This window comes from Platalea leucorodia (assembly GCF_965183815.1).
Source record: "Platalea leucorodia genome assembly, chromosome: 19".
Lineage (NCBI taxonomy): Eukaryota > Metazoa > Chordata > Aves > Pelecaniformes > Threskiornithidae > Platalea > Platalea leucorodia.
Window position 1 is genome coordinate 5,910,080 of NC_138841.1, and position 133,119 is coordinate 6,043,198.

The 133,119-nt window shown below is 62.7% G+C and overlaps 13 protein-coding genes across 17 annotated transcripts in view; 5 read left to right on the forward strand and 8 right to left on the reverse strand.

Annotated features, from left to right (window-relative positions):
* Positions 1-1,381: 1,381 nt before the first annotated feature.
* On the forward strand, positions 1,382-7,254 carry EPS8L3 (EPS8 signaling adaptor L3; the record flags this gene model as incomplete). Its single annotated transcript, XM_082329931.1, has 18 exons — positions 1,382-1,422; positions 1,532-1,605; positions 1,687-1,751; positions 1,870-2,025; positions 3,345-3,494; positions 3,570-3,646; positions 4,205-4,326; positions 4,433-4,506; positions 4,587-4,701; positions 4,787-4,851; positions 5,611-5,685; positions 5,824-5,972; positions 6,070-6,151; positions 6,245-6,282; positions 6,378-6,474; positions 6,605-6,909; positions 7,014-7,146; positions 7,237-7,254. 18 exons carry the CDS (start codon positions 1,382-1,384, stop codon positions 7,252-7,254), a joined length of 1,836 nt encoding a protein of 611 aa, XP_082186057.1.
* An 827-nt stretch (positions 7,255-8,081) lies between these two features.
* Positions 8,082-10,834, reverse strand: LOC309599130 (glutathione S-transferase Mu 1-like). The gene is made up of 8 exons (XM_082330318.1): positions 10,773-10,834; positions 9,979-10,054; positions 9,813-9,877; positions 9,625-9,706; positions 8,859-8,959; positions 8,593-8,688; positions 8,394-8,504; positions 8,082-8,269 (listed from the first exon to the last, which is right to left on the reverse strand). Exons 1-8 carry the CDS (start codon positions 10,803-10,805, stop codon positions 8,174-8,176), a joined length of 660 nt encoding a protein of 219 aa, XP_082186444.1. The 5' UTR covers positions 10,806-10,834; the 3' UTR covers positions 8,082-8,173.
* Positions 10,835-12,129: 1,295 nt separating this feature from the next.
* Positions 12,130-15,313, reverse strand: LOC309599129 (glutathione S-transferase 2). 2 transcript variants are annotated; one of them, XM_082330316.1, is made up of 8 exons: positions 15,221-15,313; positions 15,006-15,081; positions 14,532-14,596; positions 14,353-14,434; positions 14,170-14,270; positions 13,847-13,942; positions 13,663-13,773; positions 12,130-12,302 (listed from the first exon to the last, which is right to left on the reverse strand). In XM_082330316.1, the coding sequence occupies exons 1-8, from the start codon at positions 15,254-15,256 to the stop codon at positions 12,207-12,209; spliced, it is 663 nt and encodes a 220-aa protein (XP_082186442.1). In that variant the 5' UTR covers positions 15,257-15,313; the 3' UTR covers positions 12,130-12,206. The 2 variants fall into 2 exon arrangements, with proteins under 2 accessions (XP_082186442.1, XP_082186443.1); XM_082330317.1 differs by lacking the exon at positions 12,130-12,302 and adding an exon at positions 13,368-13,489.
* A 340-nt stretch (positions 15,314-15,653) lies between these two features.
* On the reverse strand, positions 15,654-23,861 carry AMPD2 (adenosine monophosphate deaminase 2). Of its 3 annotated transcripts, XM_082330304.1 has the most exons (18): positions 23,766-23,861; positions 21,780-21,910; positions 21,440-21,570; positions 21,073-21,141; positions 20,351-20,462; positions 20,067-20,253; positions 19,821-19,962; positions 19,602-19,691; positions 19,173-19,302; positions 18,890-19,084; positions 18,581-18,712; positions 18,299-18,462; positions 18,041-18,167; positions 17,746-17,909; positions 17,547-17,667; positions 17,297-17,470; positions 16,952-17,062; positions 15,654-16,839 (listed from the first exon to the last, which is right to left on the reverse strand). In XM_082330304.1, exons 1-18 carry the CDS (start codon positions 23,833-23,835, stop codon positions 16,624-16,626), a joined length of 2,466 nt encoding a protein of 821 aa, XP_082186430.1. In that variant the 5' UTR covers positions 23,836-23,861; the 3' UTR covers positions 15,654-16,623. The 3 variants fall into 3 exon arrangements, 2 of the variants coding, with proteins under 2 accessions (XP_082186430.1, XP_082186431.1); XM_082330305.1 differs by lacking the exon at positions 21,073-21,141; XR_014230198.1 differs by lacking the exon at positions 15,654-16,839 and having other exon boundaries at positions 16,955-17,062; positions 17,547-17,663.
* A 2,748-nt stretch (positions 23,862-26,609) lies between these two features.
* On the forward strand, positions 26,610-32,632 carry GNAT2 (G protein subunit alpha transducin 2; the record flags this gene model as incomplete). Its single annotated transcript, XM_082330315.1, has 8 exons — positions 26,610-26,727; positions 27,719-27,761; positions 27,977-28,118; positions 28,308-28,465; positions 28,793-28,921; positions 29,130-29,259; positions 31,946-32,099; positions 32,442-32,632. The coding sequence occupies 8 exons, from the start codon at positions 26,610-26,612 to the stop codon at positions 32,630-32,632; spliced, it is 1,065 nt and encodes a 354-aa protein (XP_082186441.1).
* Positions 32,633-35,493: 2,861 nt separating this feature from the next.
* GNAI3 (G protein subunit alpha i3) lies at positions 35,494-67,672 on the reverse strand. Its single transcript, XM_082330314.1, has 9 exons — positions 67,432-67,672; positions 50,472-50,514; positions 50,227-50,368; positions 47,913-48,070; positions 41,016-41,144; positions 38,416-38,545; positions 37,764-37,917; positions 36,728-36,941; positions 35,494-36,640 (listed from the first exon to the last, which is right to left on the reverse strand). The coding sequence occupies exons 1-8, from the start codon at positions 67,547-67,549 to the stop codon at positions 36,751-36,753; spliced, it is 1,065 nt and encodes a 354-aa protein (XP_082186440.1). The 5' UTR covers positions 67,550-67,672; the 3' UTR covers positions 35,494-36,640; positions 36,728-36,750.
* Positions 67,673-68,418: 746 nt separating this feature from the next.
* GPR61 (G protein-coupled receptor 61) lies at positions 68,419-69,813 on the reverse strand. Its single transcript, XM_082330313.1, has one exon. It carries the CDS (start codon positions 69,765-69,767, stop codon positions 68,430-68,432), a length of 1,338 nt encoding a protein of 445 aa, XP_082186439.1. The 5' UTR covers positions 69,768-69,813; the 3' UTR covers positions 68,419-68,429.
* A 6,504-nt stretch (positions 69,814-76,317) lies between these two features.
* On the forward strand, positions 76,318-78,567 carry AMIGO1 (adhesion molecule with Ig like domain 1; the record flags this gene model as incomplete). Its single annotated transcript, XM_082329994.1, has 1 exon — positions 76,318-78,567. The coding sequence occupies one exon, from the start codon at positions 76,318-76,320 to the stop codon at positions 77,851-77,853; it is 1,536 nt and encodes a 511-aa protein (XP_082186120.1). The 3' UTR covers positions 77,854-78,567.
* Positions 78,568-79,851: 1,284 nt separating this feature from the next.
* On the reverse strand, positions 79,852-87,512 carry ATXN7L2 (ataxin 7 like 2; the record flags this gene model as incomplete). Its single annotated transcript, XM_082330107.1, has 11 exons — positions 79,852-80,090; positions 80,825-81,671; positions 82,550-82,671; positions 82,793-82,973; positions 83,067-83,308; positions 83,431-83,513; positions 84,292-84,578; positions 84,662-84,848; positions 85,038-85,142; positions 85,288-85,362; positions 87,389-87,512. 11 exons carry the CDS (start codon positions 87,510-87,512, stop codon positions 80,076-80,078), a joined length of 2,268 nt encoding a protein of 755 aa, XP_082186233.1. The 3' UTR covers positions 79,852-80,075.
* A 2,530-nt stretch (positions 87,513-90,042) lies between these two features.
* SYPL2 (synaptophysin like 2) lies at positions 90,043-95,640 on the reverse strand. The gene is made up of 6 exons (XM_082330363.1): positions 95,517-95,640; positions 94,773-94,844; positions 93,222-93,346; positions 92,513-92,714; positions 92,228-92,419; positions 90,043-90,603 (listed from the first exon to the last, which is right to left on the reverse strand). Exons 1-6 carry the CDS (start codon positions 95,565-95,567, stop codon positions 90,475-90,477), a joined length of 771 nt encoding a protein of 256 aa, XP_082186489.1. The 5' UTR covers positions 95,568-95,640; the 3' UTR covers positions 90,043-90,474.
* Positions 95,641-96,177: 537 nt separating this feature from the next.
* On the forward strand, positions 96,178-108,505 carry PSMA5 (proteasome 20S subunit alpha 5). The gene is made up of 9 exons (XM_082330320.1): positions 96,178-96,327; positions 97,287-97,353; positions 99,617-99,743; positions 100,757-100,824; positions 101,592-101,699; positions 101,790-101,848; positions 102,765-102,867; positions 105,121-105,207; positions 108,232-108,505. Exons 1-9 carry the CDS (start codon positions 96,299-96,301, stop codon positions 108,307-108,309), a joined length of 726 nt encoding a protein of 241 aa, XP_082186446.1. The 5' UTR covers positions 96,178-96,298; the 3' UTR covers positions 108,310-108,505.
* A 2,968-nt stretch (positions 108,506-111,473) lies between these two features.
* SORT1 (sortilin 1) lies at positions 111,474-120,675 on the forward strand. 2 transcript variants are annotated; one of them, XM_082330424.1, is made up of 20 exons: positions 111,474-111,633; positions 113,370-113,429; positions 113,676-113,749; positions 113,869-113,971; positions 114,084-114,248; positions 114,476-114,549; positions 114,764-114,813; positions 115,036-115,166; positions 115,297-115,441; positions 115,803-115,958; positions 116,139-116,245; positions 116,567-116,669; positions 116,759-116,927; positions 117,039-117,229; positions 118,319-118,508; positions 118,634-118,750; positions 118,955-119,063; positions 119,333-119,439; positions 119,694-119,817; positions 119,937-120,675. In XM_082330424.1, the coding sequence occupies exons 1-20, from the start codon at positions 111,475-111,477 to the stop codon at positions 119,949-119,951; spliced, it is 2,349 nt and encodes a 782-aa protein (XP_082186550.1). In that variant the 5' UTR covers position 111,474; the 3' UTR covers positions 119,952-120,675. The 2 variants fall into 2 exon arrangements, with proteins under 2 accessions (XP_082186550.1, XP_082186551.1); XM_082330425.1 differs by having other exon boundaries at positions 115,039-115,166.
* A 669-nt stretch (positions 120,676-121,344) lies between these two features.
* CPNE5 (copine 5) overlaps positions 121,345-133,119 on the reverse strand; it is a gene marked incomplete at both ends in the record, with an annotated part of 15,653 nt that continues 3,878 nt past the window's right edge. The window contains 19 exons of the mRNA XM_082329932.1: positions 121,345-121,367; positions 121,884-122,076; positions 123,852-123,925; positions 124,369-124,426; positions 126,340-126,442; positions 126,514-126,641; positions 126,732-126,913; positions 127,026-127,072; positions 127,368-127,429; positions 127,512-127,565; positions 128,312-128,387; positions 128,468-128,509; positions 129,001-129,105; positions 129,345-129,448; positions 129,715-129,778; positions 129,864-129,923; positions 130,224-130,300; positions 130,392-130,431; positions 131,204-131,307. Coding sequence (XP_082186058.1) covers positions 121,345-121,367; positions 121,884-122,076; positions 123,852-123,925; positions 124,369-124,426; positions 126,340-126,442; positions 126,514-126,641; positions 126,732-126,913; positions 127,026-127,072; positions 127,368-127,429; positions 127,512-127,565; positions 128,312-128,387; positions 128,468-128,509; positions 129,001-129,105; positions 129,345-129,448; positions 129,715-129,778; positions 129,864-129,923; positions 130,224-130,300; positions 130,392-130,431; positions 131,204-131,307 — 1,596 coding nt within the window. The remainder of the gene's footprint in view (positions 121,368-121,883; positions 122,077-123,851; positions 123,926-124,368; positions 124,427-126,339; positions 126,443-126,513; positions 126,642-126,731; positions 126,914-127,025; positions 127,073-127,367; positions 127,430-127,511; positions 127,566-128,311; positions 128,388-128,467; positions 128,510-129,000; positions 129,106-129,344; positions 129,449-129,714; positions 129,779-129,863; positions 129,924-130,223; positions 130,301-130,391; positions 130,432-131,203; positions 131,308-133,119) is intronic.

Consider the following 133,119-nt stretch of genomic DNA (forward strand, 5'->3'; position numbering starts at 1 on the left):
GTACCTGTCCGCCCACGGTCCCCGACACCCCCAAAGGGGCGTCACCGCCCGCGCCCTGCCATGCCCCGGGGTGCAGGACGCCGGGGTCCCTCCGCGGTGGGGCCGGTTTGGCCCAAAAACCTGGAAAGAAAATGGAGAGAGAGGGTCAGGCGGGATGCGAGAGCCTGCGGGGCTGGGGGGGCACGGACGGGCCCCCACGCAGCCAGCGATGCCCTTGGGGACAGGGTGGCCACAGCCCAGCTGACCCATCACCCCCCCCGGCTGCACCAGGACCAGCCCAGAGAAGCCAAAAGGCTCAAAAGGACCCCAAAAACCCACCTCACTGTGCCAGGGGAGGAGGGCCAGCGGGTCACCCCCGGCCATGACCCCTGGCCATGACCCCTGGCCAGTGCTAACCACACCGTGGCCACCCAGTGTCCCCCGGCTGGGGGGGGGACAGATGGGGGTCAAAGCTCTCCCCGACGCTCCTGGGGGTGCCAAGGGACAAATCCTGCGAAGGGGACCCTGCGGGATGGCGCAGGGCCGGACACCCAAGGGCAGGAGTGACCCCGCGGCGCTGGGGACAGTGACTCTGCTGCCACCAGCCTTAACCCAAGTCACGGAGCCACGCGCTGGATCCGGCCCCTGCCTTGGCACAAACCACCCTGGGCAGGGCTTTCCCAGCGGCGACGGAGTTTCGGGGCGAGCCCGGGGTTACCCGCCGGGCATGGGCACAGAGGTCTGTGGGAGAGAGGGTTGGGTGCTGCCACACGGGACGTCACCAAGGCTCAGCCCCGGCTGGGGGGGACACCGGGCTGGCCTTTGGGGGGGGCACCCTGCCTGGGCTGCAGTCCCACCTGGGAGCCCCCGATGCGAGCAAGCCCTGCTGCAGGGTGGGCAAGGCAGGGTGAGCAGGGCGGTGGCGGCTGTGCCAGCTGGTTGTCCCCCCTCCCTGTCCCCCCCCCCCCCTTCCTCCTTGCCTTGAAGCAGACGCCATCGGGCAAAGAGCAGGCGGGTGCGGTGCCGACGTCAAGCCCTTGCCCCCGCCCGCGTCACCCTCCGCTGCGCACTTCCAGCCCAGGCGGCCGAGCCAGCGGTACCGGGACTGGGGTGAGCGGGGGAACCCCGGGTGTCCCCAGGACAGGGACCCCATCTGGTGACATTCGGCGGGTGGCTTTGGCCACTGGGCGAACCCCAGGGGGCTGGGATGGGGCAGGATGGCTGGGGAGGGGTGGGCAGGGGGGTCCTGCTGGGGACCAGGGCGATGCCACTGTCCTGGGGGAGGGGGGGATGGCATGGGAGGGGTCCCAGGTGGTTGGGGACACACTGGGGGTGACAGGGTGACCGTGGCCAGCCCAGGACTCTGTAGCAGGATCGAGCCGCCCTCGCCGCTCCCGGCAAGATGGGAGAGCCCTTCGGCCGCTGGGGCAACCCCCCGTCCCAGTGAGTACCCAGCAGGGTGGGGGGTCCCCACCTTGGGGACCCCCGAGGGTTGGGTGGGGAGAGGGGACCACGCTGCAGGGCACAAAGGTCCATCCGTCTGTCCATCCAGGAACGACTACGATGACAGCTCCCCCCTCCGACGGGCCAACAGCTTCGCCCGCCCCAGCGGGAAAAGCATCTACAGTGAGTGAGGGCTGCACCCCAAAACCCCCCTGCTCCCATCCCCAACCTGTCCCCGTCCCCTGACCCCGCGTGCCCCTGCAGACCAGCGCAAGGACTACGGCCAGGCCCTGCTCAAGCCCCAGAGCAATTTCCAGCACCACGTTGAGGTAGGAGACCCCCAAACTGCCCCAAGCCCCCCAGCCTTGCCAGGGTGTCCCCGGTTTGCAGAGCGTGGGGTGGTGACAGGGCACCCGGTGACACCCGGTGCCGTGTGTCCCCCCCCAGCACCTGCTCACGGTGCGCCTGGAGAGGGACATCCGCAGCACCCGCGACTGCCTGGCGCGCCTGAAGGTGCTGGAGGCCCAGGGCCGGGTCTGGGGGCAGGATCTCATCCTGCAAGTCAAGGACCAGGAGTTGGTGCTGAGGGATGTGGAGAGCAAGGTACCCCCCATGGCACCCCCCGAAGCCTGCTACCCCCTGGCCATGGCACCCGGCTTGGCCGTGGCACCCATGCCGGACCCAGCACCCCCGTGAATCTGGCGTTCCCCCAGCTGTGGCCCCCCTGCAGCTCTGGCACCCCCATAACCCTGGCACCCCCATAACCCTGGCACCCCCTCCCTTGGCCCGAACACCCGCTCCAGCCATGGCACCCCATTAATCCTGGTACCCCCCTTCACCCCAGCATGCACATCAGCATTTCAACACCCCACAGCCCTGGCACCCACCCTGCGCCCCTAGCACCCCACTGGCCATAGCACCCACCTTGGCCATGACACCCACCCTGGACCCAAAACCCCCACAAATCCAGTACTCCCCCAGCTATGGCACCCCCATAACCCCGGTACCTCCCCATCTTTGCACCCCTATAAGCCTGGCACCCCCTTCGCCCTGGCACCAACCACAACCCTTGCACCCCCGTAACACTGGCACCCCCCATAACCCCGCTACCCCCCCAACCCCTGCACCCCCATACCACTGGCACCCCCCATAGCCCTGCTACCCCCAACCCTTGCACCCCCGTAACACTGGCACCCCCCATAGCCCTGCTACCCCCAACCCTTGCACCCCCGTAACACTGGCACCCCCCATAGCCCTGCTACCCCCAACCCTTGCACCCCCATACCACTGGCACCCCCCATAGCCCCGCTACCCCCCAACCCCTGCACCCCCGTACCACTGGCACCCCCCATAACCCCGCTACCCCCCAACCCCTGCACCCCCATACCACTGGCACCCCCCATAGCCCTGCTACCCCCAACCCTTGCACCCCCGTAACACTGGCACCCCCCATAGCCCTGCTACCCCCAACCCTTGCACCCCCGTAACACTGGCACCCCCCATAGCCCTGCTACCCCCAACCCTTGCACCCCCATACCACTGGCACCCCCCATAGCCCCGCTACCCCCCAACCCCTGCACCCCCATACCACTGGCACCCCCCATAACCCCGCTACCCCCCAACCCCTGCACCCCCATACCACTGGCATCCCCCATAACCCCGCTACCCCCCAACCCTTGCACCCCTACAAGCTGGCACCCACAACCCTACCCCATGCCCCCCCCCAGACTCAGCACCCCCAAAAGCCTGGCGTTCCCCTGGCTATGCCACCCCATAACCCCCCCCCCGTTAACCCTTACCCCCCCACAACCCTACAAGCCCCCCATGCCCCAGCACCCCTATAACCCTTGCATCCCCTTAGCCCTTGACCCCTACCAGCCATTCTGGGGGGGCTGAGCACCCCGTTTCCCCCCCCCGGCCAGGAGGAGCTGGAGGCTTACCCGCTGGCCAGCGTGCAGGGGTGCTCGGCCGCAGTGGACGTCTGCGGCTACGACTCGGTGTTGGCCATCAGCGTGCAGGAGCGGAGTCCCCCCGGGACCAGCGTCCTGCTCTTCCAGTGTGACAATCTGGGGGTGAGCCCTGAGGGTGGGCGAGGGGTGGGGGGCAGCACCCCGGGCCGGGGGTTGATGGTGGTGGGTCTGTGCCAGGCCGAGACGCTGAGGAGCAGCCTGGAGAAGCTGGTGAAGCAGTGGAAGGAGGAGCAGAGGAGTCAGTACGGGAACAGGTAAGGGGGGAACGCGGTTCTTTGGCCCCTCCCTGGGGACAGCCAGGCCTGGTCCCCCAAGTCTGCCCCCCCCCCCAAGTTGTGGGGGGTCTCCCTGTGGGTGGGGGGCAAGCCCGCGCTGCCCGCACGTCCCCCACAGTCCCCCCCCCGTGGGTGCAGACCCCCTCTGCCTGCTCCCCCCTCCTGCCGGAGATCCCCCCTCGCCCCCCCGGGGGGTGCACCCCCTGCTTTTGCCCCAGTACCCCAACTCCTGGCTCAGCCCCCCTCCTCCCCCCCCCCATCCCCATGGGCACAGGCCCCCCCGTACCCCACCCTTGGGCTCAGCCCCCCCATCCTACCCCACACCCACGGACACAGCCCCCCCACCCCCCGTACCCCACCCTTGGGCTCAGCCCCCCCATCCTACCCCGCACCCACGGACACAGCCCCCCCACCCCCCGTACCCCACCCTTGGGCTCAGCCCCCCATCCTACCCCACACCCACGGACACAGCCCCCCCCTCACCCCCCCAGACCCCACCCCCAGGCTCAGCCCCCCTCCCCATCCCTCCCCACCCAGGAGCAGCCTGGACGTGCCGCCGAGCCCGGCCCCCCCGTACGCGCAGGGTCCCTACACGGCCCCGGAGCCATGGGCAGAGACCCCCGTGCCCGATTTCTACGCGCCCCCCTCCTCGGACTACAGTGAGTCTCGGGTGGGGTTTGCAGCGTGCCTCAGTTTCCCCAGGAGCGGGGCGGGGGGGGGAGTGGGGTGATGGGGAGCAGAGCTGGGACCCTCTGCTGTCACCAGGCTTCGCGGACACCCAGCAGACGCCATGGACCAGCCCCCCAGGCCAGGCCATGTCCGACACGGACCGAGATGTTGTAAGTGGCGTCCCAAATCCACCCCACCTCAGATGGGGCCACCCCGCCGGCACCCACCGGGTCCCATCCTGCTCCCGCAGGAGGTCCTCAACCACGTCCTGAGCGACTTGGATCTCTTCATGGTCCGGCTGAAGACAGCCCTGGGCTTGGTCAGCACCACCAACCTGAAGAAGAAGAAGAAGACGAAGAACAAAGGTGGGGAGGGAGGGCTGGGAGGCGGGGGGCTGGCGGGGGGCCGGGGGGAGCCATCCCGGTGCCAGCCCCCCCTCTGCCCCCCCAGCTCTGCCCTCCCAGGATGACTACGTGGACTTTTTCCAGAAGGTGAAATACGCCCTCAACCTCATGGTAGGTCCCGTTGGGCTGGATGCGACCCCGCGGCTCGGCGGCATCCCTGGCATCTCCGGGCCCGCTCCGCTGCCGGGCTGGGGGGCTGCGTGGGGACGGGGGGGCTCTGTGGGGACGGGGGGGCTGCGTGGGGACGGGGGGGCTCTGTGGGGACGGGGGGGCTGCGTGGGGACGGGGGGGCTGCGTGGGGACGGGGGGGCTGCATGGGGACAGGAGGGGCTGCGTGGGGACAGGGGGGCTGCGTGGGGACGGGGGGGCTGCGTGGGGACAGGGGGGGCTGCGTGGGGACGGGGGGGCTCTGTGGGGAAAGGGGGGCTGCGTGGGGACGGGGGGGCTGCGTGGGGACAGGGGGGGCTCTGTGGGGACAGGGGGGCTGCGTGGGGACGGGGGGGGCTCTGTGGGGACAGGGGGGCTGCGTGGGGACAGGGGGGGCTGCGTGGGGACGGGGGGGCTGCATGGGGACAGGGGGGGCTGCGTGGGGACGGGGGGGCTGCGTGGGGACAGGGGGGGCTGCGTGGGGACGGGGGGGCTCTGTGGGGAAAGGGGGGCTGCGTGGGGACGGGGGGGCTGCGTGGGGACAGGGGGGGCTCTGTGGGGACAGGGGGGCTGCGTGGGGACGGGGGGGGCTCTGTGGGGACAGGGGGGCTGCGTGGGGACAGGGGGGGCTGCGTGGGGACGGGGGGGCTGCATGGGGACAGGGGGGGCTGCGTGGGGACGGGGGGGCTCTGTGGGGTCACCCTTTCCCCCCCCTTCACGCAGGGACGGACCCACGGGCACATGCGGGAGCCAGACCCCTCCGAGCTGCTGCGTCTCATCTTCATGGCCCTCTCCTTCGTGAGTGTCCCCAAAAGCGGGTCCTAACCCCCCACCCAGGGGGGAGCGGGGTGGCGAATGGCCCCCACATCCCCCCCCCCCCCCCAACCTGGGGGGCAGCTCTGGGGGTGCTGCTCCATCCCCCCCTGCCCGGAGCAGGTCCTGGACCACTGCCCCAACCGGAGCCTGGCCATGGCGGTGGAGGCACCGCTGCTGGTGCCGGAGGCGGTGGAGCTGCTGGAGCAGACCCTGCACCACGGGGACTACAGCACCTGGAAAAGCCTCGGCATCGCCTGGAACAAGACCAGGTGGGGTCCAGCCCCCCCCCAGCACCAAGGGGGGGGTCCAGCCTGGGCTGGGGGGGGGTCACACCACCCACCTTGGCTTTCTCCCCGCCTGTCGCAGGGCAGAGTACCCCAACAGCGAGCTGGTGCCCGGCTACATCCCAGTCTTCTCGGACGGGTGGTTGCCCCCTCCGGTGCAGCAGGTACAGCACAGGGGGGGCCAGGACATCCCGCCGCCTGCCTCAGTTTCCCCAGCTCTCTCTCAACACCCGCGCCCCTATCCGCTACCTGCACAGTCGCCGGCCACCGGCCGGAGGGATGACCCCGGCCAAGCGTAAGTGCTCCCGCTGCCCTGCTGATGCTGAGGGCTGGGGCAGGATTTGGCCCCCGGCTGGATGCTCATGTCCGTGTCCCCCCCCATTTCTGCAGGGCCCCCTTCCCCGTCCAGGGGCTGGTGCGAGCCCTGTACGAGTTTCAGGGCAGGAACCCCCAGGAGCTGAGCGTCAGGATGGGGGACACGCTGCAGGTAGAAACCTGGGGGGGGGCCCCCAACATGGGTGCTCCTGGGGAGGATGGAGTGGGGACCCCCACCCTGCCTGCTGGGGGTCCCGGCAGGGGGTGACAGCAGGGTGCTGCCCCCCCCCTTGTCACCGTAGGTCCTGGACCAGCGGAAGAAGTGGTGGCTGGTGCAGGACGGCCAGGGGGAGAAGGGCTACGTCCCCAGCAACATCCTGGAGCCCCTGGGGCAGGGGTACCACGGCGGGGGGCACGGCGGCAGCCAGGTGGGTGCCCCCTCTCCCCTTCCCTCCCCGTACCCCCACCACCAGGAGGGGGTGGCAGGGGGCCACCCCGCTGTCCCCTCCTTTTGTCCCCAGTTTCAGGACAGCCCCCCCAACCTGCACCCCAACTCCTCGCCGGCGGAGGTGACGGCCTGGCTGAAGGACAAGGGCTTCTCGCGGGTGTAAGTGGACCCTTGAGGCCCCCCCCCCCTCAAGCCGTGTGGCTCCATTTTGGGGGGCCAAGCCCTGCTCACCCTTTACCGTCTGTCTGTCCGTCCGTCCGCAGCACGGTGCGATGCCTGGGGGTGCTGACGGGGCACCAGCTACTGCAGATGAGCCCGGAGGAGCTGCGAGCCGTCTGCCCCGAGGAGTGGCGGCGAGTCCTCTTCAAGCTCTCCTCCGTCAGGACATCCCTGGGGGTGAGGGACCCCCCCAGCCCTGCACCCCCTCCCCACCCCGGGGGTCCCCCACCACCCCCCCAACCCCTTCTCCCTTCCCCTTCTCTGCAGATGGGTCCCAGGGATTGAGCCGCCGGTGCCACGCTGGCACCGTGTCCCCCGCTGTCCCCACCACGCACCTCCCAGGATGGAGCACCCCGGGCACTGCAGGACTTGGGGGGGCTCGGGGGGGGGCAGGACCCCCGCGCCCCCCCATCCCGCCTGGCCCCCCAGGATGGAGAGCCCCTCCTTGGTGGTTAGGGGACACAGCCCCCCCAAAGCCACCGGTGACGCAAGGCTGCTGGGACCCCCCCACCGCGCCAGAGGACTCTTGGGGACCCCCGCCGGGCAGATGCGCTGCCGGACCCCCCCACGGCGAAGTGGGGGGCAGGCAGCCCCCCCCGGGGGGGCCAGGCACCGTGAAACATGTGTGTACCCCTCAAAATGTAAAGCAACTGCTGTGGAAAATAAAGAGAGTGACAGCAGCGGGGTCACCGCGGGGGGGTACACCGGTCCCCGCGTCACCCATGGGCCACCCCGGTGGGGCAGGGAGGGGGACAGGGACAGGGCAGGGAGGGGGACACGGCGTGCCCCCCCCAGCGGGGACCTGCCCAGCAGCACCCCAGGGCCACCTCTGGGTCCCCATCCCGGGCAGCCCCCCCTGCGCCCAGGGGGTGATGGCAGGGGACAGGGGTGTCCCCAGCCCAGCCGGCTCTGCGCCACGGGGGGGTGGCAGGGCACCAAGTCCCCATCCCCGCTGCCTCGTTAGCGCTAACGAGAAGGGAGGGGGCCCCGGGCGCCTTGCCCAGGGGAGCGAGGGGGGGCCCGGGGACGGCACAGGGCTGAGCTCGTGCCCCCCACGCCGCAGCACCGGGGGGGCTCAGGCTGCTACATCTACAGCACTTTATTGTGTCGGGGGGCTTCACGCCAGCGGTACCCACCCCACCCCACGATGGAGGGTGCTGGGGGGTCAGGTCAGGACCCCCGCCCGGCTCCCCTCACTGGTCCCCTACTCCTTCTTGTTGCCCCACTTGGCCATCTTGTTGTTGATGGGCATCTTCAAGAAGCGGCTGGACTTCATGTAGGCAGCCACCTTCTCCAGGGCCTGCGGGGGCAAGGGGAGCGTCAGGGACCCCTCCCACCGGGGCACCCCCACCCGTGGGTGCCCTCGGGGGCCGGGGTCCTTCCCCCGGGGAGTGGAGGGCAATGCCCGGGGTGGCCCAGCTCACCCCAAAGCGGTCCATGAAGTCCTTGAGGTTCTTGAAGGGCTCCAGGCACTTGGGCTCGAAGATGCGGTTCTGCTCCAGCACGTCGAACATGAGGAAGTCGACGAAGGTGAGCTGGGGACGGGGAGGGGGACACGGTGAGGACATGGGGACAAACCCCCTCCCCAGCCCCCACAGCCCCTCTCCAGGGTCGCGGTTGTACCTTCTCCCCTGCAAACCACTTTCTGTCCCCCAAGAAGTTGGAGAAGAGCTTCAGCTTCCCCGGGAGCTGCTCCAGGTAGCCTGGCTTGAGCTTCTCCTGCAGGAGGAAGGGGGTGGAGGGGTGAGGCTGGGCACCCTGGGCCCCCCACCCCAGGGGACAGCACCTTCCCCACGTGGGGTCCCCCACGCTGATGCAACCCCAGGCACGGCCAGTGAGGACCCCGGCACGGGCACGGGCACCAAACCCTGCAGAACAGGGGCACTCACGAAGTCGGGGTTGTAGCAGACCATCACCAGGCTCATGCGGAAATCCATGATCTGGTTCTCCAGCATGTCCACGCGGAGGATCTCCTCCTCCGTCTCACCGCCTGCGGGACGGGGAGACGTCAGCGCTGGGGGGTGCCCCCCAACCCAACCTAACCCCAACCCCAGCCCAACACAACTCCAACCCCAAGCCCAGCTCTATTCCAAACCCAAGCCCAAATAACTCCTAGGCCAACCCCTACCCAACCCTACTCCAAGCCCAACTCTACTCCAAGCCCAACCCAGCTCCAAGCCCAACCCAGCTCCAAGCCCAAACCCAACCGTAAACCCAACCCCAATCCTAAACCCAACCCCAACCCTACTCCAACGCCCATCCCAACCCTACTCCAAGCCCAAGCTCAACCCAACTCCAAGCCCAACCCAACTCCAAGCCCAAGCCCAACCCAACTCCAAGCCCAACCCTAAGTCCAAGCCCAACCCTAAGTCCAAGCCCAACCCTATGCCCAACCCCAACCCTAAACCCAACCCCAACCCTATGCCCAACCCCAACCCTACTCCAACGCCCATCCCAACCCTACTCCAAGCCCAAGCTCAACCCAACTCCAACTCCAAGCCCAACCCTACTCCAACTCCAAGCCCAACCCTACTCCAAGCCCAACTCCAACCCAAGTCCAACCCTAAGCCCAACCCCAATCCTAAACCCAACCCCAACCCTACTCCAATGCCCATCCCAAGCCTGCTCCAAGCCCAAGCCCACCCCAGCACTCACACATCTTGTGCTTGCGGGCAATGTAGCGCATGATGGCGTTGCTCTGCGTCAGCTTGGTGGTGCCATCAATGAAGTAAGGGAGCTGGAGGGGACATCAAGGCATGGAGCCATCAGGGCATGGGGCCACCAGGGCACGGGGCCACCAGGGCACCCACCCCATAACCACCCCCCGGCTCGAGACCACCTACGTTGGGGAAGTCCAGCCCCAGCTTCTCCTTCTCGTTGATCCATTGGCTCTTGTCATAGTCGGGAGCTGGAAGAAGGGAGGGGGGGTGTTGGGTGACGCCGTGTGTCCCCCCCCCAGAAGCCAGAGAGCTTGAGGGTGGTGTGGGGACCCCCCCGGCCCCCCCTCACCTTCCCCACAGCTGTAGAGCTTGTCCTCGTAGGGCGTCTCGGTGTACTCCAGGAGCAGGCGGATGGCGTGGGCGAGCTGGGGGGGGACAGGGATCAGTGAGACCCCCCCCAAATCCCCCCCCAACCCTGCCATGGGGAAACTGAGGCACGGAGAAGAGCAAGAGGCACCCCACCCACCCAGTACTCCCAGCCACCCCCCCTCCTGCAGGCACGGGGGTCCCCACAACCCACTGGGTGCCCCCAAAAGCAATGCCCCCCCCAAGTGCAGGAGGACCCCCACAGCTCTCCCACAAGACCAGGGGAACCCCCGCAGCCCCCCGAAAAGACCAAGGGGGCCCCCGCAGCCCCACCCCAAGTGCAGAGGACCCCCACAGCCCCCCACCAAGACCAAGAGGACCCCCCACAGCCCCCCCACAGACTCGGAGGACCCCCACAGCCCCCCCCTTAAGACCGGGGGGACCCCCGCAGCCCCCCCCAAAAGCAGAGGGACCCCCGCAGCCCCCCCCCAAGACCAGGGAGACCCCCGTAGCCCCCCCAAAAAAGAAAGGGGAGCCCCGCAACCCCCCCCAAAAGCAGAAGGACCCCCGCAGCCCCCCCCGCAAGACCAGGGAGACCCCCGTAGCTCCCCCCAAAAAGAAAGGGGAGCCCCGCAGCCCCCCCCCAAGGCCAGGGAGACCCTCGCACCCCCCCCCCCAAAAGAAAGGGCCCCCCCGCAGCCCCCCCAGAGCACGGGGACCCCCACAGCCGCACCCCCAGCGGAAGGGCCCCCCCCGGTGCAGCCCCCCCCCACTCACGCCGCGGATGTCCCAGTACCCCAGCACCGCCATGGCCGCGCGCGCCGAGGGCTCTGCCCCGCCCCCCGCCGCGTGACACCCCGCCACGGGCGGCCCCGCCCCGCCCCTTCCCCGGGGGCGGGGCTTAACGGGTCTTAAAGGGCCACGGGCCTGGAGAAGAGGGGTGCGGGGGCTCCCCGCTTTGCATTGGGGTGCTCCTTACCCTGGGGGCTCTGAGACCTCCTGGAGCTCCATGGGGGCCCCCCTTACTCTGGGGGTTCATGGGGACCCCCCTTGCACCCCCCAAGCCCCATGGGGGTCCCCCTGATCCTGGGGGTTCATGGGTGCCCCCCCTTTCACCCCCCAAGCCCCATGGGGGTCCCCCTGATCGTGGGGGTTCATGGGTGCCCCCCCTTTCACCCCCCAAGCTCCATGGGGGTCCCCCTGATCGTGGGGGTTCATGGGTGCCCCCCCTTTCACCCCCCAAGCTCCATGGGGGTCCCCCCCCATCTTTGGGGAGCACGCATCCCCCCAGTCTGTATGGGAGCCCTCTCATGCTGGGGGGCACGGAACACCCCCCTTGCCCCCCCTCCAAGGTGCATGTGCCCCCCCCTTGTCCCGAGGGCCACGGCCCCCCCTTGGGCCCCACAGCGTGCGTGGGAGTCCCCCTTATTCTGGGGGCTCTGCACCCCCCGAGGGTGCATGGGGGGGTCCCCCTTACCGGGAGGGGGCATGATTACCCCCCTCACATCACCCAGGCTGTATGGGGGTCCCTCTTGTCCTGGGGGGGGGGGGGGCACAGGTCCTTCCGTCAGCTCCCCCCGTCTGCTTTGGGGTCCCCCAGTCCTGGGAAGGGCATGGGCCCCACTTTGACCCCCCCCCATTCTGCATGGGGGTTCCTGTTGTCCCGGGGGGGCCATGGGGCCTCCTGTGCACCCCCCAAGGTTTACGTGGTTCCTTTTATCTTGGGGGGGGTGAGTTCTCCCTTGCAGCCCCCCCAGACTGCATGGGGGTCCCCCTGGTTTTGGGGAGCACAGCTCCACCACCACAGGGCCCCCCCTTCTCCTGGGGGGCATGGATCCCTCTGTGACCCCCCCTCAAGGTGCATGGGGATCTCATTACCCTGGGGGGGGGGCATGGGGCCCCCCTTGGACCCCACAGTCTCCACGGGAGGGGGTCCCCCTTATCCCGGGGGGGACATGGGAAATGGTTTCCCCCCATCCCAGGGTGCAGGGGGGTCCAAGAGCCCCCTTCCCTGTTACCCCCCCCAGGAGCTGCCCCCACAAAATGGGGGGGTCCCCATGGCCCCCACCCTCCCCGGCACCCCACAGTCCCACGGCAGCTCGGTGCCCCCCACACAGCAGCCGGACAAGGGGGCGGCCCCCCCCAATTTATTCTGCAGGGGAGGGGGCTGGGGGCGAGTCGGGGGGTGCAGGGGGGGGACGGGACCCCCCCTCACTCCTTGGTGTTGCACCACTGCGCCGTGCGCCAGAAAATGGGGGTCTTCATGAAGCGCCCCGACCGCATGTAGGCAGCGATCTTCTCCAGCGCCTGCAGGGAGGGGACGGGACGGGGATGGGGACAGCGGGGTGTCGGGGATGGGGACACCGGGGCGTCAGGGATGGGGATGGGGACAGCGGGGTGTCGGGGATGCGGACACCGGGGTATCAGGGATGGGGACAGGGACAGCGGGGTGTCAGGGATGGGGACACCGGGGCGTCAGGGATGGGGACAGGGACACCGGGGTGTCAGGGATGGGGACACTGGAGTGTCAGGGATGGGGACAGGGACAGCGGGGCGTCAGGGATGGGGACACCGGGGTATCAGGGATGGGGACACCGGGGTATCAGGGATGGGGACAGGGACACCGGGGCATCAGGGATGGGGACACCGGGGTATCAGGGATGGGGACAGGGACACCGGGGCATCAGGGATGGGGACACCGGGGTATCAGGGATGGGGACAGGGACAGCGGGGTGTCAGGGATGGGGACACTGGGGCGTCAGGGATGGAGACAGGGACACCGGGGCGTCAGGGATGAGGACACCGGGGCATCAGGGATGGGGACAGGGACACCGGGGTGTCGGGGTGTCAGGGATGGGGACAGGGACACCAGGGTGTCGGGGATGGGGACACTGGCATGTCAGGGATGGGGACAGGGACACTGGGGTTTTAGGGATGGGGACGGGAACATCAAGGTGTCGGGAATGGTGATGGAGATGGGGACACCAGGGTGTTCAGGATGGGGCCAGGGACACTGGGGTACTGGGGACAGGGATGGGGACACTGGCATGTCAGGGATGGGGACAGGGACAGGGACACTGGGGTGTTAGGGATGGGGATGGGGGCACCAGGATGTTGGGGACAGGGATGGGGACACCGAGATGTTGGGGACGGGGATACCGGGGATTCGAGGATGAGGATGGGGATGGCGACACTAGGGTGTCAGGGATGGGGATGGGGACACCGGGGCGTCAGGGATGGGGACAGGGACACCGGGGTGTCAGGGAGGGGGACACCGGGGTATCAGGGGTGGGGACAGGGACACCAGGGTGTTGGGGATGGGGACACCGGAATGTCAGGGATGGGGACAGGGACACCGGGGTGTCGGGGATGGGGATACCGGGGATTCGAGGATGAGGATGGGGATGGTGACACTAGGGTGTCAGGGATGGGGACGGGGACACCGGGGTGTTGGGGATGGGGACACCGGAATGTCAGGGATGGGGACAGGGACACTGGGGTATTGGGGATGGGGACACCAGGGATTCGAGGATGAGGATGGGGATGGCGACACTAGGGTGTCAGGGATGGGGACAGGGACACGGGGTGTCGGGGATGGCGCCAGGGACAGCAGGGTGTTGAGGACAGGGCCGGTGGCACCGCGGTGTCCCCACGTGGCCCCGCTCACCTCGAAGCGCTGCAGGAACCGGCCCAGGTTGCCCTGCAGCTCGGGGCAGTCGGGGACGAACATGCGGTGCTGGTCCAGCACGTCGTACGCCACGAAGTCCACGAAGGTGAGCTGGGGGGGGCAGGGGGGGGGGGGTCAGCCCTCACCACGACACCCCCCAAAACCCCCAGCACCCCCCACCTACCTTCTCCCCCGCAAACCACGGCCGGGAGCCCAGGAACCGCGACAGCTCCCGCAGCTTCCCCGGCAGCTGCTCCAGGAACGCCGGCTTCAGCTTCTCCTGCACCATGGCGGGGGGGGGGACACAGAGCTGGGGTGGGGGCTGCCCCCCCCAACCCCCCCCCAGCACCCAGGGGCATCCCCCCCGCCTGCATCCAGGCAAGGGGTGCACCCCAACGCACCCCCCGTGCTGGCCGTGGCTTGATTCCCTTTGTCCCCATGTCCCCAGCGGGGCTGGGGACAAGGGGGGGGTCCGTCCCCCTGCGCCCCCCGCCGTGGGGTACTCACGAAGTCGGGGTTGTAGCACAGCCGAGCGAAGCTCATCCGCAAATCCATGATCTGGTTCTCCAGCACATCCACGCGGAGCATCTCCTCCTCCGTCTCGGCGCCTGCGGGATGGGGAGACATCAGCCCCCCCCCCGGGGACCCCCACCCCTTGGTGCTGTGCCCCCCCCCGGTCCCGTCGCTCACCCATGTTGTGCTTGCGGGCGATGTAGCGCAGGATGGCGTTGCTCTGCGTCAGCTTGGTGGGGCCGTCGATGAGATACGGGAGCTGGGGGGGGGGGAGGATGCCATTGAGGGGGGGGGTCAGCCCCGGTGCCCCCCAGCCCCCTCCCCACACCCCCCCCCCTTCCCCATCCATCACCTACGTTGGGGAAATCGAGGCCCAGTTTCTCCTTCTCGCTGGTCCAGTCGCTCGGGTCAAAGTCAGGGGCTGGGGGCAGGCAAATTGGGGGGGGGGGGGGCAGAGAAATTGGGAGGGGGGGGGTCGTCCCCACTCATCGCACCCACAGCAAATTCTGTGCGGTGGGGGGGTCCCCGCGCCGCCCCAGGCACGGCCATGTGCCCGTCCCCCCCCCGCCACCCTCCCGGGGCAGATAAAGGAGGACATTGAGCGGGGACCAAGGTCCAGGGATGGGGGGGATGGACGGGGGGGGGCAGAGGTGCCCCCCCAGACCTGGCAGGAGGGGGGGGGGGGGCAGAGGACAGGCTGCGCTTTCGCCCCGCAAAACGGGAAGTTTCTTCTCTTTCGGCTGGTTTCTGACGCAGCGCGGAGCGGGGGGACGAGGGTCCCGGGGAGGGGGGGACACCCATGGGGGGGGCACCCCGCTCGCCCCCCTCACCTGGGCCGGGGCGGTACTGCCTCTCCTGGTAGGGGGTCTCCGTGTACTCCAGCAGCAGGCGGATGGCGTGGGCCAGCTGCGGGGGACACAGCACCCACCTTTCGGCACCCGCCAGCACCCTCCCTGCGCTCCCCACCCACCCAGGACCCCCCCACCGCGGGACCCCCCCCACCCCTGTCCCCCCCCAGCGAGGCACTGCCACCCCCGCCGCTCACCCCGCGGATGTCCCAGTACCCCAACGTCACCACCATGGTGGCACCCAGCTCCTGCTCTGCGGGGACACGGACGGGGACGGAGGTGCTGAGCCCCCCCCCCAGCACCCTCCCCTTTCTCCTCCCCACTCGCGTGACCGGGCGCAGGCAGGGTGCCAGGGCCTCCCGCCAGCCGCGGGGCCAGCGCCGGGGCTGCCACCCGCCGCTCAGGATCCGGCCCCCGGCGCCCCCATCGCTTTGGGGACCCCCCCATCCCCAAAGCCAAGCCATGGCGGGGGGGGGGACACCACCCTACGGCAGCAGTTTGTGGGGCCACCCTCTTGCTGCCTCAGTTTCCCTCTGGGGCCGCAATACCTTACCCCCCCACACACACTTTAAGTATTTTACTTAAATACTTTATTTTTCATGCTTGGTTGGTCTTTTTTTTTTTTTTTTTTACTTTTTTTTTTGTTGTAGTCATCATCACGTTTTCCGGGGAGCATCGGCCGCCGGCTCCGGACCGCGGGGGTTGGCAGGACCGGGCTGGGGGGGACGCGGGGACGGGGTAACGCCCCACCGGGAAGGGAGAAGCCCCATCTGACCCGATCCGGGCCACAAACAGCTCCTGGGAGCGTGGGGGACGGGGACACGCGTCACCCCGGCCCCTTGGCCTTCCTCCCCGCGGTGACGAGGAGGATGCAGCATCCTCCACCTCACCCTGGTCCCTTGGCCTTCCTCCCCGCGGTGACAAGGAGGATGCAGCATCCTCCACCTGGTACCGTCCCCTCCAGCCAGCACCCCCTGTCCCCCGGGCCACCGGGTCCCCACCGATGTGGCATCCCCATGGGACGGTGCGAGAGGAGCCTGGGGGTGCAGAGAGCCTGGGTTTGGGTCCCTGGGGTGCTGCTTGGCTTCTCCCCACGTCCCCGTGGGGCGAGAAAGCGGACGGAGAGAGGGGCAGGCAATTAAAAAGCATCAGGACCTGGGCCCTGCTGCTGGGCTGGGTCCCTCCCCAACGTCCCCACACCCAGCACCGATGTCCCCCAACCTGTCACCGCGTCCTGAGCCCGGGAGGTGAAGCCAGGATCCCCCCGGCGGTGCCCGCACCCATGTCACCTCCCGTAGCCTCGTCCCCGTGCCACCAAGCCCAGAAGGGACCAACCCAGCTAGGAGACACCAGTTTAAAAAACAACAACAAAAGATGACCAAAAAAAAAATAAAACAAAAAACCAAGAAACGGAGAGAACCCAGCAACCCCCGACCCCCCCACGGTGGCACTGGGGGGGCGCTGGGGACAGCAGCGGGGAGCGTCCCCTCCCCAGGGCGGGAGGTAGCAGGAGGGGGACGGCGGCGAAGCCCTGGAGGGATGCGGGGTGGTGACAGCGAGGTCCCCGCGGGAGCCGGGGACGAGAGCCCGGGGTGGGGAGTCAGTGGGTGCCCAGGGTGGAGGTGATGGTGAGAGCGTCCTCCTCCTGGATGGTCTCCAGCTCCTCGGTCTGCACCGCCTGCGTGATGAGGGTCAGCTCCTGGCACAGCGTCTCGAAGCGGTAGCTCACGCGGATGTCGGGGACGTTGGTGCGACGGATGTCGTTGCCCTCCGGACCCTCCTTCAGGTAGTGGGGACCCAGCCAGTAGCTCTTCACCTGGGCAGAAGAGCAAGGAGAAGCTCTCCCAGCTGCCTTGCACCCTCGGGTGCTGCCGGCGGGCCCTGCCGCCGGGCGCTCGGGGGCCCGGGTGGGAGCGGCGGGATGTTACCTTGTGGGAGAAGCCGCTCATCAGGACGCTGTTGCGGGCCAGCTCGCACATGTCGCAGGAGCTGAGCTTCCAGACCTGGGTGGCGATGCTGTACTCCTCCATCAGCGGCTCCTGGGGGGCACACACAGCCTCAGCACCCACCCATGGGCCACCCCCCAGAGAGGACGGGGGTCCCCGGCTCCTCCCACCCTCTCTGGACCATCATCATCCTCTGAAACCGCTGGCATCACCTTGCTCCTGGCCACCATCAACCCCGCTCCATCACCCCGTGACTTGGCTGGTGGCCACCCCGTAGCCATTTTTGGGGGGGTCGGTGGCCCGGGACCCCCCCACTCAACCACGTACCTTGGTGAAGTGGAACTGGAGGGGGTCGTCGGTGGAGAGGGAGACCATGAGGCCCCGCGAGAGGTACTCGGGCAGGGGGTTGCGGTGGTAGCTGAGGAAGAGGCTGTTGTTGCTCAGCGGGGACATGGCGATGCCGATCTGCGCCAGGTAGTAGAGGTACTGCAGGACGGGGGCCTGGGGGGGGACAGCAGGGTGAGGGGGGGTCCCAGCCACACACCCGGCCCCCACGGGCACCCCCATCCCCGCTCACCTTGCGGAGCAGCAAACCATGGGAGATGTTCTCCGAGACCATGAAGCCCGAGACGAGGTGATGGATGGGGCCGGCCTCGCCGCAGTGCGGGCGCAGGACAAAGGTGTGGAAGCCTCGCTTCCTGCAACATGGGGCCGACCATCATCATCGGACCCCCCCCAGCTCCCCCCAGGACAGGCGGAGGTGCGGGTGTCCTTACCGTCGGAGGTGGTTGAGCACCGTCATGTTGGCGTACATGTAGTACAGGTAGTAGGAGTAGGGTGGGTTGTCCTCTTCCACCCAGTTGCCCGGCAAGGGGCTGTCCAGGTTGAAGATGTGATGCTCTGGTTTGGATTCATCATCCACGCTGTCGAAGCCATCCACCTGCAGGAGAGACAGCCCCGGGGCGGGATGGTCACCCCTCCACCAGGAGATCCACCCCAGCCCTCAAGCTTGGGGGCGCGGGTGTCACCGGTGTCCCCCGTCCCACCCCGGGAGCAGGACGTGGTGCTCACGTGCTCCAGGAAGAGGTGCAGCTCTGGGTGTTGGGCAGGGTGGATGGTGGCCTCGTAGAGGGGCAGGAAGATGTTCTCCAGCATCTCCTGGAAGTTGGCCAACTGCTTCTTCGTCCGGTAGACATCACTGCAGAGGAACGGACCCTGCTCAGAGGCGGGTATCCCATCCCACCCCACCCCAGCCACCAGCGGGGTGTCCTTGGTCTCCCCACCCAGGACGTGGCCCCGGTTGAGGGTATCTGCCCCCCCGTTACTCACAAGAGCCGGGGCACCTGCACAAGCCAGCGGACGTTGTTGGAGTGGACGCGGTGGTTGACGGCCCAGCGGGCCAGCTTGTCCCACTCGTCCCGGGAGCGGCCGTAGATGGAGAGCCGCAGCTCGGCGTTTTGGTACTTGCTCTCCTCCAGGTCGGACATCACCTCCTGCCGGGCAGGGGCACGCGTCACCCATCGGCCACCGGGAAGGGGGATGTGGGTGGCATCGCCACCATGGGCATCGGAGGGAGGGGGATGTGGAGGGTGACCTATCAGGGCCGCTCACCTTGATGATGTGGGCAAAGTACTTCCCCGAGACGCGGTTGTCCGTCTTGATGAAGATCTCCCGCAGGATGGACTCGCCGATGGGGTTGTACTTGGCGTTGAACTTGTCGAAGCGGTGGAAGGTGTTGCGGTCCTGGCAGGGGGAGGCAGACGTGAGCTGAGACCCCTCATCACCCCAGAGCCACCAGAACACCCCTATCCCGGCACCTCAATCCCACCCTGGGACAACCCCCGCAGGAGATCCCCCACCCCAGCCAGAGATGAGCTGGGGGCCCTGCTCATCTCCAGGATTCGGGGGTGGCCCCCGTACCGCGTGGACATCCAGCGTGTCCACGCTCAGGTCGTAGGCGGTGAGGTTCATCGTCTCGAAGACCTCCTTGAGCGTCTGCTCCTTGCCCTTCTCCACGTGGACGATTTCATCCAGGTGCTTCTTCATGGCTCGCTTGATGAAGCGCAGGAGATGCTTCTGGTTCATGCAGGACGAGGCGTGGATGTGGGTGTCCACCTGCACGGCCGGAGGTGATGCTCAGCCCCGAGAGCCTCCAAGTGCTCCCCGACCAAGCCAGGACGCCCCACCACGAGCCGGCGGGTACCTTGCGGATGTTGTAGAAGTCGCGGTGGGGCACCTTCTTCTGGGCCGCCAACTCCTTCATCTCGTTGAGGAGCACGTGCATCTGGAACTTGGAGCTCAGGTACTGCAGCCGGCGGTAGCAGAAGGATTTGCTGCCCGGGGCGGGGAGGGGGCGTCAGTTTGGGGGAGAGGAGGGAGAACATCCAGCCCCGAAAGGCCGGTGCCCACCAGGATGAGGGGGACGCGGCTCTGGATTCTTGGACCCCCCCCTCCCTCTGCACGGCGACCGTGAGCAAGGACAGACGCACGGACGTGGGAGCTGCACCAGTACCATGTGTCATAGCCACCAGCATGTCCTCTGGTGCTGTCCCCAAGGTTCTGTCCCCCCCCCAGACACCCCCATGGTGGGAATCCCCCCAAGACACCCCCACGGCGGGGCCCTTCTCCTTACATGGGCCCGTTGATGATCAAAGCCATGAGGAAATTCATGTCGGCGATGAACTCCTGCAGGTCGGGGTACGGCAGGTCCAGCTCCGTGCTCCTGGGGGGGGACAGAGGTGGGTCACATGCGGGGACAGGGTCCAGCAGACTCCCCTTGTCCCCCACGCAGCCCCCCAGCAAACTCATCACACCAGTGAGCGACCGCCCCCACCCCGGCCCCGCGACTCACTTGTCGGTGAGGTCCTGCTTGGTGTAGACGTGCACCACGCCGTCCACCATCTTCAACCCAAAGCCCAGATCAGCCGGCATGGTCTGGGGGTCCCACGTCTCGTAGGGGTGCTGCTCCGCGAACGGGGGGTGCACGGGGGCATCTGCGGACGGGAGACACCCAACGAGACACGCATCATCGGATGGCTCCCCCAAAACTCCTCCAGCACCCCATCCCAGCGTGAGGACCCCACCACCCCGTGCTCACCGGCGGCCACGGGGGTCTCGGGCACCTCCTCGTAGCCGCGGGTCTCCAGGGGTTTCTCGGAGAGCTCCTGCAGGTAGCGGGCGGTGGTTTTGCAGAAGCTCTGCAGCGACAACCCCATGTACTTCTCCCGGAGGAACAACGCCTTCACCACGCTCTTGGCCGCATCCAGAAGGTCCGTGAAGGGCACCTGGGCAGGGGGACACCGAAATAAACCAACGCCAAGGTGGGGGTTGACACCCTGAAGACCCCGACCCAGCCCCGGCGGGTGGCGGGGGGAGGCTCACCCCGCATTTCTCCTCCCCGGAGATGGTGACCCGCTGGAATTCCCGCTCCAGCAGCGCCTCCCGCTCCTTGGGGACGTGGTCCACCAGGTCCTCGCTCTGCTCCTTGAAGAGCCTGCGGGTACAGATGGTGGCTGGTGAGACCAGGACACGGCTCATCCCCGTCCCCGCGTCCCCACGTCCCCCCGGGAGCTGCACCAGCACCCGCCCCGGGGACTGCGTCCAGCAGGAGGGTGACGGTGTCCCCAGGGATGCCACCAGCAGGTTCGGGGAGCTGGGTGCCACCCACGTCCCCATTGGCGGTGGCATTGCCACCCCACCCCCCCCAGACACATCCCCCAGCCTCACACGAGCACAACGAAAAGGGGGGGGGGGACAGAGAACGAAATAACTCGTGACAGAGACAACTCCCAAGCGGAGACAGGAGGGAGGAGGACACGCAGCATCAGACCCCCCGTCCGGGGGGGTGACAGGGCCAGGCTGGGACCCTGTGCCACCAGCGAGGCTGGGACCCCCCCAGCTCACCCCAAACCCCCCCACCCCTAACGCCCCCCCCGCCCTGGGTGCGTTAACCCCTTCAGTGCCAGCGAGAGTGGGGCTGGGAGCTTGCGGCTCTGTGTTTGGGGGAGCTGGGGTGGGGGGGAGGCTGGGTCAGAGCGGGGCCGGGGGGGTCCCCGATATCCCGCCCCGTGTCCCCGGCCGGTGGCACCGAGCCGGACACTCACTGTAAGTCCGCGGCACTGTCAATTTTCAAGAAGTCCTGTTTGGCTCTGAGCAAAATGTCGGGCTCAAGTCTGGGGACAAGCAGGCAGCGGCGGGGTGGGGGGGACAGCCGGGACAAGGGGGGGGAGAGAGGGGCCGGGGAGAGAAAACACCCCGTTAATGCCAAAAACAACAAAAAACACACAGAAACCAGAAAAAAAAATAAATTAAAAAGGGGACACCAAGCGCAACGCCCACGGGAGAGAGGACACAGAGCTGGCACAGAGGACCGACAGCCCCCCCCGGGGTGGGTGGTGGTGGCCCGTCCCCACGCGGGGACCCCGTCCCATGGCGGGGGGACACAGGACCCCCCCCCGTCCCCAGGCTTACTTGACGTCCTGGCTGATCTGGCGCTCGAGGCGCTGCCGTCGCTCCTCCAGCTGCTCGATGGGGCTCTCCTCCGGGAATTCGTAGGGCGCCGTCCGCATCTCGCTCTCGGCCAGCGAGCGGCAGAACAGCTCCTGCCCGGATCATCCCTGTCATGAGCTGTGCCCGGTCTCAGCCCGCAGGGTTGGGAGGGGTACAACCGCGGGGGTTCCCTCCCTAGCTGAGCTGGAAAGGTGGGGGGGAGGGTTTGGGGTGGCGGGGGGAGAGGATGGGCGGGGGAAGGATGGAGGTGAGACCCCCTCCACCCCCCTGAGACCTGGCGAACTCGGCGCACGGGACCCACCTCCGCGATCTCCTTGTATTTGCCGTCCATGGAGGTGCGCAGGTCGACGGGGAAATGCTTCAGGCAATGGGGGGTCCCGGGCAGGGATCGCGCTGACTGCAGGGGCCGGGACCCCAGCCCACCCCGCAACTCTGCAGACACCAGTACAGCGTGAGCTGGGGGGGCCCGGACCCCCCTCCCGGGCAGGGAGGGGTTAATCAGCCCCTCCACAGCCCCGCCCCCCCCCCCAACTGGGATCCTGGTCCCCACAGTGGTGATGGGGAAACTGAGGCAGCTCACGTGCAGGAGGGACCCCCCCTTTGCCCCCCCCGGGCACTGAGGGGGGCTGCTGGCCCCATGGGGGTGTAAGGAGCCAGCAGCGCCAGTGAACGAGGGGCTCAGGGACCCCCCGGCACGGAGGGGGGGCAGGACGCTGGGATCCCCCCCTTACACCCCCAAGCAGCACCACAGGGGGGGCACCCCTAAACTGGGAGCCCCTCCCCATCACCCCGACACCCCACCAGCCCCCCCGGAGCAGCCCTGGCCCCCACCTGCCCCGCCCGGGGAGGGGGAGAGCCCGGCCTGGCCCCCCCACCCAGCCCCCCCCGGCAGCAGGGGACCCCCCGGGTGCCAGCACCCTCCTCTGCACCCCCGCACCCACCACCCTCATTGCCAAACCCCACCACGGACCCGGCTGGGGGGGGGGGGCACTGGAAATCAGGCCCTACTGATTAAACTGGGGCCACCAGTAAGAGCCCCCACCCACCCAGCACAGCCTAGGGGGTGAACCCCGGCGTCCCGGCCCCCCGCACCCCAATTGCCCCCATAGCGCATCCTCCCCGCATCACCCAAACTGGAATGGGGGTGGCTGGGGAGCAGCCCCCCCACCCTGCTCATTGCTAAGATCTGGGGTGGGGAAACTGAGGCACGCCCCGCCGGGCAGGGGGGGCTTCGCTGCCCGGCACCCCCCGTGCACACGCGCGTGCGAGAGCGTCTCAGCCGGAGCCGCTCTCTCCCCTGCCTCAGTTTCCCCACCGCGGAGGTACCTGTGGGTGCCCACCCGCAGCGGTGCCCACCCTCGCCAGGCAGCGGTGGCAGCTGGTGGCACCCCGGCAGGGCTGGCGCCTGTGTCACCCAGGGCAGGGATGGCACCGGTGTCACCTGGGGTGTGCCCGGCAGCGCGTCACCCAGGGCACGGCTGATGCACGGTGACGCCCCGGGGTGTCCTGTGCCACCGGGATGTGCCCCGTGCCACCCTGGGTGTCCTGTGCCACCGGGACGTGCCCCGTGCCGCCCCGTGCCACCCAGGGTTGCCCCATGCCCCCGGGACACGCCTGCCACCCTGTGCCACCCGCCAGCACCCCGCCAGCAGCAGCGCCGGCCGGGTGCCAGCCGCAAGGTGCCACATCGCCCACCCCGTGCCACCGTCGCCCCGTGCCACCGGGCCCCCACGAGCGCCACGCACCCCCCAGCCACGGTGCCGGCCGAGACCACCCGCGGGATGGCACACGAAGCCACCAACACCCTGACCCCCCCCCCATCGGGGGTCCCACCACCCCGCACCCCCCCGGCCCCAGCGCTTCCCCCCCTTCCTCCTCCTCCTCTTCCTCGGCTCACACCGCCCGCTGCGCCACGGCTCCGCCGCAGAGGCCCCCCCCGCCCCGCCACGCTGCTGGCGGGGGGGACACGCACGCACAAGGGACACGCAAGGGACACCCCGGTGACGGGAGCCCCACCGAGCAGCCCAGACGCCACGGTGATGGGCACGCCACCACCCCAAAGCACCCCCAAGCAGCCACCCCCACCCCAAACACAGACACCCCCCCCGCCCCGTGGCACCCACGCCAAGCCCCCCGGCACACCGCGGCATCGTCCCTCGGGCTTGGCGTGCCTCGGGCTTGGCGTGACCAGCGGCCTGGGCCGCCCCGCGGGCTGCCGGGACCCCGGCGGGGCTGAGGGGCGGGGGGCTCAGCCCCAGCCATGGCGGCGGCGAGGCGGGGGGCTCACCTGCGGGGCTGGGGGCCTGCAGGCTGCCCCGTTTCTTGAAGGGGTACTTGGCCGGGGCGGCCGAGGACATGGCGGCTCCTGGGGCGACGGTGACGGGGTTGGCGGTGGCGGGGTTGGCGATGGGTTGGCGGGGTTGGCGATGGTGGCGGAGACGGGGTCGGCGATGGCGGTGACGGGGGTCGGCGGCGGCGGTGACGGTGGCGGGGTTGGGTGGCGGGGTTGGGGGGGTGGCGGTGGGGGCCCCCGGGGGTGCCGGGGGGGGGGGCGGGGGGGACACGGGGGGACTCTTACGGCAGCAGGGCGGCAGGGCCGAGCGATGGCGGCCGCTCCCTCCCCTGGTTGATGATTGATGCAGGAAACCCGGGGCTGGACCAAAGTCCCCGGCGGAGCCCGGAAGCCGGGCCGAGGAAGAGGATGGGGCGGGGGGAGGATGTGGGCGAGGAGGAGGAGGAGGAGGAGGAGGAAGGTTGTCGGAGCAACCAGCCCTGCTGCGGCGCTGGGGGGGGGGGTGGCGGTCAAACCGAGATGGGTGCTGTGCGCCCCCGGGATGCGGTGCTGAGCCCCCCGCTCCGGGACAGACGTGCCCCCCCCCCCCCCCCCAACAAGGGGTGTCACCCCCCCCCCCCCCGAGATGGTGTTGGACTCCCCCCAATGGCAGCGGCACCGCCAACTGCAGGGGGACCCCCCCCGAGATGGGTGCTGTGCCCCCCCCCAAGGCCAGCATTGCCCCCCCGAGGCAGGGACCCCCCCCGAGATGGGTGCTGTGCCCCCCCAAGGCAGGCAGGGATCCCCCAAGGCAGGGACCCCCCCCCGAGATGGGTGCTGTGCCCCCCCAAGGCTGTCATTGCCCCCCCGAGGCAGGGACCCCCCCCGAGATGGGCTTCATCCCCGTCAGAGTCGGGGTACCCCGAGGCAGCTCCGTACCCCCTGGCTGGGCACGGCACCCCCCGACACGGGCCGTCACCCCCACACGCAGACATTGTACCACCCCCCAAAAGACCCCTCCCCATTGACACCCCCCCCAAAATGGGGCATCCCCCCCTGGGATGGGGCACTGCACCCCAAAAGAGGGGACTCACAGCCCCCAGACCCCGCAAGGGGGGGCCCTCAGCACCCACAGGGGAGGTCCGCAGGGGGTAACGACCCCCCAGTCCCCCCAGACCCCCACCCAAGCTGGGGGCACCACCATCCATGGGACCCCCCCCGCCCCAGAAGCAGGACCCAGCCGGGTCCCCACTGCTGGGGGTCTGGGGGTGCCACATCCTTGTGTCACCCCCCCCCAAGCCCCCCAATCCCCGCACGTCCCTACCTGCGCCGGTGGCTCCCGGTGCCGCGGCCTCGAGTGCGGGGAGGCGTTCGGGTGGGTGCCGGGCCGTGTCCCCGCCGAGCGCCCGGCCGAGTCCCCAAATCCGTCACCGGAGCAGGGGGATTATTTTTAGCCGCTGCCGGAGCGGAGGGAATGCCACCCACCGTGTGTGTCCCCCCGCCGTGTCCCCCACCCCATCCCGCTGTCCCGTGGCCACCCATCAGGGCCACCTCTGTGCCGGGCTGGGGGGGGCACAAGAGCCATCGGGGAGGGGGGGACAGTGGGGACCCCCAGCCTGAGCGCTGGGCTATGGGCGAGAGCCGGGTCCCCACCCCGTGACACCGGGGGGGGGGGGTTGGTATTTTAATTGGACCCCCTTCATTAGCGCCAGGTTCATTAGAGGCTTTGTGTCCGTGGGGACAGCAGGGACAGAGTGTCCCCGTGCCACCAAGGCTGGCGGGGATGGCGGTGGGGGGCCTGGGGGGGGGACACACGCAAGGTGGGATACGGGGACACCAGTAAGGGGACGTAAAGACCCCAGTGACCCTGTGGGGTGCAGGGATTTGGGGGCCCTTAAACCCGAATACTGGGGACCTGCAGCACCTCTGGGGGGACCCCACCCCGGCCCCCCCACCCAGTGCCACCCCTGCACCCAGCATCAGCCCTGGCAGGAGAGGGTGGGGGCACCCACCTGCCACCCGGGGTGTGGGGGGACCCTGTGGTCCTGCTGGCCTGGGGGACGGGTGCTGGGCTGGGGAGGGGGGTGCTGAGCCCAGGAGGAGGAGGAGGAGGAGGAAGGCTGAGCGCAGGATCCCATTAAAGAGCTTAGGCGGCAGGAGGGCGAGGGGCGGCACCCAGCAGGGCAGGACTGGGGGGGCTCGTCACCCACCCGGGGTACTGAGCTCCCTTTCCCCCCCAGGAGGAATCCCCCAGTGCCACCGCCCCCGCAGCACCCGGGGACCCCGCGGCTCCCGGGGAGGGGGGGCCCGGACCCCAGCCCCAATGCCAACCCAGCAGACGGGGGGCCACAGCCCACGGAGACGGGGGGAACCCCAGACCCACGCCCCCTCCCCGAGCCATCCCGGGGGACGCGGGGTGTCCCCGTGCCCCGCGGGCAGGGGGTGGCACGCCGCCTGTCCCCTTACGTAAAGCCCCGGGCCCACCTCCCCGAGATGCTCCATCTTTTTTTTTCCCCCCCTGAGCCCTAATCTTTGCCATCTTGGGCTAATTGGATTTCCTGGGTCACATGGCGAGATAAAAAGTCCCCAAATCCCACCGTCAAAAAAAATCAGGATATCCATGGGGAATTAAGAGAGAGAGCGGGGGGCAGCCAGCCCGCGAGGACCCACCGAGCTCTGCCTGCTGCGGGGCGCCCCGACCTCGGGGCGGCGGGTACCCGGCTCGGCCTTTCGGGGCTTCTCTTTCTCCCCCCATCGCCCACCGCCCGCCCCTGGGGTGCGCGCGCCGTTCCCCGCGGAGAGCTGGAAGAGCCCGGGGACCTAGAGGAGCTCAAGGTGTTCGAGGAGGAAGACGAGGCCATGGGGAGCGGGGCCAGCGCGGAGGACAAGGAGATGGCCAAGAGGTCCAAGGAGCTGGAGAAGAAGCTCCAGGAGGATGCGGATAAGGAGGCCAAGACGGTCAAGTTGCTCTTGCTTGGTAAGGGTGGAGGGGGTGTCCCCAGGAGGATGCGGGAGATGTCCCCTTGTCCCCACCCGGCACGAGGGACCCCGCTGATGCTGGGGGGCTGCGGCTGCTGGGGATGGGCGGGGGGCAAAAGCAACCAGGGAGAGGGGACGGGGACGGGGACGGGGACGGGGACAAGCAGTGCCATCAGCTCCTTGTGCTCTGCCTTTCTTCCTCCCAGGGAGAGCCCTGTCCCTGCGGCTCATTAGCCCTCGTCAGCCTGATGAGTTGCCCTTAGCGAGCTGAGGTTGCCCCACCAGCTGGGTGTCCCCCAGGGCTGTGCCTGGCACGAGCCGGGGGTGGCATCGGCTCTTGGTGGCCACCGGGGTGGCAGGGACGAAGGGGACAGCACGGGGACGGGACCAGGACACCGGGGCCGGGCTGCGGCACATCCCAAGGGGGTCAGCGAGACCCTGGGGTGCTCCTGTCACCATCACCCCCAAACCCCGCTGCTGGGTGCAGGGCGGGAGGGCACAGCCCCTGGGGGGACCCCTGCACCCTGCTCGGGCAGCGGGGTGACCCCACGGGGAGGCATGGGGGCCCCGCGGGGCAGGGACCGGCGGCGGGGGCTTATCCAGGTGGGGGGCCGGGGTCAAGGCGATTAGCACCCTAATTCTAAGCAGCTTCCCGTGCCGCCCTAAGCCGCTTACAGCGGCGAAGCCATGGCCGGCGGTGCCCGCGGCGGGCGGGAGGCGTGGGAGCCCAGGGAGCAGCACCCCGGTGGGTCCCCAGCGCCCCTGGGGGTCCCCGAGGTGTGGTCCGGCTCCGGGAGCAAGGGGTGACAGGAGGTGGCGTGGGGACGATGGCAGCGGGGGATGGAGGCCAGGCTGGGTGTCCGGCCAGGGGAGAGCGGAGCCGGAGGGAACGCGGCTCCGGTCCCCGCGCGGTGCCCATCACTGTGGCGTCAGGCCTGTGGTCTGTCCTGCCCTGGCCAGCACTAAGGTGCCCTCCCACCCTTTTCCAGGGGCTGGAGAGTCGGGCAAGAGCACCATCGTGAAGCAGATGAAGTGAGTACGGCCCGAGGACGAGGCACCCAGATTGGGGGGGGGTCACCAGGATGAGCCCCACAGGGCACGGGGGGGTGGCAGGACCCCGGTCACCCCCCCACATCATGCTGGTGGTGGCACCCTGCTGATTCCCAGGGTGGGGTGATGCTGGGAGGGGAGCGGGGGGCACCCCAGGGTGCCGCAGCTTGGGGCTGAGGCCGCCGTGCCCCCCCCAGGATCATCCACCAGGACGGCTACACGGCCGAGGAGTGCATGGAGTTCAAGTCCATCATCTACGGCAACATCCTGCAGTCCATCCTGGCCATCATCCGCGCCATGTCCACGCTGGGCATCGACTATGCCGAGCCGTCCCGCGCGGTCAGTCGGGGCGGTCGTCCCCGTCCCCCCCAAACCCGCCGCGCCGGCCGAGGGGACGCGGGGCCGGGGAGCCCCCGGAGCCGGGCTCCGTAGCGGCCCCATGCTTCCCCCCAGCCCCCTGTCCGGCCCCGGGGGCTTTCTGGGGGCAGGGGCCACGGGTGGGCCGGTGGCGAAGGGTCCCTCTTGCAGGACGATGGCCGGCAGCTCTTCAACCTGGCCGACTCCATCGAGGAGGGCACCATGCCCCCCGAGCTGGTCGACTGCATCAAGAAGCTGTGGAAGGACGGGGGGGTCCAGGCTTGCTTCGACCGAGCCGCCGAGTACCAGCTCAACGACTCGGCCGCGTAGTGAGTGGGGTCACCAGCTGGGATGGCGGGGGGACAGGGACGCGCTTGGGGACCCCCCGCCTGGCAAAATCCATCCCCACCCTGATCCTGGGAATCCCCCGTCCTCCATCCCACGGGTGCCAGGGGGCTGCAGCCCCCCGCCGTGCCCCCACAACGTCCCTGCAGCCCCCCAGCTCCCCCGGGGACGGCGCTGCCTTGGAGTCCCAGCGTTTGGCAGAGCTTAGCCCCCCCCCCCGCCATCCCCAAAAAGCCATCGGGGGGGGGGGGGGGGGGCGGGACGTGGGCAGCCCCTCGGCAGTGGGTCACGTCCCCTCCTGTCCCCCCCAGTTACCTGAACCAGTTGGACAGGATCACGGCCCCCGGCTACCTCCCCAACGAGCAGGACGTGCTGCGATCCCGAGTGAAGACCACGGGCATCATCGAGACCAAATTCTCCGTCAAAGACCTGAATTTTAGGTGGGTGGGTGGCCCCTCCATGATCCCCCCCGCCCCAGCCCCGACGTGGGGAGGGGGTTTGGGGTGAACCTGATGCTCCAGGGACCACCAACCCCTCCTGGACCAGTCACCGCATCCCTGATGCCGCCGAGGACAGGGTGCTGGGACCATCACGCCGGGGGGTGGCAGGACCAGATGTGTCACCTCCCCGTCCTTGTCCCCTCCCCAGGATGTTCGACGTGGGAGGGCAGAGATCGGAGCGCAAGAAGTGGATCCACTGCTTCGAGGGGGTGACCTGCATCATCTTCTGCGGGGCGCTGAGCGCCTACGACATGGTGCTGGTGGAGGACGACGAAGTGGTGGGTCGGGGGTCCGGGAGGTGACTGGGAATAGCCCAGCAGCATCGGGGAGAGGAGCTGGGTGCCATGGGTGATGGTGTGGGTGATGCGGGGAAGGGGTGGGAGATGCGGGATGGAGATGCGGGATGGAGATGCGGGATGGAGATGCGGGATGGAGCTGGCTCCCACCCAGCTGCACCCAGTAAAGGTGTCAGCGCTTCCTCCGGGGGCACAAGCAGCCCAACCAAGCCAAAACGCAGGGGCACGGGGCCGTGGCTCTGCCCTCGCCGCTGCCCACGAGGAAACCCCCCGTCCTGCCGAGCAGCCGCGGGTGAAGCAGCTCCCAACGCCGCCCTGCCACCGGGGAAGCGAGCAAACCCCGAGGAGCCGGCCCCGGCGCCGGAGAGGAAGAGAACGGGTCTCGATGAGGGAAAATCTCGCCCAGAGGCACCTCTTGCCTTGCTGTGCCCTCCGGGGTGGGCAGAAAAGCAGCGATAAGGGGCAGCTTTCACCCTCCCGGCAAGCGGCGGCAGGACGAAGGATGGCACAAGGGCGTTAAGCCAAGCCCTCCGGGTGCCCGGCAAGGGATGCTCCGGCAGAGCCGCTGCTCCGGCAGCGGGGGGAAGCAGCTTCGAGGGCGGAGGTCTGGAGAGGGGGAACCCAACAGCCCCAAAACGGGACGTTTCCAGAAGAAATAAGGGGTGAAGAGGAGCAGAGGAGGAGCAGGCTGCCTTCTCGCCGGCCGAGGGGACCGGGGCAAAGCGTCCTTGCTGGCATCTCCCCCAGCGGCCGGTCCCGCGGATGCTCCCTGGGTCCAAACGCCTTCGCCGGGAGCTGGGCCGGGGCCGGGTTCTGCGGCCGGCGGGGCTCGCCAGGGCCAACAGCCCTCCCTCCGCCACGAAGCAGCAGCGTGCGTGAGGCACGGGGGGAAGGAGAGAGCGAACGTCCCATCAAAGCCCTCGGGAGAGGCCGGGACGCTTCCCCCGCGCAGGACGGGGCAGGATTTGGCCGAAGGCGGCCCTGCGGGTGCCCTGCTCGCTGAGGCCGTACAGAAAAGCTCCTGGCTCAGGCGTTAGCAGGCCTCATTGAGAGAGCTTTAATCTAGATTTGAAGGGGGAAAGGGATAAAACCGGGCTTGCTAGGGATGAGCCTAGGGGTGGCACGCCTGTGCTGGAGAAGAGATCTACAGCCCAACTGAAGTGCATTTACACCAACGCACGCAGCGCGGGCAACAAGCGGGAGGAGCTGGAAGCCATTGCGCAGCAGGAAAACCGTGATGTGGTCGCCATCACGGAAACGCGGTGGGATGACTCGCGCGACTGGGGTGCTGCAATGGACGGCTGCAAGCCCTTGAGAAGGGACGGGCGAGGAAGGATTCAGCAAGGCTCAGGGCCGGGTCCTGCCCTGGGGGCACAGCAACCCCAGGCACCGCTGCAGGCGTGGGGAGGAGCGGCTGGGAGCTGCCCGGCGGGAAAGGGCCTGGGGGTGCTGGTCGACAGCCGCTGAACATGAGCCAGCAGGGTGCCCAGGTGGCCAAGAGGGCCAGTGGCATCCTGGCTTGTGTCAGGAACGGTGTGGCCAGCAGGAGCAGGGCAGGGATGGTCCCCCTGTGCTGGGCACTGGTGAGGCCGCCCCTCGAATGCTGTGCTCAGCGCTGGGCCCCGCACCCCAAGGCGGCCATGGAGGGGCTGGAGCGTGGCCAGAGCAGGGCAGCGAGGCTGGGGCAGGGGCTGGAGCACAAGGCTGGGGAGGAGCGGCTGGGGGAGCTGGGGGGGCTCAGCCTGGAGAAGAGGAGGCTGAGGGGAGCCCTCATCGCTCTCTGCAACGGCCTGAAAGGAGGCTGGAGCCGGGGGGGTCGGTCTCTGCTCCCCAGGAACAAGCGATGGGACGAGAGGGAACGGCCTCAAGCTGCGCCAGGGCAGGGTTGGGTTGGGTATTGGGAAAAACTTCTTCCCCCAAAGGGCTGCCAGGCCCTGGCCCAGGCTGCCCAGGGCAGGGGCTGAGTCCCCATCCCTGGGGGGATTTAAAAGCCGGGGAGATGTGGTGCTGAGGGACATGGGTTAGTGGGGGACTTGGCGGTGCTGGGTTATGGTTGGACTTGGTGATCTTAAGGGTCTTTTCCAACCTTAATGAGTCTATGATTCTGTGATTCCACGACTTCGCTCCAGCTGGATGGAGCCGTGGCCTCCTGAGGCTGCCCCTGCAGCAAACCAGAAGCCGCACGTCTGCTTTAAAACCAGAGCTTTTCCTTTGCTCTGCTCCTTTCCGCGGCTGCGGGTAACAGCCAGGGGCTGCATCCAGCAAGAGCATCCCCAGCCCTCACCGAGCACCTTCCAGCAGCCGTGCCGCAGGGCCACGAGGTTTCCCCGGATCATTTTCCCACCGTAAGCCTTCATTTCTGAAGATGCCAGGAGGGAAGGGAGCATCGCGCTGCCCGGAGATGCTTAACACCGCTCCCCATCCTCAGCGCCCACTGGATTTATCCGGGTTGCTCGCACGGCGGCACGGGGATGGGCGGGAGGGACTCGGTGCAGGCAGGGGACAGGCAGCAGAGCCCTTTGCTGCTGCGGCAAACAGGAGCATCCCCGGCAGCACGGGGGAAAGCTCCCCTCTCGGGAATGGGGGGATTTGGGGGGGGCTGCAACGGCCAAAAGGGGGGCGTAAATAAGCACCGGCGCTTGGTGCCAACGAGCCCGTTTGCTTGCAGAACCGCATGCACGAATCCCTGCACCTGTTCAACAGTATATGCAACCACAAGTTCTTTGCCGCCACGTCCATCATCCTCTTCCTCAACAAGAAGGACCTTTTCGAGGAAAAGATCAAGAAAGTCCATCTCAGCATTTGCTTCCCAGATTACGACGGTGAGTGGCTCCGTTCCCCCTCCTCCAGACCCCGCCAAAGCCTGGTCTCCGGCGCGGAGGCGCGTGGTCCCACCGCGGACACTGGGAGCAAGTCAGGAGCAGAGGAGAGGACAGATGTGGCCTGGGGAAGGTGTTTGGAAGGATTGAAATGAGCTAAAATGGCTTTTGTTTTGTTGTTTAAATCACTTTGCTAGGTGCAGTTGCCACCCAGCCCTTCTCCTCCTCCTCCTCTTCCTCCTCCGGAGGGAGATTTCAGCTCTAGCTCTCCAAAACAAGCCCTAAGCAGCCCCTGCTCCTCACCCAGCTCCGACGGTCATCTCCCATCGTCTCCTCCCTCCGCAGGTCCCAACACGTTCGAAGACGCGGGAAATTACATCAAGACCCAGTTCCTCGATCTCAACATGCGGAAGGACGTGAAGGAGATCTACAGCCACATGACCTGTGCCACAGACACGCAGAATGTCAAATTCGTCTTTGACGCCGTCACGGATGTCATCATCAAAGAGAACCTCAAGGACTGCGGCCTCTTCTGAGCCTCTGGGCGGCAGGTACGTCCCGGCAGGCTTCGGTTACGAGAAACGGTTATTTAACCGCAAAAAAAAAAAGGGCTGGGGATGAGGGGGATGCGGCAAAGCCCGCTCCATCCCGCTCTGCGGGGCGATGGGATGTGGGTCACCCCCGGCTTTGCCATCAAACACGGTCTGGAAAATGCAGAGCAGGGGAGGAGGCGCTGGGACGAGGGGGGAGCGGGGGGTGCGGGGTGCCAGCAGAGCTCCCCGGGGGCTGGGTTCCCTTCCCCAGCTGCCGGGGGCTCAGCCCCGTTATTATTTCAAACTCGTTTTGCCAGACTGCTTCACCCCCTTGCCTGTGGAGAGAGATGAAAACAGCAGATTATGGCCCAAATTATGCACCTGAGCCAGATCAAACCCTTTTTTCTCAGGGCCTCCTGTTGCCACAACACCGTCACCGGTGCCGCGCCGGTTTGCAGCCCGGTTGGGAGGCCGTGACCCAGCCTCGGCTCGCAGGAATAACCCCAGCGATGCCCCGGTGCAGCGGGGCGCAGGCAGGGAACGGCCATGCCTGCTTCGCCCGGCCGTTAGCTCCTCACCATAAAGGTTTAATTAGGGTTTATAACCCCAATCCTTAGGGCTGAGCCGCGGCGGGAACTTCTTCCCCGCTTTCCGAGCAGCTCCCAGCTTCGATGCTTTGGTTTTTAGGGAACCTCTGGCGCTTCCCTTGTCCCTAAATATTAATAGAGAAGCAAGGAAAAAAGAAGAAAGCAGGCAGGGAGGCGGGCAGGCGGCTTCCCCGCAGGCAGAGGCAGGACGGAGGGTACAGCTCTGCCTTGTGCTCCGACCAAAGCGGCTTTCGAAGCAGGGCGCTCGGCCGCCTTCGGCCGAGAACCCGCTTCTGGCACGGAGGAAAATACAAATACTGTGCCGAGGCGGCGGGCGGGGAGGCCCTGCAACAGCAAAAGCCGCAGGGGTTGATCAGCGAGGGAATACCGGGGTCGCTCTCCAGGCTTTTTGCCATTGCCTGGGTCAGAGAATTTAAACCGATGAATTTTTTGCCGTCGCCGAGCGTGATGCAATGAAAAGTCGCTTCTCTAAACCCACCCTTCCTGCGCCTTGCACCATTCCACCCTTAACGTCGTCATCTGAAAGCGTTTTTTAACCCCCTCTTCTTTCTTCCTCCCTGCTAGAAGAGGAAAGGACTCCCATTTCATCGCCGTTCTGCTGAGCAGAGCCAAAAGGATTAAACCAAGAAATAAAAAGTTCCTCCCACCCCACTTTTTCTACGACCTGCCCAACCGAGCCACCTACTTTCAAGCCCAAAAGCTTGAAAGCTGAAGCTGCTCCCTTTTGTGGCCATTTCCTCTTTTTTTAAAAGAAAAAAAAAAAAGAAAGAAAACCCTGCTCTCTACAGTGCGTGAAAGGCGGCGTTTATAAACGAGATCTGGAGTGGTTTGACACCAAAGAGCAGGAAAATTAACATGGAGCCACGGTACGTCCACGCTGCCGCGGCCGGGCAGCGCGGCGCGCCTCGCTTCTGCGCTCCGCGGCTGGCTTCTTCCCTTTGTCAGAGCTGAATTCATCAACCCGGGAGTTTCTGGGGAAGGCGGAGGCTGGGCTACCTACGAGTCGCTCCTGGGAGCCAACCTCAGTCCTTTGGCTGGAGAAATTCAGGGGTTTTGTGGCCTAAGGCTTGAGTGAATTTCTCTTGGGCGAGCACAGGCAGGAGCCCGTGCGTTAGGGGCCGGGGGAAGGAACGGCGCCTCCAGAAGAGGAATGGGCAGGATAAAGAGGAAATGGTTACTTGAAAGATTTTCATTCTGCTATTTAGAGCTGTAATTGCTCTTTACCGTTTGTAAATAAATCGCCGCCGGTACCGTAGCCACGTCCTGCATCCTCACTGTTTACTGCAGAGGTCACACGTACGGCTTCATTTAACTGTAGGAAAAACAAAATAAAGAAATACGCATGATGTCTATCGTTTCTCCCACTTCGATCTCTCTGGGATGACTCTTCCCGAGCCCCGTTCCTGTGCCCGGTACCACGGAGTATTTTACGTTCTTTGCGTTCATTGCGCGCACACGGATCTCCCACCGAGATCAACCAGCGCCCGGCACGGGGCCACCGCCGTCCTCCCGGGTGGCCGGTAGGGACCGGGGCACAGGTGCCACCAGGCCACCACCGACCAAAAAAAACCCTTCCCAGGCAAAGCACCCTCCTCCCAGCCGGCCGAGTAAAGCGCGTACTTGGACCCTGGCGCAGCTCCAGCCATCAGCCCGGGGAGGTTTGCGTGGCTTTGTTGAAAAGGCAAGGCCAGCCACCCGCCGCGGCCGGGCGAGGCTGCAGTAATGCCTCAAGGCTGCCGAGAGGGGAATTGTCAGGCAGGGAGGGCTCAGGGCAGCTTGGGGAAGAGCTCCCAGACCATAAATAAGCTCTTTGCGGCTACGCGGTAGCCGTTCACAGCACCCGCACGCATCCCTGAAGTATTTCATTCCGTATTTTAGGTAAGCGTCTTCGAAACGGGCTACAGCCCCTAACAGCAGTCCAGAGCAGTCCTTTTCCCATCAGGTTGAAAAGAGGCAGCAAGATTTGTGCTATAAATAAGCAATAAACTAACCACCTGCCAATAATCCCGCTGACCGACTGGATGCCTGCTGTTTTCCATCTGCGCCAGCACAACCCAAGTCTTTGGGAGCAGCAGAACCGGCGGCACGGAGAGCGCCGACAGCCGTGTACGATAAACCACGGGCAACCCTCCCCTCCCGTTAACGACACCCGTTTCCTATCGAAGCGCTTACCTTCTCCAGCAAAAGCCCAAAAACGGGGGGGAAACGCTGCTGGAAAAATGAAGAATGAACTAGAGAAAAGGCTAAACTGTTTACTCACCATTTTAATACTGCCAACAACTCTAACAGATTGAAACTGTACACATGACAAACTGGGAAAGAGAGTCTCAACGCAATGGTTCAGCAAAGGAATGTACTGACTGGTTATGACCGTTACTACAGTAAAAACGATGGCAAACGGGAATTTGGCACCACATATACAAAGTAAAGGCATGCTTGTCAATACAGTTTAGGAGTCTCTGAACAGAAAGGCCATGGTAAATGCAGAACAAGGTGCACCCTTGATAAAATCGCCCACCGGTTTAGACCAAAACTGCACAAGAATCGAAGCGGTTGGTTTAGTAGCTCTGTAGCAGCACGCGTTTCCCATCCAGTTTGGAGCTCAGCGTTCCACCTCGCCAAGGGAGGCGGCCCGGGGACGCGCTCACCGCGAAGCTGGCTTCGTGCTTCCCGCGCAGAATGACTCTCAATTGGGATATCGGCATAAACCAGGTTCACCCCTAACCATAAGCTAAAAAGACTCGCTCATCCTGCTGCAGAAGCTTCTTTCAAAAGCCTTAGGGTAGCAGGACGGTAACAAATTACACATCAGAAAAAGCCGAAGCTATCACCGTTAAGAGCTCTAAGGATTCTTTAAGTAGTTGCAGAAATATTAAATCCTGACCATACCAAGTGTTAAAAACAAAGAGTTCCTGCTAAGAGGAATACTTTCTGCATGATCTGGTCACATGTGCATAGTTAAGTGATTTTTTTTTTTGTTGTCGTTTTTTTATTTTTAAAACAAGATCCGTTTGCAAATAAAGAAATAAAATTTAGTAAAGTTATAGTTTTCTTGATGGAAAAAACCTTAAAAACAGACTAGTGGTGGCTTGTTAACCAAAGAAAGAGAGAAAGCTACATATCGAAGGTCTGGAATCCAGCACCTCAACTTCACAACAGCTGTACACATTTGAGATTACGCCATCCAAACGACGCCAGGATGATCTAGTCACACTAACAGTTGTTCCATCTTGACCTAAACTTCAACATCCCATATCAATAAAAAGGTCCCTAATACAGAAGATTGTGCTAAAGAATGCAACGATTCCGCATGCTGTTTTCGTTTCCCTGGTCCTGTTCATGCTTGCAGCTGTCCCCGCGAGGCAGCCAAGAGTCTGGTTCTCAAAACGCCGCATCGTAAAAACTGAAAAGAAAAGAGCGAGCGTTAGCGAGGCGAAGGCAGCCCGAGCTGGCGCGCAACGCTTCAACGCTACCAGCGGCTGAGCTTTACCTTCTTCCCACGCCCCTTCCTTCTCAATAGAGTCCACATTCCTTCAGGTTGTTTTTAATGATAACATCTGTAACAGCATCAAACACAAACTGCACGTTCTTGGTGTCGGTGGCACAGGTGAAGTGCGTGTAGATCTCCTTGGTGTCTTTTCTCCGGTTCAGATCTTCAAACTGACACTGGATGTAGGCAGCTGCTTCCTCGTACGTGTTGGAGCCTGAAAAAGATAAGATCCCTTACTTTGGCCAGCAGTTCACAGCAGAGAGATCTTTTAAGTACATATTAAGCTGCTTGCAACCATCTGCCTTATCCAGCTACAAAGCCAAATCCACCATTAACCCCTTCTTGGAAATCTGAAGTCTATTCCCAGCTTCTGGTCCGTGACCTTGGACAAGTCGCTCGCTTCTGCAACTTGCCAACTCCTCCCCAGAGATCGCTAGAAGGGAATGTCGTACACCGGCTACGGTAATGCTTCATGCTGGAAGCATGTAGTTATAGCAGAAGAGTGACAAATGACAGGAATAAGCAGGTTTGAAGGAAGGACCACTTAAAAAAAATAATCTAAATGCCTCGAGCAGTGACCAGGCGAAGCATCACGTCCGTGCGGGGCCACGGCAGGGAAGGGCTGCACCACAGACCGTTGCTGAAACACAGAGACACCAGGGTGAACAAGTGCCATCCCCAGGACGTGGATAAGTTTCAGAGCCTCTAAAATTGAATTTACGTGAAACTATTGTCCTAATAACATGTGGAAAAGGCAGAGTGACCTCGGTTTGCTGGAGCGCAATACTCTGCTATCCGTACTCCAGGCCATAAAGCACACGGACAAAGGCTTTTCTGAACCACAGATGTGCGTGACCACATCTCTTCCGAGAAAACAAGCTAACTTCACAGCCCAAAGATGCTGCCCAAGAGACAGAGTTAAGGGAATAGGGAAAAAGATAAGCTTTTAAGTTGTCTTGGATTGCGTAGGCTTTGACTGACTCATCCCTGGCAACAAATAAAACTCACGAAGCTGTCTTCGTGAGCCCAGCCTCACCTGTGTACTCTGGATAGCAGATCGTTAGTGGGCTTTTCTTAATCTTCTCCTCAAACAGGTCTTTCTTGTTCAAGAAGAGAATGATCGATGTGTCCGTGAACCATTTGTTGTTACAAATGCTGTCGAACAGTTTCATACTCTCATGCATCCGGTTCTGGAAAATAAAATGAGAAGGGTGATGCCTCATTCCCGAGCTACCAGGGGAGGACGGGGTGGGGGGACAGACAGGCTTTACTACAAAGGCCAGCCTAAAGAGCCAAGTGCCACCGACATGTCCTCACTGCCACTTCATCAGGAAGGGCACGGGCACAACCCTGAGCAGGCGTCAGGTCACCTCCTCGTCCCGTAGCTCCCCCAGGACGTGTCTGGTCCTCCACGGAGGTACTCACACCTGGGGGAAGGGGCTGCAGGGACAACTCAAGGCACCTCCCTCCCCTGTAACCAGGGCCTGGAGAAAAATCTCATTGACGCATTACGTTTCTTAGTTTCTGGGGCAAGATACTGCGGGTTGCTGCAAGGAAGCGCTCATCTTCACAGCCCTTGAACAACTGGAACAAGAGCAGCAAGCCGGAGACATGGCCCCGCCGCGATTCCACCTCCCTTCTCCTACAGGGCCACGCAGCCAGGCACTGCCAGCTCCTCCGTAACATACCATTTCCTCGTCCTCGGCCAAGACGAGGTCGTAATCGCTGAGGGCCACGCAGAAAATAATTGCCGTCACACCTTCGAAGCAGTGGATCCACTTCTTCCGCTCCGACCGTTGGCCACCGACATCAAACATCCTGGGAGAGGCAGGAGAACGATCTCAGAGGGCGCGGAGCCCTCCCTCCCCGGCCGCCACGCCGCTCACGGGGGACGGAGGCGGCTCTGCTCCGGACTTTCAAACAAGCAGGGTTTAGGGGAAAACAGGTACGCAGCCCTCCATCAGCAAGGCCAACCGCTCCGAGCCCTCCCTTTCTCGGGAGGGTGGATTTTAAAACCAGAATTCTTTTCTTTCGAGCAATTTCAGCAGGAAGAACTAGATGTTACCTACATCGCTATCCAGAAGTCTGCCGATTCACCAGGGCATGCTTATTTTGTTCTCTGGCTCCTATTTCCTTAGCAACAATCCCTTTGCTTGACTGGACTCCAACCACCTACTCATAGTCAGCTCTTCCAGTTAATTTACACTGCGTCTGACAAAGGATTATCTGGAACGTACTACCTGCACGCTATCGCTGGGACCCAGAAAAAATTAACAGGGTTAAGAAATAGTTTCATGTATTAAAAAAATTAAAAAAAAAAAAAATCTGTGAGCTATTGAAGTTTGAAGGCTACAGAGTTGCTTACAGAAGTTCTGCCTATAAAAAAAAAAAAAGATGCCAGTGTCTTGGATACCAAAATATTTTGATGAGAAGCAGGATTGCCCAGGATGTTCTGATGGACTGTGACTTAATTAAATCAAGCCAGATACAAGTCAATAGCCGAGAGCTATGAAAATCATAAACATTGATTTGTTATCAGAGCAAACAGGCAGACAAGAGAGGAACTGCCCAGGGTGGGCCAAAAGCAATGCAATTTAATGATGCCAAACAAGGCAGCCAGAAGTGCCGTTCGGCTGAGTCCAATCTTCTATTTAAGGTAAACCGTCCCCGTGGACCACAGGAGGAAAGATGAAAATCCCTGAGGATACAGGCTATTTACTTAGCTCGTATCATTTGCCATTCCTCTCCGCTGTTAGCGCGGAGACATCTGGAAAGGAGCGGCATCCTTGACAACTCGGCTTCGCCAAGCTAATCCAAATTCGAGTCACAGTTATACTCAGGCTACCTCAGCCCGTTATTAACGTCTGAGATTTAACATCAAGGCTTCCGTCACGGGAAAGATGGCAGCTTCAGGGTTTAAGATGTATTAATGCTTTCCTTTGTGGAACAAATCCCTCCGAGACGAGACACCTCGCGTCTCAGGCTCTGCACATGATCAATGATTCCAGGCAGGCTGGGGAAAGAGCAATTCCCCTCTTTGCATCAGGGAGGCACGCCTCCGAGCGCTCAGCCATTTCCCTTTAAAAGAAGGGTTATAATGATTAAACGGAATACGCCTGCTACCTCCAGCTCGCTCTTGCATTAGTCAGACGTGATGTTTTTTAAAAGAGCGCCACACGCTGCAGCTGGAAACGCTAATCCTAATACATCGCGACGGAAGGCGAGTTTTCCCTGGACAAACCCGAAGCCATGTAAACAGCTCGGTGATGCAAAGTGTTCAGGCATTTTTTTTGTTAAAACGGTTCACAAGTTAAGACAGTTCAGAAGCCAAAATGCTACCGTTCTCCCAAAAAAAGCGTGCAAACAAATCAGATTTTATAAGCAACGTTTGGATTTTTGCTGTAGCTCTTTCAAACTGTTTTCAAACGCAAGCTAAAAATAAGCAAACAAATGCTTATTTAAAGGCTCTGAGCAACAAAGACTTGAAAACATCGCCACAGACGAAGGGAACTCGCCCGAGATACGGGCGCTGCGCTTTCCTACATCCACGTTACGGGACACGAATGCCCGCCCCGCGGGGCTCCAGGCTGTTTGTCACGATCGGGATCCAAAGCGAGGATTTGCTAATGAGCAGCTCAAGAGCGGGGAGGAGAGCTAAACTGCAGGCTAGCAGCCGCTACGGAGGTTAGAGGGAGCTCGATTAGTGATACGTAAAGGGACACTGCCAAGGCCAGGCTCCATACCCGAGCCCTGCAGGGACTGGATTGAGAAGGCAGAGGGGACAGGCAAGTCCCCTCCGCCGCGGTGTCAGGCAAAGGCAGCCAGTCCCCAGCACGCTTTCCGCACGCCCCATTCCTGCTCCGCAGCAAGTGTCAGTCAGCAGAGTCATCTACAGCTTTGTGGGGAACACCATGCAGCCCAGAGGCAAGACTGACTGCGGGGAGAGCTCTTATCTCCCGCTTCAAAGGAAGGGGTTAAATTCAAACTCAAAATCCAGGAGTCAGTGTCCTTTTAGTATTGGGGGGTTTTTTTGATCCTGTAAGCAAGCAGTCAGTACCTGTGTCTGCGATTCCAACATAAAAGCAGCTGAAAAGAACAGAAGAAGGCAAATAAAAGTCAAACCGGTATCTCCAGTCAGCAATGCCAGTAGAGAGGGAGCGTAACGGAGGCAAGGAGGACAGTTAAAACAGGGCGAGACGTTTCGCAGCGCAGGTGTGGGACCCACCGCCGCCACCGCGCACGGAGAAATCACCGCAGTCCGCAGGGACGAGCGCTGCCCTTCACTTACTTGAAGTACAGGTCCTTGAAGGTGAAGTGAGTTTCCACAATGCCTGTAGTTTTAACTCTGGTCCGCAGAACATCCTGCTGAGTCGGAATATAGGTCGGCTGGGATATTCTATCCAAGTCATTTAGGTAACTAAACCAGAAGAGACAACACAAGATGCACTTTTTTTAGTCCGCTTGCTCGCCATGAATCTTTTATAAACCGCAGAAGAAAGTCATCACGGAATTTATTCATCATCTTCACATAGTACAGACCTCGAACATGCAGCGAACAAACCCCCTTGGGTCCCAGGGTTGATTTTGTTGGGGTTTTGGGGTTCTTTTTAAACCCTTCCCCATATGACCTTGCAGCATGTGCTGGGTGGAGTTCAGCTAGCCGGGGAGCGAAGCCTGATAAGAAGCTAGCAGAAGGATTGCTGATGCAGAAGCCATGCCAAGACTGCTATCTCTTGGGGCAATTCAAAGTAGTCAAGGTCTTTCGCATCAAAGCACAAGGCAACAAATCCAGCGGCTCGCTTTTAAAGGGCAAGGATAAGTCAAATGAACCAAGAGGAAAGAATTAAGCATCAAGAACTACCCCAAATGCATTCACCTCCTTTAGCAAGAGCAAACTCACACATAACACATCCAGCCCCCCAACGGCACGGCCGCCGGAGGAAGCCGTTTCTCCGCGGCATCAAGGCAACGCACCCATCGAGACCCCAACTAATTCCAGCTACAGCAGATTCCCTTTGAAGTTCGGCTCTCCGGCACATAAGAGGTATACATCATTTCCAGCAGCGTCAGAAATCCCGCTCCAGCCAGCAACACCTCTGAGCTCGTTTTTCCTGTTAAGGGGAAGGCGACGGCCTCCTGCTTCTGCGAAGGAGACTAGGATTGCTCCAGCTCCGTTGGGAAGGGACCGGAGGCAAGCGTTCAGCCGCCTTCGTGCGCAGCTGCCAGCAGCGTTATCCCTACCAGCTACGGCCACGTCTTTATCAGGAGCGGTTTTGCATCAATACGGCACTGTGCAACTGGGAGATTTTAGCGGCACGATGGCTCTACACTGGTGTAACAAACCCTGCAATCCCAGCAAAGCTTTACCACAGATCCACGGTCAGCCAGGGATGGCTCCTTCCCACGCACCCAAAATCTGTGCCAGGAGCTCCAAATTTCCACGTGCCTCCGTCACCGAGCAAGCAAGGTACGGAGCGACATCTCCCTCCTCCGTCAGCTTCGGCATCTCCTCTGGCCAGGACTACCAGCATATTTGCAGAGCACTAACCTATTTTCTGAACCCCAGAAGAACCCAGCCTCCCCGCCGGCCTCCTGCCCGTGCTCGCCCAGCGCCGCAGGGCTTTTCCCAAAGAGCTGGTAGCTGCAGGCGGTTTTAGCCCAGAAAGAGCCAACTCCCCTCGTTCCCCTCTCACGTTCAGTGGGATGACAGGTTTGTGAACCGCTCTTTGACCAGAAACGCAGCACCCAAAACTCACACTTGGGATTGGCTTTAGTTTCAGCTTAGTAAAACAGACTTTGGAAGGTACTTACCTTCATTAGGCTTCTGTTAAGAAATATTTCTGAGGAAATAACATGCCCAGATTTTCCTGCCCCCTCCCTTTCCTACCAGTATGCGTTTAGCTGGGATACGGTGGTTCAAAAGCTGATGGAAGAATGGACCCAGCAACTCCTAACAGCTTGGCTTTGATACAGGTCACACAGCTGCCCTGAATCACCGAAGTGATAAATGTGCAAGCTGAGGCTGTAAAGCATCTGCTCCTAATTGCCAGCTTCCAGCATCAGAAGTTTGGCCAGTGAAACTGGTATAATTCCTGCTTCGGGGTTTTTAGGCAGCCAGCGAGGGGTGAATGGAGCCAGGCGACTCCCACCAAATGAATTGCAAAGTGCCACTTGCACGTCAGTCAGGAGAACGAGGTGTAGCACATTAACTGCTGCTCTATCTGCAAGCTGCCTTAAAAAAAATAAGCGTTGCCAGATTAATTCCAGAAAGACTCAAAGAGCAAATAAGTACTGGATCCCATGGAAATACCTACGCAGTCGGGAGATCCAGCACAGGGGATTTCTCGGTAGCAGAAGAGCCGCCCAAGCGCCCGGGCACGCAGCCTCCTCCGGCCACCCTCGCCTTGCCGGAGGCAGTCGGCTTTGTGGGCAGAGGAAGCAGCTTGCCCACCCAAAAAACCCGGCTGCAGAGCCCAGCCTGTGCAGACTGCTGCTTGTTTCCCTCTACCACATACAGATTTAGTGGAACTTGGGGAAAAAAAACCCAAAACTGGAAAAGCACAGCCCGCGACTCAGGGTTTCGAGCGACTCATAACCCACAGCTTGCCGCAGCCTGTCTGAAAGTTTAAAGATGTTCCTCACAAATATTGTTTCGGGAACTGAAAACATCTACCTTACTGAATCTTTCTACATCCCACGCAGTTTGAATCCCTTTTCACAATCTCCTTCGCCACCAGGCTTCCTTCATACGCTGAGGTTGCAACACTTGTTCCCCACCTTGCATCCTTGTGTTTACAGAGCCAACTATTTCTCATGCTTCAACGCCGCCTTGCAAACACAAGCTTGCAAAAAAGACAGTTTTGTTTTGTTTTGTTTCCCTTCTTTTTTCACCCTTAAAATGAGGGCTCGAGTACAAAAACGCTGACCGAAAGCCTACAGTGTAACTCGTGTTTGTCTTAGTGACCCTCCAAGCCTTCCCAGGACGTCCTGTGCCAGGCTGGCACTGGCTCAATACCTGCGTGTGCAAGGATCTGCAGTTCCAGTTCCATCAGAAAACCTGCCAGCTCCGATGTCGTCCCACCTCGCGCTCAGACTGCTCTAAGAAACACCGACCGCAGCAGCGGGATGTTCTGAAGCGGACGGCTTTCAGCTGGTGAAGACAACAGAGTTCCCCTCCTCCACGCGCTCACATGAACCCTGGAATGGTATTGTCCTAACAATTCAGTCATGTTTCCTTTTAACGCTGGAAAGAATGCTTTCAAGGCCAAAAATGGCTCTGAAAGCCCTGAAAGATTCATACAAAGCATTTATTATGAACGACTAGCCGCAGCTCCGGGAAGGAGGGGCTGGCACCATCGCGCCCGAGGGCAGAGCGGCAAACAAAAGCCAGCCCGCGCCAGGGAGAGGAGATGCAGGGTTGGTACCCAGGTGGGTCGGTATTTGCAGCCACCCAACACCCAGCTTTCGAGAAACATTAGCACAAGCACCTGCGCCCGTCTGAAAATACTGAATAACTGAAAATACTGAAAAATACTGAAAAACAGTATTCTTCCTACACAGGCTGACAGCTCGTACAGAATTAATCATCTCCAGGCAAGTCTTCCTGCAGCAAGAAGAAAACAGGCGAAGACCTGGTGAAACCTAGATTTCAGAAATGCATTTCTTTCACAGAAGTCTGCCTCCTCTCTCCCCTCATGTCGAGCTGGATTTTGGCAGATTAAGCAAAGTGGAAAACAAGGTAACAGAGCGGGATCTCCGGGAAAAGGGAAGGTTGGGCATTACCTTTATCAATTTGAACGCTCATCTGGGCCAGCTAAGGCAGACCCACAGATGAAAAAGCTCGCTTCAAAAGCTGGCGCTGCGCTCCCCAAGGTGGTGCTGCTCGAGGGGAATCGCAAGCAAGCATCAGGACACAAACGGGAGGGCAATGCCCTGCAAGCTAGCGCTCGAGAGCAAAGAGGGGGGAAAAAACCACATCGAAATAATCTAGGTTTTATCCAGCATCGTGTCAGGGAATTCAGGCCAAAACTGCCACTTGGGAACAAGACACGATATGCCAGAATAGAGAATGGCTGATCAGAAACGATGCTAATTGCCTGTGAGACTGCAGATAATTAATTACCTACAGTATCCGCAGACTGGTGTCGGCGTGAACTTCGGAAAAAGTAGCGAAACCAGCAACTAAAATATTTGAAAACATTATCTGCTTGCCGACATTTCCGAGTATCGGATGGAGGTAATCAGAGAGATGTGCGAGACAGCAATATGCCTCAGCATCCGCACCACTGCCCCACCAAGCCGGTTTTTGTTCTTTGTAGCTATTACACCAAGAATTGGGCACCGAGGTCTGAAAGGCTTCGCCACGGCGTCGATTCGAGACGGGAGCGGTGAGCTACAGAGCCGTTGGCTCACATCAGAGGTAAAGAAAAATGGGAAGTTGCAATAAAGTAAGTAAAAATATAGATGTTTGAAATATCACAGCAGAAGAGCGGGGCGGTTGCTGGAGGAACGTTATCAGATGGAGCCTGAAGAGGACACTGAGCGTTTACACAAGTGCTTGAACATCCACAGTTTAGACCAAGAGTTACTCAACTGTTCTTGGAGGGGAAAAAAAGAAGAAGAAAACAAGCAGAACGCTATGATTCCAGGACAGATCATTTGGATTAGTGTCACAAGTGGTTATCTTTGGGAGCTTACCCCCGCCCGCTGCGTACGGATTACGACACGCCGTTATTATGGTTGCCTCCTCTCCTCCCACACGGCCTCCTGCCTGCCGGGGCGGCTCTCTGACGGGCAGGATCCCTGCCTGCACAAGGGGAAGTGCTCAGCGAGGCAGGAAGAAAAGTTTTCAAAATAATTCAAAATACCCTGAAAACCTTGGCTCTCTGCCACAGCACTCCTGTTCTTGATGCTACCTAATTTTCACAAGCCATCATTCATATGTTCCTCTTTTTTCCCCCTTCTGGGTGTCTCAACAGAGGCCCCGAGGTCTGATGTGAAGCAAGGAACAGCACCCATCAGCCAGAACCGGGCTTGAAACACAGCGCGAGACTGAATTTCGGCTGGAAAACCACTCACCTCAAATGGGGCACGTATTTAAAGGCTGCTAACCCTGAAGTTTCAGTCAAATTTGTAGGAGATATTGAAAGGAGCGGGGAAGTGAAATTCCCCCAGGAGAACTGTGCACAGAAGCCAGTACCTACGTGACCACCGCCACAAAAAGGGGGAATTGCAAGACATCCATCCTTTAAGTGTGGAGAAGGGAACTAACTGGGCAACAGCAGAAGCTACGGCAGGTCAGGAGCCACGCACTGAGCGGAGAGGACAAAAAGAAAACACCGACTGAAGGCTCATCTGGCCAGCTCATTCTGTACGCTGCCGAGATGGGGGTCCTGCAGGAGAAAACAGGTTTTTAACTGCGTGATCGCGCTTGGTGCTAAAGGAACCCACTCGCAGCGTTTCCTAACTGCTGAGTTGCTTGGCTACCGATTCAAAATAACGCTGCTTTAGTGCAACTTCCCGTGGTCTTAGGACAGGAAGCCAAATTCTCTGATGTGCTTATCAGAAAAACGCCACGTGGGTCGTCATCGGGCTGAAATCTCTCTGCCACGCAGATGTGACACCAGCCCACAGCAGCAATTCGTCACAGTAGCTGTGCCTACACGTACCAGTACCAGAAACTGGACACGAGTGGGTTGTAGATATTCGGGAAGAGGAATAACCCTCCAAAATCCAGTCTCTGGGAAGCAGTGGGATCAAGTGGGCGCCTCCGAGCAGGCGTACACCCTCTCTCCCCGATCTGCTGTTTCTGACCCCTTCCTACCCCGTTTTCTCCAGCCTGCCTTCATTCTCCTTCTCTTTCAAAGCTGACCATCACGACCACAAAGCCAAGGTTCCCCATCTTTAGCTTCCTCCTTGAGCTCCACTCAACCACTTACGCTTTCTGCCCTGGATCCTCCGCTCAAGAAGTCCTTAAGCTTCCCTTCTCTTCTCCATATCATTTCATTAAATTATTCCCTCGTTCATCCTCCTCCTCCTCTATCCTTTTTTCTCCCTTTGAATCCAAAGCTTCCTCCTCGCATGCTGTAAAGGCACACACGAATCCAAGAAAGCCTCCTCTTGTCAACTCACTTACCTTGATCTAAACCCATGATAGCCTGCCAAGGTGTTACAAATTTAGAAAAATTCTTCCGTATTTTCAAGCTAAAATATGCTCTGCGCAGACAGAGCCTGCAGGCAACTGAGCTGTGACACATCTCAAGTTTCTTTATAAAGAACTTGCGAACTAATTTTTCAAAGGCGTAAAACTTGGCTAAATTAGGACAAGTTTTCAGCCGGACATCAGGAGGCACACTTAACCCCAACATCATCCGTTCGGAGTTTCAAATATTTGTTCTAGAGAGACAAAGCACACACCTTTTTAAAAAGGGAAAAAAAAAAAGCAACGACTGTTTTGCTCATTAAAAGAAATAGTTTCCCCTCCCTGCACTAACCTGCCTCTTGGAAATGGAAGAGGCATTTAGTCAAAATTCTCATTAACCAGGCGGCGGCAGCCTACAGCGCTCCACGCTATTTATCTAGTCATAACTTTCCAATTGGCGAGCAATTGTCTGCGTTTCCGAAACAGAACAATAAGCAGGTTTAGAGCTAGCCTGCAGCGCTGCCCGCGTGGCGTCCGGCGCAGGAACAGGAGCGTAGCGAGAGCCGTTAAGGAGAACAACGATGCGAATATTGATCTGGCAATATCAGGAGCTCCCGCTATTGGAAACTTGTTGCTCATCACAAATTTGGTGGTTTAATCGGGAGCTCGGTTTCAGGAGGCCGTTACTCCTTTCTGTAGGGATAACGAAGGTGACATCGCTGATCACCTGCTGTAACGAGCCATCTTAATGCAAGCTGCTCGGTTATTCTTCTGCTAAAGACAGATTGGTAAATTCACCTAGGCACAAAGCAAGGAATGTGGGTTTTTTTCCCCAATACTACAAACAGGGAAGACAAACAGTAACACTGACTTTGATGAGTTAAAGCACCAAGTCACCGTGTGAGCCCAACCAGCGAGACCAGGGTTTCCGTCCGCGCCCCGGGAAGGGGACCCAAGCACCACCCCGCTTTCAGTCACACCAGCCCTTTCTGAACACCGTTTGGTTTGTTGTGCAGAGCCCAGAAGCCGGTAACGGTTTCTTACTATGATGCGGAGTCGTTAAGCTGATATTCTCTCGATCTGCTGAAGCAGGCCTGAACCCCAGCGTCTCTCCATAACCGCTTAATCACGCCGGCGAGCTCGGCGGTCATCACGCCTTCCTCTGCGCTTCCAGCTAATACAAACAGCTGACGGGCATCGTCCTGCGGGAAGAGGGGAAACCAAAACAAGTCAGGATCTACACCCATTTATACCTTTACAAATTACAGCGAGGCTTAACACCAGTAACGATCCTAGGGGCTGCAGCAACTGCTCTACGGAATCACGGTCCCCTCTCTCACACTGTCTATCCAGTCTTCTCCCCCAAATCATCACGTTATTTTTCTCCTCCAGTCAGAAAGGCAAATTCTGGGCAAGAAGCTCCAGCCCGTGGGGCGAGACGCAGCGATCACGGGTGGCACACACCGCTTCTGTGCCCCCATCGCTGCAGGGACCACCGCTCCGAAGTAACAGGCAGCGTTCACGTTGGAAACGGGAAATTTCAGTAACCTGGCGCAGTGGTTCAAAGGAAAAGTAGGAATGTCAATGTGCTGCTATAGATTAATGAATGATAAATAATAGTTTTTAAACTGGAAAACGTTTATTATAGCATCATATAGTATGGCAACATGGGAAAATTCAGTATCAAAAGCAGGTTTGGGATGATTACAGGTTTAAAGCTTTGAGGACTTGCCATTTGCTGCAATAACTGTCAGAAGTAAGGGAGACAGATTTCTTAATAACGCATTTCATCGGGAGATGGGATGGACTGATCAGGATTTGAGCGTTTGCCCTAGAGCATGAAAAATTCTTCTCAGAAGTCTTAGAGCAGGACCTCGCTCTTCTCCAAGTTAACGAGCAGATTTTGAAAGCGAAAAACAGGCTGACCTACATCCCACACCGATGTTTATTTCTACAGCCATCAGACGTGCCAGCTTCCTTTCGGGAGATGTAAGAGACCTTTCGCTATCCCAGCAAGTTCTCAACTTCAGACTGTCTCCTCCTAACATCGGCTCCTCTCACTTGAGCCCTAAACCGTACTGCCCAGCACGTATCCGAGCTTGGGCGAGAGTCAAGTCCGTGTGCTACTCCAAAGGGTGCCTCCTCCCCAGCACCAGCAACAGGCACCTAAATTAATTTAATCGAGGTCTGAACTGCCACAATGCAGAGGCGGACCTCAGCGATGAGTCTTCGCAGGTACAGCACGTACGGGTACGGGGCTGTGCTGACGGGTCACCGCCGTGGTTTGCTGCGAGACAGTCGATGTCGTTACCCTGGGTCTTTTCCTAGGAAAGCGTGGCAAGTCGTTTGCCCTGCAGGGTGGATTGGGACACAAGAAAATTCTTGGCACTTGGCCCTTGTTCTGCTTTTGCGAAGCCAGCTAAGCCTGGGCAGGTCGACTGAGAAAGGAACTTGGATTTGAACATCTTCCTCCTTCCAGCTACGTTAGCTGGGCTGAGATCACCGCTCGGCTTCGACAAGCACGGAGGAAAGGTGGAGGGGAAGGCCAGGGAGGATTTGGAGCAGCAGCTGAACAGCAGCCTAGGTTCACATGCAAGTGTAGATGTGCCCTTCAGCCAGGATGCTTTATATCGTAACTCCAAAATATCTGCGCTTGCATCACAAAGAAACCGAGCAGGTTACTTCACTTACCGTCTATTAACTGTAAGCAGGAGGAATTTGCGCCAGACAGCGAGAGTCCCAGGCTGCGCAGCCACTGCCCTATGCTGATATACACAATTCCCTCCTCCTACAGGTTTTCAGGCGTCCCCCGCTCTGTCTGTGCCTTCCCCACCACCACGGGGGTCAAGACTTCCCGACTTGGACCATCTTGAAGTGTGAACGCTAGTAACCGCTAGTAACAGCCCAAGGAACGAGCAGCACTGGATGGGTGGGGCAAAGCAGGGCCTCAAACCCCCAAACAACGAAGAGGACAAATAGGAGTAGTGAAAATTATTAAGATTTATTTGCCTCAGCTTAAAAATTAACTGGCACTATGCTGTGAAACACTACTGAGGACTGGTGTCAAGCAATTTAAAGAAAACCTAAGAATTTTGTTAGAAATTCAAATATCTTAGACAAAAGTTTGGGGATTTTTTTTTTTTTGAGCATTCAAACTAGTAAAGGTTCTCACCCATAACCTCAGTAAAATACTTGACACTTTGTACTGGTAATATATTAGAGTTTATGAAAGGTCTTTTGCTGTTGTATCTTGTAACAAACATATTTCCACCGCAAGTATCACGGACTGAATTTCCAGGATTCATTAACACAATTCACAGCACAGACTCAGACTAAGGGAAATAAGTGAAATACTTACTGCTCTGGCAACCTCCCCAAAGTCTATCTTTAGCCTTCCCATGGCTCTTATGATTGCGATGATGGACTGGATAGTATTGCTGTAGACAACCACTTTATACTGTTTGCATTCTTCTTCCGAGTAGCCATCCTCATGAATAATCCTGGAAGAAAACCAAGCTGTCACTCCCAAACCAGAAGGGCACCACAGATTTCTTATTTCATCTCGCACAAAAACGCAGTTTACATGCCTGCACTCTCACTTACTTCATCTGCTTCACGATGGTGCTTTTCCCAGACTCTCCAGCACCTGAAAAAGCACAAAAAGCATTCCAGTTAGCAACCGCATGAAATTAAAAGGAAAAGCGGAATGTGCTTTTCCCAGTTGCCACACAGAAGTTGATGAGGTTGCTGCTGGTAACAGAGCTCCAGAGCAGCTGACCCAGACCCTTGGGAGGGATCGCTGAAGAGCACGTCCACAGGTACGTCCTTCCCGGCTTTTACAGATGCTGACGCTCGTGATGCATTCATCCGCTAAAAAAAAAAAACCCTAGAATTCCTGAATTTCCAGAGTACGCTTCTTGCTCACTGAGGTTAGCCACCTGGAAGGCAGCTCTGAAAAACTGGGATGAGGATTTATCTAATAAATAACTGCCTACCATCCCTTCCAGCTCAGTAACTACAGGCCACGGTAGCCCTACAGCTAAGGGCATCATCATCATCAGCAGCCGCTACCCACCGTTACTGCGCTGTGCGGCATCAGCCTCGAACAACCAGGTGGATGCCATCACAGATCCCGCAGGATTTTTTTTACAAGGAACATCTAATCGGGAAGCAATCTTGTGTGATACACAGCGGGAGGGAAGCAGACCCAGAACAGAGCTCAAAAGCACGCACGAATTGCTCTTGCAGATCCAGGCGAAACAGCCTGAGACGTTAAAGCCCAGAAACACGTTACTATGTCGGAGCAGGAACACCATAAGGGATCTTGCAAGTTCCCTTCTCAGCACAAAATCAGCCAAATGTTGCCCGGAATCATTCGAACTAATGTGCTTTTTCCACGGTGGAAAGACTAGGTGCGTTCCCACGCTCCATTACTATGGCGTAGTGGTAAGCGCACCGGTATCACTCCTGAGCTAGATATCGCTTAAACAGCTCCGGCGAAATTCAAAGAAGATACCTGTCTAGACTTGAAGTGGCAACTAAGGTGTCTGTGAATCACCAGCAGGAAGATCAGGGACCTGGGTTCCTGCTCGAACCCTTCGGCTGCCAACGCTGGTTCCCACAGCCACCAGACAACTCGGGGACCTTCACCGCGGCACGCCCATACGCGTTCACCCGCGGAACACGCAAGGTGAATTTGAATTGATTAACAAGCTCTATTCTCTCTCATTTCCCACAATACAAGGATTATTATTCTGGGAAGCTGAGGATAAAGAGACCCGTAGGTTTAGCTCCGAAACGAGCCTTTGCCACAGGATGATTTCTGGTCGAAATCTCGGACCTGCAGGCTGTGGCACTTGGACGTGCCCGCGTTCCCAACAGCCTTCCGTCAAAGCAAGGCAGAGAAACCTGGCTTGCCAAGGCCCTGCGGACCTGTGGGGGCCGAGTTATCCCCCCGTCTGGCTGCAAAGTAACAGCTAGTTATTCTGTTTGTCACAGCTTTTGCTCTTGAACCGCAGAGCGCTCACAAACCGCGTCCCCCTCCCACAGGCAGGCGGCAGAAACCACCTTTGCACACCCGTGCAGCAGCCGACAGGCTTGCACAGCTCGGTGCAGCAGACGCCTACTCCGGGACTCGAAGCCACGACGTTATCACCGTTTACCGAGCTCTGCAGTCAGCAGCTGAGCCGCGCTGCCCGTACGCGTGCCCGTCCCAGCCGTGAAGCGTGCGAAAGGCACGCACGACGTTACTGCGTGTCAGCAAAAGCACAGGTCCTGGGTTACTTGTACCTCGTGTGACCGCAACACCAGGAGTTCACTGCAAACGAGCCGGACCAGCCGCTGGCTTCAGGGCTCCTCAGCCTCAAAGGCTCCCTCTGAGCTGCAGAACTGGGTTTGCTGATGGCAAAGGAATGAAGTTGAGCCTGCCTGGATTTGGATATATGACTCAAGAGATCTTGGATGGAGTAAGAGACGCAAGCTCCCCTTCTAGCATCAAGGCATCAGGTGTCCCAGCCCGCAGAGACTACGCGACACAGCAGGGTGCTAACCCACAACGGCATTGCTACAAGCAAGGCGAGCTTTGTTGGAAGAGAAAAGTCATTTTTAGATTATCAGACCAACAGGGGAAAAAAAAGAAAAAAAAAAAAAAGACTACCAGCTTTCAGGAATGTCAGGCTGTGAAAACTGGGCTGTGGCATACTTCTCCAGAAAAAAAAAAGGCAGAAAAGCCTTCTGGTGCTGCCTTCGGGAAGCACGGCTTCCCAAAGAGCTTCCCAAGCCTCTCACAACATCCAGAGAGGACAACGCTGCATTCCGGTTTCATCCTCGCATCCTTGAAGCCTCAGGAAGGCTAGCTCCTAGGAACAGCACCACGAACAGGGTGCGAAAGCCGCAGCGCTTTTTAAAAAAGCAGAATTCACTTCTTGGGCTCAGAACTTCATGTCAAACGGGCAGGGGAACGTAGAAACCAAACCCCTGAAGATAAGAGGTGGTTTGGCTGGGTTTGTGTGTGCAATAGGTACAAACTACTTCCTTGTTTGGAATTTTGTGCACCTTTTCACCTGCTTGCTTCACGTTCCTTCAGGTTCTTTCCAGTATCACCAGTAAAACCCTTTTTGGCTGATAAGGGAATTAAAAGTACCGGCGGGAACGTTAAGGTGCAGGTCACGGCGGCGGCTGGGAAGGAGCAAACACAACGGCTGCTCTCTGGAGTTACAGAACAGCCAGATACAAGCAGCTCATTCACCAGCGGCGAACGCGTCGTGCCAACCTGAGCCCGGACCCGTCGTCGGCAAATCGGGACTGAACGAGGACAACGCAGCCTTTACAGCCTTGCGCTTGTATTTCCACTCCCAAGTTCATCCCGGTCAATTCCCAGATGTTGATGAGGATTCCTGAGGATCCATTGCTGTATTAGATTACAAGAAAAAGTTTCCCCAACATCAGACAAGGTCATTTTCAAGCTGAAGGTGCATTTCCTATTTGCACTTAGACAGCTCCAAACCAAACAAGCACCCAAATATTTTTACAGCTCTGAAGAGACCAAATGCAAATCAGCCTCTTCACACAGTAAGAGCTTTCACAGTAGGACAAGCACTTTCGTGGCAGGTTCTCAGCCTGCCAAGTGGGAAGAAACTCAAGTCAAACGATGCCTTAACTCGTTTGCAGGTGTCGTGGGGTTGTACCTCCACCGTGGGGTGGCCGGACAAGGATTTCTGCTTCTTTGGAATCGTTTTGCACAAGAGAATAGAGAGGCAACGAGAGAAACGCGGTGGTGTTCAACAAGCACCCAGCGCCTCTCCTGCACAGCTCCCGGGGGTGCCACGGCCAGGATACACATCTAAGAGCACCGACACCTTTAAATGCCGATTGCTCAGATACCGCCTTGAGTTTCTCTGTCTCGACATCCCCCTCGAGGGGCTGTAACACCGACAGCTGCCCCGCACGGTAGGAAAACTGTTTCCAAGATAGGGCATGTAGTGCAATTTAAATCAATTAGCCTTTAGTTTAGGTTGAAGAGTTACCAGATTAGAGCCTCTCATGACAAAATACTTCCAGGCTGCCAAGTTAAATGTCTGCAAAGAATTTAACTTTTACATTATTCCTAAGCATAATGCAATTCAATTTTTTTTTTTCCTTCCCTCAAGCCTTAAAGAAAAGCTATTGCCAGTTCAGCCTCAAGTAGAGCAGGCAATATAAACTAGATTCCACCTTCAAAGCCATTCAAGAAGCACTAACGGGGACAAAAAATGAAGCAGGTTTTAAGCAGAATCCCTCAAAATCTGCTCAGATGCTGGAGTTAACACCTTCCACCCAAGCAAATCCCGGGGCCTGAAGCAGACGATGCCAGCAGGGCTCCTCGCTGCAGCCCGCAGCCAGCTACGGCGAGACCGTGTCTGAAGCCAGCAGCTCGCAGGAAACAACCTTCCCTTTAGCAGGCGGTTTTTCTTTTGTTATCGCCTCTTCTCGCAGCTGCCAAGATGTCTGCGCCTCTCCTCCGGCTGGCACAGATCAGGGATGGCATCAAGAAGGGCTGCGTGCCCCTGCTACGGCTTCTTGGGCGCTCAGCACGGCAGCATTTGTGGTCAGATACTAAAATGTTAACATTCTATAGACTCAGCACTTCCACCCCGGGAGGAGCACAAAACCTCATTTTTATTTTCACAGCCATCCTCCACACTCCCCGTCTTAAGGCGCTGCGATTTGAAAGCTTTGGTGTCCTGAAACAGCGGTGTTCGACCCAGAGTCCCAACAGCAGGAATTTAGAAGAGACTTTGGAACATAACCTCGCTGGCTTTTATTTCTCATAGTCATATTTGCTGTCATTTCCTTCTTAGATTATCTTAAAATAATCTGCTGCTGCAGCAGGCAATGCTGAACTTGTACTACCTGTCATTTGACTGACAAAACAATATCAGATACAATTATGCCATGACAACATAGCCAAGTTGGTTATACAACACTAATTCAAACCATATTCGGTTAACTCCTTCCCTTCTCCTTTCCAACCCCCACACACTTCAGGGGAGTTTAAAAGAGCAGCAATCCACGCTCTCGGAGGAAAAGGTGCTGGTTACTCACCCTATTACTTGGAAGGAACTAGCAGAGGTAGGAAATAGTGACCCACATCCTCTAAACCTCTCCTTACCAACGTACAACCCAGAATTGGCTCCTACAGCACACGCTAATGGCAGTCACAGCTACAAAGGCACGGCCGAGGAGTAAGTCACCTCCTCTGGGATGTTATTCCTAAAGGAGTTTTTCCTAATGTTCCAGGTCCTCTCCCAGAGTCGCTCTCCGCTCCTGCAAGAGCCATCCAGACAAGGTACCTCATTAAACAGTCATTTAAAAACGTCTGCCCTCCAGCTCCGTAATCATTTGCTGGGAGCTCCTGCTGGGGTGGCAGCTGCTTGCCGATGCGATGGCCAACGTCAGGCACCGTCTCATCTCAATTGCTCAGAAAAAATAAAGAGCATTAAGCCCTGGTCTATTCTGAGATACCTGTGCGTCGTCCTCCCACGCAGCGTAAGGCTTTTTCAGGGGCCTCTCTCACTTTGTGCCTTTGCTTTTACTCTTCTCTTACCCCTCACCCCAAACGAGGTCCACAATCATTTGCATTTTTACTCTTACTTTCCAGCCCCGGCTTCAACATCTCCAGGTCTCACTTCTGTTCTTTGATGCTTGCAACTTCTCTAAATATTTGCAGATGTACCACCTCCAAGCTGCTATTCTCCTTTTTCCACCTCACTGGAGTGGCTGTAAGGGGCTGCCATAAAGCAATCCATATTGGATCTGCTCGGTAAACAGCTTTTAATCTGCACCCTTTGTTCCCTGCTATCATGCAGCTTCATTTACCCTGATGCATGGTGTTTACACTTACAGTGTGGCTTAAGCCTTCAGTCAAGTACCTTTAGTAGGAAAAAAAAAAAGAGTAGGAATTTAAATGCTACTGAAACGCTGCTCCAACCTACAGAAAACCGATGCTTTGCATTAGAAATTCAGATGACGAGTGAGAGTGGATAGAGTTACACTGAAATTCTTATGGACGCCGCGGGCGAAGCACCCGGCCTCTGGGATCGCAGGCAGGGACCAGATGGGGAGCTAGAAAGAGTTCAAAAATCATGAAATATGACACTGTGTCTTCCTGGGTTCAAAAAATATGAAAATCGGAGCATTACTGGGATGTTTCTCGCTGTAAAAGGAAAAGCAAACCCTTCCTTTTTGCTCTGATCAGCACAGCTACGCAGGGATCACGTTTCGTCACAAGAAACCGAGGCCGACCTAAGCGGGGATGTCGTAACTCAATGGAAAAATAGTTTCAGAAGTCTTAACTTCTCTTTTCCCAAATTAGCAGCAAGAAACCTATCTATCCCACAGCTCTGCTTGCACGCCCTAGACACAAACAGCAGCTAACCTGTTAGAAGGCATTTACTGCTTCTTGTTCAGTGGCTTGCCCCACTTGATGGATGCGCGCTCTGCAAGGATCCGGTGAAGTCCTTGCTCTTCAGCGCGTCCTTCAGCCAGCAGCCCTTCCCTCCAGAGACCAGCCCGAGCCGGGAGGCACCGCGGCTCCCGGGAGGCACCGGAGCTCACCCCAAACCATCCGAAAATAGCGCTTGGGGTGGTAAGGGAGAGGTTGGTACCATCAGACGGCGCTGAACTCCCTTCTGCTCAGTGGATGGCAAGCCCTGGAGAAGTCCTACAGCCAGATCCCTTTTCCCTCTGGAGGGGGAACCTGAGCAGCGTTCCAGCCGTATTAGTACTGGCCCTGGGAGAGCAACGTGCACAAAGGGGGGAAATTATCATCCAACCACTTCCCCCAAGGAAGCCGGAGGCTTTCCTGTAGCAGGAGATGGGAAGCCAAGCAACTTGGCATATCCACGCGCTGGAGATTACAGGGAAGAGAGTGACAAGCAAGCTACCAAAAGACAGCTTAGACTGGGAATTACAGGTCTACACAACTACACTCTGCATAAAATGTTTGCTTTTAAACCCATTACTTAATTCACCGTGCTCGGGAAACAAGGAGGGTAGGTCAAAGACTACCTACGTCTTCCAGACACGAGCATCCAGTTCGCTGCTTCAGAGGGTACAAACAATCCCAAGTGCTTTTTTTCCTAAAGCCGTATCAAAACTGCATTAAACCGTACTTCGGGTGAGGAATTTTCCCCCCCTGCAATTAAGGGGAAAAGCCTTGCAGCATCTGAAAGTTTCTGAAGAGAAACCAGGTCACTGCTGAAACGAATTCTTGCTCGAGACACAGAAGGGATGCACCTGGAATATCCATTAAAGTACGAGCGAGGAAGACAAAAATTAACAGAGTGACATGTTTCTGATTTCTAGCCTCTAGAGGAGAGCGTGCACAGCTTGTAACTACAGCAACAGCCCGTATCGGCTTTAAAATCTCAGCAGGGGTTTGGCAGAAACTTTGCCAGGCCATTCCTGAGGCAGGATGATGCTGCAACCCTTGCTGAACTCTGAAATCCACGGGAATTGCTTAGGGTTTCCAATATCCCCTCTGGAACAGCTCGGGAATAACCCCAGGCATTACAGACCTGGGAAGACGACACGAGCCTTTCGTGCTACGGTGCAGCTATGAAGTGACACGGAACCGCCTGGCTGCGGTTCCAGCCCACCTGCAAAACCCAAAACCGAACAATCTTCCCTCTGACGGACTAAAAAGGAGCCAAATCAACAGCACGACAAAGCTGTCAGGAGGCCAGACCCGAAAATATCAGGGGATCCATCGCAAGCATGGAGCAGGAGCTAGTCAAATCATCATAAACCCCGATGGCTATCTCCCCGATAAAACAGATGTTTCCTTTCTGTTAACATTTATTCAACATCCCGCCCTAGCAAGCGAACGTGAATATTTCCCCTTAGCCACATCCACGTTCCTGAGACAGTTTTCCACAAGCCTGCCTGTTTGTATTCCACCTGGAAAGGCTCTTGGAGACCCCACAGACCCTCCCGCAGCCCGTGTCCCTGCGCAGCCGCCTTTCTGGAAAGCTGAACTATCGGGTCCTCTTCGCCATTTCCACCCTCCCGGTTTCTAACCTCATCGTAGTACATTCCCCCTTCTTGCCTGTGGATTTCTAAGCAAGGGTGAGCTGCCATCCTTGCTAACGTTCGCCCCGTCTCCCCTTGTCGAGATTTTTTTTTTTTTTATTTCAAAGCACCCCTGGAAAGCTCCTGGATATCACAAGGCCAAGAGGGGTTCAAACGACAGAATCAAAGGCAGCGAGAGCTGCGCTGGGAATTGGGAAAAGGGGGAAAAAAACCATGAGAGAAATGAGCGGTGTCATACCACCGGGCCGCAGAAGATACAGCTCTTGTTAGAAAAGTCAACAAGAACCGGGACAGCTTAGGCTGACACTTAGGCTTTAACCACACATCAGAAAAAAAAAAACAATATATACAAATAAAACAGGGCATACGGGCTGACTAAAGCTTAACTTTGGAGGTAAGAGGAGCCAACGTTACAGGACAAACCACTCAAAGATGTCGCTGCCTCTGGATGAAATAAAAACAGAGGGTTGTTTACGGAATGCCATTTTGAAAACATAGGCAACGTGAGCCCTAGGATCACTTCGAAACAAAACGCCGTGTACTGCTTTGCCTGCTGGCTTACCTGGGCTGCAGCTGATCCAGTTTTCCCCCCCAGAAGGTACCTGGAAGATGCTCAGGACCAGCGGCAGCCCCGGTGGAGGATTTCCCAACGCGGAGGAGAGCGATGCAAGAGCCGTGTCCGGGTGGCTGCGGCCAGCCCAGCCCGCAAACCGCCCCGTGGTACGCACCGAGGGGCCGCACGTTTCCACTTCGCTGTCACACGCTCACAACAGATCACAGGCACTTCACGCCACATGCAATTGCATTTATTTTCCATATGAATTTAATAACATCCCCATACGAAAAAAATCAGGGAAAGAATTAGTCTTACACATATCATTCAGCCATTCAATATGCCTTAAAACGTTGTTTGTATAAGCCAGAAAAGACTTGAAACCATAAAGCTGTAAATGCCTCAGGGATGAACATTAACCCCTGAGCACCCAAGCCTTATGTTTTATAAGCCTTTCTCTTTTTGCCTTAAAACTTTTAGGGCATTAGCTTTGTTTTAAAGAAAGGCTTTGAACGTGTAACGATTGCCTTAAAGCTTCCGCGGAGGATTTTAACAGGCGCCTCACAAGAGAAGGCCTTCGAGCGCTTGGCACGGCGACTGCAGGGCAGCGCCGAGGCCGAAGCTCAGCCCTCAAACGAAGAGAGGGTGCCAAGCAGTGGGTGCCAGCGTGGGGAGAGACCATCAACCCACCTAACCTGCAGCGTTCAAAGCAGACACCGTACCACATCACGGCCTCACGGCAGCAAGGCGCTGGGAAACGCTGGGCTCGCTTCACGCCGGAGGGTGGTTAAAAACATCCCATGATCACTGAGAAGATTGGGATATCCCCGGGAATTCTGCACCAATCCTGCCGACCACCGGGAAACACCGGGCTGGCGGAGCTAGCCGCCCGCTCATGCGCTGTCACCCACACGCAGATCCCAGTGACCGTCGGCGTCACCGACAAATTGCTTAAGGAGTTGCAGAAATAGGCACTAAGTCATGCAATTACAAAAGTAAAGAAGTTAAGAAAGTTTTTCCTGATAACATGAAAGACAGAACCTGGAAACGGGGGGGAAAAAAAAAAAGGCAGGCAGATTGGTTTTTCCCCCTCCGCGCATGGCTGTTGCGCTTAATGACCGTCTAAGCTTGCAGAGGCACAGCTAAGTAAGAGCACAACTGGTTTACAACCGCTTGTAGCCATGAAGGGGACAGGCAGTAACTGTTGATGTTCCTCCGCTGTCATCCCTCAAGCACAATAAATGTCAAAGAAGTGACTCCATAAAGAAATCTTTTGGTGAAGAGAGGATACCGATCTTACAGGGGATGGTCTTCTGCACTCACAAGACGGCAAGGCTAGCGTGCAAGAGTATTTGGGTGACAGCACGAACCTCCTGAACTTCAGCAACGTCCCTTTTTACCTTATGAAAAATCATTTCTTGCACAAAAAAACCTATTTTCAACCACAGCCAGAATCAAATCGAAGCTCAAATGCGATTGAGGAGAGGGAGGCTAATAACCGCATTACCTAATCCCGACTCCGCAGCACGGCCACCGCCAGCACGAGGAAGGAAGGGCTGTCGCAGCTGAAACTGCTCGTAGCTACAAACCCAAACGCATGAGACAACATTTCCCTGGTGGAAACGAAACCTTTCATTCCCACCATGAAGTAGCCAACTGGCCCAAGGGTGATAACTGTAAATACCAGCTGTGCCTTTCTCCGGGAAGCCAGCACCAGCTACGCTCACGGTAGGATGCCGTAACCACCTGCACCGGCGCCAGCAACCTGTACCCTAAATGCTCAGCAAGGGAGCCCCGAATTCCCTTCTCCTCAACCAGAGCATTCAAATCCTTTCCGAAATCAGCTGCAAACACCTTGTCCTCTTCAGCCAAAGGCCCCTGTGCTGCTTTTTAAGCTACTCAGCGAAGAGCCAGCCCGGGACTTCTGGTTTGCAGTTGTTTTTGCAGCTCTTTAAACAACACTCCTGGGAGTGTTTTAAACGAATTGCGCCTGCTGTTGAGCAGCGCGGACTCGAGACACCCACTGATAGGCAACACGCTGCCGCGATGTGTCTTTTGGCTGAAGATCAAATGAACATCTCTCCTGGCTGGGCCTCCCGGGCACCCCTTTCTCACCTTATGTTCAGACCTACAGTTTTATGTTCTTTATGTTCAGACCTAAGTTTGAGCATGAGGAGCAGCTTCCAGCGAAGCGTTGCAGCACGTCACAAACGCAGCAAACATCCTCCCTAACCTGTGGCGAGAGTCGTCCTGAAGATGCTTTCCACGGCAGCTTTTTCATCCTCCGAATGCCAGGGAATAACGCAGTAACACCAATCCTTCTCGGGCAGGGTTCACACAAGTGGATGCTCTCAGAGGTACGGGATAAAAAAGGCACCGTCTGGTCTGCTCAGATTCTAGTATGGGTGAAAGAGAACCGAGAAACAGCCAAGCAAGGCCTCTAAAATGGGAGTTATATCAGAAAGCAACAGATGAGCTGGAAGGGGAGGGAATGGTGGGAAGAGAGGGGTTTGGAAAAGATTTTCATTAGCCTGGTCTCCTGAGTATCAAGTTTCTTCTTGTGATGTGCCTGTTTTTAAAAAGTCAAACATCCACTGAATCCGATGCAGGGACAACAGTCTTGAGTTGTTACAAACACTTATCAAAATAAGCAGCCGGGTGGGGAACAGACCATCAGTTCCCCTGCTGAGGGAAAAGCTCATTCCTCAAACACGAGGGAGTTCGTGGCGGACAGAGACCCCAAAACACAAAACCACAGGAGGCCGAGCTCCACCGGCGCCTCCGCTCGCCCCAGAATTCGGATCCTGCTCGTTGTTTGTTTTTAAAGATAACCCAGCCAGTGCCACCCTGGTAAGGAGAGAAGGTTAAAGGAGGCAGAGAAGTTACCAAACACCAACTGAGAAAACAAGAAATAAGAGACCGGCATCGGATGGTTGCCGGCGCTGGTACCGGCGGGGGAACAAAAGGTGACGGCGCAGAGGCGGGGTATCACCCGAGCCAGGCGCCCCGTTTACGAAGAACGCGCTAGAAAAATAATCATCTGTCGGCCACTTCAGATGCAAACCCTGCCTAAGTCATCAAGCAGGAGCACGAGGAGCAAGCGTCTTATGTATCTGAAGCGGGGAGCATCGTGCCTTTGAGAGTTGCTCAAAACTTAAAAAAGCCACGTTCTAATTAAAAAATTCCTCTTCGCAGCACACTGTCCTCTGCCAAGAAAAGTTATTTCAGGGCTCTGCCTCAGAATTTAATGAAAGTTGAACCGTGTCCAGAGGGCTCTTGGAGGATAGGATGAAATCCCAATTCCCCAGCCAGTCACTCCAGCTGCGTGTTATAAATTGTCTGTCCTCAGCTCCCACTGCGGGGCCCAAACCCATTTGTCCGTCCATCTGTCTGTACGCAAGCATGTGATGTACACACAACCCAGGCAGCCTCAGCCAGCCAGAAGTCGTCCCGCAGCTGGCTAATGACATCAGGCGTGACATCATGCCAAAAACAGAAGTTTGCACCTACGCAGCAGCACCCAGTGTGGCCACACCATCTCTTTTCCAAGCTGCAGTTGCCCTGATTAAATCACAGCCGACTCCTCAAAAGGAGCAGTGAGGTCAAGTCGCTCTGAAGAATGATTGTTTTGTAGATAAGAAACATTTTGGCTGCCCTGCATCTGGTTTTGGTGGGCGAAGGGCAGAACTGAAGACCAAGAAGGTACACAGAGATCCTGCATCAGGTCCTCAGGTGGGACGTGGCTGTAAGCTGCAGCTCCGACATCTGAAGGCAGGGAAATACCAGCACCAAGACAGATCCTACCTCCATCTCGGTAGAGGACAAGTGCATCGGGTTCTCCAAGAAGTTCAAAGCACAGACGAGAAGCGTCTGTGTCTTGGGAGAGAAGATCTGACCCGTTATCAAATTGCTTCAAGCATTCTCTGCTAGAAAGCAGTCACCAGATGGCCGTGACACTTCTGCGGGAAGATCGGAACGTCTCAGACGTCGAGAGCACCTTTCACAACCCGAGCCGGGAGTCAGGCGCTGAACTGATCTCATCACGATTCCCACCGGTTGCCTCTTCAAGCTAATTGGACTGAGATATTTAATTTTTGTCTTAGGAAAACACAACTCAGGGCTGAGCCCGACTGCTGCATGTGTGAGAAAAATCTTCACGTGGCCTCAAGTCACAAGATACGCGCTGTGCACCTCAAAAAGCTCGCGGGTGGAAAGCTCCAGATAGCTCAAAGATCAGAGAGGACAACGGCTCCCTGCAGGTCCCCGAGCAGGGTCCCTCCAGCAGCCCCAGCCGGGGAGGATGCTCGGAGCAGCAGCCACCGCTGCAGGGCCAGGACAACCCGAGCTGGAGACCTGTGCTCCAGCTCAGAGCTCCCTGTCGCCCTTCAAAGGACGCTAAGCAGCTCTAGAGCCAAGGAGCGGGCAGGGCTAACGCCCCGATGGTCCCTCTGAAAGAGGGACCCGCAACAAAGCTGCTGTGCTACTAGAAAAGCTACTTCTAGTTAACAATATTATAAGGAGCGGCAACAGTTTTGCCCTGATTTGCATCCCTAGAAGGCTCTTTTCTATCTTTTACCAAAACAGAACCAAAGCTTGTTAAGCACCAGTGCTGAGGTAGCTTTGGTGAATTCGGGGGGAAAACGGTTGGAAAAAAAATCAGTCTCAGAAAAAAAGCTGAGGCCTCCGGGAGCAGCAGAGCCTGCAGTTTGCTCGGGGAGTTATGTAGATGAAGGCTATTTCAGAACAAACTTATGCTTTTAATTATTTTTGCATGAATTAGCAGGACCACTTCAACATAATTGCACAAAGGATCTAAACCCAGTAAAATTGTAACAGGCGGAATAACGGTGCGTTTTAGGCACGAACAGGTCAACGCTGGCTGCACTCGCACAGCCGGCGCCACCGAAATGCCATTTGCACAGGCCAGTGCGGGCAGAGAAGCGAAACTGGCTGGATTTGGCAACGGGACAACTTTGTGCATCCAGCAACGAGCTTCGTCACTCAATGTCACACAAAATCCCCCGAGACACAGCCCGGCACGACGTGCCAGACCTTCCGAAAGGCGCTGGAGAGCGGAGCTGAGGATACAGGCTAGCACCTGAACTAACCAGGAAGGGTTCCCGCGCCCTCCTCCATTTTGGCTGCTCATCCCAACTGGAAAAATCCCACAGGTTTCTACGTCAGCAAAATCGCATGTCTGCGCCTGCAGAGTTGCGTTTTCCTGGAGGCAAATGAAGAGAAAAGAGGCAGTGTTTAGCACGGGGATTTGAGCGAGGACTCCCGGGCTGTTCCCAGCCTCCCAGCAGCGCCAGCTTTTGTTGCAGAAAGCTTTTACCTGCTGCTGCGGACTGGTGCGCCCAGTCATTCAAACCGTACCCAGCGCCAGTTTGAGAGGAGCTGCTGATGGCATTCGCACACAAAACAATTATATCACACAGGCAGGGGTTGGCATGACCTTGGGTCAGTCGCTATTCAATGCTCAGGTTTACTTTTGTTTTATTAAAAAAAAAAAAAGAAACAAAAGCTTGGGAGTTGCTCAACATGCAGAGTTGTGAAAGGGAAAGATTATGAAGTGACTTGAAATCCTGGCGGCGAAGCTGCCACACAAACAGCTCCAGAATTACCTTAACCCCAAGGACTCCCCAGTTACCAAGCGGCTGAGACCACCTCCACCAGCATCCCAACCACCTCCTGGATGCGAGGTGCTGTACTAATCGCACCAAATCCTCTCTCCTTCCTCCTCTGCCCAAGAAGTTGATGCTTATGGAAGAGGGGAGGAAGTCAAATACCCCAAAAACCTCCCGATTTTGGGTCTGTCGCTAACTCACCAAGCTCTCCTAACACCCAGGCTGGGTTAACAGTAGAGCTGGGAAAGAACCACCACCCTTTGTACAAGCAGGAGCCTTTCCTTAACCTACATAATTCTGCAAAGCCCAAACTAGGGCAGTTATTTTAACAGAGCTGGGGAAGAACGTATGGACTCCAAACTTTATAGATAAAGAAATACATTTCTTCTAAACTTCACTGCATCAGCAGTACTGCAAGAGGCTCGCTCCAGTTACATAAACCACCGCATGATCTCCTACAACCAGTTAATGATACAAGACACTACATATCCTAGACATTTTAATACTATGTTATGAAAAAAAAAAAAAAAGAGCTTGCTCAAACAATGGAAAAAACCTCATGAACTTTTCCATCCGCTTCTTGATGCCTTACTGAAAGGACGTTTGTTCCCACTGCAGATATTTTTCTTCTGGCAATTAACTGTTCTGCTTTACCTGCAGATTAACAGGGCTGCACGCAGAGAGAGCACATTTCAGCATCCCCTTTGATTGCCAGGAATTGTTAGGCTAATTTTTCGAACTAGAAAACTGTGACATTTGAGAGAGATTGCAGGTTACGGCCAGGTGCAAACCTGATCCGAGATAGGTATTTCTTTAACTAAGGGTAGATACAGATCGCTACTCCCGTGTCACGCTGCGTGCAAGTCCAATTATTCCAGAAGGGCTCCTCCGGAGCAACGACATGCAGAAGCCCTTACCTGAAGACGTGCTCAGAAGCACAGCAATCAGGTATTTTGCTGCCATCCAAAGTCAACAGCAGTCCAAAAGGCAGCTGCTGCTTGTACTTTTAAAAGCCTCACCTGGTCTCTAGTGCTTCGAAACCGATTATTGTACAACCTTTTGGGTACTCCCTCCACTCTCTCATTTGCTGACGAGGTCAGGCAGCCTTGGCCCTGAAGCCCTCGGTGTCTTTTCAATATTGTCACAAAGAACACAATACCGCAAAGAAAAAAAAAACTGACATACAAAAATACGACGGAGAATTATTCCATCCAGAGAATTTGCAAGCATTGCTTCCTAACACCAAAACAAACCCCTGGAGAATAAAGGATTATCTTGACACACAGCCAAGAAGTTTTCTACATAAGCACAAGATCGCAAAACTCAGAGCACCTTTTGCAAGGGTACAAGTGAAAACAGGCTAAATGGAAAAAAAAAAAAAGGCTTTCTTAGGACAAGGATCATTTGGAAAGCAGAATTGTTTGTTAACACGTCCCGTTCTAACAGGAGACGCTCAACACCGCTGTTCTGGTCCTCGCGAACTCAATCTGTCTCCCTCGAGACGGAAAACGTCAGTGTAACGAAAAAAACAACCCAGACGTTAGAAGAGGAAGACCTAGATGGCCAGATGGTCCACCTACCACCCCGCACCGCCTGGTCCTGAGCTCACACAACGCTGCCAAGAAACAGCACAGGAGTCAGTCCGTATCCGGCAGACTTCAGAGACGGGCAGCTTTTGCCTCCTCTGCACTCAAGTTAATTATCACCCACAAGAACTTCTAAACATGGCTACCAAAGTGTGGACCAAATACAGCAAAAGTTCTCTGCTGAGGTAGTCCTTCTAAAGAAAAGCGTTCCACTCAGCTCTTCTCAAAACCCCTGAACGCATTTTAGCTGGAAAAAATAAAAACACAAGAGCAGCGACGCTTCCTTTCTCAGTTGCCTGCACATACAGAGACTGCACCGGGGCAACGGCGACGACGCTGGTTTCAAACTCCTGCAAGCTCTGCAGAACCAGCTCAGCCACGGCAGAGCACGCCGAACCGAAATCATCTTCTGCGCAAAGTCAGATCCTATCGGAGGATCTGTGGCAGCGTGAGGCACGGGGAACCCGGCGTGATTACTATACCCCCGCCAAGGCAGCTCGCACCCCAACGTGGGCGCTTCTAGTCCGAGAAACACGGGTGCCCAGGGGCCATTTTCACCTGATAAAAGGATTTAATTCCACTACTCCATAATAAGCAAAAAGCTTAACAGCCAAGCCCCAACGATATGCTCTCTGTATCCAACCGAGAGCACGAGTGCTCCCTTCTTTCTCTGTCCCACAAACCGAAGATGAAAGGACACCTACTCCAGCCCAACGCGCACCTTCTGCTCTCAGAGCCCCCACCCAAAGCCACCGGGGAGGGACCGTCCCCCAGGAGCAGCCAGGAGGGAGCACTGGTAACACCCAGGCTAGAACCAGGAGAGTTATTTCATCAAGCAGTGGCTGGCTAGGAAAAAGCCCCAGCCCAGGACAGCAGCACACTCCCCTTGCCCCCTGTGAGGGCAGGACAGGCCACCTCCACCTCCTCCTCCTCCCTCGCCCCAGGGAGGAGATCGGGGACACAAGGAGGGGCGAGGGGACAGGACCACACCTGGGGTTGGGGACCTCGTAAAGAGCCGAGCCCTCCCCAGCGACACAAAGGCAGAGCTGCTGCTCTAAGTGGCCTTGTCCCAGACCCCCCCCGTCCCTCCCCACAGCTCCCCCGTTGGGATCATGTCCCAGCCCTTCATCTTCCTCACACCTCCCCAGCCCCCCCCAGGGACCCCTCGGGCCCCTCCCCAGCCCCCCTCACCGTCCCTCTCCCCCCCACTCGCCCTCTAAAGATCTTTCAACCTCGTGGACCCCCTCCTCATTCCCCTCCTCTCCTCAAAGACGCCCTGGGACCCCCCTAAAGCCCTCCTGACCCCTGGAAAGCCCCAAGCCCCCTGCCCAGGGGCTCCTCCACCCTCTCCAAGCCCCAGAGACCTCCCAAAGCCCTCCGCCCGCCCGGCGCCTCTCCGCACAGCTGCCCCGGCCCTCCCAAACCCCCGCGGGGCCCGGGGACCCCCCAGCCCTCTCCCACGTCCTCCCTGAGCCCGGGTCACCCGCAGACCCCTCGCTAAAGCTCCCTGTGGCCCCTCAAGGCCTCTCCTCGCTGCACAGAGCCCCCCCCCCGACACTACAGACCCCAACCTCTGCCGTCTTCAACCCCTCCCCCGAGGCCGGGAGACCCTCACCCCCCCTCCCGGAGACCCTCCCCACAGCCCTCCCACCCCCTAGCGCCCTCCCCCGAGGCACCTCACCGCCCCAAGCCGCCCCTCCAAGCCGCCCCCGTCCCCTTCTCCTCACCGAGCAGCAGCAGCTTCACCTCCTTGGCCGCCTTCTCGCCATCCTCCCGCAGGTTGCGGTCGATCATTTTACTCCGTTCCACCGCCGCCTTGTCCTCGGCGCTCAGCGTACAACCCATGGCGGCGGCGGGGGAAGGCCGGCGGGCGGCTCGGCCGCCGGGAACCGGAGCGGGATGAGAACGGGGCCGGTGCGGGGCTGAGCCTCTCGCCTGCCTCGGCCCGGGCGGCTCCCTGAGGCGGCGCCGGATATCCGGTCACCCCGCCGCGGGGCACGACGGGAAGTGCAGTCCTCGCAGGGCATGCTGGGAGTTGAAGGCGGGGCTTCCGCCTCGGTAGAGCGATGGGAGCTGGGAGGAGCGCCTTACTTCCGCCTCGGTGCAGCGGGGCATGGTGGGAGTTGTAGTCCTCGGGGGGGCGGAGGGGGGCAATGGCCGCCCCCGCCCGGCCCCACAACCGCCCTTTGCCCGCCCAGGCCCGGCCCCGCGTCCCGTTTCCAGCCCCCTCCATCCCCCCCAGGATGGGGGGCTCCGGCCCCACGCACCCCCAAAGGGCCAGGCCTTGGCCCCCCGGCTGTGGGGTGGGCTCGGGGCGCTGGGGAAGGCAGGCCCCGGAGAGCTGCGGCCTGCAGCGAGGGACAGGGGAGGGGGCTCAGCGCCACCCCTCTGCAGGGGACACAGGGGACCGGGGCCACCATGCTGCCAGCCCCTACGGGGCCACGCAGGGGCTGGGGGGACCGGGGGGACGCCCGTCCGGAGGAGACCCCCGCCATGCCAGGAGAGGAGTCACCCCAAAACCCGAAGCCCCCCATGCTTGTCCCCAGCATGCGACCTGCGCCCACCAACCCGCCACCCGCCCGACCTGCCGTCCCCAAACCCGGTGGCCCTTCCCGGCGAGCATCGTGGGACCCCCGAGCCCCCTCCCCAGCAAGACACTCAGACCAGCTCTCCCCTTGCAGCCATGTTTGCCCCCAAACCTCCCACCACCACCCCCAAAAAAACGCTACAGCTCCGGTTTGGGAGAGGCGACCACCGGCACGTAGACCCCGTCCCCGCCACGCCGCTCCGGCCCCTCGACCGCGTCCTCATCGATCTGCCCCGGGATGCGAAAATCGATGGGGAGCTGGTCCCGCTTGGGGCTGGGGGTACGGGGCCGGGGCTCGGCGGGACAACCGGTGCCCTGGAGGAACTGGAGGAAGTTCTCCTCGATGGAGCCCTCCCGGCTGGGCAACCTCAGGTCCTCCTCGGGTGGCTGCTTGAAGAAACAAGTGAGGAGCCGGCCCAGCTCGCCCCGGATCTGCCGGTTGAGGCACCCGTAGAAGAAAGGGTTGGAGGTAAAGCAGAAGTAACCGAGCCAAGTGACCACGGTCTCGGCCGCCGGCCCCACCAGGGGTTGGGCGCTCAGGGCGGTGTAGAGGTGGAAGGAGAAGTAGGGCAACCAGCAGAAGAGGAATTGGCCCCCCACGGCCAGCAGGATGGCGGCTGCCTTGCCTCCCCCAAACGTCCTCTGCGGGGTGGTACGAGGGGCTCCCGAGGTGGTGACCATGGTGGAACGGCTGCTGAGCGACTCGGAGCGCCGCCGCGGCGTCTCCATCCAGGTGGGGAGGGGGCCGTGGTGCATGGCGGCCACCCGCGCCACCTTGAACATGCTGCAGTAGACCACCACGATGATGAGGAGGGGCAGGAGGAAGTAGAAGGCGGCAAAGAAGACGACGAAGAACTTGCAGTAGGGACTGCGGCTCCATTGCAAGGAGCAGCCGCGACTGGCGGGCACCGGCGGGCGGTCGGGGGACAACCAGCCCAGCACGGGGACGAGGGAGGTGGCCACGGCTTTGAGCCAGACACCGACGAGGACGCAGGCCACCAGCCCCACCGTCATCCTCACCTCGTAGCGCATGGGGTGCACCACGTAGTAGTAACGCTCCACGTTGATGGTGGAGATGGAGAGGATGCACATGCTGATGAAGCAGACGCTGAGGAACAAGTAAACGCGGCACATGGCCTCGCCGAAAACCGGGCTGTCGAAGACGGCTGAGCCGGAGAGCATCTCCAGCGGCATCAGGGTGAGGGCGGCCAAAAAGTCCACCAGGCAGAGGTGGAAGACGAAGACGAACTTGCGCAACGCCGGCGTCTTCACGATGACGGTCATGACGGCGGCGTTGCCCACGATGGCCGTCAGGTCGATGAGCAGCATGAAGAAAAGCCCCACCGATTTAGAGGCCACGTCTTTGGGTTTGCCGTCGGCCGTGCCGTTGGGGGGCATGGGGCCCGGGGAGGGCTGGAGCCCCCGCGCCGCCCTAGAGCCGTTCCAGGCCCACGGAGCGGGCAGGGAGGGCTCCATCCTGTGCCGCCGCGCCGGCGCTCACCGGCCCATCGCCCATCCTCGGGGCGGCCAGCGCGGGGCGGCGGGGCATCGCCGGGGGCTCACATCCTTGCCCGTTTTACGCCCGCCGCCGGCCCCGGGTTGTGGTCCGGGGATGGGTGCTGCCGCGGCGGTGGCTCTCAGAGCACCCAAGGGTGCTCCCCGGCCCCGCTCATCTCCCCGCTCCTCGCCGCCGGGCAGCGCCGGGCACCTGCGGGGAAGGTAGAGCCGTCAGCGGGGTAGGCATGAACCCGGGGGGTCTGGGGGGGGTCTCAGCTCAGCTGTGACCCCCGGCCGCAGCACCCATGGCTCCCGGGTCCCCCTCCACGCCACCCCTCCCCTGCCAACCCCCTTTCTCAACCAAAAGCCTCTGAAAATGAGCAATTCTGGGGCTAAAGCCCCCAAACTCCCAGGTTTCAACCCAAAACACCCCAACGGGACCTTTCGCCCAGAGCCTGGGGACCGCAAGCGGCCGTGGGGATGGGTGGGGGGTCACTGGCACCCCGGGCGCCTGCGTCCACCCCTTGGGCTTCGAGGGCCGTGCATGACCCCCCCCCCCCCCAAACCCGGCCCCGGGGTGGGTGCTGCACCCCCACCCACACCAATGGGTGCCACCAGAGCCCGGGGTGCGGGTGGGGGGGGTCTGGGGGCCACCCCGGAGCCCCCCACCCATGGGTTCTTCCCAGGTGGGGAGGGGACCCCCAGCCCCTGCACCCCGGGGAGCCCCGGGGGGGGGGGGGGGGGGCTGCTGATGGAAGGGGGGGTGCAGGCAGCGGGTCCCCCCTCCCCTGCCCGTCGCCCCCCCATCCCCGGAGCCCCGGGGCGATGCCACCGGCTGGGGACCCCCTCCCACCCCGGCCCCCCCCCCCCCCCCCGCGTCCCCGGGCCGCATCCCCCCCCTCCCGCCCCCGGCCATCGCCCCGCTGGGGCGGCGGGGCCGCCGCACCTACCCTGGGGGGCTGCATGGGGCCGTGGGCCGGGCCGAGGGCGGGGGGGCCCGGTCCGGGCGGGGATGCTCGGGGCCGGGCCGGTAACGGAGCCGCTGCGGCGAGGGATGCTCCGCACCCGCCCGGCTGCTGGGTCCTAAACACCTCCCGCCGGCGCGGCGGTACCCCGGGCACGGCCCCCCCACCCCCCGCCCCGGGGATTGGGGGGGGGTGGCGGGCGGCTGGAGCCCGGCTTCACCCCCGCGGGGTTGGGGATGGAGGGTGGGTGCCCCCCCGCCCCCGGTTCCCTCCCCTCGTGTTGCTTCGGGCCTCAGTTTCCCCAGTCGCCCCTCAAAGGGGCTGGGGGAGTCGCTGGGGGGGGGAGCTGGGAGGGAGCAGCCCCTCGGGGGCCATGGAGTGGGGAGGCAAAGCGGGGGGTCAGGGAGGGAGGGGGACAGCGTGGGGGCACCCTGGGGTGGGGGGGCGGTGGGGAGGAGGGGACGGGGGGCAGGTCCCCACTGGGAGCACAGAGCAGGGATGGGGACAGGCACAGGGGGATGCACAGGGCTGGGGGGGCCGCTCAGAGGGGCCGCAGAGGCCCCCAGCTCTGCGCACCCCCAGCCCAGTGCCCCTTCCCTGGCTCCCAGTTCAGTAACGGAGCAACTGGGATCAGGGCAGTGCCCGCCCCGCCACCCTCTGTGCCTCAGTTTCCCCAGGGCACGGCCATCCCAAGGGGGATTCCCACATCTTCCAGGGACTGGCACCCCCCCAAAAGCCTGCACAGGCTGCGAACTTCCTCCTGGCAGTGCCCTGGACCCTGTCCAGTGGGTGCCCGGGGGGGGACGCGTGGCCGAGCGGGCCCCATCCCCAGGGCCGGTGTGCGGAGGGTGGCAAGCGGCCGGCGGGCGACGCGTGTCCCTGCCGCAGGCCCCGCGCGTCACGTGCCCATTGCTAGGTTACGAGGACCCAAAAATAAACCCATCCAAACCAGATTAGAAACACGGGACCTCGGATGAACCGGCCCCGTCGTACCGGGGCCCGGAGATGGCTGCCGGTGGCTCCCCGGTCACCGCGGGCACCGGTCATGCCGGCACACGGTGTCCCGGTGAGCGGGAGTGCCAGGGATCCGTGGGGGCACCCATCCTGCCTCGCATCCCCCCCGCCTGCCCTGGGTCCATCCCCTGCCCCATGCAGCGGAGCACAGGGATCGATCCTGCTCCCCAGCACCCCAATGTTTCAGGGGTCTGCGCCTGCACCCCGCAAGCCAGGAAGGACCCAGTTGCGAGGAGCATCGCTCCCTCACTCCGGGTGTCCAGAAAGGAGAGCGGGGGGGGTCTCCGCACCCCCTCGCCCCGGCACACAGGGTGCATCCTGAGAATGGGCCCCTGAGGGTTTTTCTCCTCCCTGGGGAAACTGAGGCAGGGAGCCGGGGCTGCTCCTGCCCCGTCACGCCGGTGCCAGCGCCGGCGCAGGCAGATTTATGGCTTTGCTGTTTCCTGCCACCGGAGCATCAATAATTCAGGGCCCGGGTGGCTCAGCCGCCGCAGCGCAGCCTCGCAGCCGCCAGCGAATTCCTCCCGTCCCCCCCTGTGCCGCCCTGCAGCCGGGCGCAGACCCCCCCAGCGCCAGGGGCACCCGCGCACCCCCGGGCCCTCTGCCCCAGCCGCGCTGGGCACCCTCCCTGGCACCGCACCGTGCAGGCCCCCCAAAACCAGGCGCCCAGGGTCCCCTCATGCAGCCCCAGACCTGGATCCCCCCCCCAGCACCCCCCGGGGAGGTCCTGCCCCCCAAAAAGGAGCTGGCTGCTGGCCCCCACCCTACAGCCCCGCCAGACCCCTGGGAGACTTGGCATGGTGGGTGCTGGGGGGCTGCCTTGGCATTATGGGGTTTATGGTGCCCTGGCACCCCAGCACCCTGCCACCCCATCATCCCAGCACCCCAGTCCCCAAGCACCCCACTATCCCAGCACCCCGGCACCCCAGCACCCCAGTCCCCAAGCACCCCACTATCCCAGCACCCCGGCACCCCAGCACCCCAGTCCACAAGCACCTCACCATCCCAGCACCCTGACACCTCAGCACCCATTATCTTGGCACCCTAGCACCCTGGCACCCTGGCACCCCAGCACCAAGGCACCCTGGCACCCCGGTGCCCCAGCACCCTGGCACCCTGGCACCCTATGACCCTGGCACCCCAGCAGCCCGGCACCATGGCATCATGGCACTGTGGCACCCTACCATCCTGGCACCCTGGTACTGAGCACCCCAGCACCCTGGGGTACCGTACCCCTGCACCCCAGCACCCCAGCACCCCAGCATCCAGGCACACTGGCACCCTGGCATACCTAAACCCCGGCACCCCGGCACCCCGGCACCCCGGCACCCCGGCACCCATTCACCTTGGCACGACTGACGGGTTGCTCCAGCTGTGCACAGCTGGAGAGCCCTGGCCGGCCACGCGGGGCAAGCGTGTTCGCACATGTGTGTGCACATGCCTGGGGGCGGGTGCGCGCACGCGCGTGCGTCTCCAGTCTGTGTGCACGTGGCCACGCGCACACGTACGGCGGGGGCATCCGCGTGCGCGCGCACGCTTGCGAACCCGGCGGGTTTGCACGCGTGTGTGATCAGGGGGCGCACACGCGTGTGTGCCTGGTGCACGCGTGTCTGCACGTGTCTCCAGCGTGCGGGCGTGCACTCAGGCATGCGTGTGCCTGCCTGTCTGTGCACCCTGGCACGCGTGCACACCCGTGTAGCGCACACGCCTGCAGCCGGGCAGCCGGCACCGATCCTGCCCAGCAGCCGCCGGGGGCACGGTGCTGTGCCGGCTCCCGCCAGGACGCCTGGGTCCCCGCCAGGTCCCCACGGCGGCGGCACAAGGACAGGGACACCCAGAGCCCACGGGTGGGGGGTCTGGGTGCTGGGCGGGGGCCGGGCTGGGCAGCGGGTGCTGAGCAGGGATTAGCACCCGGATTAAAACAGAGAAATTGAGGACGAACAAAGGACAAAATTCCCCGTCACCAGCCCGGCAGCCGGCGAGGGGGACGATGGCGGCGAGGGGGGACATCAGGGGTGGCACCTGGGGGGGGCACGGGTGCAGGGGCACCCTGGGGGCCCCCTGCTCTGTGTTGCAGGGGGCTCCCCGTTCATTGCCGCCCCCAGCATCGCGGCACGGGTTGCTCCCGCTCCTTTCCCCGTCATTTTGGACCCCAAAAAAATGGCAGAAATGTTTGCACCCTGGAGGCAGAGACACGAGGGGTGCGGGGCACCCTGCCTGGTCCCTCGGCGGGGACCCCGGGGCAGGATGTGTCCCCTCCGTCCTGGGGGGGGGGGTGGCACTGGGATGGGGCCGGTACTGGGGAATTGGGGCTGGAATGGGGGGTCTGGGCCAGTGCCAGGGGATGTGGGCCGGTGCCGGGGGGTCTGGGCTGGCACCGCGGGTGCGGCAGGTGCTGGGGCAGCACGGACAGATCTGGGGTGGGGTGGGGACAGGGACAGAGATGGGGATAGGGTGGGAATGGGGACAGGGATGGGATGGGAATGGGGACAGGGATGAGGATTGGGATGGGATGGGATGAGGATGAGGACAGGGATGAGGATGAGGATGAGGATGAGGATGGAATGGGATGGGATGGGATGGGATGGGATGGGATGGGATGAGGATGAGGACAGGGATGGGGATGAGGATGAGGATGAGGATGAGGATGGGATGGGGATGGGAACAGAGATGGGGATGGAATGGGAATGGGGACAGGGATGAGGATTGGGATGGGATGGGATGAGGATGAGGACAGGGATGAGGATGAGGATGGGATGGGATGGGATGGGATGACGATGAGGACAGGGATGAGGATGAGGATGAGGATGAGGATGAGGATGAGGACGAGGACGGGATGGGATGGGATGGGGATAGGGATAGAGATAGGGATGGGGATAGGGATGAGGATGAGGATGGGAATGAGGATGGGGATAGGGATGGGGATGGGGATGAGGATGGGGATGCGAATGGGAACAGAGATGGGGATGGAATGGGAATGGGGACAGAGGATGGGATGGGGATGGGGATGGGGATGGGGATGGGGATGGGATGGGATGGGATGGGGATGAGATGGGATGGGATGGGATGGGATGGGGAGGGGTATGGGGATGGAGAGGGGGACAGGGACAGGGATGGGGATGATGGGGACGGGGACGGGGACGCCGCGGGGCTGGTGGGGACGCGGGCACCGGGGTCCCGGGGGCTGAGCCGGGGGTCGCCCCGCGGCCCACCAGGGGTTAAGCGCTCGCTGCCGCCATTGGCCGCGGGCGGTGCGGCGGCAGCCAATGGGGACGGGCCGTGCGCGGGGGGCGCCGCCCCCAGACCCCGTCCCGGGGCCGCGGGTGCGCGCTGCAGCCGGCGCGAGGCCCGGCCCGGCCCCGCTCGGCTCGGTTCGGCCCCGCTCGGCCCCGCTCGGCTCCGCTCGGCCCCACTCGGCTCGGTTCGGCCCCGCTCGGCTCGGTTCGGCCTCGCTCGGCTCCGCTCGGCCCCGCTCGGCTCGGTTCGGCCCCGCTCGGCTCCGCTCGGTTCGGTTCGGCTCCGCTCGGCTCGGTCCGGCCTCGCTCGGCTCGGCTCGGCTCCTCTCGGCCCGGCCCGCTCGGCTCGGTTCGGCCCGGCCTGGCTCGGCTCGGCCCGCTCGGCCCCACTCGGCTCCTCCCGCCTCGCTTCGGCCTCGTTCGGTTCTCTTCGGCTCGTTTCGCTCCGGTTCGGCTCGTTTCGGTTCGGCTCGGCCTCCCCCGGCCGCCCTCCTCCGCACCGGCCCCGGTACCAGGCCCCGGTAACGCCCCGGGGAGCGGGGGGCGGGGGGGCGGCGAGCATCCTCCCGCGGGCTCCGTCCGCAGCGGGGCCGGGGCCGGGGGGGGCCGGGGGGGGGCCGGGACCGGGGCCGGGGGGGCCGGGACCGGGACCGGGACGGGCAGGGGGGGGCCGGGACCGGGACCGGGGGGGGGGCGGGGCCGCCTCCGCAGCGTGGGGGGGGAGCGGGGCTGCGGCGGGCGGGAGCCCTGGGGCGAGCAGCGACCCACGGGCCCGCCGTGACACCGGGTGACAAAGCCGCCCCACACCGTGACACCGGGTGACCAAGCCACCCCGTGCCGTGACACCGGGTGAGCAGCGAGCCCGGTGCACGCCGTGACACGAGGTGACCAAGCCGCCCCACGCCGTGACACCGGGTGACCAAAGCCACCCCACGCCGTGACACCGGGTGACCAAAGCCACCCCACGCTGCCACACCGGGTGACCAAAGCCGCCCCACACCGTGACACCGGGTGACCAAGCCACCCCGTGCCGTGACACCGGGTGAGCAGCGAGCCCGGTGCACGCCGTGTCACTGGGTGACCCAAGCCACCCCGTGCCACCAGGCGAGCAGCTAACCGTGACCCTGGGTGGCCAAAGCCGCCCCCTGGCACATGCTGTGACAGCGGGTGACAAAGCCACCCCACTCTGCCACACCGGGTGACCGAGCCGCCCTGCCCCGTGACACCAAGTGAGCGGCGAGCCCGGTGCATGCCGTGACACCGGGTGACCGAAGCCACCTCGTGGAAGCCAACCCCGTGCCGGGGGTCGCGGGCATGCCGGTGCCCCGTCCCCAGCACCCGTGTGACGCCGCGGGGCAGAGCACGGCCATGGGGGGCGTCGGGGGGCCGGGGACCCCGCTGCCGCCAGTGCCGCTGCTGCTGGCCCTGGCGCTGCTGTCGCCGTGGGGGTCGGCAGGCGGGAGCTGCCCCCCGCGCTGCGTCTGCGCCTCCAACATCCTGAGCTGCTCGCAGGCGGTGCTGAGCGCGGTGCCGGCCCCGCTGCCCCGCTTCACCGCCGTCCTCGACCTCAGCCACAACAACGTCAGCCGGCTGCGCGCCGACTGGGCGCCGGGGCGGTTGGCCCACCTCCACGCCTTGCTGCTCAGCCACAACGGGCTCTCCTTCGTCTCCACCGAAGCCTTCGCCCACGTCCCCCACCTGCGGCACCTGGACCTCTCCTCTAACCGTCTGCGGGCGCTGGAGGAGAACCTCTTCAGCGACCTGACCGAGCTGGAGGTCCTCCTCCTCTACAACAACGAGATCTCTGCCGTGGATCGCACCGCCTTCGATAACCTCGGCCGGCTCCGTAAGCTTTACCTGGGGCAAAACCGCATCGCCCGCTTCCCGCTGGAGCTGCTGCGCGACGGCAGCCGCCTGCCCCAGCTGGCCCTGCTCGACCTCTCGGCCAACCACCTCCGCAGCTTGCCCGTCGGCGAGCTGCAGGCGCTGCCCGCCTGGCTGCGCGACCGCCTCTACCTGCACGGCAACCCGCTGGTCTGCGACTGCCCGCTTTTCCAGCTGGTCGCCCGCGGCCGTCGCCGCCGGTTAAGCGCCGTGATGGATTTCCAGGAGGAGTTGCGGTGCTTGCTGCCCACCACCTCGACCTCCGTCGGGATCCTCGCCCTGGCCGGCCGGCAGCCGCTCAACTGCAGCGAGGCGCGGGAAGCGGTGCTGGAAGCCCACCTGGGTGACACCGTCACCCTCAGCTGCGACACCCGGTTGCGGGGGGTGCGTAGCCGGCACTGGGTGACGCCGGGAGGCGAACGGGTGTTGGAGGAAGGGGGTAACGGCAGCGCCGCTCTCCTGGCCAACGGCAGCCTGCAGCTGCGGGCGCTGCGCCCCGAGGACGCCGGCACCTACGCCTGCTGGGTGGCGGGTCCCCTCCTCAACGAGACCCTTTACGTGGAGCTGCTGGTGCACAACTTCACCCTGCACGGTCCCCACGACACCCTCAACACCGCCTACACCACGCTGGTGGGCTGCATCCTCAGCGTGGTGCTGGTGCTCATCTACCTGTACCTCACCCCTTGCCGCTGCTGCTGCTGCCGCGCTGCCGACAAACCGCCGGCTCCCCGCGACGACAGCATCAACTCTTCCGTCCTCAGCGCCACCCCCAACCACGCCGCCGGTGTCCCCGGGGAGCCTTGCCGGTCCCGCTCGGCCTCCGCCACCGGCCCGGGGCAGAACGGCAGGTTCGAGGTGGGGGGGACCCCGCAGCCGCCCCCCCGGCACGGCCCCAAGGCACAGAGGAAGGTGTCGGATCCGGACTCGGTCAGCTCCGTCTTCTCCGACACCCCCATCGTGGTGTAGAGGAGGGGAGGACATCGCGGGGACGGTCCCCAGGGACACCCCGTCCCCACCGCCGCTGGGACCGGTCCCCGATGGATGCGCTGCGGGCAGGGGGGGGCAGCCTGGACCCCCGCCGCCGTGTCCCCAGCTTGGGAGTGACACATGCCATCGACCCCTGCATCGCTGCTGTCCACCCACACCGCCCTCCGCCAAGGTCACCACCGCCACGCCGGCACCACGGGACCGCGAGGGACAAAGGGGGCTCCTGTGGGGACAATGTGGCCACAGAGCCGGGGGCCACCGGCCCCGTTGCCCGCCGGGCCCTGCAGGACTGCGGGTGACAGTGACAGTGCGCGGGCCGGCTCGGCGGGTGCCCCCCGGGGATGGTGGCACCGGGGACACCCACATGCTGCGGCGCTGGGCCCCGGGGGCCCCCTCCCCGCGTCGCCACCCCCCCGGCATGCGTATCGCGAAGCATGAGTCCCGCCGGGGGAGCATGTGCCACCCCGGCCAGCGCTCGGCGAGGGGGGGACACGAGGGCCATGTCACCCCCCGGGGTACGACCCCCACCCCAACACCCTCCTGGCCCCCCCATGCAACCCACAGCCGCAAGCAGAGCCCCCCACCCCGCAGGGATTGGGACGCTGGGGGCTCCAGCACCCCAAATGGGGGTACGCCCTGCACCCTCGCAGCCCAGCCTGTGTCCCCCATGTCCCCCCCCCGCCCCGGGCTGCGTCCCCCCCGCGCTGGCAGCTGCCCGCTGATGCCTTGGCCAGAATAAATGTGTTTCCCCGTCGTGCCTGCGCAGCCCTCGCCCGGTTTCGGGGTGCTAACGGGGTCGTCCCCAAGATGGGGTCTCCTCGCTGGGCGTGGGGGGGTCAGGGACAGGGACAGTGCCACCGCGCCAGCCCTGCGGGACCCCGTGATGGCTCAGGCCGGTGGCAGCGGGGTCAGGCTGAGCCGGGTCCCCTGCTGCCGCCCCGGTCCCCATCGGGGGTGCTGGGGGTGCGCGGGGAGAAAGGGGTTGGGGGGGGCTCACCCCGGTCACCCCCCTGTGCTCACCCCAAGGTGCCTGGTGGAAGGGGGACCCCCCTGTCCCTGCGGGGCTCCCAGGGACCCCCCGTCCCCGCAGGGGGATCCGGGGCCACCCCTGTCCCTGCGGGGCTCCTGGGGACCCCCTGTCCCCATGGGGGGGATCCAGGGCCACCCCTGTCCCTGTGGAGCTCCCGGCCACCCCTGTCCCTGTGGAGCTCCTGGGGACCCCCCGTCCCTGTCCCCATGGGGGGATCCAGGGCCACCCCTGTCCCTGTGAGGCTCCAGGGGACCCCCCCATCCCTGTACCCGCAGGGGGATCCAGGGCCACCCCTGTCCCTGCGGGGCTCCTGGGGACCCCCTGTCCCCATGGGGGGGATCCAGGGCCACCCCCGTCCCTGCGGGGCTCCCAGGGACCCCTTGTCCCCATGGGGGGATCCAGGGCCACCCCTGTCCCTGCGGGGCTCCTGGGGACCCCCCGTCCCTGTCCCCATGGCGGGATCCAGGGCCACCCCTGTCCCTGCGGGGCTCCTGGGGACCCCTTGTCCCTGTCCCCGCGGGGGGATCCAGGGCCACCCCTGTCCCTCTGTCCCCTCAGGGCTCCCGGGAGCCTGGGGACGTCCCCTGTCCCTGCAGCCCCAGCCCCTGCTGTCCTCCCTCAGGGACACCCCACCCCTGCCCCGTCCCGTGTCACCGGGGACCTGGGGACACCCAGCCCCTGCTCTGCCCTCGCAGGGCTCCTGGGGACACCCTGCCGTCCCCAAACACCACGGGGCCCCCAGGACACAGCCCCCCCCCCGCCCCCTCTGCAATACCTGGCTTTTTTTTTTTTTTTTTCTTTTTCTTTCTTTCTTTTTTTTTTAAAAAAAGAAACAAAAAACAGCAATAGTAATTCTTATAAATATCCGCGGCCGGCCGCAGCCGGCGTGATGGCCCGGGGGTGGCCCGGTGGCCAGGACCCCCCCGGCCGTGGCCACCTCCTCTCCCGGGGGGCTGGTTTAGCAGCAAGAGAACAGAACTGAGAGTCTTGAGGTATTTTTCTGGAGGTTGGGTTTTTTTCCTTCTTCTTTTTGTTTCCTTGGGGGGGGGGGTTGGGGCTTTTTTTGTTTTTTTGTTTCCCCCCCCCCACATCAGCTTTTCGGCATTTTTCCGGTGGGGGCTTCCTCGCGCCCGCGGTGGGGACGCGGGGGGTGGCCCCGGTGGCCCCTCCGTTAATGGGCTTTGGACTGCGGGAGAGGAGAGCGCTGGGTCACCCCGGGCCCATGGTGTCCCCTACCCAGCGTCAGGGCGTCCCCACGGTGTCCCCTGCCCAGGGTCAGGGTGTCCCCAGAGGGAGCATCCCCCACCACGCACAACCATGTCCCCCGAGGGTCCCCACCTCATCCACCACCCACACCCAGGATGTCCCAGGACCCGAGATCACAGTGCTGTCCCCCCCCAATGTCCCCTACTTGGGGCCAGGGGGTCCCCAGAGGGTCCCCACAGTGCCCCTCCCCTGGGACATGGGTGTCCTAGGTCCCCATGGTGCCCTCTGCCCAGAGCCATGGGTCCTCACTGCACCCACCACCCCTGACCCAAGACCAGTGTCCCCCAGTGTCCCCCAGCCGAGGACAGGGGGTCCCCAGAGGGTCCCCATGGTGTCCCTGGCCTGGGACATGGCCATCCCCAGAGGGTCCCCATGCCATCATCCCCCACCCGGGGCCACGTCCCCCCCATGGTGCCCCCCAGACTGAGACCGCGACGTCCCCGCGGTGTCCCCTCCCCGGGACCAGGGTGTCCCTCGGGTGCACGCAAGCGGCCCCCAGCCCTGGGCGGAGGTGGGTCCCCCCCCTCCCCCGGGGGTGCTGGTGGCCCTGGGGGGGGTCCCCCCATTTCGCTGCCCACCGTCACACCCTGACGCCGCTCCGCGCCCCCAGAGCACCCCAAACACCCGCTCCCCCCCCCCCAATCTCAGCCCTACCTTCAGGGCGCTCCGCTTCTCCTCGAAGCCCAGGGGGGTCCCCGGCTTCTTCCTGCGGACGGAGCCCCCCGAGTCGGGGGGGGCCGGGCCGGGGGGTGGCGGGGGGCCGGGCAGGGGGGGCGCAGGCTTGGGTTTGACGGGTCGGCAATACGTGGCCGCGTTCTTGCGCTTCTTGACCTCGTCCTCAGAGATGCAACGAGGCGGGGGCGGCGGTGGCACCCCCGGTCCGTGCAGCGGCGAACCTCGGGGGTCCACGGCGGCGGCACCGGGGGGGCCGCGGCAGTCCGGGGGGGCGAGCCGTTTCACCCGCGTCGTACCGTTGAGGACGGCAGCGGAGGAAGAAGCCGGACAACCCGGAGAGGTGGGTTTCGTTTTGCCGGGGGGGGCCGAAACCTGGCAGCCGGGATTTTTGCTTTTGATGCCGTCCCCCGAACAGGTCCGTTTATAGGGGGGGCCGCCGGCGGCGAGAGGGGGCTTCCGTTTGCGGGTATCCGGATCCATCCCGCCGGCCGCTTCCCGGGCTCGGGAAGATTTGCTGGCCTTGGTGGAAGGCAACTTGCTGAAGGAGGGCGAGGGGATGTTGGCGGGCAGCGGGGAGGTGATGGACTGGCTGCCGCCCCCCCCGCACTCGGGCTGGCTGCAGGCGGCCGCGGCGTGGGGGGACCCCACCGTGTAGTTGAGGCTGGCGGGGACCCGGCCCTCCCGGCTGCCGGGGGGGGCCGCCGCTGCCGCTGAGGTCCGTGGAGGGGGTGAGGGTGTCGGGGCGGAGGGGCCGCAGGGGGGGGCGGCGGGGCTGGGGGGGGCCGGGGTGGTGTGGGGAGGGGGCTCGGCGGCCGGAGGGATCTTCCTGTGGGAGGGGAGGGGAAGGGTGAGATGGGAGCCCCCCAAATCCCTGTTCCCATCCCTGCATCCCCCCCAGTTCAGGTGGGGAGGGGTGAGACAGGACCCCCCCAAATCCCCGCTCCCATCCCCGCTATGTCCCCCCCAATTCAGGTGGGGAGGGGGTGAGATGGGACCCCCCCAAATCCCCGCTCCCATCCCCGCTATGTCCCCCCCAATTCAGGTGGGGAGGGGGTGAGACAGGACCCCCCCAAATCCCCGCTCCCATCCCCGCTATGTCCCCCCCAATTCAGGTGGGGAGGGGGTGAGATGGGACCCGCCCAAATCCCCACTCCCATCCCCGCTATGTCCCCCCCAATTCAGGTGGGGAGGGGGTGAGATGGGACCCCCCCAAATCCCCGCTCCCATCCCCGCTATGTCCCCCCCAATTCAGGTGGGGAGGGGGTGAGATGGGACCCCCCCAAATCCCCACATCCCCGCTATGTCCCCCCCAATTCAGGTGGGGAGGGGGTGAGATGGGACCCCCCCAAATCCCCACTCCCATCCCCGCTATGTCCCCCCCAATTCAGGTGGGGAGGGGGTGAGATGGGACCCCCCCAAATCCCTGCATCCCTGCTACATCCCCCCCCAGTTCAGGTGGGGAGGGGTGAGATGGGACCCCCCCAAATCCCCACATCCCTGCTACGTCCCCCCCAATTCAGGTGGGGAGGGGGTGAGACGGGACCCCCCCAAATCCCCACTCCCATCCTTGCCCCCCCAATCCAGGTACACCCCCTCCCTGCCGCGCTGGGACCCCGGGGAGGGCAACCCCCGCCTTGGGGCCGGGTGGCTTTGCACCCTGGCACCCAGCAGCACCCGCCGCCCCCCCCGCCGCCCCCCCCTCACCTCCACATGTGGGAGCTGAGGTGCCGCTCCAGCATGGAGCCCAGCGCCGAGCAGAAGCGGTCGAGCCGCCGGTTGAAGACGTAACAGCCGGGGCTGACCAGGCGGCTCCCGAAAGTGCAGAACTGGGGGGGGGACACACGACGCACACGGTCAGCACAGCCCCCCCAAACCCCCCACCCGCAGCATCCCACCCGGCACGGGGCCGGGGGGGTCTCCGTCCCACCCTGGGGTCCCCTCACTCACCGCCTGGGGCCGCGGCGGGCGCGTGGGGGGCCGGGGGGGCTCCTCGCCCCCCTCCTCCTCGCTCTCCTCGCTCGACACCCGGCTGCCCCCCTTGGGCAGGGGGAAGGGGAACACCCCCGCGCCCCCTTCCCCGGAGGCAGCCGGCGCGTCCTCGGGGTCGCTGTCGGAGGAAAGCCGGGCCCTGCACCGGAGAGGGGGCGGCGAGAGATTTTTGGGGTGCCTGATATGGGGGTGTCCGTCCGTCCCCCACCCACCCGAATGCCGGGGTCCTCACCTGGGGAGCGGGCAGTGGGAGTGGGGCAGCTTGGCTCGGCAGGGAGAGGTGCCGGGGGGCCCGGCGGGGGGCTGCGGCAGCGAGGAGGGGTCCTGCTGCAGGGGGGGCAGCGGTTCCTTCCCGGGGGGGCTCCTCTCCTTCGGGGACTCGCCCTTGCGGGAGCTGGCCTTCAGCTCGGCCACCAGCACGTCAAAGTCCTTGGCCCGACCCTGCACCTCGCGCCGCTGGTGAACCGAGTGGATCTGCGCCGGGCGACAGCGAAGAGGGGGTCGGGGGGGCGAGAAAACACCCACCGGGACCCCCCGCCCCCCAAACCCCGCCCGGGCAGGATGACGGTGTCCCCCCCGCCCCGGTACCCCGCTACCTTGCAGGTCAGCAAGCGGGTGCAGATCTTCTTGGTGTCGGGGTTGAGCACGCCGCACTGCCTGTTCAGGTCGCACTCCTTGCCTGCGGGCAGAGGAAGGCAGCGGGATGCCGGGGGGGGCCCGGGGGGCCCAGCTGCGGTGAGGCGGGGGGCAGCAAGCGCTTTGCCCCCCGCCACGTCCAGCCCCGGTTGAGATATCCACCGGTGTGGACGGCGGGATGAGAGCGGTGGCGGCGGGGGTGGGGGGCACGGCCTCACCGGGACCCCCAGCCCACCCCGGCCAGGGCCGGAGCCGGAGCCCCCCCCTCCTCGGAGCGAGAGGCCGCGGCATCCCCACTCCGGGGAGGGGGACAACAGCCCCGAGAGTCGTCCTCTGTGGGGCGGGGGGGCCGCCATCTCCTGGCCCCCCCCTTCGCCCCCTCCCCGGGGCGAGCCCCCCACTTTTGCCCCCAGCCTGGGTTCTGCTAACGGCATCGCTCGCTGCCGCCCCAGCGTGCCCGCAAGCACCGCGGCGTCTGTCCGACTCCCGTTGCTGGGGGGGGGGGGGGGTGGGGGGGACACCGGGGAGGGGGGGTTCAACCCTGGCTCACGCTCTTGCCGCACGCCGCCGCCGCCGCCGTTCCTCCGGGCCAGCCGGCACCGCGGGCAGAGACCCTAAACCTGCCGGGTGAACGGAGCTGCGGTCAGGGCACGGCTCCTCCGGATGCAGGAGGAGAGGTGGGAGATGCCCCCTCGGTACCTACCCCGCTGCCAGACCCGGCCGCCGAAATAACGGGACCGGGATGCCACGCCGGGATCCGGTGCCGCGCGGCACCGACCTGCCGCCCCCACCCCGTCGCCGGCAAGGAAAGGGGGACTCACGCGCCAGCTTCTTGTGGGACCTGGGGGGCGGCTTGGAGGCACCCGCGTCCTTCTCCCCCGGGGCGGGCGCGCTCTCCGGTTTGCACCCGGGGCCGTCGGCGGGCATCGCCGAATCCCCCCCGACCCCGGCCGACACCGGGGGCTCTTTCGGCACCGCGGCGGTGGCGGGTTTCCCCAGGGGTTCCTTGGAGTTGGTGGGTACGGCTTTGGGGGGCACCTTGATCCCGTGCCCGTCCGGTTTGGGGATGCTGGGAATCTTCTCCAGGTTGACCACGGGCACGAACAAGCTGGGGAGAGAATTTTGGGGGGCGAGGGGGTCAGAGCGGCCCCGCGGCACGGAAAGGGCAGAGCCACCCGTCCCGGCGCTCACCAGAGGTTGTTGTCCTTGTCCGGCCGCTCGGGCAGGGCCTGGACTCGCCCGCGGGCACCCGGGGGCTTCTCCCGCAGCCCCTTGGCCGCGCCGGGGGTCCCGCCGGCCGCCGGCTGCCCGTTGACGGCGACGTGGCACTTGGCGGCGGCGCGGGCGTACAGCTTGCTGAGCGGGCCGTGGCGGCGTTCTGCCGGGACAGGGTGGGATGGGATGGGGAAAGCCAGGCGTTAGCCCGCGCCGGGGGTCCCACCGCCGTGAGCCCCCCGGCCCTGGGCTGTGCCGGCACGGCCAGCCCCGGCTGCCTTCCCGTGTCCCTCCCGGCGCCGGAGGGGATGCGGTGGCGGGGAGAGCCGTGCCCGGAGCCCCCCCGGCTCACCGCAGTGCTTCTGGAAGGCCTGGGGCTTCACCACCTGGCTGCAGTGGTTGCAAACCACCAGGTAAAACTCGTCGTGCGCCGGGCAGTGGCCGAAGATGTTCATGTCTGTGGGGCGAGAGTTCGGTGAGCCGCGCGGCACGGCTCCCACCGGGTCTCGGTGCCGGGGGAAGCATCGCAGCCCGAAGGTCCGGGCTGGAGGGCAAGCACGGCCCCGAAACACCGGGTTTTCTCCCCAAAGGAGGGAGCTTACCTTCCTTAATCAGGGTCATGGCGTCCAGTTTCTTGCCGCCGCTCTTCCCGCTCTCCTCCAGCTCTGACCCTGATCCTGCCGGAGACAAAACCCCATCAGCAGCGGCCGGCACGCGGCCGATCCCGGCTTCCCCCGGCCGCGTCCAGCATCAGGCGCAGCCGCCGAGTCCTCGTCGCCGGCAGCGCCGCCACTCCCGGCCGTCAAACGCCGCCGCCGCTCCCGGACCAATTAAACCGGCTCAAATTAGAGCAGAGGGACGGATCCATCCCGGGATCAGCGTTGGCCCGGCGGCGCGCCATCGCCTCCGAGGTCCCCGTCCCGGACCCTGCCGATAGCCCACCGCCCGCGGGGCGCGGGTGCTCCTGGGGACAGCCCCGTCCTGGCTGGGACGTGACCGGGGTCGGCCCCGCTGCCCGCGGACAGCCTGGGGACACCCCGGGGCCACCCCGGTCCCCATCCGGCCGTGGGCCCGCAGCCCGTGCCCTCGCTGGCCGTGCCAGGCGGGTGTCCCGGCCCCAGCCGGCTGCACCGGGCTCTGCTGTGGGAGAACCAGTGTCCACTGGGCCAGCGGTGACGGTGTCCTGGCCAGCAGTGCCGTGCTGGGTGCCCAGTGCCATCCAGCAGCGCTATACTGGGCACCCAGTGCTGTCCGGCTGTGCCATACTGGCTGCCCAGTCCCATCCAGCAGAGCCAAACTGGGTGCTCCATACATCCCCAGTCCTATCAGGCTGTGCCATACCAGGTGCCCAGTCCCATGGCCGTGCCATACTGGGCATCCAGTCCTGTCTGGCCATGCCATACTGGGCACCCAGTCCTGTGTGGCTGTGCCATGCTGGGCACCCAGTCCATCCCCAGTCCTATCAGGCTGTACCATACTGGGCGCCCAGTCCCGTCCGGCCATGCCATACTGGGCGCCCAGTCCTGTCTGGGCTGTGCCATACCAGGAACCAGTCCTGTCCGGCCATGCCACACTGGACACCCAGTCCTGTCCGGCTGTGCCTTACTGGGTGCCCAGTCCTGCCCAGCTGTTCCATACTGGATATGCAGTCCTGTCCAGCTATGCTGTACTGGGCGCCCAGTCACGTCCAGCCATGCCGTACTGGGCGCCCAGCTGTGCGCAGCCGCGCCAGGAGTGCCCGCGCCCCCTCCAGCTGCGCCGTGCCCCTGCGCCGTGCCCGCCGCCCACCCTGAGGTGCCTGGTCCCAGTGCCCAGTGCCCACTGGGGCAGTGCCCAGCTCCCCAGTACCCGGCTCCCAGTTCCCAGTGCAGGGTACCCCAGTACCCAGCACACGATGCCCGGTTCCCTGCCTGGGGCACCCAGTGCCCTCTGCCTGATCCGGGCTAACGGCGGCAACTGGTTCCCAGTCTGGACTACCCAGTTCCTGGTCTGGGCTACCCAGTGCCCGCTGCACCCGGGGATATCTGGCACCCGGTAACTGGCTCCCAGTAAACGGGCACAGGGTTTCCAGTGACCGGGATGGGGAGCCCGGTGCCAGCTCTGGCTGCCCGGTGCTGGGTGCCCGCTTCCCGGTGCCCGATGGTGGGTGCCTGGTGCTCAGTGCCCCACGCCCGGTGCCGGGTGCCCAATGCCCGGTGCTGGGTGCCCGGTTCCCAGTGCCCGATGCCTGGTGCTGGGTGCCCGGTTCCCAGTGCCTGGTGCTGGGTGCCAAATGCCCGGTGCTGGTTGCCCGGTTCCCAGTGCCCGGTGCTGGGTGCCCGGTTCCCAGTGCCCAGTGCTGGGTGCCAAATGCCCGGTGCTGGTTGCCCGGTTCCCAGTGCCCCGTTCCCAGTGCCCGATGCCCGGTGCTGGGTGCCCAATGCCCGGTGCTGGGTGCCCGGTTCCCAGTGCCCGGTGCCCGGTTCCCAGTGCCCGGTTCCCGGTGCTGGGTGCCCGGTTCCCAGTGCCCGGTGCCCGGTTCCCAGTGCCCGGTGCTGGTTGCCCGGTTCCCAGTGCCCGCTGCCCGCTGCCCGCTGCCCGCCTACCGCGCGGCGGCGCTAGGACCGGGGGGCGCCGGGCGCGGCTCCGTTCGCGGCAGCCCCCCCGCCCGCCCCCGCCGCCGCCGCCGCCGCCGCCGCCGCCGCCGCCGCCGCCGCCCCTCACCCGGCTCGGCCGGCGGCCCGGCCCGCTCCACCCAGGCGCTCCAGCTCTGCCCCGCGAACTCGTCCAGGCTGGGCAGCCGCCGCTCCGCCGCCATCGCCGCCGCTGCGCGCCCACGCGCCGCCATCGCCGCCGCCGCCGCCGCCGCGGGAGCGCGCCCCCCCCGCGCCGCCGCCGCCGCCGCCGCCGCCCCCGCCCCGCGCGCCCCCGCGCATGCGCCGCGCGCCCCCGCCCGCCCCGCGGCACCACGGGCGGTGTAGTCCCGCCCCGCCCCGGGGGCTGCCCCGCACCGGCCCCGCACCGGCCCCGGCCCCGGCCCCGCACCGGGACCCCCGCCGCCCGTGGGCCCCCATAGGGGGCTGGGGGCCGTGGACCCCCAAAGGGGGCTGGGGCCCGGGGTCCATATACACCTTATATGGGGCGGGGGGCCCGGGGGTGACATACACTGCCTATAGGGGGCTGGGGTCCATACACACCTATCGGGGGCTGGACAGTCAGGGGCGACATATACCCCTATAGGGGGCTGGGGGCCATGGACCCCTATAGGGGGCTGGGGCCTGGGGTCCATATACACCTACAGGGGTCCAGGGGCCCGGGGGCAACATATACTGCCTATAGGGGGCTGGGGTCCATGTACCCCTATAGGAGGCTGGCGGCCGGGGTCCATATACACCTAAATGGGGCTGGGGGCCTGGGGGTGACATATACTGCCTATAGGGGGCTGGGGTCCCTGTACTCCTATAGGGGGCTGGGGCCCGGGGTCCATATATACCTATCGGGGGCTGGACAGCCAGGGGTGACATATACCCCTATAGGGAACTGGGGGCCATGGACCCCTATATGGGGCTGGGGGCCTGGGGGTGACATATACTGCTTATACAGGACTGGGGCCTGGGGTCCATATACCCCTATAGGGGGCTGGGGCCCGGGGTCCATATACACCTATAGGGGGCTGGACAGCCAGGGGCAACATATACCCCTATAGGGGGCTGGGGGCCCAGGGGTGACATACACTGCCTATATGGGGCTGGGGGCCAAGGCGTCCATATACTCCTATAGGTGGCTGGGGGACAGGGGTTCCATATACCCCTATATAGGGCTGGGGGTCCATATACCTCTATAGGGGGCTGGGGGCCCAGGTTATCCTTCTACGGCACTGTTGGACAGGGGTCCATATATCCCTATATGGGGCCAGACAGCCAGGGGGTCCATATACCCCTATATGGGTTTGGGGGCCCGGGTTATCCCTATATGGGGCCGGGCAGCCAGCAGGGATATATACTTACTATACAGGGCTGGGGACCCGGGGTTATTGCTATATGGGGCTGGACAGCCAGGGGCAGCATATACCCTCTATACAGGGCTGGGGACCTGGGGGTTATCCCTATACAGAGCTGGACAGCCACGGGTTATATACACCCCCTATAGAGAGCTGGGGATCCAGGGGTTACCCCTATACAAAACTGGACTCCCAGGAATTACATATACCTCCTACAGGGGGCTGAACAGCCAGGGGCGACATATAGCCCCTATAGAGAGCTGGGGACTTGGGGGTTATATATACCTCCTATACAGGACTGGGGACCCGGGGTTATCCCTATACAGGGCTGGACTCCCAGGGGCGACACATACTGCCTATACAGGGCTGGGGGGTCACCCCTATACAGCGCTGGACTCCCAGGGGTTACCTATAGCCCCAATACAGGGCTGGACAGCCAGGGGTTATATACGCTTCCCATATCCAGCTGGGGACCCAGGGCTTATATACATCCCTATACGGAACTGAACATCCAAGTGCTATATACCCCCCTATAGAGTTGGAGAGCAGGGGTTATCCAAGCCCTTATACGGGGCAGGATGCCCAGGAGTTACCCCTATAGAAAGCAGGATGCCCAGGGGTTATATATAGCCCCTATACATCCACAGGTATCCAGCGTTTAATTACTCCCTGTATAGAGCTGGATACCCAGGGTTACATACAGCCCCTATATAGAGCTGGGCACCCAGGCGTTATATACATCCCTATACAGAGGTAGAAATCCAGGTGTTAATATACCTCCCCTCCTGGGATGTATATATATATATACAAGGCACCCAGGCCTTATACATCCCCTTTGGACTCCGGGCGTTATCTATACCCTTATGGAGAGCAGGACACCAGGAGTTACCCCTATACAGACCAGCACTCCCAGGGGTTATATACAGCCCCTGTACAGAGCTGGGCCCCTGGGACTTATACATATATCCCTATAGAGAGATGGACACCCAGGGGCTATATATACCCTTACACGGAGCGGGACATCCAGGTGGGGTATATACCCCCTATATAGAGCTCCTTATACAGAGCAAGACACCCAGGGGCTATATATACCCTTATACGGAGCGGGACATCCAGGTGCTGTATGTACCCCCTATATAGAGCTCCTTATACAGAGCAAGACACCCAGGGGCTATATATACCCTTACACGGAGCAGGACATCCAGGTGGGGTATATACCCCCTATATAGAGCTCCTTATACAGAGCAAGACACCCAGGGGCTATATATACCCTTACACGGAGCGGGACATCCAGGTGGGGTATATACCCCCTATATAGAGCTCCTTATACAGAGCAAGACACCCAGGGGCTATATATACCCTTACACGGAGCGGGACATCCAGGTGGGGTATATACCCCCTATATAAAGCTCCTTATACAGAACAAGACACCCAGGGGCTATATATACCCTTACACGGAGCGGGACATCCAGGAGTTGTACGTACCCCTATACAGAGCCAGACACGGGGGTTATATGCACCCCTATATAGAGCTGGTACCCAGGACTTTTATACGCCCCCCGTACAGCCGCGGACGCCCCGGGGTTGCCCGTCCAGCCCCCCTATACAGCACGGGACACCCGGGGCTCCGCAGCCCCCTATATCCAGCCAGGCAGCGGCGGTCAATGCCCCCTACCCGGGCTTACGCATCCCCCCTCCACCCTATAGCATCCATACCACCCCGCGTCTCCAACCCCGGGGCCAGCGACACCCCGTCCCCGGGCTGGCGGCCGGCGCGAGGGCCCGGGGGACGGTGGGACCCCCGGGGTGGCTACTGCTTGTCGATGGCCCCCTGCTCGGCGGCGCTGTCGCGGGGCGCAGCCTGCGCCTGCCACGCCGTCTCCTTCAGCACGAACCAGCAGTTCCCGGCCCACAGCAGAAAGTTGATGAAGCCGAAGAGCTGGGGGGGGGGGGAGAGAGGAGAGACCCCCCCAAAGCGGTGGGGGGCACCCAGGGGTGAGCCCCGGCACCCTGGGCATGCGGGCAACCCATGTATCCCGTGCAATCGGTGCACCCCATGCACCCTGTGCATCCATGCAACCCCTGCACCCTGTGCAACTCATGTATCCCGTGCAATCTGTGCACCCCATGCACCCCGTGCATCCATGCAACCCCTGCACCCTGTGCAACTCATGTATCCCATGCAATCTGTGCACCCCATGCACCCCGTGCATCCATGCAACCCCTGCACCCCGTGCAACCCATGTCTCCCGTGCAATCTGTGCACCCCATGCACCCCGTGCAATCTGTGCACCCCATGCACCCTGTGCATCCATGCAACCCCTGCACCCCGTGCAACCCATGTCTCCCGTGCAATCTGTGCACCCCATGCACCCCGTGCATCCATGCAACCCCTGCACCCCGTGCAACTCATGTATCCCGTGCAATCTGTGCACCCCACGCACCCCGTGCATCCATGCAACCCCTGCACCCCGTGCAACTCATGTATCCCATGCAATCTGTGCACCCCATGCACCCCGTGCATCCATGCAACCCCTGCACCCCGTGCAACTCATGTATCCCGTGCAATCTGTGCACCCCATGCACCCCGTGCATCCATGCAACCCCTGCACCCCGTGCAACTCATGTATCCCGTGCAATCTGTGCACCCCACGCACCCCGTGCATCCATGAAACCCCTGCACCCTGTGCAACCCACGTATCCCATGCACCTCGTGCACCTCATGCATCCCATGCACCCCGTGCACCCCATGCAACCCATCACCCTGTGTGCCCCATGCAATCTGTGCACCCCATGCACCTCGTGCACCCCATGCAACCCACACACCCTGTGCACCTCATGCACCCCATGCAGCCCATGCACCCTGTGCACCCCATGCAACCTATGCACTCCATGCACCCCGTGTGCCTCATGCACCCTCTGCAACCCGTGTGCCTCGTACCCCTTGCACCTCATGCACCCCACGCGCCCCATGCACCCCATGCACCCATGCCAGGGGCTGCATCACCACCGCCCCCCCCCCCCAGTGTGGGGGTCCCCTATGGCTGGGGGGGTCTCATGGGGGTGCAGGAAGGGTCCCACGTCCCGTGGGGCCAGCGTGGAGTCGGCACCGTGGCCACGGAGCGCGTGTGGGCGCGCGTTTCCACCGCCCTCTCCCGGCTGAGCTCGGGAATCCGGCACGCGTGTGCGCACACGAGGGCCCGTGCGTGCGCATGCGTGCACGTGCCTGTGCGCATGGCGTGTTCACGTGCATTTTCACGTGAACACGCGTGTGCACGGGCGCGCGTTCATGTGCAGGGGTTCGGCAAGCACGTGCAGGCGTCCACACGTGGGGGTGTGTGCATGTGTGCGTGCACGTGTGCACACGCGTGTGCCCCCGCAAGGGCTGCGAGCCGCTGAGCCCTGCTTGAAGCCCCGTAAATCTCTCCCCCAAGCAAAGAAATAAATGTATGTGCCCATACGTGCGTGCCCAGATGTACGCCCACGTGTGAATACGTGCGCCTGCGTGCCCCTACCCCGCGCGCGCGTGCGAGCATCGGCGCGCCCCGGCGCCCGGCTCTCACCACGGAGATGTTGGCCAGCCCCATGGCCGGCGTGGCGCCGGCGTTGCAGACCACCTCCTGGCCCTGGCAGACCGCCATGGCGGCGATGAGGCTGGCGGGCCGCGTGGCCGCCTTCACGTCGGTGAGCCCCTTGCCCCACGCCGCCGCCGCCACCAGCCAAAAGAAGGCGAAGCAAACGGTGACGCAAAAATCCTGTCGGGATGGGGACACCGGGCTCAGCCCCGGTGCCGGCGGGGAGCGGGGCAGGATCCGTCCCGTCCCCCCCGAGTGATGCAGCCGCCTTACCGCGAAGGGGAGCTTCTTATTTTCGCCGTAGAGGGAATGAAAGCGCAGGTAAAGCACCAGAGCCGCCATGGCGTAGAGGAAGGAGAAGACCCCCAGGGTCACAAAAAATTCGGCGGGAGCGGAGAAATCGCCGACGAGGTGAAGGGTGCGGGATTCCGACTCCTCCCCGCAGTCCGGCATCTCGAAGGGGATCTGGTATAACCTGGGATAGCGGGAGCGAGGATGGCGGGTGGCCCCGGGAATGGAGGGGACGATGGGGACGGCTCTGCCAGCCCGAAAGAACCGCGCTGGGGTGGTCTCCCGGGAGGGAGGGCACGGACCCGCTGCCGGCACGGAACCTGGAGCCTTTGCCGTGGTCCGGTGCCCCGGCACGGTGCCAGCGGCTGAGGGAAGGGGTTAAAACCGTGGCTCACGGCTGGCCCAGCTCCATCCCGGCCTTCCCCGATTAACGCGGATCCCCCCCGGATGGCGTCAGGAACCGGAGCCGGGCGATGCCTGGCGGTGCTGGGGGGTGCAGAGAGTCCCCAGCCGGACGCGGCACCTCCCGGTCCGCAGGGAGCGTGGCCGCGGTCCCACGGGGGTCCCGGCAGCGGGGATGGGGTTTAACCCCACCCCAGCACCCCACGTCCCCCCCGCAGCTCGCTGCGGAGCCACGCCAGGCACCGGGCCGCGTTGCTGGGGGGGGGTGCGGGCTCGGTGCCCCCCTCACCTGAAGGGGTACCCGAATTGGACGGAAATGGCGCTCATCTCTTTGGTTTCGCCGTCGCATCTCACCGTCGCCCCGGTCTCGCCGCTGAAGGAGCCGCAGGCCCCGAAGGCGAAGATGGCGAAGAGCTGCGGGAAAGGAGCGGGGAGGAAGGCTCGGGACCCCGGGGACCCCCCCCACCCTGGGGTGGGATGCACCCAACCGGCCCCGCTCCGGCTTTGCACCCCTCGGCGCTGAGTCACGGCGGCCGTGGCGGTGCAGGGCGAGCTGCCACCCCGCAGCTGTCGGCCGCCTGCGCCAGCGCCGGGGCTGCCGCCGGCACCGGGATTTGCGGCCGGGGGGGGCGAAACGCGGCAGCGGTGAGGGGCGATATTCCGGGAGGGGGGCAGCGAGATTAATTCATTTAATCCTTCTTAATTTTAGGCACGGTGCTGAGTGCCGGAGCGGGTTTCCAGCAAGCCGGGAGCATCCCCACGGTGGGACCCCATTGGTCCCCCTCCCTCCGGAGCCGCCGCTGCCATTTCCCGTTCCTCGGCGCTGAGCCGCTCTCGTCTCCGGCGGAGGGTGCCGGGAAAACGCGATTCCCAAATAGTTTTCTGGCAACTCATCCCAGCTGAGCTCGCGGCTTCCCGGGTGAAGGGGGGAAGCGGAATGGGCAGGCCCGACGCCGTGGGGATGGGCAGGCCCGTGTACGGCACCGACGGTTGAAGCAGAAGCGTTGGCGGCCGCCCCGGGGATTTCCCACCCGCTTTCAGTTTTGGGGTGTCTGCGTGCGCAGGGCCTGATCCTGCACGGCGGCCCCAGTGCCTCCCCGGCTGGGATTATCCAAAGCAAAGAGCCGCGGGATCGGGGGAAAAGCCCCCTCGATCCGGCTCCTCCGGGCGGGAGATGCCCAAACGGGTCCGGCCTCGCAGCCCGGGGCTGAGCTCCCACCCCGTGCCTCAGTTTCCCCAGCGCCGGCACCGGGGCGTGGGGCGGGCTGGGAGCCCCCCGGCCACGGCGAGGCCCTGCGGCAGAAATGCCACCCTGAAATCCAATCCCGGAGCCATTCATAGCACGGCCGGGCCGGGGCCGCGGGCGCTTGGCTCCCCCCGTCCTCGGGGTCTCCCCTCCTGGGGCCCGCTGACCCCCAGCCCCCCTCCTCGCCCACCCCCCCGGTGTCCCCCCCACCCCGAGCCCGTGGGAATGACGGGGACCCGGCACCCCGATGTCACTGTCCCCTCCGGCACGGCTGGCCAAAGCCACCTGCTCAAGGTCACCGGGGGGGTCGCGTGGCCCGAACCCAGGCGCGCGGGCAGCCTCGCACCCCACCTCCCCCGGAGCCCCCCCAGGATGGGGTCCCCACGCCCGGGGTGCTGGGGTGGGGGACGCTCCGGAGGGGCAGGGGGGGTTCAGGGTCCCCTTGTCCCAGGGGGGGCTTTAGGAAAGCAATGGGGCACCCCAATCGGGGGGGGGGGGGGGGAGTGCTGGCCGGGGTCCCCGGGGACCAGCACCCAGGGGTGCTGGGGGGGTCCTGGTGCCGGGCTCAGGCCCGGGGTGGTGGGGGGGACTCACCCATTCCAGCACCTTGATGAAGCCCAGGGGCTCCTGGAGGCGGCCCCAGCGCACCCCACCCAGGACGTGGTCCTGCGGGGAGAGAGCGGCGGGAGCCAGGGCGGCACCGGGGGGTGCATCGGGGGGGGGGGGGGGCTGCTCCGGGCCGGGGGGGGGGGGCTGCTCCGGGGGAACATGGGGCTGCTCCGGGGGCTGCTCCGGACCGGGGGGGCTGCTCCGGGCCGGGGGGGCTGCTCCGGGCGGGGGTCTGCACCGGGGGACCGGGGGGGGCTGCTCCGGGGCAGCGGGGGGCTGCCCCAGGAATTGCCCCGGGCGGGGGGGGGGGCGCTCCGGGGGACCGGGGGCTGCACCGGGGGCTGCTCCGGGCGGGGGGGGCTGCACCGGGGGAACGGGGGCTGCTCCGGGCGGGGGGGGCTGCTCCAGGGGACTGGGGAGTTGCACCGGGAATTGCCCCGGGCGGGGGGGACGTGCCCCGGGGGACCGGGTTGTTGCACCGGCCATGGCACCAGAAGAGCGGAGGGCTGCACCGGGACACCGGGGGGCTGCACCGGGACACCGGGGGGCTGCACCGGGGGTGGCACCGGGCGGCGGGAGCGGGGGTTGCCCCGCGACACCGGGAGGCTGCAGCGGGAGTTGCATAGGGGGGGGCGGGGGTCGCACCGGGGAACTGTGCCGGGGCACCGAGGGGCCGCCCCGGGAGGCTGCCCCGGGCACCGGGGAGCGGGGATCACACCGGAGCCCTACCTGGAGCCGGGGAGCTTTGTCGGCGGTGGCGGGGGCTCCAGGCTCCGACATGGCCGGGCCGGGGGCGGTCGGTGCTGCCTCCGCCACTCGCTGGGACCGTTCCGCTCTCAGAGCCGCCACCGGGAACCCCACAGCCCCCGGGGCGGGCAGCACCGCCCCGCCCTCGGTATGGCCCCCGGTCCGCCCCCGGACACCCCCGGGACAGCCTCCCCCCCGGTCCCTCCGCCCAGCGAGGACCCGGCCCCCAGCGGGATGGGACCCGCCCTGGAACGGGACGGGGAGCCCCGGGGACGCGCCGACAGCCCCGTTACCGGCCCCGTTACCGGCCTCCGGCCGGTAACGGGGCCGGTAACGGGGCTGTCGGCACCGCACCGGGAGCTGGGTGCCTGCACGGCCCCGCAGGACCCTGGGGCACCCCGAGGTACCCCCTCCCCGGTACCCCCTTCCCGGTACCACCGGCCCGGTACCGCCGGCGCGCCCGCCTCGCCCCGCCCCTTTAGCGCTCTGGCCACGCCCCCTTCCCAAAGACCACGCCCCTCCCCTCCCTCCCTCCAATCCCCGCCGCCTCACCGAGCCCGCCCTCCCCGTTCACCCATTGGCTAGAGGGCGGGCGGGGAGGACCAATAGGAAGGCGGCGCGGGGGGAAGTGGAGGGGAAGGGGCGGTGCTTGCGCGCTCGCTGACAGGAAGCGGCGGAGCAGAACCGGGCGAGGGCAGCGCGGCCCTCCCGCCTCCGCCGCCCGCCTTGCCCGCGTCCCCCCGCGCTCCCCCGCCGCCATCGCCATGTTCCTCACACGCTCCGAGTACGACCGGTGAGTGCCCTCCCGCCCCCCGCCGCCCCTCGTCCGGCCTCTTCCCTACCGCCCGCGGCCTGCGGCTGAGTCACGGGCCTGCGGCCGGTCACCGCCATCCCCATCCCGGTAGGCCTTGGCCGGCGCCTCTCGCCTGTAGCCGCCGCGGGGATGCTCTGAGGAGATGGCGGGGAGGACTGGGCCCTGCCTAAGGGCCTGTGCTCGTCCCCCTGCCCGGGGCCCTGGGGGTTCCCGCCTCGCCGGGCGCTGGCGCAGCCGCCCCCTCCCTGCGGCGGGCCCTTCCCTTTATTTTTATTTTCTTTAGGTTTTTGGAGAGCGCATTTCTGTTAAATACAGGGGAAGGGAGGGCACGTCCCCTGGAGGCTTCCAGTGATGGGGGTGGTCCCATGAGGCTGTAGTTTATCTTGTTAAATGCCTCCCGAAAGCAGGTGGCTTTTAAGAAATCCCTCGGAGGGTTCTGCGTGTGGATGGAGCCCCCGGCTTCTGGCCGCCGGCGGGGAGGGCAGGGTGTCCCCCGCCTTGTGCGGTGGGGCAGGAGGGCGGCGGAGGGGGCTGGCGTGTGGGGAGGGATGGGGTGCGATGGGGCGTCCAGAGAAAGGAACGGAACCCTGCTGTCTCCTGGTGCTGAGAGAAGGCAGGCGGTTTGGAGTCCGAAGGCTTCCAGCATCCATGGTGCGAAGCGTGCTGTGAAAACAAACCTCCTCCTGACCTGTAACTAGACCCGCTGGCCTTCCTTTTGTTCTTTTTTTCCGTAAGCATCCTGAATCCAGACCCTGCGCGTGTCTGCCCCGAGGGTGACTGGCTCTGGGGGAGCTGTGACGTCTCCCAGCTGCCCCTCCTGGGTTACCTGTCCCCGTCTGGCGTCGCCCTTCCCGCCATCGCTCCTGCCTAAAGACCTGCATTTCTCGTCTGCCATCAGTTTCGGGTCCTTTACGCCATCTCTGATGTTGTTCTTGCAGGGGTGTGAACACTTTTTCTCCGGAGGGGAGGCTGTTCCAAGTGGAGTATGCCATCGAGGCCATAAAGGTATCGTCAGCTCCGGTTGCCAAACTGTGACGTTAAGGGCTCTTTCAAACCCAAAGCCTGAGTTTGGTCAGAAATAAATGGGGCAGGTTCTGTTCGTTCGGGCTCTGGTCTCGCTCTGCAGGGTTTGGCCGGCTCCCAGGGCAGTACGCAGCGCTGAGCCGGAGCTGCTGCCTTTCCTCGTAGGCGCCGCTCCCGCGCACGGCTGCTCTGGCAGCTCTTTGCCAGCCTTTCACCTATGGTTTGCAGCGGGAGAGCTGCGTGCCAGTGTTCGATTCTTTCCATCCAGCCAAACCTCCTGAAACTCTGCTCTTTTATGGGTCGTGAAGAGTCAAAAGCCATCGATTTCCCCCAAAATGCAGAGGAATGTTGCCCTCCCTCTCTCCTACCAACCCATTTGCCCCCAAACCAAACACAATCCGAAGATGCTAATGATGCTTTTGATCCCCAAATCAAACCTATGAGAAGCTAATGTTGAAGCGAGAGGTCCTGGATGCCCGTGCGCCGTGGCTCTGCCTGCAGAAGTTCACGCTGCCAGCGCGTCGTGCGCTTCACATCCATAAACGCTTCTCTAAGAGCAGAGGAGCGCTCTGCTTTCCCTTCGCCTCCCTGAGCTAATGCTTTATAAAGATGGAGTCCCTTAAAAAAAACCCAAAGTGGCAACTTTTCTCTCGCTAGGTCAACTTTCCTTTTCTTAGCTCGCCGCTGTCGCAGCTTGGAGCGGTCACCATTTGCTCAGGTGAATTTTTAAACCTGAAGGTAAAGGTTGTTACGAGCAAACTAATCTACCTCTGCAGAGCCGAGTGGCCTTTCTGGGGCGTTAAGTGTTCTTCATTGATAAATTAAGAGAATTTAGTTTTTGAGAATGTGGGCGTTGATTGGGAATAAGTTTAAACTTGGAGGAAACTGGTCAAGTGATGAAGCGAGGATGCTCTGAGCAGGCCTGTGTTTGGACTGGGGAAACGGAGGGTGCTGGCTTTATCTTCCCTGTGCTGCTTTAGCTCGTTGAAGCACTACTTAAATGAGGAGGCAAAAAGTAATAATGCTTATTAAGGCATTGGGAAGTAAAAAAATCTCAGAAGGATGTCAGTCACCGTGCTGACTTTATAATTACAAATACATCTACGAGAGTAACGATTGTACGGAAGCCTTCTGGCTTCTCCCTTTTTTCCAGATCAGCCCAAAGCTTAGCAACGAAATCGCCGCAGCTCGGGCGGCTCCTGCGACACGTTACGTGCGGTGCCTGGGTGTTAGGGCTGTAGGAGGAGTTTTTATTCATCTGCTGTAGCTTCATTAACAAAAATACATCTCAAATGACATCGGGCGTCCCTTCTTCCCTTGGGCTTTGTGCTTAAAGGATGGGAGCGATGGGCAATGTCTAAAACCGTGAGTGCCTGCGACAGGGGGATTCCCCTCTGCCAGGCCTGTGGCTATAGGTGTAGCTACCTGGGGAAGCTTGCCGTTAAAATGATACCGTGTAGCCTGGTTTTTGGGTATTTGGAGTCAGCATCTCCACGCTGCAGCTGGTACAGTTATTCCAGTAAATTCCCCAGTGTGGAAAAGCTGCGAGTGCTGGGAGCGAGGTAGGGGCTGCCGGGAGCCCTGGGGATCTGGGCCCCCCGCCTCAGCTGGGCTCGTGGCCGTGGTGACACCGCGGTGTCCTGCAAGACAAGGGTAAAATTCGCTGCGGTCTCAGCTGCAGGTGATTAACTGCTGCCTGGAAAATGGTACGCGAGCAAAATGCTCTCGTTCCCGTTGTAAATTTTGTGGGTACGAGGACACTTGGGAGAAAAAGAGCTAATGGAAAAAAAAAAAAAATGCCCAAGCCAAAGTACAGATGCAGTCAGAATTAAGGCCATTATGTGAAATCCTCCTGTCTCTCTTTAAAATTTAATTTCTCTCTTGCAAAGGAAGATTTGCGAGGCCTTTTAAATTCAAAAGGCTTTAAGCTGTAAAAATTGATGTTGCTCAGGGAAGAGATTAATGATTTGCAGCAGCCCTGCTAGGTTCTGATGAACTAATCAGCTGGGAAGTAGCACGGCTTTAACCTTTCCAGTTTCCTAGTTCAAGTCATAACATTTAAAATTTGGTGTGCAAAGCCAGAGAGCCTTGCGGGTGGGTTTCTGTGTTGATGATGCGATCGTCTCCAAAACAAAACGCCTACAAATAAGTCAAAATCAGCATCGCACCGCTTATATTTACGCGAGCTGTGGCGGCTAGACCCCGCGTCGGGTGCGGCGGTGCTTAACTGCGTGGTGGTTTTCAGCTTGGCTCCACGGCCATCGGGATCCAGACCTCGGAGGGCGTCTGCCTGGCCGTGGAGAAGAGGATCACCTCCCCGCTCATGGAACCCAGCAGCATCGAGAAGATTGTAGAAATCGATTCCCATATAGGTAAGGAAAAAGAAGAGGAGCTTTGGGTGCTCCTCTGGTACAGCCCTGGGAGCATCCCTCAAGTTTTGGAGATAGATAGATAAAAAAATAAGACTCTGTCCCCTGGGAGTTTCAGAAGTTGCGTTTCAGGGCTAGCCTTCCCCGCAGGCAGCTCCGCCGAGCGGGAACGCTCATCCCTCCCAGTGAACGCCAGGTCCTGGTCACTGGTTTTCCAGGCTCCAGGCCAGCAGGACATAGTTACAGGAGCAGGAAGAGGCAGCTGAAGCACCCCCCCGCCTCAATGACCTCCCTCATGAAAGCTCATCCCAAATTTAGATCGGAGAGGGCAGGGAATTACTGCAAAAGGCTTGACTCGAGGCCAGTTTCCCCCGGAGCACTAATGTTAGCCTGTACCCCTGCTCGCAGCAGCCTCCTGCACCGTGAGGGGGCCCGCGACGGGCTCATTACCAAATATGTCGCCTTGAAAAGCAGGAGACCCCCAAAATACCCATGTTGCTGATGACATGGGTCACGGAAGGAGCTCTTGAAGAGTCTAATTTCCTCCTCCCGTGTGCTTGCGATCCAGCCCCTCTCTTCCTGGTGCAGGATCTGTGCTGGAGGCTCCAGCTGCATCCCCCCAAGCTATGGCTTAGCCAGCCCTCTCCACGGAGGGGATGACTGAGTTCCCCCTTCCCAGCAGGTTGCGTTTCTGTCTTAGCTTCTCTTGGCAAGCCTCAAATGTGGCTCCTTTGACCGGTTCAGGTTTGGGGTGGGTGGGAGGCGTGACTGGGAGAGCTCGGTGAAGTACCTGCCCTTCAGCTGGGCGTCCATCCTTGCTCTTGAGCAAATCTATTTCGACCCCATCCTCCTTCCTTTCCAGCACGCTGCGGTGCGGCGCTGCTGCGCGCTCCCACGCGGGGACCCGCTCTGCCCCGCAGCCTTTTGCATTTCACCGTGGGCTTTGGGAGGTCTGGGGGAAGAGCGCATCGCAAATCATCGGTGAAACGACGCGTGTTATTTTTTTCTCTCTCCAGGGTGTGCCATGAGTGGCTTAATAGCTGATGCAAAGACTTTAATTGATAAAGCAAGAGTGGAGACTCAGGTAAGACTTGGCATTTCTCTACTTAAAACAACAGCGCCAGTCCCGGGGGCATCTCGGAAGTCTCTGGCATGGGAAGAACGTTGGAGGAAAGGAGCCGGTGTGGAGTGGGAGGCTTGCGGGGAGCGTAGCTTCCCTCACAGGGCTTTGGCGGAGCAAACGGGGAGTCTCCCTGTATTTATTTTCTTCTTTGGTATTGCACGTTTGGTGGGAATCTTACGGCAGCTTCTCCAGTGCGCTCTCGGCACTGGCAGATGTGCCCCAGCGAATGCGTGGGGCCGTGTTTCTAACTTTGTTTTGACAAAAGACTGGTTTTATTGGTTCTATTTTTGACCCCTTAAATTTACTCAGTGCCTCAGGTACTCGGAGGTCCCAGGTACAAATCTCTGCGCTGTAGTAAAGGCTTTCTCTGTGGAGTTTTCCTGCATGCCAGCACCCCTTCTGTCTCTGGAGAACCAGATAACCCCATCGCTTCAGAAAGAGATGCTGGGATAAAGTGCTCCGGCCTTGCATTTTCCCTGTTGGCATCTCAAGGCCTAGGTATCCCGAGGCTTCTGGGGGATCCCTGCACAAAATTCCCAGCTTGTTCTGCACTTCCCGCTCTCTTCCTGGTGCTTGCGGCTGAAGGGGCTGTGCCCCGGGTGCCGGCAGCCTGCCTGGAGGGAAGTTGTGGCTACGCAGGGTGTCACTCCAGCTCGCCACATGAACGATCCAGGATTGTCGTATTTTGGGAACAAGGTGATAATTTGAATATTTTTTTTTTTCTGCAGAATCACTGGTTTACCTACAACGAAACCATGACCGTGGAGAGCGTGACACAGGCCGTGTCCAACCTGGCGCTGCAGTTTGGGGAGGAGGACGCAGACCCAGGGGCGATGGTGCGGAGCTGGGGGTTTCTCTGGGGAGGTGCTGTTGGCTCTGACTTCGCCCTCGGCCTGTCCTAACCTGTTGGCTCCTTTCTGTTGCAGTCTCGTCCATTTGGTGTCGCGCTGCTTTTTGGAGGAGTCGATGAGAAGGGACCCCAGCTGTAAGTTCTGCTCTCTCTACCAGCTCTGGGAAGAGACAAAACCTCTACTGAAACTTCCCAGGACACTTTAATGACTTGATTCTGGGATTTTACTTAAGCCAAGCACTTGGGGTTTATCCCATTATGTACCCGATGTGTTTGTTAATGCCTTTAAGCCCTTCCTTTCCAAGCACGGGTTGCGGCAGCCTGAGCGCTGGCTGCTTGTTTGGGGTTGAAGAGAAAGCCGTGTCTTCACTGAATCTTTGCTTTTTTTTAATGTGGTTTCCTGCGCAGGAGGGAGGCATGAAAGCTCTCCTCGTCCCAAGTTTATTCTTACCTTTCCCTAAAGGACTAGCAGAGCCACCGGTAACATAATATGTGGAGCCTGCTGTGACATTCCTTGGGGAGGTGGTGGAGTGCCTGTAACCTGAACTCCAGTGCTTCAAACACTCAGCCTCCACTGGAGGTGGGAACGGCTCCGCAGAGCCAGCCCAATAAGGTCTCCCCATGGTCTCCCTCCCAGGAGCAGTAGTGAAAACTTGCTGGTTTTAATTAAAAAAAAAAAAATATAAGGGGGAAAATAAAAAGGAAAACGATTCTGCTCGGAGTATGGAGGGCAGTGTCAGGAGTGTATAGCTCTCCTTCTAGCTTACCAGCCCGGCGTGGGTCTGTGGGTGGCTCTTTCGCACTCCTCAAACCTTGGTCACCACCTCTGCGTGCCAGGAGGAGAGACCTGCCGCTGCGCTAATGGCAGCAGTCCCTTGAGGAGGCTGGAGGCAGCGAGGGGCTGTCACTCCTGAGGAGCCCTCGTTCTTCCCCGGCTCGGAGCTGTGCAGGGAGCTCTGGGGCGCGCTGTGGGTCTGGTGGGAAAGCTCTTGCGGTGCCACGGTGTGGGATGGGGCCCAGCGGCTGTTCACTCTCACCCGTGTTCCTGCAGGTTTCACATGGACCCGTCAGGGACGTTTGTTCAGTGCGATGCCAGAGCAATCGGCTCCGCCTCGGAAGGCGCACAGAGCTCTCTGCAAGAGGTTTACCATAAGGTAAGGCTGCCCCTCGAGTGCTGTGCTCAGCGCTGGGCCCCGCACCCCAAGGCGGCCATGGAGGGGCTGGAGCGTGGCCAGAGCAGGGCAGCGAGGCTGGGGCAGGGGCTGGAGCACAAGGCTGGGGAGGAGCGGCTGGGGGAGCTGGGGGGGCTCAGCCTGGAGAAGAGGAGGCTGAGGGGAGCCCTCATCGCTCTCTGCAACGGCCTGAAAGGAGGCTGGAGCCGGGGGGGTCGGTCTCTGCTCCCCAGGAACAAGCGATGGGACGAGAGGGAACGGCCTCAAGCTGCGCCAGGGCAGGGTTGGGTTGGGTATTAGGGAAAACTTCTTCCCCCAAAGGGCTGCCAGGCCCTGGCCCAGGCTGCCCAGGGCAGGGGCTGAGTCCCCACCCCTGGGGGGATTTAAAAGCCGGGGAGATGTGGTGCTGAGGGACATGGGTTAGTGGGGGACTTGGCGGTGCTGGGTTATGGTTGGACTGGATGATCTTAAAGGTCTTTTCCAACCTCAACGATTCCATGATTCTAAAAGGTTGCACTGGGGTTGACATCTCGCAAGTTAAGGTACCTCACGACCTACCAGGATCCTCTAGTTTCCTTCCCGATGAGTGATTCACGAGACTCTTCTTGCGCTATAGAGGAGGTGCCCGAGCTTGTCAGGGTGGGACTCGATCCTTGGCAGTTGATCCCGTGATTAGATGTCAGCGCTGAGCTGCTGGATGAGGATCTCTACGCCGAGGAGCGCTACTACCAGCAGCTTCCCCCTAGGCTGCAGCTGGAACATGAGACCGGTGTCTGAGATGCCGGTCTCTGCCTCTAGCGGGTGATAATTAAGACCATGTCAGGAAGTACTCTATAAATAAAAGAACTGCTATACGAATGCTGCCGGTTGGCATCAGGGCTCAGTATGGATGCAGCCTGAAGCGTAAGGAGCCAAAGCAAGCGGCTTCGTTTCACCAGATCTGTTAAGCCAGTTAATGGCTTTTACGCTGCACGTGCTGGTCCTATTTGATATGAAATAGAAACTTTCTTCCCTCCACAAGGAGGGAGCTGCCCATTTTGTGTGGTAAGAAACCAAATACTGTAATGAAAACCACAATTGGTGGTGTTGATTGCTGTGAAGACTTCCAGCCTAAGACTCAAAACCTGAATTTGTTCACCAGCAGAATTGGCCAAGTTCTGGGCTCCACGGCTCGTTAACCATCTTCCAAGTGCAAAGTTACTGCAAACACAGCTATTGTCACTCTTTGAATGTTGCGTAGCCCCCCTGGCTCCGGGTCCCCCTCACGCAGGGATTTATGTGATTAAATTGGCACTGGTGAGGCCGCCCCTCGAATGCTGTGCTCAGCGCTGGGCCCCGCACCCCAAGGCGGCCATGGAGGGGCTGGAGCGTGGCCAGAGCAGGGCAGCGAGGCTGGGGCAGGGGCTGGAGCACAAGGCTGGGGAGGAGCGGCTGGGGGAGCTGGGGGGGCTCAGCCTGGAGAAGAGGAGGCTGAGGGGAGCCCTCCTCGCTCTCTGCAACGGCCTGAAAGGAGGCTGGAGCCGGGGGGGTCGGTCTCTGCTCCCCAGGAACAAGCGCTGGGACGAGAGGGAACGGCGTCAAGCTGCGCCAGGGCAGGTTTGGGTTGGGTATTGGGAAAAACTTCTTCCCCCAAAGGGCTGCCAGGCCCTGGCCCAGGCTGCCCAGGGCAGGGGCTGAGTCCCCACCCCTGGGGGGATTTAAAAGCCGGGGAGATGTGGTGCTGAGGGACATGGGTTAGTGGGGGGCTTGGCAGTGATAGGTTAATGGTTGGACTGGATGATCTTAAGGGTCTTTTCCAACCTAAATGATTCTATGATTCTAAAGCATGAAGGCTTCTGCCAAGAGGGAGTCCAGCTTTTTGGAGCTCCCACTGGAGCTTGTTGGGGGGAACTGCTTGATAGACAGTAACTGGTGAAGGGTAACGGACCCTCGCGTCCTGATCCTGACAGTAAGGTTTGTGTGCCCAGATTAACAGTTCTTAAGCTTTGTAAAAAGTTACACCGAAGCAGAAGGTCGCCATCCTTGCAATTGTCACTGTCCTGCCTGAACAGTGTGCTTTGATCTCTTGTTGATGCTGTAGATAACTTGATAAGCTTTTAAATTTGCTGCCAGTGACAGCTTAAAGGATTTGAGAAGAGCAGGAGGGAGAGCAGCAGGCTTTCGCAGTCAGAGGGGTAACGTACAAGTACTTGCTTGAGTGTCAACAACGCAATTAATGAGTGATTTGTTTTACAGTCAATGACGCTGAAAGAAGCAATCAAATCTTCCCTCGTCATCCTGAAACAAGTTATGGAGGAGAAACTGAATGCAACCAACATTGAGGTAACCGCGACCCCGTTAGCGGCGTGTGGTTGTGGCTTGCGGCGCTTGGCGTGGAGCAGAAGTCCGCGCTGCCTGTAGGCTTTGCTTCCTCGGTGCAAATCCCGCTGGCCGCGCAGTGCGTGGCTCAGCAGTGTCTTGCGTTTTAAACGTCCAAGTGAGAAAGCTGCCCGCTTGCTTTCTGGAGAGGAGGGTTGCCTCTGCTTCTAGAGCTAGGAAGGAGTTGGTGGAGCAGTTCAGGCCTCCCCGAGCCCACGGCTGGCTGGCTGCAGGTGTTCTTGCGCTTTCAAGCTGCCCGTTGTAGCGTGGCGTGTGGCACGTTGGAAAGGTCGGAGCTTTCTTTTGACTTCCAGAGGCGTGCAGCCTGGCCCTTTTGCCCGGCTAATCCACGAGTGCTGGCGGAAGCGATTCTGGTGGGGCTCCCTGGGCGCGGGCTGGAGCCCCTGCTGACCTTACGCAGGCCGAGTCAGGCAGCGGGAACCTGTCGTGCCAGCCAGATCGCTTTTTTCTTCCCCTGGGTTTAGCCATTCTTTTTTTCCCTAGTACTTGTAATATTAGAAGGAATGAAAATTATACAGCTTCTCGACTTGCTATATTCAGTCTTGGGGCCGTGCCAAAAATCTGTTGGCCAGGAGGAGCAAAGAGGTGAAGCCTCCAGGAACGAATGCGCTCCTCTAAACTCCGGCTTTCGCCTGCATGCGGCCAGGCTCGCCGAGCTCGGCTTGACCCGAGCGTGCCGTGCTCTTGGGGATCCCCACAAATATGGTGGTACCTGTCCCCTTAAACCCTGCTCGTTAGACTTGTGACGCTTCTTTTTCGGTAGCAAAGGTAAAAACCCTTCCAGTTTGTTAGTGATAATGGACAGATGATGAGCAAGGCTGGCGTATAGAGTTTGCTTCTATTTCTGGCGGGTTATGAGACACTAGACCTTTTCAAATCATGTCATTCCGACTCCTGAGCTGCTCTCCTCCTGCCGTTCTCCCATTCCTTTCCTCTGAGCGCTGGGAACCCATTTCCCAAACAGCCTAAAAGTGTGCACCTCTGCTTTTTTTTATTAAATACTGCTGCTGGGGACATATCCTGACATGATTAACCAGCTTCCTTTGGGGGGGAAAGGGCCGACAGCACCGTGAACGTTTAGGCGCTCTGTCCAGAAGCGACGCCGGCCAGCTGAAATCTGCTTCCCCAGTTGCACTCCCAACCCGCGCTGATCGGTTCGCTCTCGATCAGCTTCAGATCTCTTCTGGAAGATCCGCGGTACAGTGCGAAGACATTGAGGCGGAGGAGCGTGTACAGTATCCTTATGTCATGTCCCCGTTTAACAGGGCTTAACTGTGCTTGGCAAAGCCCTGAACGCGTTGAGGAATCATATCAGGGTTAAGTATGAGAAGAATGCGCTGAGGATTAAAAGGTTTCTATTGACTCAAGTCACCCTTCTGGCTGAAAATCTCCTACCTGAAGTAGCTGCTTTGCTTTCTAGCCTTTTAGAAGTATGCAGTGCTCCGGTTTATTTACTCTAGCTGCTTCCACGTCTTGTTTTTCCATCTAGCAGCAAAGAGAAGGGGCGAAGTGTGGTTGTAGAAGAGTTAAATCCGTTGGCAGCAAAGGTCAGGAGCCTTAAACAATGTTATGCTTTCAAATTAATTACTTCCCTGTGAAGCCTGTAAGGGAGTAGTTGAGTAAAGCTGTTGTTTGTAGGGAGGTGGTGAGGCGCAGGTTTGAGCAGACATGGAAAAGCGGAGCAGTTGGTGTCTCCGAATACTTATTTTGGGTTTTGGGGCGCATATATGCGTGTGGTCCAGTCTGTTTGGGTCTAGCATCGGGCCAGCGCCCATACAGGTGATTTGAGGGGCCTAAAGTGGCATCTGCAGGTGCCTCTGACTTTTCTGAGAATGCCAGGTAAAACCTGGGCTGTCGGGGCCTCTCGGGCTGAGTGTTCGGGATGTTTCTCCTTGAAAAAGGCTTATGGCTACCCTCCCTCTGCCCCAAAAGCATGTCCGACCATCTCGTGCTGTTTTATGGGCGACCTTACAACCAGAGAAGCCTAGGAAGAGCTCTGGGATTTGCCAGGACCCTCTGCAGCTCTCCTTCACCTTATTGCAACCAAACGCTTTGATCCCCGAGGAGTCGGGATACGCGCCGGCCGCCTGCGAGCGAGGTCTGGAGCATCCCAGCTAGCTCCTGCAGCCTTCCGACTTGCCCGCCCGCGGCAGCTGTCTGTATCTTGGGCTCTCATGCCGTGAGCTAGGTGCGAACCAAAGTCCCGCTTACATTCCTCTCCCAGTCTTGTCGTTCTTCAAGTATCTCTTGTTCTGGAGCTGGCCCCGTGAAATGTCTCAGCTGTCTGCCCTGGCCGCTGCCTCCCTCCGCTCCTGGCAAAGCGGCAGGGCGGAGTGCGTTGTCCCCCAGCTTCGTCCCTCGGGCTTTGCCTCGGAGGAGATCTCTTGGGCCTGCTTGCGCAGGGCGCCGGGCAACGGCAGGGCGCACCGTGCCTTGCTTATTGTCGCTGTTGGGCGATCAAAATGCCGGTTTGCCTCTGCCTCTGTTTCCCAGAGCTAACCCTTAGTCCCCTTTCGAGTGTTTTGCTATCTTGGTTCTCTTAAGGCACGTAACGGGCCAGGATTTGTACCCTTGGCTGGTTACTGGAGGAGAAGAGGCACTTCTGCTGGGGGCCACCCGGAACGGCAGCGAGAACCGCCCCTCTCCGAGGAGCGTTTGATGAAGGACTCGTGTTAACCGGGTCTTTTTCCCCAGCAAGCAGAAGCAGAGCCTGCCTGTTCCCAATAGACGTTCCCTGCTGCTGCTACTATGAGGAGACTGAGTCAATTAAAAGCTATTTCTGCGGCAGACAGCTATTTTAGGGAATCAAAGAGCGTGTTACGGGGTGGAATGATCTTGCTGGGCTGGCAGATCAGGCAGCCGAGAAGGAACAGCTGCTCCGTCTGCTGCGGCTGCTCTCTGTTCCCTGCCCCATGCTGTCACTTCACATATGCAGGCGCGCTTAACCCCTTGCTCCTTCTCTTTCAGCTTGCCACAGTGGAGCCCGGGATGAAGTTCCACATGTACACAAAAGAGGAGCTTGAAGAGGTCATCAAGGATATTTGAAAAGGCGAGAGAGACCTCCCTCAAAGGCTCGTTCCCCCCCGATCAAAGCGAACTGACTCTCGGTTCCTTCCAGTACCTGTGATTTTATTTTCCAGCAGCATCTGTAATTGCTCTTCTTAGAAGGCTCTTGAGGTTTTTTTACAGTTTCTGTACATAACTGATCTCTACAATAAGAGGAAATGAGAATAAATCATTTTGTTACACTATCCTGGGTTCCTCATCGCCGAGGTCTGAGGTGGGGGGGGACCATTTAGAGCTCAGATCGGGGCAGATGAGGGCAACATCTGCTGCCGAAATCGGCGCCGGGCGAAGCAGCGCCTGCCAGGTTTGCAGCGCTGCCTGCGCCGTGCGGCGCTGCGGTCCTTGCCGCCTGTGGCAGGAGCAAGTCTCCCTCTCGTGGAGAGCGTGGTGATATCGCATCAGGAGAGCTAGGTATCGTTTCGCATTAGTTTTGAAAAATATTAGGATTTTTAGATTTCGTACCCGTTTGGTGCATCCCCCCATCCTTCTCCAGCGGTGTTTGTCCGTAACGGCTTACCTGGAGCTCCGACTCCTTCCCAGGGAAGAAATCCATAACCAGGCTTGGCGTTTGTGTTTCCTTCTAGTGGGAGCCTGGAAATATCCGTAACAACGGTGATAGACCAGAGCCCCCCAAGCAGGAATGGGTCTGGGGTTCATGGGACAGCCCCTTGCCTCTTAAATTGTGCAGGTACCACTTAACTTTGAGAGTAAATCTCATTTTGACCGGCAAACTTCTGCTCATCCACTTTTGTTTCTCGTTCTCCAGCAGACGCCTCTATCCTTGTCCTCGAAATAGCATCTGAGAATCAAAGACCAGTCTGATAAGGGAATAAGCTGAGATTAGCAGAGTATTTTCCTACAAAATCATGCCTGCGTGGTCAGCGTGGCGTCGGGCAGAGCCAGCTCTGCCATGGCCCCGGCAGCTTGCTCGGGGTGAACGCTGGCAGGCGGCGGAGGCTGCTCCGCTCTCTCCTCTTGTGAGAAATTACAATTTCACCCTGAACAAAACGCTCTCTGCTGTGGAAGAGACAGATGTGGCCTGTGCTGCTGCTGGGGGGGGATTGCGCTGGTAAGCGGGGACATTTCCAGTGTTACTTTTGACCGAAATCAGTAATTTTTCCTCTTGGTTCACCCTAGGGATCCTCCGGCGGGCGTTCTGTCGCTTGGCAGAGCCAAACGGTCGCAGCAAACTGCGGCTGATCTCACGCCTGCCAGCCTCCGCCTTTTGCGGAAGGGAAAATGCCGATCCTATTAATTTTTTTTTTTCCTCTCTTGCTGTTGCCAGACAGATGCAGGAAGGGAAGCCAGGTCTTCGCGGCTGGAAGATCAGTCCTTGGCTAAGCTCAATTTTCAGAATAGCCGAGAACCCTCCTCTCAGGAGTTCTGTGAGTTTCCCCTCTTTGTGTAACACTTGAAAGGGATCAAATTGGATCATCGGGCGCTGCCCGAGGTCGTGGTAGGGGCTGAATACACCACCTGTACCTGCAGGTGGAAGAGCAAGCGGAACAAATCGTTAGTTAATAGACTTTTCCCTGCGTTTAGGCTACAAGGAAGGTCTCCCCAAAGGGTAAAGAGCCTGGCTTTGGCTCTGCCCGCGCAGCTTCGGAGCGCCGTGCCTGCTCTCCGTGCCGCTCCTCGTCCCCAGAATGAGTTTGAGGCAGCGATGAGGGCGGCTCTGGCGCGGGAGCTCACCTGGCCTGAATATCCAGCAGGCCGGGGTGATATCCAGGGCACCGCCCCAAGCGTCACCCTCGTAAAACCACCCCGTAACTGAAGCTGGGGCTGCTGTGTCTGTGGAGGGCGAAAACACCCTTTATCCTGAAGGTCCTTCAGGGTTTTATATCGTCTCAAAGCTCGGTTGCCTTCCCTTCTCCTTTGGGCAGGAGGCTGATGGGCGTCCTAGCCGTTGTAAACCACGGCAAACCCTGCTGTTCAGGGAGGTGGTGCTCGGTCTGGGTTTGTTTTTGTCCTAGGAAAGACAAAAAGCTAATTCTTCCCAACGTGGCACCGGGCAGAAAATGGTCCTTTATGCCCTGCCCTCATCACATGGTTTGCTGGTGGCAGCATCGCCTGAGAGCGGCTCCTCTGGAAGGGAAAAGCGAGGCTTTGTGCTCCTTATCTGATCCGTCCTGGCAAGCGAAAAGCTGGAGCCCTTTCCAGATGGATGAGAGGGGGGCGAGGGTCAGGGAGCCCTGCGTGCTCCCGCCTGGGCCTTCGGTAGCCGCCTGGGGCGAGCTGGGCGATGCCCCCGGGCAGCCTCCCGCAGAGGAGGCTTTCCTTGCGCCCTTCAAACCCCTACGTTGTCTTTTTTTGGGGAGGAAGGGGAAGAAAAAGAGGGAAAAAAAAGCGGAAGGGTGACACAGCAGGACAGTGAAAATTCCTTTTTTCTGCGGAAGAGAAAGGGCGAGGGCCTGGGGGGTCAGTGCTGGTATTGCACCAGCGCTCGCCCGGGCGGCCCGGGCTCCAGCCCGCTTGTGCAAGGGTGTAACCGTCACTGCCACGAAAACACCCGGCTCCGCCTGTACCGGGGAACCGGGGGGACCCCCGCCCCCCTCCCCTGCCAGCCCTGCACCCCCAAAGCCAGGTGCTGAGCCCCAGGCCCCGCCTCGGCCTCCCCAGGCCTCGCACTCCCCCTCGGTGGCTTCCCGGGACCCCGGGGGGTTTCGTGCCCGGGGTCCCCGCACGCGTGGGCGGCTGCACCTTATGAATGGGCCGGCAGTGGGCCTGGCGCCTCGGCCAATCAGAAAATCGGCCCACCGCTCCCCCCATCGCCGCGCCGCCAATCAGAGGGCTGTCGCTAGGTAGATTAGAGCCCGGGGTCAAAAGAGAGGAGGGCGGGCTCGCACCCATCGTGCAAGCGCCGTCGGCCAATCGCGGGAGGAGGAGGGCGGTGATTGATAAAGGAAGGGGCCAACCAGAAGGCGCGGGGCGGGACGGGCCGCCGGGGAGGCGTGGCGCGGCCTAGAACGACATCTCCCGCAGCCAACCACGGCGAGGGGGCGCGGCGGGGGGGCGCGGCGCGGCGCGGCGGCCGCCAATGGGAGGCGGGGGGCGGTCGGCGGCGGGCCCGGGCGCGGGGCGGCGGCGGCGGCCGGAGTCGCCATGGGGCCGCGCGGGGCGGCGCAGCTGGCGCTGGGGCTGGCGATGGCGCTGGGGGCGGCGGCGCTGGGGCTGCGGGACCGGGTCCGGCACCGGGTCCCCCGCGGCGGTGGCGGCGGCGGCGACGGGGTGGCGGTGGCGGGCGGCGAGGCCTGCGGCGGCCTGCGCGGCGTCCCGACCGCCCTCGGCAACAACACGCACCAGGTGAGCCGGCGGGCGGGGCCGCGGGCCCGGACAGACAGACAGACAGACAGACCGACTGACTGACTGACTGACAGACAGGCAGGCACCCCCCAGAGCCACCGGGGACCCCGCCAGCAGCGACCGGGGGGGACTGGCGGGACGGACAGACGCCCCCGCCCCGCCCCAGCCGGTGCCTTATGGGCTGGACGGACGGACGGACGGACGGACAGACAGACACCTCCCCTTCCGGTGCCCTGACCGTGCCTGGCGCCGGCAGGTGACTTCTTCTAGGGGGAGGGATAGACAGACGGACATCTCCCCTACATCCCCTGGGACAGACAGACAGACATCCCTCCCTGCATCTCCGGGGATGGACAGACAGACAGACATCCCCTGCTATATCGCCTGGGATGGACAAGACAGAGACATTCCCCTCCCCACGTCCCCTGGGACAGACAGACAGACAGACAAACGGCACCCCACCCCTCATCCTCGGGATGGACAGACAGACAGACAGACAGACATCCCCCCCTCCATCTCTTGGAATGGATGGACAGACAGACAGGTATTTCCCCTGCATCTCCTGGGACGGACAGACAGACAGGCATTCCCCTCCCTACGTCCCCTGGGACAGACAGACAGACACCCCCCCCTGCCATGTCCGGACAGACAGACCCTGCTCTCCCTGTGCCTGCTGGGGCAGGACCGACAGACATTCCCCTAAAACGGACAGACAGACAGACAGAGGCACCTGCTGCAGTGGGACAGGCTCCAGACAGACAGACAGACAGACACTGGCCTGACAGCGGGGCCTGACAGCACCCCCTGCCCCCTGGGGAGCAGACACCCCCCCCCCCCCGCCAAGCCCCCATGGACAGACAGACGGACGGACTAGGACAGGGTGGAAGGACAGACAGACAGGCGAATCCTAGGCTCGTCCCCAGCCGGGGCGGCCGCGGGTTGAACATTAACCTCGGGGGAGCTGGATCCGTGCCGGGATCTGTGCTGGGATCTGTGCCGGGATCCGTGCCGGGATCCGCTGGCCCTCGGCCACCGCTGCGCCCGCTCTGCCGGCCCGGCCGGTTGCCGCTCGGCAGCAGTGGGTTTGCCAGCCCAGTTTGACCAGTCCTTTGCCTGGTCCCACACCGACTGACGCTTCTTTCCCCCCCTTTCCCCCTTTTTCCCCCCCGTAACGAGGTGCCTCCGGCGGAGCGGGGACGCGGGGACGCGGTGGCACCGCGGGGCTCAGGGCTTCCCTTCTCCCCTGCCTGCTGCGGGCAGGACGGGCAGAGCCTGGGGCACCCCACGACTGTCCCCAGGCACCCCACAAATGTCCCCAACCGCCCCCAGCCCCGCTGCCCGCTCCCCAGGGGCTGCTCCAGTCCAAACCAGTGTCCCCCAGTGCCACCGAGGGGGTTTCTGGTTTGCAGGCAGCTGCCTGGCGCCCTGCCTGCTCCGGGGACGGACGGACACGGGGGGGTGTGGGCTCTGGGAGCCTTTTCCAGCCTCTGAGTGGGGCGGGGGGGGCTCGGGGGGGGGTGAGTGACGCAGAGGGGACCCTCCCGCGTGCCGTGGGGACAGGTTAGTGTCACCCTCCTGGGCGGGTGGCAGGGGGAGGGACGGGGACCCCGCTGTCCCCTCGAGGGGGTGGCCGTGGGGCACGCTGCAGCCCTGCCCTGCTGGGGAGGGGGGGGGGTCCCGGTGCTCGTCCCCCCGCCCCGGCTGTAGGAGCGCTTTTGTCATCTCTTCCCTCGCAGTGCGTCTTCGATGACCTCAGCGGCTCCGTGTCACTCTCCTGGGTGGGCGACAACACGGGGGTAAGCAGTGTGGGGGTGCTGGGAGGGGGCTTCCCCCCCCAAAAAACGGCTGTGGTTCCCGCTGGGGGGACAGCAGCGCCTGAGGCGCCGGTGGGACCCGAAGCAGGGACTGGGATGGTGGCAGCGGGGTGCCCGGGGAGGGGACAGCCCTTCTCCCTGGGGGGGACACGACAGGGGGGAGCCCGCGGCTGGGGGGAGCTGTGGGTGCCCGGGTGTCACCCTGCCTGTCCGCCTCTCCCTGCCCAGGTCATCCTTGTCCTGACGACGTTCCAGGTGCCGCTGGTGATCATGAGCTTCGGGCAGTCCAAACTCTACCGCAGGTGAGCCCCCCGCCGCCCGCGGGACCCCGCGGGTGACACACCGGGCACCGGCCCGCGGGCTGGCGGCAGCCCCCCAGTCCCCGCGCCGGCTCACGGCCGTGCCGATTCCTCCCTTCCAGCGAGGATTACGGAAAAACCTTCAAGGACATCACCAGCCTCATCAACAACACCTTCATCCGGACCGAGTTTGGCATGGCTATCGGCCCGGAGAATTCGGGAAAGGTAGGAGGGGGCGGTGTGCCGGGATGCTGGTGAGCCAGGAGCCCGACGGATCCCGGTGGTTTTTCTCCCGGAGCTCCCGGCACGGCTGAGCCCCCTCCTTCCCCGCACCCAGGTCATCCTGACGGGCGACGTCTCCGGCAGCAGCCGCGGCGGTAGGATCTTCCGTTCATCTGATTTTGCCAAGAATTTTGTCCAGACGGATCTGCCCTTCCATCCCCTGGTGCAGATCACCTACCACCCCCAAAACTCGGACTGCCTGCTGGCCCTCAGCACCGAGGTGAGGGCCGGGGAGCCAGGATGGGACCCTGGCTGGGGATGGCGAAGGCTCCCGGTGGGGCTTCCCCAAGGATGAGCCGGATCGTGGCTGCGTATCCTGGGCTCCATCCCCGGAGGATGCGTGTGGCTCCGGGATGGAGTTGGGGACGCGCTTGGGGATGGTTTTGCAGCCCCAGAGTTGGGGGGGAGGCTGTTGGGGGGCCATAACCAAGCTCTCGGCTCTTGCAGAACGGCCTCTGGGTCTCCAGGGATTTCGGAGAGAAGTGGGAAGAGATCCACAAAGCCGTCTGCCTGGCCAAGTGGTGAGTGGCCACCCACTTTGCTGGGGGGCAAATGATTTACGGGAGGGGGGGCTGATCGCAGCCTGAGCAGGCAGGGGGACACCCACCCACCCACCCACCCAAACCCCCTCGGAGCGATGCCACAGCCAGAGATGAATCTGCCGGCGGTGGCGTCTCGGGCCACCACGTCCCACCTGCTTTTTGGTGTCGTCCCCTCCCCTCTTCTCTTCCTCAGGGGTGCGAACAACACCATCTTCTTCACCACCTACCTGAACAACTCCTGCAGTAAGGCCCTCTTGATCGCGAGTCACGTCTCTGGGGTCCCCATCACTTTGGGGGCTCTGCGGGGGGCTCCCGGCAGAAAAGCTGGGATTAGCTGGGAATACCCAGAGCCGGGACGCTGGAGGGGGACACATTGGGACGTTGTGGGGGGATGCAGCTCCAGTGACGGCTGACGAAGCTGGAGGCAGCTCCAGGCTCGTTAATCCACCATCCCTTCTTCTTAAGAAGCTGATCTGGGGTTACTGGAGCTAAAGAAAACCTCCGACTTCGGCAAAGCCTTCAAGGTCATCGGCACCAAGATTTATTCCTTCGGGCTGGGAGGACGCTTTCTTTTCGCCTCCGTCATGACAGAGAAGGTCCTTGTCCCCCTTCCCGCTGCTGCCGGAGAGCAGGCAGCGGTGGCTCGTCCCTGCCTGCAGCTCTCCCCGGCGTCCCCTTCCTCTCCCTGCGAGGAGGATGAAGGACGACGATGCTTTCGTTCCCCAGGGTACCACAAGGCGCATTCACGTCTCCCTCGACCAAGGCGAGACCTGGAACATGGCCCAGCTCCCCTCCGTCGGGCACGAGCAGTTTTACTCCATCCTGGCCGCTAACGACGACCTGGTCTTCATGCACGTGGACGAGCCGGGCGGTGAGTGGGACCGGGCTGCGTGTGACCGGGACGGGGACACATCCCGGGGCCGGGGACAACTGGAAACCTCTCTGCAGCAAGCAAGCCAGCTCCTCGCCCGAGCACGGGGCTCTCCGCGCAGCGGTAGCTCTGCTGTGCCTTGGAGGAAGGACTTTCTCATTAAGGCGTCGCTAATTAGCAGGCTGCTTGCTCCGGTTTGCAGCGCGCGGGGACCGTGACCACGCTGGGGCCGTTTTGCGGCACTCGGGGGTTTCTCCTCTTCCCGAGACGCCCCGGGGGGTTCGCTGGTGCCGATGCCAGTCTGTGGTGGCCTCGGGGGAGCAGCCCCCCCCTCACTGCTGTCCCCGCGTCCCTCTCGCAGACACGGGTTTTGGCACCATCTACACCTCCGACGACCGCGGCATCGTCTACTCCAAATCCTTGGAGCGGCACCTCTACACCACCACCGGCGGGGAGACCGACTTCACCAACGTCACCTCGCTGCGGGGCATCTACATCACCAGCGTCCTCTCCGAAGGTGGGCGGCCGCGTCTCCGTGTCCCCTCCCGAAACCGGGGTTGGGCCTCCCCGGGGATGGAATCGGGGTCCTGGCGGGGGGCTGGAGGGGAGCGTGACCCCGGGCAGGGGGCGGCGAGGACGTGCTGGGCATCCTCCCGACCCCGTCAGCTCTTCCTCCTCCTCCTCCTCCTCCCACCAGACAACTCCATCCAGTCCGTCATCACTTTTGACCGTGGTGGGGAGTGGGTGCCGCTGCGGAAACCTAAAAACACCACCTGCGACTCCACGGCCAGGAGCAGGGAAGAGGTGGGTCTGTCCCTGCAGCGAGGTCCCGGTGCCGTTCCCCTCCGGCTTGGCTCTGCCGTGAGGATGCTCGGGGACGAGCGAATCCATCCTGCAGCTCCCGCCGGAGATGCCGAGGGCGCGGGGCCAGCCGTGCCTGGGCTGTGGGTCGGGCCGTGGGGCTGTGGGTCGCACCGTGGGGCTGCGTGTCGCACCGTGGGGCTGCGTGGCGAGCCCTGAGCAGGCTGGGGGGCCCTGGGGGTGCTCCTGGGGTGAATCCGCCCCCCCCGTCCCCCGTGCCGGTCCCCGCGGGCTCCTGGACCGGCTCTCCTCTTGCGCTTGCAGTGCAGCCTCCACATCCACGCCTCCTACAGCATCTCCCAGAAGCTGAACGTCCCCATGGCTCCGCTCTCCGAGCCCAACGCCGTCGGCATCGTCATCGCCCACGGTACGGAGCCTCACCGGGGCGGGTGGCGGGGACAGAGAGCCTGTGTTTGGGTGGGTGTCCCCCCCAGTTCACGCTGTCCCCCCTCCCAGGGAGCGTCGGGGGGGCCATCTCGGTGATGAGCCCCGACGTCTACATCTCGGACGACGGGGGCTACACCTGGGCGCGGATGCTGGAGGGGCCGCACCATTACGCCATCCTGGACTCGGGCGGTCTCATCGTCGCCATCGAGCACACCAGCCAGCCCGTCAACGTCATCGAGTAGGGGCTCGCTGGTTTTGGGGGGGCCCCCCAAGCAAAGGGGGGACGGGGGGGTGCTGCGGGAGGTGCCTCCCGGACCACCCGGGCGCTGATTGACCCCTCGCGTGCCAGGTTCTCGACGGACGAAGGGCAGTGCTGGTATAAGTACGCTTTCTCCAAGGAGCCCATCTTCTTCACCGGCCTGGCGTCCGAGCCGGGGGCTCGCTCCATGAACGTCAGCATCTGGGGCTTCCGGGGCAACTTCCTCTCCCGCAAGTGGGTCTCCTACACCATCGACTTCAGCGAGCTGCTCAGCAGGACCTGTGAGAGCTGCCGGGGCTGGGGACAACCGGGCTGGGGACAACTGGGCTGGGCTGGGGATGGCTGGGGCTGGGGACAGCCAGGGCTGGGGACAGCCAGGGCTGGGGACAACTGGGCTGGGGACAACTGGGCTGGGCTGGGGACGGCCGGGGCTGGGGATGGCTGGGGATGGCTGGGGCTGGGGACAGCCAGGGCTGGGGACAACTGGGCTGTGGACAACTGGGCTGGGGACAGCTAGGTCTGGGCTGGGGACGGCCAGGGCTGGGGATGGCTGGGGATGGGGACAGCCAGGGCTGGGGACAACCAGGGCTGGGCTGGGAACAACCGGAGCTGGGGACAACCAGGACTGGGGACAGGCGCTGCCAGGGACAGCCAGTGCCAGGGACAGCCAGGGCTGGGGACAGCCGGGGCCGGGGACAACCAGGGCTTGAGACAGCCAGGAGTGGGGACAGCCAGGGCCGGGCTGGGGACAGCTGGAGCTGGGGAAAACCAGAGCTGGGGACAACTAGGACTGGGGGCAGGCGGTGCTGGGGACAGCCAGGGCCGGGGACAGCCAGGGCTGGGGACAACCAGGGCTTGAGACAGCCAGGAGTGGGGGACAGCTGGAGCTGGGGACAACCAGGGCTGGGGACAAGCAGGGCCAGGGACAAGCGGGGCTGGGAACAGCCAGGTCTGGGCTGGAGACAGCTGGAGCTGGGGACAACCAGGGCTGGGGACAAGCAGGGCCAGGGACAAGCGGGGCTGGGAACAGCCAGGTCTGGGCTGGAGACAGCTGGAGCTGGGGACAACTGGGCTGGGGACAAGCAGGACTGGGGACGGCCGGTGCCGGGGGCAGCCAGGGCTGGGCTGGGGACGCTCTTGCCCCCGGAGCCGGGTGCGGGTGATGTTAGCAGAGTCTCTCCCAGGGGAGCGTGGCCCTTGGTCCCCACCGTGGGGACAATGTGATGGGGTGAGCGGTCGGGGTTTCCCCACCCTGCCCCTGGCTCGTGCCGGGCTGCTGCCCCCCGGAGCAGCGTCCCGCCGAGTGCCGCGGTGGTGCCGTCCCGCGGGGACCCCTCCTCGGCCCTGCCGCTCAGCCCGCTCCCTCGCAGGCGAGGACAAGGACTACACCATCTGGCTGGCGCACTCCAGCGATCCCAGTGACCCCAGTGACGGCTGCATACTGGGCTACAAGGAACAATACCGACGTCTCCGCAAGTCCTCTGTGTGCCAGAACGGCCGGGACTACATGGTGACCAAGCAGCCGTCCGTCTGTCCCTGCACGCTGGAGGATTTCCTCTGGTAGCCTCCATCTTGACGTCTCCCACCTTCTGCCCCCGTTTTGGGCCAGATGTCGCCCTCCTTTAGCCCGGCTCCCGCCGGGTCCCCGAGCGGGATCTCATCTGCTTTTCCCCTTCTTCCCGCAGCGATTTTGGCTACTACCGCCCGGAGAACCAGTCAGTCTGCGTGGAGCAGCCGGAGCTGAAGGGACACGACCTGGAATTCTGCCTCTACGGCAGACGGGAGCTGCTCAAGACCAGCGGGTAAAGCTTGGCCGGCGTTGATGCCGGGGCCAGGGGCGGGGATCCTCCCGATCCCCGAAGGATGATCCCACAGGGTGGAAACCCCACATCCCTGGGGAATCCTGTACCCAGCGGGGACAGATCCTGCCCCATCGCCTCGGATGGGGGCTGACGGGCCCTGGGAAGCAGCTGTGGGGTCACCGAGCGTCACCTCCCCATCTCCAGGTACCGGAAAATCCCTGGGGACAAGTGTTTGGGAGGGGAGAGCCCGAGCCGCAAGGAGACGGACATGAAGAAGAAATGCACCAGCAACTTCCTCAACCCCAGCCAGCTGGTAGGTGACGGTGACGGTGACACCGGCCGGGCGCGGTGACGGCTCTGGGCATGGGGCCTTCTCCTGCCTGTACCCGTGGAGCCAATAACTTTGTGATGGGCAGGACTGTCCTGCCTAAATCTGCCCGCGGCCTCTCGCCTGCCTGAATCCCGGCTGGGTGCTGCGGGGACGTCGTGGCTTTTATCCCCCGGGATAAACTGGGGTGCTGGTGGTGTTTGGGCGGGACGTTGGTACCCCCAGCCTCTGGACTCTTCCTCCTCTCCCTGCAGGCAGCGTCCACCAGCTCCACCCCCATCATCCTCGCCGTCGTGGCCGTGCTGCTCGTCACCGCCGTGGCCGGAGTCCTCCTCGTCAAGAAATACGTCTGCGGGGGCAGGTGAGGAGCTGAGCCGTGGCTGGATGCTCCCCCTCCGCCACCGTAGGGCGAGGGTGACGCTGCCCAGCCCCAGATCGCGGCAGAGCACCCCCTCCCCGGGCTGGCTTTGTGCTGGAGAGGCTGCCGAGCGTCCGCGCACCCCGGCGCTGCCCGCGCTGCCTGCACCCAGCTCCGCTCTTCGAGCGGCGTCCCCGGGGCGGGGATGCGGGCAGCGCAGTGACGCGTTCCCACCCCTCCATCTCCGCTCCTGCCAGGTTCCTGGTCCATCGCTACTCCGTCCTCCGGCAGCACGCCGAGGCCAACGGCGTGGAGGGGATGGACGCGCTGGATCCCGGCACGCCGGCCGGCAAGGGCGGCTACCACGACGACTCCGACGAGGTGAGCGCGGCCATCGCGGCGTCCCCCCACGGTGCTCCCCCCGCTGTGGGGGCTGTTGGGTGACAGGACGGTGCCCCGCGCCGGGGACACCGCTGGGTGACAATCCCGTCTCTCCCCAGGACCTCCTGGAGTAGCGGCACGGCGCCGACGCCGGGGACGCCATCGCGCTGCCTGCACCCTCCGCCGTGCAGGCAGGACCCCCCCGCGCCCGCTGCCTGCCGCGGCCGGGGGCGGCTTCGCTGCTGGGGTGGGGGGGACACGCAGGGGTTTAACTTCACTCCAATATTTCCTTCCCGCGCGGGGAGGGGGCTTTTACCGTCTTTTATTTTCCCTTTTTCTGGGCTGTTTTATTTTAAGGACGACGGAGTGGGAGCTGCCGGCCCCCTCTGCCAGCAGCGGCGGCCCCGGGGCGTGGGGACGAGGCCGAGGGGTCACCGCTGCCTGGGGGGGGGCAGCAGCCAGGCTTGCCCACAGCTCCCCCCCCCACCGCTGCCTGTTTCTTCTCCAAAGCAATAGGAACCTGGCTGCCTGCGCCGCTGCCAGCCCCCCCCCGGGCCCCCGCTTTGGGGTGGGGGGGCCCCAGGGCCCGGCTCGGCCCCCCCCCGCGCCGGCCTTGGCCGAGGGAAACGCAGCAATAAGGAATTAAAGCTTGAAGCTCTGGACCCAGGGGCTGGGGGGGGCTCAGCCCCGGCCCCCCCACGCCGGCAGCGGTGCAGGCAGGGCGCAGGCAGCATGGGGGGGGTCGATCCTTCGCTGGCAGCCCCCCCCCCAGCTTGCACCCTGCCAGGTTTTGGTCCCAGCACTGTTACAGTCTCCTTACACTGGAAATGCCCTTTTGGGGGGGGGGGGGGGGGGCTGCACCCCACAACAGCCCCCCCTCAGCTGGGGGGCGGGGGCGTTATGTGCCCCCCCCCAGCCGGGGGGCGGGGGCTTGGCCTGACCCCCCCCGGCTGCAGCGTGGGGTGCAGCGGGATGGGGGGGGGGGGGGGGGGGTCCAGCAGGACAAGGAGATGCAGGGACACCCCCCCCCCAGCCCCTCGCGCCCCACCGTGGCTATCACGATATGGCCGTGCTGTCGTGACGCATGGCTTCCACTCTCTCCCCCCCCCAAGCGATTGGGTGAGATTGTCCCCCCCCCCCAGCACGGCACCCCGAGGGACGGGGGGGGGCCGCGGCCCCAGCACCGCTCGCGTGGGCTGCAGCGGCCCCGGGGACGGGGACGGGGGCGGGGGGGGGACCCCCCAACTCAAAGCCATAGCCCTGGGCCCCCCCGGCCCGGCTGGGGGCGGGGGGGGGCAGCGAGGCCAGTGCAGAGCCCTGTAAATAAACCCGGAGGTGTCATAGCTTTGTACTGGTATTTTTCTGTATATTTGCAATATTTGGGTTATTAGAAATAAAACGGAAACGGACCCCGTGTGCCCTGGTCTGTGTCGGGGGGGGGGACACGGATTATGGGGGGGTCACCCCTTGCAGGGGCGATGCCGGGGGGGGGGACACGGGTCTTATTTTTTTTAGTTAAAAAGACTCTCATTTATTCCGATTTAAGGCAACTGAATACAAACCCGGCGCGGGCGGGGGGCAAAGGGGGCGTCCATGCAAGTCGAAAAGGGGGGGGAACACACACACACACACCCCCCCCACACCCCCACACCCCCCCCCGGGACCCCCGGAGGGGTGGGGGTGGCGGGGGGCGGGCGGCCCCCCCCGGGGGGCTGGGGCGGGATGGGGATGCACCCAATGTCACCGGGGCCACCGGAGGGGTCCCCATGCCTTGGGGGGGGACACACAGATGGGGGGTCCTGCCCACCCCAGCTCTGTGCTTAAGGTATGGGGGGGCTCAGGACCCCCTGCCCCTTTTTTGGGGGGCAGGATACGGCCCTCAGCACCGCTCCGGGGGGTGCCAGGATGGGGGCGAGCCACGCGGGGGCGGCTGGACATGGCGGGGGGGGGCCACCAAGGAGGCTCGGCCAGCGCCAGCGAAGGCGCCGCCGTCCCCAAACCCCCCCGGGACCCCCAGAAAAGGGGATTTTGGGGGGTGGGGGGGTCCTGGCAGGGTGCGGGGGGACGCGGGGCGGCCGTCAGGGCTGGGGGGGCAGGGGGGGGGCCGGGGCTGGGGGGGCCCGGCTGGGGTTTGATGCCGCGCGCCTTCATGTAGGAGATGAACTGGTCGGGGATCTCGGCCAGGACGTCCTTGGCCAGGCGCGCCATGCTCAGCACCGGGCTGCCCGGCCCGGCCACGTAGTCACGGAAGGGGACGAACTGGGGGGGACGAGGGGGGACAATGGGATTGGGGGGGGGCCCAGGGCCTGGTCCCCCATGGCCGGCATGGCCCGGTGTGTCCCCATGGCCCGGTGTGTCCCCACGGCCTGGTGCGTCCCCATGGCCCCCTGGGGTGTCCCTGTGTCCCGCTGTGTCCCCGTGTCCTGCTGTGGTGTCCCTATGCCTTACTGTGGTGTCCCCATGTCCCACTGTGTCCCCATGTCCCGCTGCGGTGTCCCCATGTCCCACTGTGTCCCCATGTCCCGCTGTGGTGTCCCCATGTCCTGCTGTGGTGTCCCCATGTCCTGCTGTGTCCCCATGTCCCGCTGGGGTGTCCCCATGTCCCGCTGTGGTGTCCCCATGTCCCGCTGTGTCCCCATGTCCTGCTGTGGTGTCCCCATGTCCCATTTTGTCCCCATGTCCCGCTGTGGTGTCCCCATGTCCCACTGTGTCCCCATGTCCCACTGTGTCCCCATGTCCTGCTGTGGTGTCCCCATGTCCCACTGTGGTGTCCCCATGTCCCGCTGGGGTGTCCCCATGTCCCGCTGTGGTGTCCCCATGTCCCGCTGTGTCCCCATGTCCTGCTGTGGTGTCCCCATGTCCCATTTTGTCCCCATGTCCCGCTGTGTCCCCATGTCCCGCTGTGGTGTCCCCATGTCCCATTTTGTCCCCATGTCCCGCTGTGGTGTCCCCATGTCCCACTGTGTCCCCATGTCCCGCTGTGTCCCCATGTCCCGCTGTGGTGTCCCCATGTCCCACTGTGTCCCCATGTCCCGCTGTGTCCCCATGTCCTGCTGTGGTGTCCCCATGTCCCACTGTGTCCCCATGTCCCACTGTGTCCCCATGTCCCGCTGTGTCCCCATGTCCTGCTGTGGTGTCCCCATGTCCCACTGTGTCCCCATGTCCCATTGTGGTGTCCCCATGTCCTGCTGTGGTGTCCCCATGTCCCGCTGTGTCCCCATGTCCCGCTGTGGTGTCCCCATGTCCCATTTTGTCCCCATGTCCCGCTGTGTCCCCATGTCCCATTGTGGTGTCCCCATGTCCCACTGTGTCCCCATGTCCTGCTGTGGTGTCCCCATGTCCCATTTTGTCCCCATGTCCCGCTGTGTCCCCATGTCCCACTGTGGTGTCCCCATGTCCTGCTGTGGTGTCCCCATGTCCCGCTGTGTCCCCATGTCCCGCTGTGGTGTCCCCATGTCCTGCCGTGGTGTCCCCATGTCCCACTGTGTCCCCATGTCCCGCTGTGGTGTCCCCATGTCCCGCTGTGTCCCCATGTCCCGCTGTGGTGTCCCCATGTCCCATCTTGTCCCCATGTCCTGCTGTGTCCCCATGTCCCGCTGTGTCCCACCCCCTGCAGCCCCACGTCCCGGTGCCCCCTCCCCACCCCTGATGTCCCAGTGTGTCCCCAAATCCCAGTGCACCCCCACATCCAGGTACATCCCAAGCCCCAGTTCACCCCCTCTTCCCAGTGCAGCCCCCCATATCCCAGCACATCCCCACCGTCCCAATGCCCCCCCAAATGGCCCAGTGCCCCCCCATGTCCCAGTGCACCCCCCTTCATGTCCCAGTGCCCCCCCCGTCCCAGTACATGACCCCCCCAATGTCCCAGTGCCCCCCCATTTCCCAGTGCCCCCCCCACTGTCCAGTCCATCTCATCATCCCTCCATGCTGGGACCAGTCAGTGGACCCCAGGAGCGCCGGGGGGGATTTGGGGTGCCCCCGCCGTGCCCCACCGGCCGGGGGGGTCCCCAGTCCCCGGGGGGGGCGGTGGGTACCTGCACGATGTCCCGCTCGGCCACTTTGCCGCGGGAGGAGATGCGGACGTCGTCACCATCCAGCTCCACCATGGCTGCGAGGGGGGCAAAGGGGGGGGGTCAGCACCCCACCCCCCCCAGGGTGGGACCCCTTTAACCCCCCCAAACCCGAACCCCGCCGCCCCCGAGCGCCGGCAGCCGCAGGCATGCGCGTGCAGGCAGGGGAGCGGGGCTGATTCATCAGCGGCAATTACCGGGGGAGTTTTAATTTGGCTTCGCTGCCTGCCTGCTGGCAGAGCAGCCGGCTGCCGGGGGGGGGGCTGCCCGTGTCCCCCCAAACCCCCCGGGGGCTCCTTCGGCCCTCGCGAACGCCTCCGCTCATAACCGCGCGCGCGCCGGCTTGCGGCGAATCCCGCTGAGCCCTGTCAAACTCAACTCGTATTTCCCCTGCGGCCAAAGGCGGCTGCGGCCCCCCCCCCCCCCGGTCCCTGTCCCCCCCCCGGGGACACGGGGTGGGATGGGGACACCGCGGCCTTACCGTCAAACTCGGCCTGGCCCACCCCGACGATGATGATGGACATGGGGAGCTTGGCAGCCTGCAGCGGCCGGGGGAGGGAGAGAAAATAAAAAAAAAAAGGCTTCAAATTTAATGTTGTGGCCATCAAATGCAGCTCAGTCCTGGGGGGGGGGGGCGTGAGGTGCAGCCCCCTCCCACCCCTGGTGTTAATCCCCCCCCAGCACCCATCAGGTCCCGGGGTGCAGCACCTTTGCCCGGGGCGAGGGGCAGGGAGCCGCACACGGTGCCCCTCGGGGACCCCGGCATCGCTGCTGCCTGCTCCCCTGCCTGCTCCCCTGCCCGCTGCCCTGCCCGCTGCCCGCTCCCCTGCCCGCTGCCCTGCCCGCTGCCCGCTGCCCGCACCGCTGCCGCCGGTGGGAGCGCGGATCATCACGGCGCGGTGTCTGCTCCATTTCTGGCCTCATCGCTGCCAACGCCCGCGCTCGGGGTGGGCACGGGCACCCCGCGCTTCGGGCCACGATGGGCGTCCGGCGCCCGGAGCCGTGACGGGCGTCCCGCGCTCGGGGCTGCAACGGGCACCCTGGGATGGGCATTGCGTCCTCGGGGTCGTGGTGGGTGTCCTGTGCCCGGGGCCGTGACGGGCACCCTGTCCCCGGGGCGATGGTGGCCACCCGAGCGCCACGATGGGCGCCCCATGCCTGGGGCCGTGACGGGCACCCAGTCCCCGGGGCCGTGACGGGCATCCCGTGCCGGTGGCACCACGACCGCCGGTGAAGGGCTCCCCGGGCTGAGCGCGGTGCTCCCGGGGCAGCACCAGCCTCCAAAGCCACCCCCAAAGGGCACCCGCAGCCCTGCCCGCGGCCCGGCACAGCCGTGGGGTGGCACAGCCCCGAGCCCGGCCGTGGCGGTGCCGGGGGCCACGCGGGCACCGGGGCCGGTGCGAGGTGCGGCAGCTGCCGGGGCTGAGCGCCCTGAGCTCCCGGCAGAGCCGCAGTGCGGGGATATTAAATCAGGCAGCAAACAACTCTTCCCAGCGCTGTTCTCCCTCCTGCCCCGGCCGGGAGCTGATCCCAGGGACGCCCGGCACCGGCGGCACCGCGGGCGCTGCCAGCCCCTCTCCCGCCCCAGCATCCCCAGTCCTCCCGACGCCCCGGGTACCGGGGAGCCGCGATGGGGCTGAGCCCCTGCAAGGGAGCTCGGGGGATGAGGAGGAGGAGGAGGAGGAATTCAGCTCCCAGCTCGCCCGGGTGCCAGGCCGAGCGAGGCGGGGGGACGGGGTGGGAAGGCGAGGGCACGGCGCTGGCGAGGGCCAAGGTGCCGCTGGCGCCTTCGAAGAGCCGCCGCGGCACCGAAGTTGCTTTTTTCCTTTCCAGGCCCCTGGTGCGGAGGCGGCCGGAGCCACCCGCCACCCCCCCGCCGGGCCACCCATCGCACCCGCCACCCCCATTGCTCCGGCACCCCGACGGCGTGGGGCACCTCAGGGCGTCTGGCCGGTCGGTGCACCCCAGTTTGGGGCACCCTGTGTCCCTGGCAGATGATTGCACCCCACTATCTCAGGGCACCCCGCATCCCCGGCGGGTTACTGCACCCATCCTGGGGTACCCCAAGCCCCCGCCGGTCCTTGCCCCCTGACATCTCGGGGCTCCCCGCATCCCTGGCTGGTTACCGCACCCATCTTGGGGCACCCTGGGCACCCGGTTGGTTGTTGCACCCGCACAGCTCGCTGCGCCCCGTGCACCCAGCTGGCTGTTGCACCCTGGATGGCTCAGAGCACCCCGACCCCGGCTGGTCCTTGCACCCTGGGGCACCCCAAACCCCGGCTGATCGGGGCACCCTGACATCCCGGGGGTCCCCAGTCCGTTATTGCACCCGCACAGCTCGCCGCACCCCGTGCACCCAGCTGGCTGTTGCACCCCAGACGGCTCGGAGCACCCCGACCCCCGCTGGTCCCCGCACCCGCTCCGGGGGCACCCACCGCCCCGCGGGACTCACGTTGACGATGGCCTCCTTGGTCTGCGCCATGTCTGAGATGACGCCGTCGGTGATGATGAGCAGGACGAAGTACTGGGAGCCATCCAGCACCGCCGCCGCCGAGCTGGGGGGGACCCCGTGAGTGACAGCGGGGTGGGCACAGACCCCCCCGGGGGGGTGCTGGGACCCCCTTACCGGGCGACGTGGTTGACCACGGGAGCGAAGTTGGTGGGGCCGTAGAGCTGGACGCTGCGCAGGCTGCGGTGATACGCCTCCAGCACGCCCTCGATGCCGCTGCACGCCGGGTTGGCCGCGTCACCGTTCTGCAGGACGAGGAACCCCGGTGACGAGGACGATGCCGCCATGTCCCCAACCCCGTGTGTCCCCCCCCCCGCTTTGGGTCAGACCCTCACCAGCGGGAACTCGTGGGACACGCGTCCGTCCGGCGGGATCTTGGCGCCGAAGCCGAGGGCGGGGAACATTTTATCGCTGTCGTAGTCTTGGATGATCTCGCCCACGGCTTTGAGGGCCATGGCGTAGGCGTTGAGCTGGTAGGGGCTCAGGTAGTGCAGCGAGGTGGACTGCGAGGGGTTCCCTGCGCGGGCGGGGGGCTCAGCCGCGCCGCACCCCCCCCCCGCCAGCGACTGAACGAGCCCCCGCCGTTAAATGACGCCGGGGCGGGGGGGGGACGCGGGCCCCGCGCTCACCGTTGGACGCGGTGAAGTCGATGGCCACCGTGAAGTTGATTTGGGTCCTGGGAGGGGTGAAAGCGGCTTTAGGGACCTGGGGTGGGCGATGCAGGATGCGACCCGTGGGTATGGGGGGGGGTGGGGGGGCAGCCCTCGGCCCGCAGACCGGCTTGCACCCAAGGGTGCATCCACCCCCCTCCAATTCCCAGCACCCCCAAATCTCCCTGCGCTGAGCTTTCACCCCCCTGCACCCAAGCTGTGGGTGCTGGGGACACCCTGCCCCGGTCCCCGCCGGCTCGGGTCCAGCCCCCAGGACACGGATGGGGAAACTGAGGCTCGTGTGTCCCCCCCCGCGCTCACCCGCCCCTGATGTAGTCCAGGAAGGTGTGGTCGGACTCCACCGCGAAGGACAGCAGTGTCACCTGCCAGGGACAAGGGGCTGAGCGGGGGACAGCGGCTGCACCCCCGGTGTCCCCTCCCCACGTGTCCCCCCCCCGTCCTCACCGTCCCCGAGTTCAGGTACTTCTTCTTCTTCATCTTCTTCCTGGGGTTCACCACCTGGGGGGGCGGAGGGGAGCTGCTCCCCACGGGAGCCGCGGCACCCCGGGGTGCAGAGGGGCACCGCGGGGACCGTAACGCCCCGGGGCGCGGCACAGGGGGCTGTGGCACCCAGGGGTGCGGCATGGGCACCCCGGGGACTGAAATGCCCAGGGGTGCAGGATGGGGACCGTGACACCCAGGGGTGCAGCACGGGAACCCTGGGGATGGTAACACCCCAGGGTGCAGCATGGGGACCCTGGGGATTGTAAGGCCCAGGGGTGCAGTGCAGGGGGCCGTGGCACCCAGGGGTGCAGCCTGGGCACCCTGGGGACTGAAATGCCCAGGGGTGCAGGGCGGGGACCGTGACACCCAGGGGTGCAGCACGGGGACCCTGGGGATCGTAATGCCCAGGGGTGCAGCATGGAGATGCCAAGGACCATAAAACCCAGAGATGCTGCACAGGGACCATGACACCCATGGGTGCAGCACAGACACCCTGGGGACTGTAATGCCCAGGGGTGCAGCACGGGGACTGTAACACCCACGGGTGCAGCAGGGGCACCCTGGGGTATGGAACGCCCAGGGGTGCAGCACAGGGACCGTGACACCCAGGGGTGCAGCACAAGCACCCAAGGGACTGCAATGCCCCAGGGGCGCAGCACAGGCACCCTGGAGACCGTAGGGCCCAGGGGTGCAGCACGGGGACTGTATCACCCATGGGTGCTGCTGGGCCCCCCCCTCCCTGCCCCGCTCCGCGGCCTCACCTCGTAGACGTTGAACTGGCTCTGTCCCCGCGCCAGCTCCCGGTAGCTGGTGGTGAACTCCCCGATGAAGTCGTGGCTGCGGGGCGAGGGGGGGGTCACCGTCAGCGGGGGCGCAGGGCGAGGTGGGGGGGTCCCCAGGGCCACCCCCCAGCTCACCTGCCGTCGCGGTCCCAGTCGTACACCTCCACCTTGATAGCTCTGCGAGGCAAGGGGGGGTCAGGGCCACCTCCCGGCACCCCCAAAAACCCCGGACCCCCACCCCGGGGGCTGCGATGGGTCCCCGGGGCCGCTCCCGGTGCCCGCTCCCCGTGGGTTTGTTTTGACGCCTCCGTGGGCCTTTTCCTGCTTCCTCCTCCTCCTCCTCCTCCTCCTCCTCAGGCTTTTTCGGTGGGATATTTTTATCTGCCGTTACCACAGCAACGTCCAACATGGGGCCAAGCCAGCGGCGCGACGCCGCGGAGCTTTGTTCGCCAGGACACGCAGCCGGTGACTCCGGTTTTGGGGGACACCCCCCCCCCCCTGCCCTGTGACGGCGATGAAGCCCATTGCCCAGATGGGTAAACTGAGGCACGCAGCGTGGGCGGGCTGGGACGCTGCAGGGCTTGGGTATTAGCGTAGGTACCACAGAGACTGCGGGAAGAGGGTGCAGAGCGGCCGCCCTCGCCTGCCCCGGAGGACCCGGCGCTCACCGGTCGTAGTCGCCGTTGCAGAGGGCGCGGACGGGGATGGCGAAGGCCTGCCAGACCGGGTTCAGTGTGTTGCGCACCACCTCCGTCTTGTGGCAGATGGTGAAGCTGGGGGGGGGACAAGGAGGGGGGACACAAGGGGGTCACCCCCTGATGGCAACGCCCCCCCCCCCCCCCCCCAGCGGTGATTTTTTGGAGACCCCCCACCAAAGCCAGCCCCAGCCCCACGGGGACATGGGAGGTGTCCCATGGCCAGGGCTGTGTCCCCCCCTGCTGTCACCGCGTTTTGAGGGGGTGTCACCACATTTTGGGGGGGTGTCACCGCGGTTTGGGGGGGTGTCACTCACGTCCCGTCCTCGTTGCTGCGGTAGAAGACCATGAAGGGGTCGGATTTGCCGAAGAAATCCTTCTTGTCCAGCTTGTTGGCGCAGAACTGCAGCGTGGCCACGTCCTGCGGCGGGGACGGGGACGGGGTCACCCACCCGGCACCCCCGGCGACATGGGGGGGCGCAGGGTCCTGGGTGGGTGCTGCTCGGCGCGGGAGCGGGGGCTGACACCCACGGGACACGCCATGGGGATGGGTCAGCCCTGACCCTCATCTTCCTCACCCCGGAGTGAGGAAGGCCCAGGGGGTGCAGCCGGGGGGGGGGGGGTTGTCTCAGCCCCCCAACATGGCACTGGGGTGTCCCCAACCTGTCCCCCGGCTCCCCGGCTCACCCGGCAGTTGCCCAGCTCTTCAGCGAGGAGGATGATGGTGCCGCACTTCTTCTCGGGGACGCCGCTGCTGGGAGGGGCCGTGAGCCGGGGAGGGGGGGACATGGGGACCCCGCTGTCCCCCCCCCACCCCCCGGCACCCCCAAACTCACCCATTGGAGATGGCCGGAGTGGGTCTCCTGCCCCGGCCGTGTGTGGTGACCGTCCCCATCCTGCCGGGACACACAGCGAAGGGTGACAGAGGGGACACCCCCCCCCAAAGCCAGACCCCCTCCCCCTCCCCAAGCCAGACCCCCCCCATGGGGAAACTGAGGCAGGGGCCGGGGAAGGGACACGGGGAGCCGGGGCAGCCCGGAGCCGGGGCTGTCGGCACCGGGCTCTGGTCTCCATCCCGGACACCCGGATAAGGACCCGGGCGCCCCGCCAGCACCGGGGTGAGGGGGACGTGGGGACACCGGGCAGCCAGCCCGGCGCAGGGCCCCCCGGGGGAAACCGAGGCACGGGGGGCTCACGTCAGGGGCTTCTCCAGGCGGCTGCCGGCCGAGCCCACGATCTCGCCCAGGGTGCAGAAGGCCTGGCCCAGGAAATCCTGCCGGAGCCGCGGTGTCACCGGGGTCTGTCACCGTCCCCGTCCCCAGCCCTGCGGTGCCGGGGGGGAGCGGTGGCGTCCCCGCACTTACGTGCTTGGAGAGGTCGGGGCTTTTGGAGTCCACATCGTACCTGGGGACAGGCGGGGACACGTGGCTGAGGCAGCGGGGACGGGGTGGCCTTGGGGACGGGGGAGGGACAGGGATGGGGATGGGATGGGACAGGATGGGGACAGGGACAGGTATGGGGACAGGGATGGGATGGGATGGGATGGGATGGGGATGGGGATAGGGATGGGGATGGGGATAGGGATGGGGACAGGGATGGGGACAGGGATGGGATGGGATGGGATGGGGACAGGCATGGGGACAGGGATGGGATAGGATGGGATGGGATGGGATGGGATGGGATGGGGATGGGGATAGGGACAGGGATGGGGACAGGGATGGGATGGGATGGGATGGGATGGGATGGGGACAGGCATGGGGACAGGGATGGGATAGGATGGGATGGGGACAGGGATGGGACACAAACGGGGATGGGTTGGGGATGGGGACAGGGATAGGTATGGATGGGGACAGGGACAGGGACGGGGACAGGGACAGGGATGGGGACAAGGATGGAGACAGGGATGGGATGGAGATGGGATGGGGACAGTGATGGGGACAGGGACAGGAATGGGATGGGATGGGATGGGGATGGCACAGGAATGGGGACAGAACAGGGAGGGGGACAGTGACAGGGACTGGATGGTGACAAGGACATGCCTGGGACAGGGACGGACGCCAGCTCCCGCCTGGCACCCCCAGGCACGGGCTGGGCCACCGCACCCAGCCCCGCAGCGGGGGGGCTGTGCCGGGGCGCGGGGGGGGGGGACAGCCTTGGGGACAGCGGGGACACTCACAGGTCGAAGCGGAGGTTCTGCTTCTCCTCGAAGAAGTAGTCCAGGACGAATTTGCGCAGAAAGTCGGGGTTCAGGGAGTTGTCGATGACCTCGGTCCGGCCAAACTGGGGGACATGGGGACACCGGGGTGATGTGGGGACATCCGGACATGGGGACACGGGGACAGAGGGACACCTGGACATGGGGACATAGGGACACCAGGACACCGGGACATGGGGATGGGGACAGAGGGACACCAGGGGGACATGGCAACTTAGGGACACCGGGACATGGGGATGGAGGGACACCTGGGGGACATGGCGACACCCAGACTTGGGGACACCCAGACATGGGGACATAGGGACACTGGGATGGGGACGGAGGGACACTGGGGGGACATGGGGACATCTGGACATGGGGACAGAGGCACACCGAGACATGGGGATGGAGGGACACTGGGGGGACATGGGGACATCAGGACATGGGGACATAGGGACACTGGGGGGACACGGGGACATCCAGACATGGGGACACACAGACATGGGGACAGAGGGACACCGGGATGGGGATGGGGATGGAGGGACACCAGGGGGACATGGGGACACCCGGACATGGGGACACACAGACATGGGGACATAGGGACACCGGGATGGGGATGGAGGGAAACCCAGGCATGGGGACATAGGGACACCGGGATGGGGACATGGGGACACCCGGACATGGGGATGGAGGGACACCAGGGGGACATGGGGACATGGGGACAGAGGGACACCAGGGCATGGGGATGGGGATGGAGGGACACCAGGGGGACATGGGGACACCCGGACATGGGGACACACAGACATGGGGACATAGGGACACCGGGATGGGGATGGAGGGACACCCAGGCATGGGGACATAGGGACACCGGGATGGGGACATGGGGACACCCGGACATGGGGATGGAGGGACACCAGGGGGACATGGGGACATGGGGACAGAGGGACACAGGGACACCTGGATATGGGGACACCAGGACACAGGGATGGGGACGGAGGGACACCGGGGGGACATGGCAACATGGGGACACCCGGACATGGGGATGGGGATGGAGGGGCACCGGGTGGACGTGGGGACATAGGGACACAGGGACACCTGGATATGGGGACACCGGGACATGAGGATGGGCACGGAGGGACACCGGGGGGACATGGGGACATAGGGACACGGGGATGGGGACGGAGGGACACCAGGGGGACATGGGGACATAGGGACACGGGGATGGGGACGGAGGGACACCGGGGGGACACGGCGACATGGGGCCGGGGACGTGGGGACCCGCGGTGACGCGGGGGGCGGGAGGGAACGCGCGGGCCAGGCACGGCGGGACCAGGTGCCCCTTTGTCATCCGGCGCGGGGCTGGCACCGCGTCCCGCCCCGCCCCCGCCTGCTCATTAAGGCCCGAAGCCCCTCAATTAACAGCCGTTAATTACAGGGCGCCGGCGGGGGGCGGGAGGGAGCGGGGGGGCCGGGGCACCCCGAGGGGCGTCCCCGAGTGTCCCCTCCCCGGGGACAGCCAGCACCCATTGGCCAGCTGGCTGCACGCTGACGGCTGATTGGCTGGCTGCCTGCACCCCAACACGCTCCCCAGCTCCCCAGCGTGCTGATTGGCTGGCTGCCTGCACCCCAACACGCTCCCCAGCTCCCCAGCGTGCTGATTGGCTGGCTGCCTGCACCCCACCATGCTGATTGGTTGGCTGACCAGCACCCCAACATGCCAATTGGCCAGTTGGCCAACACCCCAACATGCTCATTGGTCAGTACCCCAACATGCAGTTGGCCAGAATCGGACATGCTGATTGGCCACCGGGCCAGCACCCCAACGTGCTGATTGGTCAGCACCCCAACACCCTGACATGCTGGTTGGCCACCCGGCCATCACCTTGACGTGCTGATTG

Bases quoted from the DNA above. Each gene is read 5' to 3' on its own strand.
- LOC309599130 (XM_082330318.1), bottom strand. From the start codon at position 10,805: ATGGCGGTGCTGGGGTACTGGGACATCCGCGGC. The intron at 9,707-9,812 runs GTAGGTGGTCTC...TGTCCCCTCCAG, and splicing joins TGGGGCTGGACTTCCCCAAC to CTCCCTTACTTCATTGATGG. The intron at 8,960-9,624 runs GTGAGTGCTGGG...CCCGTCCCGCAG, and splicing joins TGCCCGCAAGCACAAGATGT to GCGGTGAGACGGAGGAGGAG.
- LOC309599129 (XM_082330316.1), bottom strand. From the start codon at position 15,256: ATGGTGGTGACGTTGGGGTACTGGGACATCCGCGGG. The intron at 14,597-15,005 runs GTGAGGGGGGCG...GCCTGCCCCCAG, and splicing joins GCAGTACCGCCCCGGCCCAG to CCCCTGACTTTGACCCGAGC. The intron at 12,303-13,662 runs GTGAGCGGGGCC...CCCTCCCTGCAG, and splicing joins GGTTCCTGCAGCGCTTCGAG to GCGCTGGAGAAGATCGCTGC.
- AMPD2 (XM_082330304.1), bottom strand. From the start codon at position 23,835: ATGTCCTCGGCCGCCCCGGCCAAGTACCCCTTCAAGAAACGGGGCAGC. The intron at 21,911-23,765 runs GTGAGCCCCCCG...TGGTGTCTGCAG, and splicing joins GCAGGCCCCCAGCCCCGCAG to AGTTGCGGGGTGGGCTGGGG. The intron at 17,668-17,745 runs GTAAGGACACCC...CCCATGTTGCAG, and splicing joins GTGCTCAACCACCTCCGACG to GAAGCGAGGCTTCCACACCT.
- GNAI3 (XM_082330314.1), bottom strand. From the start codon at position 67,549: ATGGGTTGTACGCTGAGCGCCGAGGACAAGGCGGCGGTGGAACGGAGT. The intron at 50,369-50,471 runs GTAAGTGAGAGT...GTTTTCTTCCAG, and splicing joins ACCATCGTGAAGCAGATGAA to GATTATTCATGAGGATGGCT. The intron at 36,942-37,763 runs GTGAGGCTGGGC...TATCTTTTTCAG, and splicing joins CTGCTATCCAGAGTACACAG to GCTCCAACACGTACGAGGAA.
- GPR61 (XM_082330313.1), bottom strand. From the start codon at position 69,767: ATGGAGCCCTCCCTGCCCGCTCCGTGGGCCTGGAACGGCTCTAGGGCG.
- SYPL2 (XM_082330363.1), bottom strand. From the start codon at position 95,567: ATGTCGGAGCCTGGAGCCCCCGCCACCGCCGACAAAGCTCCCCGGCTC. The intron at 94,845-95,516 runs GTAGGGCTCCGG...CTCTCCCCGCAG, and splicing joins ACAAAGCTCCCCGGCTCCAG to GACCACGTCCTGGGTGGGGT. The intron at 90,604-92,227 runs GTGAGAGCCGGG...CCCCCCCCCCAG, and splicing joins GGCTGGCCAACATCTCCGTG to CTCTTCGGCTTCATCAACTT.
- PSMA5 (XM_082330320.1), top strand. From the start codon at position 96,299: ATGTTCCTCACACGCTCCGAGTACGACCG. The intron at 100,825-101,591 runs GTAAGACTTGGC...TTTTTTCTGCAG, and splicing joins AAGCAAGAGTGGAGACTCAG to AATCACTGGTTTACCTACAA. The intron at 102,868-105,120 runs GTAAGGCTGCCC...TTTGTTTTACAG, and splicing joins TGCAAGAGGTTTACCATAAG to TCAATGACGCTGAAAGAAGC.
- SORT1 (XM_082330424.1), top strand. From the start codon at position 111,475: ATGGCGCTGGGGGCGGCGGCGCTGGGGCTGCGGGACCGGGTCCGGCAC. The intron at 115,167-115,296 runs GTCCTTGTCCCC...TTCGTTCCCCAG, and splicing joins CCTCCGTCATGACAGAGAAG to GGTACCACAAGGCGCATTCA. The intron at 116,670-116,758 runs GTACGGAGCCTC...CCCCCCTCCCAG, and splicing joins CGGCATCGTCATCGCCCACG to GGAGCGTCGGGGGGGCCATC.